This window comes from Musa acuminata, chromosome BXJ1-1, assembly GCF_036884655.1.
Source record: "Musa acuminata AAA Group cultivar baxijiao chromosome BXJ1-1, Cavendish_Baxijiao_AAA, whole genome shotgun sequence".
NCBI classification, from domain to species: domain Eukaryota; kingdom Viridiplantae; phylum Streptophyta; class Magnoliopsida; order Zingiberales; family Musaceae; genus Musa; species Musa acuminata.
Genome location: NC_088327.1, coordinates 23,141,496 through 23,285,674, shown reverse-complemented (window position 1 = coordinate 23,285,674; position 144,179 = coordinate 23,141,496). Strand labels below are relative to the sequence as shown.

At 36.3% G+C, this 144,179-nt stretch overlaps 2 protein-coding genes and 1 pseudogene across 2 annotated transcripts; all 3 read left to right on the top strand.

The window, feature by feature from the left end:
- Window positions 1-41,694: 41,694 nt before the first annotated feature.
- LOC135677359 (cell division cycle 20.3, cofactor of APC complex-like) lies at window positions 41,695-42,951 on the top strand. Its single transcript, XM_065189600.1, has 2 exons — window positions 41,695-41,810; window positions 42,412-42,951. Exon 2 carries the CDS (start codon window positions 42,452-42,454, stop codon window positions 42,836-42,838), a length of 387 nt encoding a protein of 128 aa, XP_065045672.1. The 5' UTR covers window positions 41,695-41,810; window positions 42,412-42,451; the 3' UTR covers window positions 42,839-42,951.
- Window positions 42,952-43,201: 250 nt separating this feature from the next.
- On the top strand, window positions 43,202-112,576 carry LOC135679469 (uncharacterized; annotated as a pseudogene).
- A 1,232-nt stretch (window positions 112,577-113,808) lies between these two features.
- Window positions 113,809-114,548, top strand: LOC135587478 (uncharacterized). Its single transcript, XM_065078962.1, has one exon. It carries the CDS (start codon window positions 113,919-113,921, stop codon window positions 114,507-114,509), a length of 591 nt encoding a protein of 196 aa, XP_064935034.1. The 5' UTR covers window positions 113,809-113,918; the 3' UTR covers window positions 114,510-114,548.
- The last annotated feature ends 29,631 nt before the right edge of the window (window positions 114,549-144,179 follow it).

Genomic DNA, 144,179 nt, shown 5'->3' with positions numbered 1-144,179 from the left:
AATTAGTGCAGCGATAAAAATTACGTTGACTTGAAAAGTTTCATTCGACAAAATCATTTCGTCAAAAGCCCATATCAGAAAGCAATGAAAGTAATAACTTAGGGTAAATGAAAAGTGTAGAGTGCAGATAAGTAATGAAAGAAAGTAGTAAGGAAAGAACACACTAGATTTTTAATAGTTCAATCGTTGTGACCTGCGTCCTATCACGGACAAAACTGTAAACAGGATGTTTAATATAATGCTCATATATGTCCATGTCTTTTAGTTTGTTCATGCTTTACACAGCATATAGAGGGACAGATGAAGGCTTAACGGCCCCAATTTAGTTAGGTTTGGTGGCCATTTTAGGCTTGTAAATAAAAGTTGTGTCATGTGGACACTTGTGAGAGATTTTGATCTATAGTAGACCATTTTGGATCCTTTGTTGTGTGATCGTTCAGAGTTTGTGAAGTCTGTTTGTAATTTGCATTGGTTATGAAGTGTTTCCTGAAATGATTTCTTGTGGATCCCGAGTGAGGTGCTTTCTCTAACTCGTTTTCCCTTTTGTAGGTCCTAAGGGGCCATAGGAGGTTTCGGGGAGGCTAACCTTTTTGGATAGACACGTACAAGTGCCGCATGACTTAGACAAAACAAGCAAAGTCCATAATAGTCCACTTCTGATTCCTCCTCCGTCGAGGTCACCAACATCTACTAATGGTCTTCCTTCAATGGGCGAAGACCAACCACCCTCTTACAATGCTTTCTCATTTTCACGGGTTTAGGAGAGAACCCATATAAGCCTCGCACCTCACTTGAATGATCACAAAACTTAGAGAGAGAGGAGGACACTTAGCACTTTTATAATTTTTTCATACTCCAAAACTTTAAGATTTTGTTCATAGTTTTATATATTTTCATGAAGAAAGGAATGGGGTATTTGTAGGCCCCAATGGCTTCAAAATTGAAGCATAAAAGTATCTTATCCCGAGTTTTTGGGATACTAACGGTACTACTACCTGACACTCTGATACTAGGTGATACCATCGCCTAGTCTAGCAGTACTACCACTTGACAAAGCCTCAGAGACTGGGCTCTAGCGGTAATATCGCTTGACAAGTCGGTACCACCGCCTAAGAAGGCAGTACCACTGCTTGAAAACAATAATTGTCGATGGTACCATCGTCCCAAGTAATTCTATCGCCCCAGTCGGGCGGTGCCATTGCCAGACAGGGTTCAGCAACCTATTTGGCCTTAAATCCGACCCAAACCATTACAATTATGGGCCCAGTAGGCCCTTAACAGTTTTAATGGGATTACCTCCGAAACCTTACCCTAATTATGTACAAACTTTGATTTTTGAGGCATACACTAAATAAAACAAGTTTGGTAAGTCTAGGTTTCTTTCAACGGGCTTCTAGTGATCTTCTGGTGGACTTCCGATGATCTCTCGGCAATCGTCCGATGGACTCCCGTCAAGCTCCTGAACTTTACAATGATCTTCTTGGCGAGTTCTGACAAGCTTCTTCTCAGTCAATTTCGGGAGCACTTCCAACGAACCTCCGGACTCTCGACAAACTCTCGAACTCCCAATGAATTCTCAATTTTGACTCTAGCACTTCATTTTTCTTTATGCCTTGATCGCCATCGTAGTTAATCATGCACACTTTTCTTAATATCTAGTTTAGATCAAATAATTTACCAATTGATTTTATCATCAAAATCTGAGATTCATCAACGTCAAGATTGAAGTCCATATCTTGATTGCTTATTTTTTATAAAATCTGCATGTTATTTATTTATGCTACATCTTTTGTTTGTCAGAAACATGTCGCTTTCAAGTCACTTAGTGGCATACTTGATGTAAATCGCCTCACTAGTCCAAATTACATGGATTGGCTCCGAAACTTAAGAATTATTCTTATGGTAGAGAAAATCGTGTACGTCCTTGATATAGTGATGCCTACGGCCGAGGAAGGGGCAAGCAAGGATGAGATCACTCACTACGTAAAGTACATAGATGACTCTACTTCTGCTTAGTGTTACATGTTAAGCTCTATAACTTCCGAGTTATAGAGATAACATGAAAAGATTGATGTCAAATCCATTCTTTTGTATATTCATAAATTATTTGAGTAATAGGGAATGACTCAACGATGTGAGATATTCAAAAGTCTCTTCCGTGCTAGGATGACTGAGGGGACACCGGTTCAGAACCATGTCCTTAAGATGATTGAGTGGATAGAAAAACTCACAAGACTAAGAATGGTCCTATAGGATAACTTGTGTGGATCTTAAGCTTTAGTCCCTACCAGATTCCTTTTCTCAATTCATCATAAATTTTAATATAAATAAGCTTGATGTGACTCTCTCTGGGCTCCTTAATATGTATATGTTGAGGGAGACTGAGAGCACTATCAAGAAAGAGAAGCCAATTTTCTATGCTGGTGAGACCAGAAAGAAAATGAAGATAGAAAAGTCTCTTAGGAAGGACAAGGGCAAGGGCAGACCGGGTAAAGCAAAGGTTACTAAGAATGACCCAGCAAAGGACAAAGGTCAGTACTTTCACTACAGCAAAGATGGGCATTGGAAGGGGAACTACAAAGATTACCTTACAGAGAATGTGAAATAGAAGCTTGAAGAAGCTTTCAGGTACATTCATGATCAATCTCCAATTGTAAGATTTTTGTGATAGTACATGAGTATTAGATACTGATAGTACTTATCACATCTGCAATTCGTTGTAAGTTTTGGCAAGACCTAAGAGATTGGTGAGAGGTGAGATGGACCTCAAGATGGGTAATAGAGCAAAAGTTATTGTAGTGATTGTTGGTGAGGTCACCCTACATCTGCTTGGTAGAGCTATTATTGCATTGGATGTATGTTATTTTTTTCTTCTATTATCAAAAATATTATTTTCATTTAATATTTAATAGTTAGTGGATATAAATTAGTTTTTTAGAATAATGATTATTCAAAATTATTAGATGATAAGATCATTACGAGAGGTACATGTATAATGATTTGTTTATGCTAGACATTGCTCCATATATCATGAATATAAGTGCTACCGAGAGAAAATGAGATGAGGTGATTAGTGCATACCTCTAGCATTGTAGATTATGTCATATCCATGAGGGAAGGATTCAAAAGTTGCTGAAGGATGGATATATAGATCCATCTAACTGAGTCATATACAACTTGCGAGCCTTGCCTTCGTGGACAACTAACCAACTCTACATTTAGTGGAACTGGAGATTTTGCTACTGAGTTGTTGGAACTCATACCTAGTGATATATGTGGTCTCATGCCAACTCTTGTCATAGGTGGTTACTCCTACTTTATTACATTCACTAATGATTTCTCTAGGTACGGACACATGTAGTTGATTAAGTAAAAGTCCAATGCCTTCAAGAAATTTAGGGAGTATAAGAATGAAATGAAGAACAAGACTAGAAAGAGTATCAAGATTCTTCGATTAGATCGAGGAGGTGAGAACTTGAGTAAAAAGTTCACCCAGTTCTTCAAGGACCATGAGATTCTATCCTAATAGGTGTTAGGATCAAGAGCGCTCTAACAGGAGGGGGTGAATTAGTGCAGTGGAAATCTTTCGCTATTTCAAAAACCTTGTTTCGATTAAAGCTGATTCAACGAGAATGATCTCAACTCAATTCATTTCGGAAGAAATTTGACTTGAAGTTTTAAGTTAAAATGCAATAGAAGACTAAGTGATTTGCAGCAATGTAAATCACACAACTGAAAAAACATAGATTTCGTAAAGTCTTCGTAGAAAGCCGATCTCAGAAATTGTTTTATGTCAAAGTGAATGTAGACGTATTTAAAGCACAGTAAGGAGAAGCGGCAGTTTGCTGTAAAGGAAGGATACTCAAAGTAAATGCAAACCGAGATTTTAGAGTGGTTCGGTCAATGTGACCTATATCCACTATCGGCTTCCTCCTCCGACGAGGTCACCGGCGTCCACTAGAAGCCTTCCTTCAATAGGCGAAGGCCAACCACCCTTTTATAGATTTTCTCCTTTTGACGGGCTTAGGAGACAACTCTTATAAGTTTTCACTCCTCTCTTGGATGATCTCAACACTTAGAAAGAAGGAGGAGAACACTAACTTTTACAACTCTTTAAGGCCTCAAGACTCGAGTAATTCAAGAATTTCGTTGCCCTTTCATGCGGGAAAGGGTGGGGTATTTATAAACCCCAATGAGTTCAAAAATGGAGCCTAAAAGTGTCCATTCCATGATTTTAGGGGTCCTAGTGGTACCACTGTCATTAGTAGGTGGTACTACCACCTATCATCGGGCACTGGGCGGTACTACAACTTAGTCTGGCGAGTACTACCGCCTGATAACACTCGAAGACCAAGCTCTGGCGGTACCATTGCCTGACAGGGGTGGTACCACCGCTGGTAGCAATAACTGCCGGTGGTACCACCGCCCAGAAATCTTGGGAGACCGAGTCTCCCAAGCAGTGCCACCGCCAGCCAAGGTTTCAAGGACCGAATGGGCTGTTCCATTTGGCCCAATTTGTGTCTGTTAAGGGCCCAATTGGCTCCTGATTAAGTTAGTGGGATCACCTTCCAATCCTAATTTAATCTACACTCTAACTATGACAATTAAGACATCATTACTGCAATCCGTGTTTTGGTGCGTCAATCGCTTCTTCCGGCGAGCTTCCGGCATACTTCCGGTGAACATCCGATGAACTCTCGGCAAGCTCCTAGACTTTGCGACGATCTTCTTGGTGAGTTCCGAAGAGCTTCTATGGTAAGCTCCTGGACTTCGCAGTTGGTTCCCGCATAACTTCCGATGAATGTTCGTACTTCCAACGAACTCTCGATCTCCAAACGTGATCTTGATCTTAACTCCAGCATAACACCTGCTACATGTCTTACTGCCATCGTAGTTAATCCTACACACTTTTCTCAACATATAGATTAGATAAACAAATAACAATTGACTTCATCATCAAAATCCGAGATTCAACAAACTCCCCCTTTTTTATGATGACAATCAATTGATGACGGAGTTAACCTGAACCCCCCATATCTATATGTCATACTTGAGAAAAGTCACTCTTGAATTCAAAACTTTTGAATTCAAGAGACATATTGATAAGTTAAGTTCATTTAAACTTATCAATACACCCATTATGATTCCTATCATGATGTAACTTTCTGAAAATGATGTCAAGGCATAACATCCATTTTTAAGTCTTATATTTCAAATATAAAGGATAGCAATCATAGCAATTCATTCTATGACAAGATATCAATTTGTAAAATTACAAGATAAACTCTAGATATCGTATAGTAATGCAAACATTTCAAGTGTAAAATTGCATTCATCAATTTACCACATATTTCTCTCCCTTTGTCATCAACAAAAAGGAGAGTGATTCAACATAAATGCAAGTGTGGTAAAAATTCATGTCACAAAATCATACCAATCATATTTCAAGCATTCATAACATGGTATCATTCAAAAGTTATCAACATTAAGTAGATAACTTTCATTACTTCTTCCCTTTTATTTATCATCAAGGCTTTGCATGAAGGAGGAAAGTAAGGAAGGTAAAGCCATCGAGAACCAACTTTAAATGAAGTTAAGATCGATAAAAGAGTTTCATTATGCTTCATTTTTCACAAGGATCAAGATATACATGTGAAATTAAATCCTTGCAAGTGTTCATCTCAAAAAATCTTCCTTTAGGAATTCATGTGAGAGAATCATTACATCAAATCTATTTCTCAATAAAAATTCACAAAAGATAAGTCCATGAGAGATGCATTTGTCAATTAATTCCATGTATCAAAAATCATTTAGTGATGGAGCATGGATATGAAATAAATTTGATATGATATAGGCTCATGAAAGCTCCATTCAAGAACTACATTAAGTCCGAAAGAGAAATACAATAAAATCATGCATTCGGACAATGTTTTGTCATAGCTTTTCAATCACAATCATGAAGGAATAACATGCTCATCATCATGGAAACTTTTAGCATCAAGGCATAAAATTTTCAACATCAAAGTAAACATATTATTGAAGCACACAATCTTAGCATCATGTAAAATTCGTATCATAAAATTTTCAGCACCGAATTTAAATGAGTGATCAAAGAATCAAGAAAGTCCAAACACAAAATTTAACAGATTCATGCATTCGGATAAATCAACATTCCTAATTCTCTTATAATAAAATCAAATTATTCTTTACTTAAAGGTTTTGTAAAAATATCGGCTAATTGATGTTTTGTAACAATAAACTCTAGGATTACATTATGATTAGTGACATGATCTCATATAAAGTGATGCCTAATGTCAATATGTTTTGTTCTAGAGTATTGAATGAGATTCTTTGTTAAACATATTACACTTATGTTATCACATTTTATGAGAATATTTTTAAGATGAATCTTATAATTCTCTAAAATGTTTTTCATCCATACAACTTGTGCACAGCATGCACTAGCTGCAATGTACTCAGCTTCGGTTGTAGATAGTGCAATCGAGTTTTGTTTCTTGGATGACCAAGAAACAAGTGCGTGTCCTAAAAATTGACATGTTCCAGATGTACTTTTTCTATCTAATCTACATCTAGCAAAATCCACATCAGTATAAGCAATTAACTCAAAATTCTCAGATTTTGGATACCATAGTCCTAGATTTGTGGTTCCTTTAAGATATCTAAGTATTCTTTTAATTGCTTTGAGATGAGATATCTTATGATTAGATTGAAACCTAGCACATAGTCCTTCACTAAACATGATATTCGATCTAGTTACAGTGAGGTAAAGTAAACTTTCTATTATACCCCTATAAGTTTTTTGATCAAAGCTTTCTCCACTTTCATCAATTTCTAACTTAGTGGAGGTGCTCATGGGAGTGTTGATAGCTTTTGAGCTATCCATGTTAAATCTTTTTAGTAAATCTAAAGCGTATTTTGTTTGACTAAGAAAGATGTTATTACTTAGTTGTTTGATTTGTAAGCCCAAAAAAAAAGTTAATTCTCTCATCAAACTCATCTTAAATTCAAGACTCATACTTTTAGCCAATGATTCATAAAGAGATTCATTCGTGGAACCGAAAATAATATCAACAACATAAATTTGAATAATAAAAAAATTATTTTTAAAATTTTTGATAAACAATGTAGTATCGACCTTGCCTTTAGAGAAATTATTTTCAATAAGAAATGAACTAAGTCTCTCATACAAGCCCTTGGGGCTTATTTTAAATCATAGAGAGCTTTAGTCAATTTAAATATATGATTATGGAAACTATCATTCTCAAATCCGGGAGGTTGTTCAACATAAACTTCTTCGAAAATAAAGCCATTAAGAAAAGAACTTTTATCATCCATTTGAAATAATTTAAAATTATTACTACTAGCATAGGCAAGGAGCATCCTTATGGCTTCTAATCAAGCCACAAGAGTGAAGGTTTCTTCATAATCGATATATTCTTCTTAGTTGAAATATTTGGCCACTAATCTAGCCTTGTTTCTAACCACGATACCAGATTCATCTTGCTTGTTTCTAAAGACCCATTTAGTACCAATAATTAAATGGTCATTTGGCCTAGGAACAAGCTTCCACACCTCATTTCTCTTAAATTAATTTAACTCATCTTGTATTGTGATAATCCATGAATCATCTTTCATGGCTTCGTCAATACATTTAGGTTCAATTTGGGAGAGAAAAGTGGCGTTAGCACAAAAATTTTTAAGAGAAGAACGTGTTTAAACCCCTTTAGATGTGTCTCCTATGATTAGCCCCCTAGGATGAGCATCTACATACTTTCAATCCTTGGGTAAGGATGTTTCGGAAGTGGATGCATCCAAGTTGCTAGTTGGAGAAGGGGTTTCATTTAAATTCAAAGTATCAAAATTAACATCATCATCAAAATCATTTTTCTTAATTTCGAAAACCTTATTAAAAATAACATAAATGGATTCTTCTATAATCAAGGTTCTTTTATTAAAGATACAAAATGCTTCAGAAATCGAAGAATAGCCAAGAAAAATTCCTTCATCGGATTTAACATCAAATTTTCCTAAGGCATCTTTTTCATTCAAAATAAAACACTTACACCCAAAAACTTTAAAATATGAAACATTGGGTTTTTTATTGTTCTATAACTCATAAGAAGTTTTGGTGAGTAAGGGTCTTACTAGAACTCTATTCATGACATAGCATGCTGTGTTTGCGGTTTCGACCCAAAAATATCTAGGTAGGCTATGTTCATTCAACATGGTTCTTGTCATTTCTTATAAATTTATATTCTTTCTTTCTATTACTTCATTTTGTTGAGGATTTCTTGGAGTAGAGAATTTGTGGTTGTATCCATTAGATTCACAAAATTCTTACAAATCACGATTTTGAAATTCACCACCGTGATCACTTCGAATTGACGAAATCATATAACCCTTTTCATTTTGAACAAGTTTACAAAACTTGGTGAAATATCTAAAGCATTCACTTTTGTGTGTTAAAAAATAAGTCCATATGTATCTACTATAATCATCTATAATGACAAAAACGTATTTGCTACCTCCTAGACTTAATGTAGAAATTGGTCCGAACAAGTCCATATGGATCAATTGCAAAGGCCTAGAGGTGCTTATTTGATTCTTAGGTTTGAAGTTACTTTTTATTTGTTTTCCTAATTGACAAGCATCACATACATTATCTTTGATGAACTTGATATGAGGAATTCCTCTTACAAGTTTTTTAGATCAAATTTGGGTGATTAGTTTTATGCTAGCATGATCTAATCTCCTATGCCAAAGCCAAGCATCATCATTTAAAACTGAAAAACATATTTCATTGCAAAGATCATTAATGTCAATGGTGTATATGTTATTTTGTTTTAATGCAATCATAGATGTTTTTTTGTGTGGTTTTTCAATAATGCAAGTATTAGATTCAAATTTAACAATATATCCTTTATCATACAATTGACTAATGCTCAAGAGGTTATATTTTAAACTATCAACTAACAAAACATCTTCAATAAAGAAGTTGGATTTGTTACCTATGGTTCCTTTGTCAATGATTTTACCCTTGTTGTTATCTCCGAAGATGACATATCCTTCGTCTATGCTAGTGAGCTTAGAGAATTGAGATGGATCTCCAATCATATGCCTTGAGCATCCACTATCAAGGTACCATCTCTTGCTCCTAGCTTGTGATGGTTTACGTTTCTACAAAAGAGGATGATTTTTAGATACTCATTTGACCTTGAGTGCCTCAAAAATCGATCTAAATTGCTTATCATGTTGTATGGAATTCTTTACGGTTCCTTTAGGAAGCTATATCAATTTGTGTGGACTAACCTATTTAAATGGACAATGATAAGCTTTATGTCCACGTTTGCAATAAAAGTTACATTTGTTTTGGGGCAAAATATGCAAGATAGGGCCTTTAACGAAGGTGGTTGGATTTTGGTGAGAGCTTCTCACAAATCTGATTCTACTTCTTTTATGAACGTGACCCTTATTGGTAAGGATCATGTTCAAGGACTTGCTATCTACCTCAAATTTCTTCAAGGTATCCATGAGTAGCAAGTTTTCCTTTTTAAGTATTTCAAATCATGACATTTCGTACATGGAGCTAAACCATCATTATGCTCAATTTTTAGTTTATCAAAATTATTAACAAGAGAATCAAGCTCCTTTTTTAATAATTTATATTTTTTATTAATTATTTTGCATTCATCAAATAAATCATGAAAAGTATTTAATAATTCATCAAATGATAAATTTGCATCAATTGAACTTGATACCTCCTCTCCAAGGGCCATTAGTGCATAGTGAGCAACTTGCTTGGTGTTGGGCTCCTCTTCTTTGGATGTTGTGCTTGAGTCATCCCATATTACTTTGAGCGCCTTCTTCTTCGGTGTCCTCTTCTTAGCTTGGGGACATTCACTTTTGTAGTATCCCGGTTTCTTGCATTCGTAGCAAATTACTTGATCTTTCTTAGGTTCAAATTTATTTTTAGTGTCATTTTTAAATTATTTCTTTTAATGTATTTTTTGAATTTCCTTGTTAAAAGTGCCAAGTCATCATCAAAGTCTTTATCACTTGAGTTTTCTCTCAAGTGGTCTTCTTGTGTTCTTAGTGTCATATCCTTCCTGTTCTTTAGAAGGGTGACCTCAAGCTCTTCATAAGCTTTGCATGTCATTTCATAGGTTATTAATAACCCAATTGATTCTTCAAGAGGAAAGTTGTTTAAATCTTTGGCCTCTTGAATGGTCGTGACTTTAGGGTCCCAACTCTTTGGAATGGATCTTAAAACTTTATTAACGAGCTCAAAATCCGAAAAACTTTTACCAAGTCCTTTTAGATCATTGACGATATCCGTAAAATGGGTGTACATGTCTCCAATGGTCTCACTCGGTTTCATTCGAAATAATTCATAAGAATGTACTAAAAGGTTGATTTTTGACTCTTTCACTCTACTCATGTCTTCGTGAGTCACTTCGAGTGTGTGTCAAATATCAAAAGTCGTTTCACAAATCAAAACACGGTTGAACTTGTTTTTATCTAGTGTACAAAATAAGATATTCATAGCCTTTACGTTTAAAGCGGAAGTCTTCTTCTCCAATTCATTCCAATCGATCATTGAAAGAGAAGACTTTTCAAATCAATTTTCTATAATGTTCCAAAGCTCAAAATCCATAGAAATTAGGAAGATCCTCATTCGAGTCTTCCAATAGGTATAATCCGTCCCATTGAACATGGGCGGACGTGTAATTGAGTGACCCTCTTGGTTTCTGGCAAATGCCATCTCTCTTGGTATTTAAGTCAATTAAGAGTGAACCTCGCTCTAATACCAATTGTTAGGATCAAGAGCGCACTAAGAGGGGGAGGTGAATTAGTGCAGCGGAAAACTTTCTCTATTTCAAAAAATCTTGTTTCGATTAAAGCCGATTCAACGAGAATGATCTCAACTCAATTTGTTTCAGAAGAAATTTGAGCATGAAGTCTTAAGTGAAAATGCAATAGAAGACTAAGTGATTTGCAGCAATGTAAATCACACAAATGAAAAAACGTAGATTTCGTAAAGTCTTCGTAGAAAGTTGATAAGACCCTAAAGTCTTATCGTGGAAGAAAGGGGAGAAATGGGGATGATAATGATTGCTTCGAGGGGATCGGCCTCCTTGATCGCTTCGAGGGGATCGACCCTCCTTGATCACTTCGAGGGGATCGGCCCTCCTTGATCACTTCGAAGGGATCGGCCACTTAGGGTTTGTCCAAAGACATAATAGTATTTTTCATAGATTACCGAAAAGAAACAATTATATCCCTATTTATAGAGTTCCACCTAGAGTCCATCAGGACTTGAACTCTAATAATAAATAAATATTAAATAAACCTCTACTTGACTCTAACTGAACCAAACCGATTCAATAAACAACTGGACTAAACAGACTCAATAAACATTATTCAAAAGCTCATAAAAAGGTTCCTAACAAAAGCCGATCTCGAAAGATGTTTTACGTTAAAGTGAATGTAGACGTATTTAAAGCATAGTAAGGAGAAGAGGCAGTTTGCTGTAAAGGAAAGATTCTCAAAGTAAATGCAAACCGAGATTTTAGAGTGGTTCGATCAACATGACCTACATCCACTATCGGCTTCCTCCTCCGACGAGGTCACCAGCGTCCACTAGAGGCCTTCCTTCAATAGGCGAAGGCCAACCACCCTTTTACAACTTTTCTCCTTTTGACGGGCTTAGGAGACAACCCTTACAAATTTTTACTCCTCTCTTAGATGATCTCAACACATAGAAAGAAGGAAGAGAACTCTAACTTTTACAATATTTTAAGGCCTCAAGACTCGAGAGTAATTCATGAATTTTGTTGCCCTTTCAGGAAAGGGTGGGGTATTTATATACCCCAATGAGTTTAAAAATAAAGCCTAAAAGTGTCCATTCCTGGATTTTCGAGGTCCTAGTGGTACCACCGCCATTACTGGGTAGTACTATCGCTTGTCATCAGGCACTGGGCGGTACTACCACTCAGTTTGGGCGGTACTACCGCCTGACAGTGCACGAAGACCGAGCTCTGGCGGTACCACTGTTGGCAGCAATAACTGCCGGCGGTACCACCCCTGGTAGCAATAACTGCTGACAGTACCACCGCTTGACAGGGGTGGTACCGCCACCCAGAAATCCTGGGAGACCGAGTCTCCCAAGCGATGCCACCGTCGGCCAGGATTTCAGGGACCGAATGGGCTGTTCCATTCGGCCCAATTTGGGTCTATTAAGGGTCTAACTGGCCCCTGATTAAATTAGTGGGATCATCTCCCAATCCTAACTTAATCTACACTCTAACTACGATAATTAAGGCATCATTATTGCAATTCATGTTCCGATGCGTCAATCGCTTCTTCCGGTGAGCTTCCGGCGTACTTTCAGCGAATATCCGACGAACTCTCGGCGATGCTCCGGCAGACTCCCGGCAAGCTCCTAGACTTTGCGACGATCTTCTTAGCGAGTTCCGACGAGCTTCTATGGCAAGCTCCTGGACTTCTCAACTGGTTCCCGTAGAACTTTCGACGAACTTCCGGACTTTTGACGAACTCTCGAACTCCCAACATAGTCTTGATCTTGACTCTGGCATAACACCTGCTGCATGTCTTATGACCATCATAGTTAATCCTGCACACTTTTATCAACATATGGATTAGATAAACAAATGACAATTGACTTCATCATCAAAATCCGAGATTCAACAATGGACACGTTCTTATACATCTCAGCTTAATGGTATATCTAAAAGGAGGAATCACACACTGTTAGAGATACTATGGTCCATGATGAGTTTCGCCGACCTATCTGTCTCATTCTAGTGATACACCCTAGAGACCGTAACTTGCCTTCTAAATAGAGTTTTAACTAAATCGATATAGTGTCTGTACCATATGAGATATGGAAAGGGAAGAAGCTCGATCATGAGGTTATTAATATTTGGGGTTGCCCTACCCACAATAAGAGACACAGCCCCGACAAGTTGGAATCTATGATGGAATGGTGTAAGTTTGTGGGATACCCTAAGGAATCTTGTGGGTATTATTTCTATCACCACGAAGACCAAAAGGTCTTTATAGCCAAGAGAGCAGTGTTCCTTAAGAAGGAACACATTCTTGGTTGAAACAGTGGGAGTGTGATGAGTTGAGCGAAGTTAGAGAACCTAGCTTAAGCACCATTCTGTTGAATCTTGAATTTTGATGATGAAATCAATTGATGAAGTTATGATATAATGTGTGTTTTGAGTGACATAGGACTAACTTCGATCATGGAAAGGCAATTTGATTAAAGCAGGAAGAATCAGACATTGAGCCAAAGTGGTGTTGAATCTCGTATTTTGATGATGAAACCAATTGATAATTATGTTTATGTTTAACTGCATTTTGAGTGATGCAGGTCTACTCGATCAGGATTAGACAATTAAGGCAGGAGGAATTGACGTTGCGCCAGAGGAGATCACGTTAGGATATTGGATGGCAGAAAGCTTCGGACGTTGGGCATTGGGCCAAGAGCGGAATTGCGCCAAGGATATCGGCGTTGCGGAGGTCAACCGCCGATTGGGCAACAAGCCGCAAGAGAGGACGATGCGCCGAAGAATCGGACGAAGCGTCAACCAATGACGTGCCGAGCAACAAAATGTCAATTCGCTTTATAATAATTGTCTAGATCGGAGTAGAGTTTTTGCTTGTGTGTGCAGGATTAACTATGATAACGACGAAGACATAAAGCAAAACAAAGTGTCGGAGTCAAGCGCGAAGGATTCGTTGGGAGTTCGAGAGTTCGACGGAAGTCCGAAGGTTCGTCGGGAATGTTGCCGGAACTAGCCGAGAATGAGTAGGGAGCTTGCCGAAGGGTTTTTCGGAAGCTCGCCGGAAGGTTCGTTGGAAGTTCGTCGAGCTCACCGAGAAAGATCGAAGCTTGCCGAAGAAGCTCGTTGGAACTCGCCAAGATCAAATCGTGAAGTCTAGGAGCTTGCCGGGAGTCCGCAGAATGGTTTTCGAGAGTTTATCGGAAGACCGTCGGAAGTTCGCCGGAAAAAGTCTTGACTTACGGACTTTGTAATAGCTTAGAAAATGTCTTTAAATTTGTAGTTAGCACGTTAATTAGGGTTAGGATTAGGTGTTAATCCTATAACCCAATTAGGGGCCAATTGGGCCTGAGTTCGGACTGGTTTGGGCCAAGTTTGGAGCCCAACCAGTGAGCTGATTTGGCCTAGGCGGTGGCACCGCCTAGGCTAGGCGGTGACACCTCCTGGGCTGGGCGATTGCATCGTCCAGCACCCGAGCGATGGGCGGTGGCACCGCTTGGTTGGGCAGTGGCATCGCCAGCATCGGGAACATAAGAGAATTCAAATTTTTGGAGCCCAAATTTGAATCCTCTTGAGGCCTATAAATACCCCTCAAGTCTCAGCTGAGAATACAACTCTTTGAGCAGCAAGTGATTGAGAGAAAAGTCTTAGAAGAGTCTTTGCCTTTCTTGTTTTCAATTTGCTAGTGTTCACCTCCTTCTTTCTTGCTGAAAATCTGTTAGAGAGTGAACCGCTTGTAAAAGTTGTAAGAGGGGTATTTACTCTTCCCTTTCAAGAGATTTGCTAGTGGAAGGTGGGAGCCTCATCGAAGAGGGGCCTCGCAAGTGGATGTAGGTCACTTGACCGAACCACTTTAAAAACAGCGTAATCTCTGGTTTGCATTTCATTACTGCTATTTACATTACTGCAAACCCTCTTACTTGCTTTATTTCCTCATTACATTTACTGCACAACTTTGCGAATACGCTTTCAAGTTAAGCACTTCCGATTCCGATTTTTATCGTACGAAAGATTTGTCGAAACCAACATTTTAAGCCGCTGCACTAATTCACCCCCCCCCTCTTAGTGCTGCTCCGATCCTAACAATTGGTATCAGAGCCCGGTATTTCTCATTTCGAATTTACACCCGAGAGAAATGGCTCTTCATAGCTTTCAAGAGGGCTTATCGGTTTTTCGTCCACCGTTGTTTAACGGATTGGACTACACTTATTGGAAAACTCGAATGAGAGTTTTCTTGATTTCTATGAATTTGGATTTATGGAATATCGTTGAAAACAGTTTTCAACTTCCCTCTAAACCGATGAACGAATGGTCGGATTTGGAGAAGAAATATTTTTCTTTAAACGCAAAGGCTATGAATGCCTTATTTTGCGCTTTTGACAAAAATGAGTTCAATCGGATTTCTACATGCGAAACGACTTTCGATATTTGGCGAACACTTGAAATCACGCACGAGGGAACTAGTAGAGTCAAAGACTCGAAAGTTAACATTTTAATACATGATTTCGAGCTTTTTCGAATGAAGCCGAGCGAAACCATTGTTGACATGTACACCCGTTTTACGGATGTCGTCAATGGTTTACAAGCTCTTGGCAAATGTTTCTCGAATTTTGAACTTGTTAGTAAAGTTTTACGATCACTTTCTAAAGCTTGGGAATCAAAAGTAACGGCAATACAAGAAACAAAAGATTTAAATATTTTTCCACTTGAAGAACTTATCGGCTCATTGATGACGTATGAAATGGTGCGCAATGCACATGATGAACACAATGAACACTTGAACCACCTTCCAAAGAACAGGAAGGATTTGGAACTCCGGACAAATGAATACCACTTGAGCGATTACTCAAGTGATGAGGACAATGATGAACTTGAACTTCGAACACTAAATCTTAATAAGTTTATTAAACAAAAATCTAAAATAAACAATGAACTTGAACAGAGGAAGAGGCCAAAGAAAAGGAAGGCACCCAAGGATGAATCAAGAACTTCCAAAGGTGAAACGGCAAATTGGGCTTTGACGGGCTTCGACTACAAAGTAAGTAACTCAACTCTCTTGAATTATTTTGAAATTACTTGATGTTTTCCATGATGCATTTTCTCTTTTCTTTTGAATAATTATTTTTCTTGAAAATTGTATGTTTTATGTTAATAGAATAAAATGTTAGATTTAAATAATCATATATATGTGCTTGAGAAGCAAGAATGTGTATTTTGATGATTTCCATATTAACTTTCAATGATGATGCATGGTTTTTATATGGAAGGCTTGATGATATTTTTTTTTAAACCTTGTCTTTGGTTTTCAAACATGATGTATGTTTTTGACATAAGAACAAAACTTGAGCATGCTAATATAAAATCAATCACATAAATTAAAACTAAAGAAGTTTTAGTTATCTATAAGAATCATTCAAAATTATGTTCAATGAAACCATTGCATAATGATGTAATGAAAATATTAAACATTTTGAAACCATGTTTTAGTGTCATGTATAATGATCATGCTTAATAAATTTCAAAATTATGCATATGAATTTTGTGATTTATGGATTATTGATTTTTACCATTATGAAAGTGGCTTATTAATCTTTGTTGTAATAAATCTTACACTTTCGGTTTTAAACATTATACATGTTTTTATTTGGTATAAGTGAAATAAAATCATATGAATTGAAACAACTAAAAAGAGGAAAATATTTTTTCCTTGAAAAATTATTTTTCTCTATCCTATTGATCTTGATGTTTATTATGATAAATCTATGTATACCATTTTGAATCTCTTGAAAGTAATGTTGATATTTTGATGATTTTGATGATTTAAATTTGAAATGAGTTTTATCAAAATCATAATATTGATTTCTTGGAATAACATGAGATTACCTTTGATGATCATTTTGATTCATGGAATTTTGGATTCATGACTTAGTCTTACATTTGTTTATGAGATGGTTGAAATCTTTGTACGTTTGAATTCTTCCCTTCTCCTTTCAATTTATGCATGTTATATGTTAAATATTTAAAACCATGTTTTGGTATCATGCATATCTAAGAAATATTGATGTGACAAATTGAATAAGTTGAAAATAAATGATGATTTTTCTCTTGAATATAACTTGTGATATTTTTTTATATAAATCATCATTTTGATTTCTCGACATTCGATACATGAGATTTTATTATAAATCAAAATTTCTCATTAATCTATCTTCTACGATTTTACTTGATATTCTCTTGAGAGGAGATTTTCTAAATGAATCATGATTTTTCCTTGTGAGTTCTTGGAGTTATTACTTGATTTTTCTTTTAAAACAAGATCTCTTCTTTGTACTCCTATGATTTTTCTTGATATTTTATTTAAAGAAGATATTTACTATATGAATCATGTCTTTTGGTATTCAAATGATTTTATCCTTCATAAAATGATTTTTTTGTATTTATGGCTTGCATGACTTGAAATGTTTTGGTATGATGCATGCAATGATGAAATATTCATAAAGTTAAAATGATGTATGCAATACTTATGATATTGATGTACATGATGTATTTATTGCATATGATGTGTATCATGAATGCTTTAAATGATGAATGTTTGGTATCATGATCAACATGTTGATAAATGCTTGAAAATTTTAATATTTGAGTATCATGTATGATATGCTTATTAATGATGATTGATTTATTTTTCGGTATCGTGCATGAAAAATAAGGTTATTGAAATTGTGTATGTTTTAATTTGAATATATAATGATGCACAAATAAGAATGATACTTACCTTTGTCATAATATGAAAATTGATATAAGGGTCTTCCCTTCTTTTTGACAATGACAAAGGGGGAGCAAGAATTTCTAGCGTGGACATCATGAAAAGAGGCAAACTAACTAGCTTGCACAATTCAAGATGAAAGCAAAAATTGCACTTCTCAAAAGAGAAGATGCAAATGTAACATTTGCCTAATTGTTTGCTTGCCTCATGTAAAACATTATCTCTTGCTAGTTTGGCGTTTTTGCTAGCTTGTATGTTGCAAAACTTGATCACTTTTTCAAACATTTTGCAAGCTTACACTTTGCAAAGAAAGAAAAAATGGCACTTCTAGAAGAAAGAGCTTGTTATTTTGAACATCACAAGCTTGCCTATCTTAAGAAACAAAAATTGCAAAAGTGCTATCTTGCCTATCTCAAGAAGCAAAACTTGCAACTTGCACATTGCAATAAGAAGCAAGAATTATGAGCTTACACAAGAAAGCTATCTTGCATTTGCTTTCGAAATTTTTGCTAGCTTGTATATTGTGAAACTTACATATCGTAAAAATTGCTAGTTTGTAGTCTAAAGAGAAGCAAAAAGTTGCTATCTCAAAAGAAGCAAATGTGCTATCTTTCCTATCTTAAGAGGCAAAAATGCTAACTTGCACATCTAGCAAAACTTGACAAATTTGCATATTTCAAGAAGCAAGAGTTGCTTTCTTGAACATCTCAATATTGCTAGCTTGCATGATGTAGAACTTACTATCTTGAACATTACCAAAAGTCTTATCTTGTATGCTGTAAAACTTGCATATCTAAAACTTGATAGCTTGAATGTCCTAAGCATGATACATTACTTGATAAATTTTCTAGCTTCAAAACTGTATCATGATAAAACTTAATATTATGTTTTTCATACATTATCGGCGTTGCGGAGGTCAACCGCCGATTGGGCAACAAGCCGCAAGAGAGGACGATGCACCGAAGAATTGGACGAAGCGCCAACCAATGACGTGCCGAGCAACAGAATGTCAATTCGCTTTATAATAATTGTCTAGATCGGAGTAGAGTTTTTGCTTGTGTGTGCAGGATTAACTATGATAACGACGAAGACATAAAGCAAAACAAAGTGTCGGAGTCAAGCGCGAAGGATTCGTTGGGAGTTCGAGAGTTCGACGGAAGTCTGAAGGTTCGTCGGGAATGTTGTCGGAACTAGCCGAGAATGAGTAGGGAGCTTGCCGAAGGGTTTTTCAGAAGCTCGCCGGAAGGTTCGTTGGAAGTTCGCCGAGCTCACCGAGAAAGATCGGAGCTTGCCGAAGAAGCTCGTTGGAACTCGCCAAGATCAAATCATGAAGTCTAGGAGCTTGCCGGGAGTCCGCAGAATGGTTTTCGAGAGTTTATCGGAAGACCGTCGGAAGTTCGCCGGAAGTTCGCCGGAAGCTTGCCGGAAAAAGTCTTGACTTACGGACTTTGTAATAGCTTAGAAAATGTCTTTAAATTCGTAGTTAACACGTTAATTAGGGTTATGATTAGGTGTTAATCCTATAACCCAATTAGGGGCCAATTGGGCCTGAGTTTGGACTGGTTTGGGCCAAGTTTGGAGCCCAACCAGTGAGCTGATTTGGCCTAGGCGGTGACACCTCCTGGGCTAGGCGGTTGCACCGTCCAGCACCCGAGCGATGGGCGGTGGCACCGCTTGGCTGGGCGGTGGCACCGCCAGCATCGGGAACATAAGAGAATTCAAATTTTTGGAGCCCAAATTTGAATCCTCTTGAGGCCTATAAATACCCCTCAAGTCTCAGCTAAGAATACAACTCTTTGAGCAGCAAGTGATTGAGAGAAAAGTCTTAGAAGAGTCTTTGCCTTTCTTGTTTTCAATTTGCTAGTGTTCACCTCCTTCTTTCTTGCTGAAAATCTGTAAGAGAGTGAACCGCTTGTAAAAGTTGTAAGAGGGGTATTTACCCTTTCCTTTCAAGAGATTTGCTAGTGGAAGGTGGGAGCCTCATCGAAGAGGGGCCTCGCAAGTGGATGTAGGTCACTTGACCGAACCACTTTAAAAACAGCGTAATCTCTGGTTTGCATTTCATTACTGCTATTTACATTACTGCAAACCCTCTTACTTGCTTTATTTCCTCATTACATTTACTGCACAACTTTGCGAATACGCTTTCAAGTTAAGCACTTCCGATTCCGATTTTTATCGTAAGAAAGATTTGTCGAAACCAACATTTTAAGCCGCTGCACTAATTCACCCCCCCCTCTTAGTGCCGCTCCGATCCTAACAAGTGGAACATATCATAAGACTGAACGTAATAGTGGAACTTGTCAGAAGAATCAAACATTGGGTCAGAGTGGAATATGTTAGACGTTGGGGCTATTTTGGGCTAAGTGGAAGGCCCATTCAGTGACCCATATAGCCTCGGCGATACCACCGCCCAGGTTTCCCGGAGACGTACATTGTCTCATAAGCGATTCCACTACCTGATCTAGCGGTACCAATCTTCGGCCTAACGTCCAATCTTCTGAATACAAGGGAGTGTACGTAAAAAAACTATCAATCCTTTCTCCCCATTATCATTGCCAAAAAGAAGGGAATAATATAATGTTGCAATTCTTTTTCCCTTGCATCAATTTTCAAATCATGACGAAAAAGATAAATTTAAATCAAAAGTAATGAGGTATACAATTCATGAATGCAAGGGAGTGTACATAATAAAACTTAAGTTTTAACCATCAAGAAGTCAAGTGACATATCATAATTTATTTGGATAAATTTTCTCTTTAGTAACTAACAAAAAGATTCATAGGAGAATAACTTATCTTGATTCATGTAGAATAAATCTTAAAGTTATAAATATAGAGGAATTAAGAGAAAGCACATGATTTATTAGGATAAATCTTCTCTTTAATGACAAAATCAAATGTGAACAAAGAGTAAGGGATCTTGATTTGTCATAAAAATCATAAAAATCAATAATATAACCATTAATAAATCATCTTCAAGCAAAAGTTTCATTAGTTACAAATGTTAGGATCAATACGACACTAAGAGGGTGGGTGAATTAGTGCAGCGATAAAAATTTCGTTGATTCAAAAAATTTCTTTCAATACAATCATCTCAACAAAACCCATATCGGAAAGTAATGAAAATAATGACTTAGAATAAATGCAAAGTGTAGAATACAGCTAAGTAGTAAAAGAAAGCAGTAAGGAAAGAATACACTAGATTAATAATGGCTCGGTCATTATGACCTACATCCACTTCTGATTCCTCTTCTGTTGAGGTCACAAGCGTCTACTAATGGTCTTCCTTTAATAGGCGAAGACCAACCACCTTTATATAAAGCTTTCTCCTTTTCATGGGTTTAGGAGATAACCCTTATAACCCTCACACCTCTTCTCTAATGATAACAAGGCTGAAGAAAGAGAGGAGGAGGACACTTAACACTTTTACAATTCTTTCACACCTTAACACTTCAAGATTTTATTCACAGTTTGATACCCTTCTATGCAGAAAGGAATTAGATATTTTTAGAGACCCCAATGGCTTTAGAATTGGAGTAAAAAAGTGTCTTATCCCGGGTTTTCAAGGTACTGGCAGTACCACCGCCAGTACTAGGCGATATTATTACCTAACACTCTGACATTGGGCGATACCACCGCCCAATCTAGTGGTACTATCGCTGACAGCGCCTCAGAGACTAGGCTTTGGTAGTACCACCCTTAATAGGGCAGTATCACCGCTTGACAGCATTAACTACCAGCAGTACCACCGCCCAGACAACATAGGAGACCGAGTCTTAAGCGGTGCCACCACCAGCCCTGGCTTGGGTCACCGAATAGGCCTTTCTCCTGGCCCAATTTAGTCCTAATTTGGGCCCAGTTGGCCCATGACGGAGTTAGTGGGATTACCTCAATTTAAGTTCTAACTATGATAATTATGGCATTAACTAAACAATCTTTGTCCCGGGTTTTCGGGGTACTAATGGTACCACCGCTAGTATTGGGCGGTACTACCGCTTGACACTCTCACACTAGGTGGTACCATCGCCAAGTCTGGCGATACTACCACTTGACAAAGCCTCAGAGACTGGGCTCTAGCGGTACCATCGCTTGACAGGACGGTACCACTACTTGACAGCAATAATTGTCAACGGTACCACCGCCCAGGCTTCTTGGTGACTAAGCCCTAGGCAGTTCTATCACCCCAATCGGGCGGTGTCATTGCCAGATAGGGTTCAGCAACCTATTTGGGCCTTGAATCTAGCCCAAACCAATCCAATTACGGGCCTAGTAGGCCCTTAATAGGTTTAATGGGATTACCTCCCAAACCTTACCCTAATTATGTGCTAACTTCGATTTTTTAGGCATACACTAAACAAAACAAGTCTGGTAAGTCTAGGTTTCTTTCGGCGGGCTTCTAGTGATCTTCTGGTGGACTTTCGATGATCTTTCGGTAATCTTCCAACAGACTCCCAGCAAGCTCCTGAACTTTACGAGGATCTTCTTGGTGAGTTCTAGCAAGCTTCTTCTCGGTCAATTCCGACGACACTTCCATTGATCCTGCGGACTCCCAACAAACTCTCAAACTCCCAAAGAATTCTCGATTTTGACTTTGGCACTTCGTTTTTCTTTATGCATTGATCGCCATCGTAGTTAATCATGCACACTTTTCTTAATATATAGTTTGGATCAAATAATTTACCAATTGATTTCATCATCAAAATCCAAGATTCAACAACGTCAAGATAGAAGTCCATATCTTGATTGCTTATTTTTTATAAAATTTGCATGTTATTTATTTATGCTACATCTTCTGTTTGTCAGAAACATGTCGCTTTCAAATCTCTTAGTGACATACTTGATGTAAATCACCTCACTAGTCCAAATTACATGGATTGACTCCGAAACTTAAGAATGGTTCTTATGGTAGAGAAAATCACGTACGTCCTTGATATAGTGATGCCTACACCCAAGGAAGGGGCAAACAAGGATGAGATCACTCGCTACGTAAAGTACATATATGACTCCACTCATGCTTAGTGTTACATGTTGAGCTCTATAACTTCCGAATTATAGAGATAATATAGAAAGATAGATGTCAGATCCATTCTCTTGTATATCCACAAATTATTTGAGGAATAGGGAATGACTCAACGATGTGAGATACCCAAAAGTCTCTTCCATGCTAGGATGACTGAGGGGACACCAGTTCAGAACCATGTCCTTAAGATGATTGAGTGGATAGAGAAACTCACGAGACTAGGAATGGTCCTACAGGATAACTTGTGTGTGGATCTTATGCTTCAGTCCCTACTAGATTTCTTTTCTCAATTCATCATTAATTTTAATATGAACAAGCTTGAAGTGACTCTCCTTGAGCTCCTTAATATGTTGAGGGAGGCTGAGAGCACTATCAAGAAAGAGAAGCCAATTTTCTATGCTGGTGAGACCAAAAAGAAAATGAAGACAGAAAAGTCTCTTAAGAAGGACAAGGGCAAGGGCAGACCAGGTAAAGCAAAGGTTACTAAGAAGGACCCGGCAAAGGACAAAGACCAGTGCTTCCACTACAGCAAAGATGGGCATTAGAAGAGGAACTACAAAGATTACCTTACAGAGAATGTGAAATAGAAGCTTGAAGAAGCTTTCAGGTATATTCATGATCAATCTCCAATTGTAAGATTTTTGTAATAATACATGAGTATTAGATATCGATAGTACTTATCACATCTGCAATTCGTTGTAAGTTCTGGCAAGACCTAAGAGATTGGTGAGAGGCGAGATGGACCTCAAGATGGGCAATAGAGCAAAAGTTACTGTAGTGATTGTTGACGAGGTCACCCTACATCTGCTTGGTAGAGCTATTATTGTATTGTATATATGTTATTTTTTTCTTCTAGTATCAAAAATATTATTTTTATTTAATATTTGATAGTTAGTGGATATAAATTAGTTTTTTAGAATAATAGTTATTCAAAATTATTAGATGATAAAATCATTACGAGAAGAACATGCATAATGGTTTGTTTATGCAAGACATTGCTCCATATATCATGAATATAAGTGCGACCAAGAGAAAACAAGATGAGGTGAATAGTATATACCCGTGGCATTGTAGACTATGTCATATCCATGAGGGAAAGATTCAAAAATTGTTAAAGGATGGATATATAGATCCATCTAACTATGAGTCATATACAACTTACGAGCCTTGCCTTCATGGACAACTAACCAACTCTACATTTAGTGAAACTAGAGATTTAGCTACTGAGTTGTTAGAACTCATACCTAGTGATATATGTGGTCTCATATCAACTCTTGTCATAGGTGGCTACTCCTACTTCACTACTTTCACTAATGTTTTCTCTAGGTATGGACACGTGTACTTGATTAAGTACAAGTCCAAAGCCTTCAAGAAATTCAGGGAGTATAAGAATGAAATAGAGAACAAGACTAGAAAGAGTATCAAGATTCTTCGATTAGATCGAAGAGGTGAGAACTTGAGTATAAAGTTCACCTAGTTCTTCAAGGACCATGAGATTCTTGAACATATCAAAAGAGTGGACGTCAGAGTGGAACATGTCAACAGAATCAAACATTGGGTCCGAGTGGAATATGTCAGACGTTGGGGCTATTTTGGGCCAAATGGAAGGCCCATTCAGTGACCCATATAGCCCCGGTGGTACCACCGTCCAGGTTTCCTGGAAACGTACATTGTCTTATAAGCGATTCCACTGCCTGACCTGGCGGTACCAATCTTCAGCCTGACGTCCAATCTTACAAGGGAGTGTACGTAATAAAACTATCAATCATTTCTCCCCTTTATCATTGTCAAAAAGAAGGGAATAATATAATATTATAATTCTTTTCCCTTTACATCAATTTTCAAATCATAATGAAAAAGATAGATTTAAATCAAGAGTAATGAGGTATACAATTCATGAATACAAGGGAGTGTACATAATAAAACTCAAGTTTTAATCATCAAGAAGTCAAGTGACATATCATGATTTATTTGGATAAATTTCCTCTTTAGTAGCTAACAAAAAGATTCATAGGAGAATAACATATCTTGATTTATGTAGAATAAATCTTTAAGTTATAAATATAAAGGAATCAAGAGAAAGAACCTGATTCATTAGGATAAATCTTCTCTTTAATGACAAAATCATATGTGAACAAAGAGTAAGGGATCTTGATTCACAAAAAACGAAAATCTCAAATTATAATTATGAGAATTCAAGATCATGATATGGATAAAACTTTTCTTTAGTAAATAGAAAAAAGAAACATAAGAGATCAAATAAGAGATCTTAATTCACAAAAAAAACCCTCAAAGTATGAAATGAAAGATTTAGATAAAACTCATTTAAATTTAAATCATCGAAAATAATCAAAATCACTTTCATAATTAAAGAGACTCATAAAAAATAACATAAATAGATTTATTAATCTCTTTTTGAAAGATTCGATAAAATTTAAGGGATAAAGACATTTTCAAGAAAAAATGCATTCCCATTTTTTTTATTTGATTTATGTGATTAACTTCATATAAGAATGCCCTTTTCTTTTATGCTGAAAACCATGCATCAATGTTTAAAATCAAAAACAAGTTTCATCAAAAATATCATAAAAATCAATAATATAACCATTAATAAACCATCTTCAAGCAAAAGATTTCATTAGTTACAAATGCTAGGATCAATACGGCACTAAGAGGGTGTGTGAATTAGTGCAGCGATAAAAATTTCGTTGATTCAAAAAATTTCTTTCAATACAATTATTTCGACAAAGCCCAAATCGGAAAGTAATGAAAATAAACTTCCCTCACAACTCTATTCTCCTTTTGCAGGATCAGAAGTCAAGTGACATATCATGATTTATTTGGATAAATTTCCTCTTTAGTAGCTAACAAAAAGATTCATAAGAGAATAACATATCTTGATTCATGTAGAATAAATCTTTATGTTATAAATATAAAGGAATCATGAGAAAGAACCTGATTCATTAGGATAAATCTTCTCTTTAATGAAAAAATCATATGCGAACAAAGAGTAAGGGATCTTGATTCACAAAAAACGAAAATCTCAAATTATAATTCTGAGAATTCAAGATCATGATTTGGATAAAACTTTTCTTTAGTAAATAGAAAAAAGAAACATAAGAGATCTTAATTCACAAAAAAACCCTCAAAGTATGAAATGAAAGATTTAGATAAAACTCATTTAAATTTAAATCATCAAAAATAATCAAAATCACTTTCATAATTCAAGAGACTCATAAAAAATAACATAAATAGATTCATTAATCTCTTTTTGAAAGATTTGATAAAATTTAAGGGATAAAAACATTTTCAAGAAAAAATACATTCCCATTTTTTTATTTGATTTATGTGATTAACTTCATATAAGAATGCCCTTTTCTTTTATGTTAAAAACCATGCATCAATGTTTAAAATCAAAACCAAGTTTCATCATAAAAATCATAAAAATCAATAATATAATCATTAATAAACCATCTTCAAGCAAAAGATTTCATTAGTTACAAATGCTAGGATCAATACGTCACTAAGAGGGTGGGTGAATTAGTGCAGCGATAAAAATTTCGTTGATTCAAAAAATTTCTTTCAATACAATTATTTCGACAAAGCCCAAATCGGAAAGTAATAAAAATAAACTTCCCTCACAACTCTATTCTCTTTCTTACAACTCTATTCTCCTTTTGCAGGATCAGAAGAGAACCTTTATACCCCCTTTTTACAAAGCTTCCCTCACACTCTCCCTTAGAACGGTCTCTAAAATTTAAGAGGGACTCTATACTTTACAAGGGTTTTCAACTCTAGAAACATAGAGTTTTTTATCACTTTTCTTGCTACTCTATGCAGGAATAGCTAGGGTATTTATAGATCCCAAATGACTTCAAATATTGGAGCCAAAATTCAAATCCCTAAAATTTCGGGGTACTGGCAATACCACTGCTTGCATTGGGTGGTACCACCGCTTGCATTAGGCAGTACCATCACTTGCAGCCTGACACTAGGTGGTACCACCGCCCAGTCTGACGGTACCACTGCCTAGAAGACTATGTTTGGGCAGTATCACCGCCTGACATGGTCTCGAAGACTGTACCACGACGGTGCCATTTGTTGGGTCACTATTTGGGCCTTTCACTTGGCCCAACACAGCTTAAACTTAGCCCCAATTGTCCCCTAATTGGATTGGCCCAATTCCTTCCTAATTATGTGCTAAATAAGAAATTCAAGGCATACAATAAGCTAAATAAGTTCGGTAAGTCTAGATTTCTTCTGGTGAGCTTCCGGCAAACTTTCGACAATCTCTCGGCAATGTTCCAACGGACTCCCGGCAAGCTCTTGGACTTCTGTTGAATCTCGGATTTTGATGATAAAATCAATTGATGAGTTAATTGATCTAATCCATATTATTGAGTTAAGTGTGCAGGATTAACTATGATAACCAGAAAACACAAAGCAAGAATACCGAAGTCAAGTTCGATGGACGTTTAAGAGTCCGAAGAATCGTCGGAGATGCTGCCGGAACCAACCGAGAAGAAATCGGGAACCTGTCGAAATTTTTGGAAGTTTGCCGAAGAGTTCGTCGGAGGTTCACGGAGATCACCGAGAAGGCTCGGCTACTCGTTAAAGTCATCACAAGTTCGGGAGCTTGCTGGGAGTCCGTCGGAAGAAGTTCGTCAGAAAGCTCGCCGGAACAAGACTCGACGTTCGCGGTTGAAAACTTGCTTAGGATATGTTTTGTTATGTAGTTCACTTGTAATTAGGATTAGGATTAAGAGATAATCCTATATCCTGGTTAGGGGCCAACTAGGCCCAAAATTAGACTTGGTTTGGGCTAAATTTGAAGCCCAACCAGTGAACTGAAGGGTCTAACGGTGGCACCGCCAGACTGGGCGGTTGCACCACCCAGCACCCGAGAGCCAGGCGGTGGCACTGCCCAGTGCCCGAGAGCTGGGCGGTGGCACCGCCCGTCCACTGTCAGTGTCTGACACTGACAGGCGGTGGCACCGCCAGCATCGGGAACCCAAAGAGAATTCAAATTTTGGAGCCCAAATTTGAATTCTCTTGAGGCCTATAAATACCCCTCAAATCTCAACTGAGATTACAACTTTTTGAGAAGCAATTGATTAAGAGAAAGGTCTTAGAAAAGTCTTTGCTAGTCTTGTTTTCAATTTGCTAGTGTTCACCTCCTTCTTTCTTACTGAAAATTTGTAAGAGAGTGAACCCTTGTAAAAAGTTGTATGAGGGGTATTTACCCTTCCCCTTCAAGAGATTTGCTAGTGGAAGGTGGGAGCCTCATCGAAGAGGGGCCTCGCAAGTGGATGTAGGTCATTTGACCGAACCACTGTAAAATCGGCGTGATCTCTGGTTTGCATTTACTTATTGTCATTTATATTACTGCAAACCATTTGCACTTTAACGCTCTACTTCTTTATCTCCGTCTTACTTATCTCTTCAAGTTAAAACGCAATTGAAACGGCTTCAAACGAAAATGTTGCTTTTATCGTACGAAGTTTCCGAAAGTGTTTAAATCGTCAAAAGTTTATCACACTTTACCGCTGCACTAATTCACCCCCCTCTTAGTGCCACTCCGATCCTAACAATTGGTATCAGAGCTAGGCTCACTCTCATATTTGGTTTGATACCCAAGAGAGATGGCTTACTCCGGCATACATGAGGGTCATTCTATCACATGTCCACCCTTGTTTAATGGGTCGGATTATACTTATTGGAAGACTCGTATGAGGATCTTCCTCATTTCCATGGATTTCGAGCTTTGGACTATTGTTGAAAACGGATTTCAAAAATCTTCTCTTCCGATGAGCGAATGGAATGAATCGGAGAAGAAGGTTTTTGCCTTAAATGCAAAGGCTATGAATGCCTTGTTTTGTGCAGTAGACAAAAATGAATTTAATCGTGTTTCAATTTGTGATTCAGCTTTTGATATTTGGAGAACTCTTGAGGTCACTCATGAAGGCACTAGCCGAGTGAAAGAGTCCAAAATTAACATCCTTGTGTACTCTTACGAACTTTTCCGAATGAAACCAAGTGAGTCCATCGGAGACATGTACACCCGGTTTACGGATGTCATCAATGGACTCAAAGCTCTTGGTAAAGATTTTACTAACTTTGAACTAGTAACTAAAATCTTAAGATCCCTCCCTAAAAGCTGGGATCCAAAAGTTACGGCCATTCAAGAGGCCAAGACCTTAAAACATTCCCTCTTGAAGAACTCATTGGGTCTCTAATGACCTACGAAATGACATGTCAAGCTCATGACGAGCTCGAGAACCCCCCTCCAAAGAACAGGAAGGATATGACACTCAAATCACAAGAAGACCACTTGAAAGGAACATCAAGTGATGAGGACAGTGACAATGACATTGCACTTTTGACTCAAAATTTTAAAAAATATTTAAGAAAGAACAAATTTAAAAATAATACAAAAAATAAATTCGAACAAAAGAAGGACTAAGTGATTTGCTATGAACGCAAAAAATCGGGACACTACAAGAACGATTGTCCTCAAGCCAAAAAGAGAACATCAAAGAAGAAGGCGCTCAAGGCAACATGGGATTATTCAAGCGCGTCTGAAGAAGAGGAGTCCAATACCGAGCAAGTTGCTCATTACGCCCTAATGGCCATCGGAGAAGAGGTAACGGATTTAATTGATGCAGATTTACCTTATCATGAATTGTTAAATGCTTTCCATGAGTTATTTGATGAATGTAAGATAATTAGTAGAAAATATAAATTGCTAAAAAAGGAGCATGATAGTCTCACTTGTGATATCGATAAATTAAAAACTGAATATCATGATAGTTTAGCTCCATGTATAAAATGTCATGATCTAGAATCTCTCCAAAAGGAGAACTTGCTACTTAAGGACACCTTGAAGAAATTCGAGGTTGGTAGCAAATCTTTGAACACGATCCTTACAAATAAGGGTCACGTTCTTAAAAGAAGTGGAATCGGATTTGTGAGAAGTCCTCACCAAAATCCAACCACCTTCATTAAAGGCCCCGTCTTACATGTTCGGCACCAAAGCAATTGCAACTTTTGTTGCAAATATGGACATAAAACTTATAAATGTCCATTCAAGAAAATTAGTCCGAACAAACTAATTTGGGTTCCTAAAGGAACCATGATCAATTCTATGCAATATGATGAACACGTTTTTAAGGCACCCAAAAGAAAATGGGTACCTAAAAATAATCCCTTCTTGTAGAAACATGCACCATAACAAGCTAGGAGCAAGAGATGGTATTTAGATAGTGGATGCTCAAGACATATGATTGGAGATCCATCTCATTTCTCTATGCTCACTAGCAAAGAAGAAGGGTACGTCACCTTCGGAGACAACAACCAAGGCAAAATCATTGGCAAGGGAACCATAGGTAACAAATTAAAATTTTCTATTGATGATGTCTTACTAGTTGATGGATTGAAACATAATCTCTTGAGTGTTAGTCAATTATGCGATAAAGATTATATCGTTAGATTTGAATCAAATGTGTGTATTATTGAAAAACCAAACCATAACATAACTATGATTGCATTAAAACAAAATAATGTCTACACCATCAACCTTGATGAACTAAGTAATGAAATATGCTTCTCCGCTTTAAATGATGATGCTTGGCTTTAGCATAGGAGACTAGGCCATGCAAGCATGAAACTAATATCTAAGATCTCATCTAGAGATTTAGTGCGAGGAATTTCAAATATAAAGTTTATTAAGGACAAAGTATGCGATGCATGTCAACTAGGTAAACAAATAAAAACTAGTTTCAAACCAAAAACTCAAATTAGCACCACTAGACCATTACAATTGATTCATTTGGACTTATTTGGACCAATTGACACAACAAGTCTAGGGGGAAGCAAATATATGTTTGTAATTGTGGATGACTATACTAGATACACTTGGACATATTTCTTAGCTCACAAAAGTGATTGCTTCAAGTGTTTCTCTAAATTTTGTAAACTCACTCAAAACGAAAAAGGTTTCATGATTTCATCAATTCGGAGTGATCACGGTGGCGAATTTCAAAACTATGACTTTCAAAATTTTTGTGAGGTTAATGGATACAATCACAACTTCTCCACTCCGAGGAATCCCCAACAAAATGGAGTACTTGAAAGAAAAAATAGAAACCTACAAGAAAAGGCAAGAACTATGTTAAATGAACATAGTTTACCTAAGTATTTTTGGGCCGAAGCCGTAAATACGGCTTGCTACATCATGAATAGAGTCTTAATAAGACCATCCTTATCAAAAAATCCCTATGAATTATGGAATAACAAAAAACCAAATATTTCCTATTTTAAAGTTTTCGGTTGTAAATGCTTTATTTTGAATGAAAGGGATGCCTTAGAAAAATTTGATGCTAAATCCGATGAAGGCATCTATCTTGGTTACTCCTCCGTTTCTAAGGCTTTTTGGGTTTTTAACAAAAGAACCTTAGTAATAGAAGAGTCTATTCATGTAGTTTTTAATGAAATTTCTAATTTAAAGAAAAATGATTTTGATGATGATCTTGGTTTTGATAATTTGAATTTAAATGAACCCCCTCCTCAAAATAGCAACTTGGATGCACCTTTTTCCGAAATTTCCTTACCCAAGGAATGGAAGTATATAGATGCTCATCCAAAGGAGCTAATTATAGGAGATACATCAAAAGAGGTTCAAACTCGTTCCTCTTTCAAGAATTTTTGTGCTAACGCCACCTTCCTTTCTCAAATCGAACCTAAATGCATTGACGAGACCATAAAAGATGATTTTTGGGTTATCGCAATGCAAAAGGAATTGAATCAATTTGAGAGGAATAAGGTATGGAAGCTTGTTCCTAGACCTAGTGACCATTTAGTCATTGGTACTAAATGGGTCTTTAGAAACAAGCAAGACGAAAATGGTATCGTGGTTAGAAACAAGGCTAGATTAGTGGCCAAAGGTTTCAACCAAGAAGAAGGTATCGATTACGAAGAAACCTTCGCTCCCGTGGCTCGATTAGAAGCCATAAGGATGCTCCTTGCCTATGCTAGTAGTAATAATTTTAAACTATTTCAAATGGATGTCAAAAGTGCTTTCTTGAATGGTTTTATTTCTGAAGAAGTATATGTCGAACAACCTCCCGGATTTGAAAATTCTCTTCTTCCTAACCATGTATTCAAATTGACTAAGGCTCTCTATGGCTTGAAACAAGCTCCTAGAGCTTGGTATGAAAGGCTTAGTTCCTTTCTTATTTTAAATAATTTTACTAAAGGTAAGGTTGATACTACATTGTTTATTAAACATTTTGAAAATAATTTTCTTATTATGCAAATTTATGTTGACGATATTATTTTTGGCTCTTCGGATGAATCACTATGTGAATCATTTGCCAAATGTATGAGTCATGAATTTGAAATGAGTTTAATGGGTGAATTAACTTTCTTTTTGGGATTACAAATCAAACAACTTAGTAATGACATATTTCTTAACCAACCTAAATATACATTAGAATTGTTAAAACAATTTAACATGGATAATTCAAAAGCAATAAACACCCCTATGAGTACCGCGACTAAGTTAGATATGGATGAAAATAGTGAAAATTTCGATCAAAAAACATATAGGGGAATGATAGGTAGTCTACTCTACCTCACCGCGACTAGACCGGATATTATGTTTAGTGTAGGACTTTACGCTAGGTTTCAATCAAATCCTAAATTATCTCATCTTAAAAGTATTAAAAGAATATTTAGGTATCTTAAAGGAACTCCAAATTTAGGATTGTGGTATCCAAAATCTGAAAAATTCGATTTAATAGCTTATGCAGATGCCGATTTTGGCGGATGCAGGATAGATAGAAAAAGTATATCCGGAATATGCCAATTTTTAGGACATGCACTTGTTTCTTGGACTTCCAAGAAACAAAATTCAGTTGCACTATCTACGGCGGAAGCCGAATACATTGCTGCAAGTGCATGCTGTGCACAAGTTGTTTGGATGAAAAATACATTAGAAGACTATGGAATTCACTTCAAAAATGTTCCCATAAAATGTGATAATACTAGTGTCATATGTCTCACCAAAAATCCAATTCAGCACTCTAGAACTAAGTACATTGACGTTAGGCATCATTTTATACGCGATCATGTTCTTAAAAATAATGTTGTTCTAGATTTATTGATACAAAGCATCAATTAGCAGATATATTTACAAAAGCTTTGAATGAAGACCAATTTGAATTCATTAGAAGGGAATTAGGTATGTTAAATTGTCCCTAAGAATAAACTTGTTTAAATGGATTTTTCATAAAGTTTTTCATCCTCTCTCCGTTCCTCGGTGAATTTGATCCTTCTCTTTCGATTCTAAATGACACATTAAATTACCTTATCCTATCTTGATCAAGATTAATGATTTTATGATATTTTGTGAATCTCGAAATTGATTTTGATGGCTTGATTATGAGTTTCAAGTTGACAAATTTGAATGGATTTGTATTCGAATTATGATCTTGACTTATTGGAGTTACTACTTGAAATTTTTTCACAATCTCTTCCTTGTACATCTACAATTCTTGTTATTTATAGAAAGAAGAGATTTGATAAAATGGATGAATGCTGAATTTTCCTGATGTTATAATCACAAATTATGTGCTTCAAGTCTCATTCCCTTTTTGTTGATGACAAAGGGGGAGAAAAGTGATGACTTGTACCATTTTGATAGCATGACTCATATGAATTGCAAAAGCTTGTGTGATCTGAATGTCTTATATGCCTTGATATGAATGTCTTATATGCCTTGCAAAATTTTTGAAAATATCGCAAGATTGATTGATCATATTGAAAGCATGTTTAACATGTATATCATGAAATTCATGTTGAAAATCTTTATCTCCTGTCGTAGTAAAAATTGTCTCTTATCATTCGACTTGAAAATGATTTTCATCGAAGTTTTGTATTTACTATTGCTTAATGAGAATAACGATAAGTTCTACGGTTAGAACTTATCGGTTTATGCTTGAATTCAAAGGATGAAATTCAAGTGTTTTCATCTTCTCATAATATGACATATAGATAGGGGGAGTTATGTTTAACTCCGTCATCAATTGATTGTCATCATCAAAAAGGGAGAGATTGTTGAATCTCGGATTTTGATGATAAAATCAATTGATGGGTTAATTGATCTAATCCATATTATTAAGTTAAGTGTGCATGATTAACTACGATAACCAGAAAACACAAAGCAAAAATACCGGAGTCAAGTTCGATGGACGTTTAAGAGTCCGAAGAATCGTTAGAGATGCTGCCGGAACCAACCGAGAAGAAATCGGGAACTTGTCAGAATTTTCGGAAGTTCACCGAAGAGTTCGTCGAAGGTTCACGGAGATCACCGAGAAGGCTCGGCTACTCGTTAAAGTCATCACAAGTTCGGGAGCTTGCTGGGAGTCCGTCGGAAGAAGTTCGTCGGAAAGCTCGCCGGAACAAGACTCGACGTTCGCGGTTGAAAACTTGCTTAGGATGTGTTTTGTTATGTAGTTTACTTGTAATTAGGATTAGGATTAAGAGATAATCCTATATCCTGGTTAGGGGCCAACTGGGCCCAAAATTAGACTTGGTTTGGGCTAAATTTGAAGCCCAACCAGTGAACCGAAGGGTCTGGCGGTGGCACCGCTTGGCTGGGCGGTGGCATCGCCCGTCCACTGTCAGTGTCTGACACTGACAGGCGGTGGCACCGCCAGCATCGGGAACCCAAAGAGAATTCAAATTTTGGAGCCCAAATTTGAATCCTCTTGAGGCCTATAAATACCCCTCAAATCTCAGCTGAGATTACAACTTTTTGAGAAGCAATTAATTGAGAGAAAGGTCTTAGAAAAGTCTTTGCTAGTCTTGTTTTCAATTTGCTAGTGTTCACCTCCTTCTTTCTTGCTGAAAATCTGTAAGAGAGTGAACCCTTGTAAAAAGTTGTAAGAGGGGTATTTACCCTTCCCCTTCAAGAGATTTGCTAGTGGAAGGTGGGAGCCTCATCGAAGAGGGGCCTCGCAAGTGGATGTAGGTCATTTGACCGAACCACTGTAAAATCGGTGTGATCTCTGGTTTACATTTACTTATTGTCATTTACATTATTGCAAACCATTTGCACTTTAATGCTCTACTTCGTTGTCTCCGTCTTACTTATCTCTTCAAGTTAAAACGCAATCGAAACGACTTCAAACAAAAACGTTGCTTTTATCGTACGAAGTTTCCGAAAGTGTTTAAATCGTCAAAAGTTTATCACACTTTACCGCTGCACTAATTCACCCCCCCCCCCCTTAGTACCGTTCCGATCCTAACAATTTCATGACGATCTTCTTGGTGAGTTTCGACGAGCTTCTTTGGCAAGCTCCTGGACTTCTTGGTCAATTCCAACAGAACTTTCGACGAACGTCTGGGCTTCCGACGAACTCTCGAACTCCTAACAAAATCTCGTTCTTGACTCCGAGACTTCATTTTGCTTTATGCCTTGATCGCTATCATAGTTAATCCTACACAATTAAAACCTACTTCGATCTTAGACAAGTATTACAAAGCTTGAATCATGTTGTCCGGTATGTCATTGGTTCATCGACGCTTTGTCCGATTCTTCGATGCATCGTCCTCTCTTGCGGCGTATTACCTAATCGGCCAGTTGACCTCTGCAACTTCGATTTCTTTAGTACAATTTCTGCTCTTCTTGGCCCGATGCCCGAACTCATGGCCCGAAGCCTTCTACCGATACGTTAACCGATCCTTCAGCTCGACGTCCAATCTTCTGACATGTTTCTCTCCGGCCCAACATGATTCTTCCTACTTTAATTATCTCTTCCTGATCGAAGCTTCTTGTGTCACTTAAAATGCAAATCAAATCATAAATACTATCAATTGATTTCATTATCAAAATCCGAGATTCAACATCCTTCACCTTATGTTGCCTTCCATATTTTGCATTGACAAATGATTGTGATTATTCTTGTTTATAGAATTAACTAAAGCTTCCTAAATAGAATTTTAAAAGTCCATAAAGTACCAAATAAAAATATAAACGTTGTTACACTTGTGCTGAAAGTTTGTGATGCAATAGACACCTATTTCAAAGTTATAAATAAACGTTGTTACACTTATTTCACAAGTCAACTTGAAAAATGTAAAAACATGAAAAAAATATTCAGAATAGGTGTCCATTGCACCTCCAACTTTCGTCGTAGATGGGCAACAACATTTCAATAGTAAATACACGGGTATTTTTTATTTTTATTAATTTTATGGATTTCCTAAGTTTTCTAGCACATTTTCAAGTTCATTCTATAAACAAGTATAACCACACTGATTTTAATGTAATTCTAGAATACTTGTCTATTGCATCTCAAATATTCATGACAGATTGGCAACAATATCTTAATAGTGTATCTATCTCTTTTTTTTTCTATCTTTTCTAATTTTAGGGACCTTTTAAGGCTAGAATGGCATGCTTTAATGTTGATTCTTTGAACAAGTGTTCTTCTATCATTTTTAACGTTGGAATACTTATCCATTGGACCTCAAGCTTTCACCAAAAATGGACAACTCAATAATGAATTCATCGAATTTAATAGTTCTAATGATTTTATAATTTTTAAAGCCAATTTGACATGTTTATAAGTTGATTTTACAAACCAGTTTAGCCACGTAAATTCATTAGTGTAATAGCTAGAATAATATTCATTTCATCTCAGACTTTCACCACATATGGGCACTAGTATCTGCATAATGAATCAATATATATTTCTATTTTTTGTTAATTTTAGGGATTTTCTAAGTCTAATTTTAGATAGTTTCATATTGATTTTAAAAATAAATGTAACCATGTTCATTTATTAGTTCGTTTATTTGTGTAATAACAAAAATAGTGTAAATTATATATTAGACTTTTACCAAATATATGAGAAATAATATTTCAATGATGAATAAATATTTTTTCTAATTTTAATTTTTATAAAAAAAATTAATCTCGTATATTTTTTAAGGTAAAGTGTCAAGGGTGAGCATGACGGAAGGCATAGGCGGTAAGAAGTTGTAGTGAAACAAAGGAAGAGATTAATAATGTAAGAGAGGGAGAACGAGTGTAACATGAAATGAGCTCACATGAAAAGAGCAACAATAATAAAAGAGAGATGAGAGTAACAAAAATTTGAGAGGGAAAAAGGAGAAGAAAGAATGAAAGGATTATGGTGTTAGTAAACCAGTTAGATGAACTGGTTTGATTAGTTTCATAATTAAATCCTCTAAACTAAATAATAAACCTAGCTTATCATCATATTTGCCCACATAGTATTTGATGGTATTTACTTTTTCTTATCCTCACTCGATATAAATAAACTAGGGGACAAATATTCAATAGGCAAAGTGGATTGGGTCAACATGGAGTGATAGAAATTAACTGACACGTTCTGTACACGATATTATCTTACCGTGACATTGGGTTTTGATCACATCTATCGATGTAACAAAAATTTGATGACACAATCTTATGTTTGATACAAAATCAATTAGATTCGTAATTCATTCGAATTAAGATTGTTCGTGTATTGATAAGAATTACTAAGTTTAACATTAACAATAAAATATCTATCGAATATAAATGATCATATTGTGAGTTGATGATTATAACATGCTGTACTAATAAGAATATTATCAGTTTATAAATATTACTTAAAATAATAATATCAACACAGCTACAAAATTAAGATTTTCTTTCCATAGATAAAAAAATCGTGTCCCGTTATATTAGTAAGAATGTTATCTATTTAAAATATTTCTTTAAAATGATAAGATTTTTTAGAGACAAATAAGAAATCCAAAGGAAATTATAACATAACAAAAATTTAATGGTGATTAGGTGTATATAACGATGTGATTTCAATGCCATTATATATTGGTAATACAACGATATAATTTCAATGCTATTATACATTCATATTAGAGGAGACGAAGGGGACGTTGGGGATTACTAGAGTTTAATGGTTTGGAAGAGATAAGACATGTTAAAATGTTATTTGTTTTAGGGTTTAGGCTGCCATTGGAGAGGAAAAACCCCAAGCAAAAATCCAAAAACTCAAACTAAAACACTATAGGTGGAGCCACTCCAGATAGGAGAAATGCTTGTCGGGTTTTCTCAATCGAGAGTAAACGAGACTGAAGCGGGTTCAATAGAAGTATTAAATCTCGGATTTTGATGATGAAATTAATTGATAATATTTATAATTTGATCTATGTTTTGAGTGACGCAGGATGCTTCGATTAGGGAGAGACAAGTAAAGTATGAAGAATCATGTTGGGCCGAAGAAAAATATGTCAGAAGATTGGACATCGAGTTGAAGGATCGATTGACATATCGGCAGAAGGCTTCGGGCCATAAGTTCGGGCATCGGACTAAGAAGAGCGAAAATTGTGCCAAGTAAATCAGAGTTGCGGAGGTCAACTAGTCGATTGGGCAATATGCCGCAAGAGAGGATGATGCGCCGAAGATTTGAACGAAGTGCCGATAAACCAATGACATGCCGGACAACATTTGATTTGCTTTGTAATAATTTTCTATATCGAAATAGGTTTTATGTGTGTAGGATTAACTATGATAGCAAGGCATAAAACCAAATGAAGTCCTAGAGTCAAGAATGCGATTTCGTTAGGAGTTCGAGAGTTTGTCGGAAGTTCTATCGGAATTAATCGAGAAGTCTAGGAGCTTGCTAAAGAAGCTCATCAGAACTCGCTAAGAAGATCATTGTGAAGTCCAAGAGCTTGCCGGGAGTCCGTTGGAACATTGCCAAGAGATCGTCGGAAGTTCGCCGGAAGAAACCTAGACTTATAGACTTGTTTAGCTTAGTAAATATCTTAAATTTCGTAGTTAGCATATAATTAGGATTGAAATTGGGTCAAACCAATTAGGGGCTAGTGGGCCCCATGTATGGATCGTGTTGGGCGCAATGAAAGGCCCAAACGGTGACCCAATAGGTGGCACTATCGTAGCACAATCTCCGAGACTGTGTCAAGCGGTGGTACCGCTTAGTGGCAGTGTCAAGCGGTGGTACCACCCAGACACAGTCTTTCAGGTGGTGGTATTGCCCAATGTCAGTGCTACCGCCCAGCACAAGCAGTGGTACCGCTAGGACCCAAAAAACTAGGGATGAGACATTTTTAGGCTCCAAGTTTGAATCAAATTGAGGCCTATAAATATCCCTCTCCTGGTTAACCTACACAAGAATTGAGAGTTAAAAAAAAAGAAATGTTGCTGTAATCTTGTGTGAACTCTAAAAAATCTAAGTGTTAGAATAGTTTGAGAGAGGAGTAAGTGGGGGTGGAAGGGTTATCTCCAAAACCCGGTAAAAGGAGATAGAGCTGTAAAAGGTGGTTGGTTTTCGCCTATTGAAGGAAGACCGATAGTGGATGCCGGTGGCCTCAACGGAAGAGGAATCGGTGGAATGGATGTAGGTCACGACGACCGAACCGCTATAAACTTGGTTTGCATTTCTATTTGTACTATTTAACTTTACTACAAACTTACTTGCTTTACATCCACTACGCTCTTCCGTACGCTTTCAATTTTAAGTATCTTTCCGAAATCGACTTTAATCGAATGAGAGATTTCGAACCGACGTAATTTTTACCGCTGTAGTAATTTACCCCCCCTCTTAGTGTCGACTCATTTCTAACAAGAAGTTGTAGCATTGGAATAAGGGTTACGATAACACTTGTCCTAGAGGATGTTGGAGAGCAAATAGTGGAGTTCTAATACAAAGCAAAATAGCAGAGGAAGTAGAAAAGTTAACAAAGGGGTTTAATTTATGGCTGAGGTGAGTATTGGAGAACTAAGAGACCGAAAGAGCATGAGAGAAAGAAGAGTCAATTGGATTCAATTTCAATGAAGAGAAGTCTATTTGATAGCTATTCTAATAGTAATCAATTGGATTCAATTTCAATGAAGAGAAGTCTATTTGATAGCTATTCCAACATAATAGCGAGAGAGAGAGGGGTGATAATATTTTAAGAGATTGTTTTGTATACCACCTTTTAAAGTGGGGTGACTAATCAGAAAAAACCTATAACGTAGTTATTTTCCCAAGCAATCACCCTTCTTAATATACTATCCAATTGTTGTAAATAATTTTGTTAATATAAGTTATTACCATTCTTGTTATTTTTTAGCATAATATATTTTCAATATTATCATTACCTTTTAATACTAATTTTAATTATATTTAAAAATAAAAATATGAGGAATTTCCATAAATGCCATCTAACCTATCAAAAAGAAAAATATAGTGTATTTTCACATCTCATTAAGTTGTAGCACTCCTTGTATTTCATTACATATTAATAGATCAGATATTTTGCATTGGTTGGCAGTAAAATCATTTTCAAATTAAATATGAAAATATATATTTTAACTTCAGAATGCTTATGCCAAAATTTTAAAGTCAATCATTTTAACTTCAGAATACTTAGAATACTTATTGATTGGACCTCAAACTTTCACCAAAAATGGACAAACAACTCAATAATAAATACATAGGATTTAATATTGTTTAAGATTTATCAATTTTTAAATCCAATTTGACATGTTTTTGGATTAATTTAATGAACAAATTTAACCACATACATTAATCAATTTAACCATTGGAATATATTCATTTTATCTCAGACTTTCACCAAAAATGGGTGATAGTATCTTAATAATGAATCAATATATTTTTTTCTAATTTTTGGTAATATTAGAGATTTTTGTAGTATAATTCAAGATATTTTGATATTGTTAACGAAAATAAATGCAACCAGCTTTATTTATTAACGTATCAACAAAAATGAAGTCCATTATACTCTAGACATTTACCAAATATGAGATACAACATTTCAAAGGTGAGTCAATATTTTTTTCGAAGTTTGCTAATTTTAAGATTTTTTAAGTTTAATCTAGCATATTTTTTAGGTGAAGCGACATGGGTGAGTATGGAAGGCATAGAGGGCGATGAGGGGTAGTACTGAAAGAAAGGGAGAGATCTGAGTATGGCTAAAGACGGAGAGAATAATAAAATAGTATATAAAAAAAAACGAATATATCTGAAAATTAAGAAGATATTAACAATGAGGAAAAAGAGATAAGAGCGTGATGGGAGGCGAAAAGACCAGTGATATCAATATAGGAGAGAAAGTAGCGGAGGAAGGAGGAGATACCATGTGAGGCATATTTGGTTCGGATAAACTAGTTTGGTTCATTTCACAATTAAATCATCTAAACTATGTAATAAAAGTCAAGGACAAGAGGATACTTATTCTATTACCATATCGATCACACAATATTTGATGGTATTTATCTTTTTTTACAATAATTATTTTTGAAACCTATCAACGGAAGTTATTTTTATCGGAGCAAGGTAAATGATATTGTCATATTGAGTTTTGATCTTGTCTATTGATGATAACAAAAATTTGTATAGTATCTTAAGATGGCACAAGCTCATGATACCGTTAGATGTATAATGTGTTGGAATCAAAATTATTCTTATGTCGAAAAAAATTACTAAGTTTAACATTATTGTTAGAATCTTATTTGTCATATATGAATCATCATATTGTGAGTTGATGATCATAACATATAATACTAATGATAATTTTATTGGTTTATAAGTATTACTTAAAAATGATAATATCAACAACTACAAAATTAGGATTTTCTTTACATAGACAAGTAAATCTTATTTCTCATATATGATCTGCTTTCATCTCTAGTTCCGTCTGAGTCTGTTCTCTAACGTATTTTATCGTTGAAGTGAAACGGTCAATTACAAGCAATTGTTGCTACCTCTTCGACGGTAGAATTCCAGAGGAAATTGTAACGCAATAGAAATTTGACAGTGATTAGGTGTATATAACGGTGCGATTTCAATGCCGTTACCTTATTAGTTAAACATAGCGGGACGTTTCAACGTCAGTACACATTGGTCGGTTGAATATAACGGCACGATTTCACGATATAACACAAGGCTGGGTCGGTGGCATCTATATAAGCCGAGACCACCCTGTTTCGCACCTCATAACCTCTGTCTTCTCTCTCGTGCGCTCTCCTCTCGGCTCTCCTTTTGCTCTCTTGGCGATCTCGTCTTTCTGCGAAGGTCGGAGCTGCTCTCCGACGAAAGGACAAAGCTTCGAGCGATCGTCGGCTGGGAGTGAGCGTCCTCTCCTCCGATTTAGGGGAGAATTTAGATTCTTGTCGTGGTGATCTCATTCCTTTACCTTTGCTTGAGGTTTCGTTTCGCTTCGCTCTCGAAATTTTTCAGGGTTCAAGATATTGTTGAATTTTGTTGATTTGGTTTCGTTTTGATTGATATAATTGACAATTTCGGTGACCAAAAATCAGAAAATTTGTTGTTCTCGGGGTTCTCTTTGATCAATTCTTCGTTAGGGGAGTGAGCGTCCTCTCCTCCGATTTAGGCTAGAATTTAGATTCTTGTCGTGGTGATCTCATTCCTTTACCTTTGCTTGAGGTTTCGTTTCGCTTCGCTCTCGAAATTTTTTAGGGTTCAAGATATTGTTGAATTTTGATGATTTGGCTTCGTTTTGATTTATATAATTGACAATTTCGGTGACCAAAAATCAGAAAATTTGTTGTTCTCGGGGTTCTCTTTGATCAATTCTTCGTTATCGATCGTCTGGGTTTTCAAGTTTCTTTTGGGAAGTTCGATCTTTCTGGTTTTCTTGTTCGTCTCTCGTCACCTCGGCGTTTCTCGTTCTGGTTTCGATTCGCAAGATGGCTTCTTCTCGTTCCAGGCGTGTGGAGTACGACCGCTTCATCCCGTTCCGATCGGCGATGGACATGGACTTCGCGCGCTGTGCTCTAACCATGCCTTCCAGACCTCAGCGTGATGGTTCGATAGAATCCCCATCGAGTGTGGCGTACCAAAAACTTCTTGTTCAATGTATTTTGAAGAACAGATCTCGCATCTTCGCATTCAAGAGTGCACCCGAATCACCGGCCGACAAGGTGTCCCAATTTGACGAGGACAATCGACCACACAAGAAGCAACAGAGGCGAATCCCAAAAGATGCAGATAGGGTTTTGGCTGCTTATGATATCTTAGATGATGATAGGTTGAATCTACTCGACTGGGGAAGCAATAACGTGTTGGCGATTGGCCTCAATGACAAAGTGTGCCTATGGAATGCTGCGAATAAGTCTAGTACGGAGTTTTCATGAGCCCTAGAAGACAACAGCCCTGTCACTAGCATCAGCTGGTCCCCAGACGGCAAAGTTCTAGCTGTGGCATTAGGCAATTCAGATTTAGATCTGGTTGATGCAGCAACAAGACGTGTGTTGGTTGGGATCCAAGGTGACAGCCACTCCTTTGTTTGTTCACTTGCGTGGAGAAGTAATGCAATCTTGACGGCTGGGAGATCCGATGGTAGTATTGTTGATTATGACATTAGAAAAGATGATCGGGCCATCTGTGACTATAGAGGGCATCGACTAGAAGTTTGTAGGGTTAAATGGTCCGAGTTGTTTGGGCGGTATCTGGCAAGCGGAGGGAAGGACAAACTTGTGCACATATGGGACACCCGCATGGCTGTTGCAAATCACCATCCGCGCCAACATCAATTGCTTCACAAGATCAGCAATCACACTTCCACTGTGAGGGCCCTTGATTGGTGCCCTACCAGGAGCAATCTGTTGGCTTCTGGTGGAGGACGCAATGATCATTGCATTAAGTTTTGGAATGCTGTTAATGGTGTTTGCTTGAACTCGATTGATACCGGCTCTGAAGTTTGTGCGTTGTTGTGGGACAAGAACAAATCTGAATTGCTGACATCCCATGGGTTTCCAAACAATCAACTCACCCTGTGGAATTACACATCCATGACGAGAAAAGCTGAGCTTTTTGGTCATTCATCTCGTGTTCTTTACTTGGCTGGGAGCCCATTGGGAGGTGTAGTAGCTTCTGCAGCAGAAGATGAGACACTCAAGTTCTGGAATGTCTTTGAGACTCCCAAACCACCAAAACCTGAAGCAAACACTGTGCCCTTTGCCCAATTTAGTGTCATAAGATGAAAATGCTGATGGTTGGAAAAGACTACAAGAGTAATACGGAAAACTTCTTTAGTGCTTGACAAGAAGATCCATTGTTGATAGCGTTGCATAGAGCAGTTTGTGGCATCAAAGAGGCAACATATTTTCATACAAGCATCATACATTTAAGATCTTCGGATACGAGTGCAAGCGTATAAGTTAAGTAAGAAATTTACAATCATGCTTTAATTTTTACAGCATTTTAATAGGTTTATTATACAATAAACCAATGTGGTTGCAGCTGCAAGTTTGATTTTTGTATCCAATTATTTTTTCAGCTTTGCATATATCTTGGGTATAACCTTTACCATATTGATGACACATGCAATCTATAAGCACTACATTATTGTTGCTATATTTTATGTATTCTAGTTTTAATATTTTTATCCATGTTGCATTCTTGTTGTATGTTTTTAGGTGATTTGTTAATTTTTCCTTCTTTAAATTTGAGAATCTTTATGTTGACTTCTTAAGTACTAGATGAAAATGCTGATGGTTGGAAAAGATTATTAGAATAATACAGAAGACTTCTCTAGTGCTTGAGAAGAAAATCCATTGCTGGTAGCATTGCATAGAGAAGTTTGTGGCATCAAAGAGGCAACATATTTTCATACATGCATTATATATTTGTGATCTTTAGATATGAGTGCAAGTGCCTAAGATGGAAAATTTAGAACCATGCTTTAATTTTTATAGCATTTTAGGTCTATTTACAACGAGTCTATGTGGATGCAACTGCAAGTCTGATTTTTGTATCCAATTTTTCTTTCAGCTTTGCACATATATTTGCTATAACTTTTGCCATATCGACATGCAATCTATAACCACTACATCATTGTTGCTATATTTTATGTGTCATAGTTTTAATATTCTTAACCATGTTACATTCTACTATTATAGTTCTATCTTTTTATGTAAATTATTATTTTTCCTTCTTTAAATTTGAGAATCTTCATGTTGATGTTATTCTTTGTTTGTTTATGTTAATTATGCATAATTAGATCAACGAGGTAGCTGTTTATATATATATTTTTTGTTTCTGCTGAGTTGAGGTTTCTTATGATTTTAATGTAGTCTCCAGAATTTCAGACTTTTCTTGCTGTTGAAAAAACTGGTTATAAAGTGTATAATTTTGAATCTTAAATGGTTTCAATATGTTACTATATAGTGAATAACCTCCAAGATATAAGTTCAAGAGTGAAATCCAAGCTTAAAATATTTCAATTTTAATAGGATGTGTCATAATTTCTGTAGAATGCAGTCATCAGACCTATAAGAACTGCAAACCAAATTGAATATTTAATAGTAAAGAGATATCAAACAAATAATTTTATGAGTTTGTTAAAGATGAGGCATTATGATTCTGTTTATTACGTTTTTTTTCTGTGATATAAACAGAGGCTCATGGCTTCCATTAATAGACTGTCTTCTGTTGGTCTCAAGATTGAGCTTGACAAATGGAGTCAAATAGGATATTACGCAAGTTCTAAATTGTGGAAATTAGCTTATTATACCAACAGTTAACAAATGCTTGATTATAGTGATAGTGTCGTTCTGGTCCTTCTAGATTATAGTAATAAAAAGATCTTTGTTGAGTCTGAAGGTTCTAATTTGTGATTATTTCGGTCTGCAGGATTTTTCTTGCTGATTAGCTGTTGCATTGTAGCAGACTAGTAGCAATCTTCATGAGATTGTTAGAGAAGCTTGCTAAGTTTCATACAAATGCTCACCAACTAATGACATGGCTACTGTTTCAGTATTTTGAATTATGCTGTTGCAGTCATCTTTCACGAGTTTCAGCATCCACGTGCTGTAGTTTGAATATGCTACTTGTGAGTATAAAACTGACATCTGAATTGGTATTTCTTCATGCCATCTTCCCTGTTTATTTAAGGAGAATAAGCTTTCAGCAGCTGTTGTGATTATTGATTTTAATTCCTAATATCATATATGTAAAAGGTTTAAATTGACATGATAATTCCAGTTGAAACATTTAAGTGATTGTTTTTTTGAGTCATTTAATTGACATGCTTATTTTGGCCCAGTTGTGTGGCTTTGACCATTCTAGTTAGTTTGGCTTGAAGATTTTCAACCTAACAAAGCTAATCTCAGATCTGAAATCAAAAGTGGCATCAGGTCCAGTATTTCCTGTTTGATTGAGCTCAAATTGGAGCATTAGTAAACTCCATAGTTCTTCCTATTTGTCATGTCCATCCTTGTCTAGCTTTATTGATTAGGAATTTTGCTACATAGTTTACTTAATGCTAACTAGATTCAGTTTTTCTTTCATATCAAATTTTGTGTTGTTCATGAGTTGATATGCAACATGATGTGTACTTCTTTTTGTCAACTTGGTAATCATATCAGTGCAGACCCCATTTGTTTTCAGTTTTGTACAATAGATTTGCCTAACATCTTTTGATTAGTGTTTGCCATACCGAATCATACCGCCCGGTATGGGCGGTACGTACTGGTCCGACAGGCCAGCGGTACACGGACCGCCCGGTACCGGTTCACACTGTAGCACTGTAGCACTGTAGCAGTGCTACAGTGCTCGGTACACCTGGGTGTACCGCTCGGTACACCGTACCGTACCGGTACTGAGCCCAGGTCGAAATACCGGTACGGTATGGTATTGCGAACCTTGCTTTTGATTACAATCACCGTGATGATTAAGTATCACAAATCAAGCATTTGTTAACTGTTTTAGATTTGTGATGCTTTATATTTTCCTAACATCGCAGATAATTTCACCTGCAACAACTTTCTTATAGACTGCCATTTGTGATGCTTTAGTCATATGTTGAGGCTTATCTTTCTTTTATTTTATGATCAAGGCACATTCTTTATTTGTTCATTCAGGGACAAAGAGACCCGGAGCATTGATGCTTCACTTATTAGAATTTGAGAATCAGGTTTGAGTATCATTTTTTGTTGAAGCTATTATATTAGCCCTTTACTAGAGAATATCTCTACTGGTTTCTCAAATTTGATTATTGAAAAGTCTAGTTTATTACTTGCTCTTCTGGGTTGCCTCTTAACATTTTGTAACATTGCTTGTGAATTATTGACAATTACTATACAGGAATTGTGACTTCTGTCAGTCTTTTTGTTAAGAAAGAAAAAATAGACATTATCTCACTCTTGAATTGCATCCTAGATATTCTTTTATCACAGATCATTCATGAATAATATTTTTGGACACATTTCAATTTCTTTAGCCTTTGGTTTTTCTCTTTTATTTGTGTGTTTTTCACTTTGCACTTTTCTGGCAAAATATATTTCAAACTGATATTTAGATCATTTTGTCATATTTTAAAACTAAAGAATTTTCATATTAAGAATATAGGTTTGTCTAGAGGAAGCCTACTTTGTTGGAGTTGAATGTAAAGACACTGAATATATAATTCATTTTCTGTTGATGAATCACTTGAAGAATTTGCACAATTAGCTCATGCTGTTACAGTTATCGAAAGTATGTTTCTATTTCCCCCATTGAATATGATGCAGCGAATAGTTCTATGGTTGCTCTAAGTGTGCATTTCTAGAGGTCTAGAATCTAGGGGTATATTATTGCTTTGGCTGTCATTGAATGATGAAATTCAGAAAATATATCTTTCTATCATTAGTAAACTCTACAGTTCTTCCTATGTATCATGTCCATCCTTGTCTAGCTTTATTGAATAGGAATTTTGCTACATAGTTTTATTTGATGCTAACCAGATTCAGTTTTTCTTTCATATCAAATTTGTGTTGTTCATGAGTTGATATGCAATGTGATGTACATCTTTATGTCAACTTAGTAATCATATTAGTGCAGGCCTCATTTGTTTTCAGTTTTGTACAATAGATTTGCCTAACATCTTTTGATTATAATCACCATGATGATTAAGTTAGCAAATTGCTTCATGGTTTATGCTACGCAGAGAATTTCACCTGCAACAACTTTCTTATAGATTGCCATTTGTGATGCTTTACTCATATGTTGAGGTTTATTTTTCTTTTATTTTATGATCAAGGCACATTCTTTATTTGTTCATTCAGGGACAAAGATACCCAGAGCAAAGATGCTTCACTTATAGAATTTGAGAATCAGGTTTGAGTATCTTTTTTTGTTGAAGCTATTATATTACCTTGACTAGAGAATATCTCTAGTGGTTTCTCAAATTTGATTATTGAAAAGTCATTAGTATTTTACTTGCTCTTCTGGCTTGCCTCTTAACATTATGTAACCTTTCTTGCGAATTATTGACAATTACTATACAGGAATTGTGACTTTTGTTAGTCTTTTTATTAAGAAAGAAAAAAGAGACATTATCTCACTCTTCAATTCCATCCTAGATATTCTTTTATCATAGATCATTCATGAATAATATTTTTAGACACATTTTAATTCCTTTAGCCTTTGTTTTTTCTCTTTTATTTGTGTCTTTTTCAATTTGCACTTTTCTGGCAAAATATATTACAAACTGATATGTAGCTCATTTATTCATCATTTTAAAAATAAAGAATTATCATATTAATAATATAGGTTTGTCAAGAGGAAGCCTACCTTGTTGGAGTTGAATGTAAAGGCACTGAATTATCAACATCATTATTTGCTGTTGATGAATCACTTGAAGAATTTGTACAATTAGCTCATGCTGTTACACTTGCCAAAAGTATGTTTCTATTTCCCCCATTGATCATGATGTAGCAAATAGTTCTATGGTTGCTCTAAGTGTGCATTTCTAGAGGTCTAGAATCTAGGAGTATATTATTGCTTTGACTGTGTCATTGAATGATGAAATTCAGAAAATATATCTTTCTGAGGCATCTTTCTGACTTGAACTACATTCTTTAATCTTACATAGGAAATATTTGATTGATGTCGCTTATCTAGTCCTACATGACATGTCATATTTAGTAATTTGTGCATCTCTTTATATATGTCTCCTTCAAGATTCATAAAAGTCATCCAGTGTTGTCAACAACACTAACAGGTGAAGACATCATGGATAGCTATTGTCATCCATTGAGATGTTGTATGATTGATTATATTTATTGGGGTTGTATAATGTTGAGTTTTTCAATGGTTGTGATTTAAATTCAAATAGTCACAATCGTAATTGCTTTCTATCTGGCTGAATAAGCTTTGGTGTTGGCGGGTTCTTTGGTTACGTTAATGTCTCTTGAAGCTAGGGAATTGGGTTAGAGAAATTAAAAAAAAAAATCAGAGAATCTCAAAAAGTTTGAAATTATGAAAGCAAATGTAATTTTCAAATTTTTTTATGTCCTTAAATAGAAATATTAAATGCAAAGCTACCTTTTTTGTGATCTTGGAGTTCTCTCTTGGTGGTTGTTATTCGTCATATTCTTGAGAAGGATTAGTGACCATATGACACTCCTATAATATGGGCTATTTGCTTTCTCCTTTTCAAAATTTCTATGGAATAATACAACCAAAATTTAATGATCTATAAATTCTTCTCAATCTTAGATTTTTTCTAATTGAGTATGTTTGTTCTGACGAAATTAGGGAGTAACTTATTGACCAGATGACACTCCTATAATATGGGTTGTTCCATTCTCCTTTCCAAAATTGCTGTGGAATAGTATAACCAAAATTTAATGATCTATAAACTCTCCTTGACCGTGGGTTTTTCTCAATTGAGTGTGTTTGTTCTGATGAAATTAGAGAGTAACTTATTAATGGTTTTATTCTCTTCATTTCTTGGGTAACCACAATTGCGATATGTAGAATGAATTTTCTTCGTTGTCAGGTCTTATGCTGTCTAGTTTGAACTTACAGTAGCTTTCTAGAGTGCTTGTAATCAAGATTCTAGTTATGCTAACTGATCCAAAGTTTTGTTTAGGCTTGCTTATTGAAATCAAAGGCTTCATATTGGCTCTAGAAAGGGTGATGAAGCCAAGTGTGGAATCCAAGCCCTTGATATTGAATGTGTAATTTTATCAGGAAGAAGTTCTTATGCATTTATGATATAATTATTATGTAGTCATTAAAGCTCTCTAATGTTGTATTTTATATTGCTTACTATGCTTTAACTAAAATGACTTTACTCGCAACAATATGAACTAAAATGACATTACTAGGGGTGAGGAAGGGAGAAAGAGGAAAGAGGAATAAAAATAGAGGTAGAAGGAGGCTATGGTGGAAGAGGAGGAAAAGAAGATGAGAACACTTGGCGGTGGTTGCACAAAGAGCAAAACAGGCTTGTGAGGAGACACGAACCTTAGAAGGAGAACCAGTTCAAGTAATTTTAAAAGAAAAAATGGTTTGATTCGGGTCTTCGAAAAGGGAAAACGGGCCTAGCATTTTTTTTACAAAAAAGGTAAAAAACCATACCATACAGCCTAAAATGAGGTAGTCCACGTCTTAAATCGTGCCCGGACAGTCATTATCAATCAAACTGACTAAAATTGAAATCAATGAAAATTGTGTTGTGTCTCAGTTTATGATGTAATTCATTACTTTCTGAGTTACTTTCTGCCATTTGGTAAAAAGTGGGAAAGATAAGTTAATTTCTGCCATTTAAATGTATTTTATAAATGTAATGAAATCTTCTAGCTCACCATTTTAGAGAAAGAGTAATGCATAGTTGGTAGAAATTTTCTACCAAGATTTCTTTCAAGTCGAGTATATCTCAATTAAGACATATTTTTATGATGTTTGATGATATCTATCATTTGTTGTCTATATCTAATTATCTTACACTTTCATTCAGATTTGTTGATGATATTTCTTTAATGTCGAAAACGATAGAAAACTTCACAAGCATGGATAGTTTTAGTATCTGAATAGTGTAAGTTACAAAAACTCCAATGCATTATATTCAAATAGTATCCTTGTCTTTTAATTGTCTTTTGCATGGATTTAAATAGTGTGCTTCTGCTGCAGTACCTTCGTCTATGGATTGGTTTCAGACCATACGGTCTGACGCTAGTTTGTTTTGTTTTTTCTATTATCTTTTCAGGTGATATCAGGTATGACCCAATATATTAGTACCATGCTGGTCTCATAGAATATTGAAACTGATATTAGAGAGAGATTGTAGACCTTGTTGTGTATATTTATTTTATTTCAGGAGTAATTCTGATGCATCTTTGATTTGAATTAACCTTATTTCTAGTAACGTATGGAATGTTACTTCTAGATGATTGTGTAACTTAGAGAAGGCACTTGGTGGGGACGTTAGGATGTATGATGGAACTACTCTCATTGTCAGTATCTTCAACCAAAAGGGTGCAAAATTCATGAAGCAGCCTTACAAGCAAGTGCCCAGGCTTTTTTCAATTTTAGCTATTTTAGATTTCATGGGAGCCAATGTCATGTCACTAAACATGCATTTGTTATTCATTTTTAGTTTTTGACTTCCCTGCATTAGATGTTATTGTTGCTTGTTTCATTATACCTTAGCAACCTAAAATTTAGGGATGCAATCCTAGAGACACATTATATGTAATCCAAGTTACAAATATTGTATATATTATTGCAGATCTCTTAGGGTCTGCTGAAATAGAAGTTGCATTTGACCACAACAGCAAACATGATGACAGATAACTCAATTTCTGATAGTTTGAGAAATTTTGAACATTTGTTTTTTGATATTACAGTATGGCTCTTTAAGTCAAGTCGTTGATGGTTTGAGCAATTTAATTATTTCCTTTCATATAAATTTTTATCTAAAAGATTCTCTTCCAATCTTTTGGTAATTTCTGACTTTCCATTTATTTTCTTTTAATACGCTTGTTAATGAAGTTATCTCTTGATCTTCGAAGGCCTTCCCTTATGAAGAATGCCATCAAATCATTTTCTATTATGATCATCTGTGCTAACTAGTTCATATATGGATTAGAAAATTGAACAAAAGGTGCACAAAAAATGGTATTGTCATACAAGGTCTGATTTGTGTGATTTAACAGGAAGTAACGTCATGTACTTGGACATACTTATTTCCATTTCTACAATTGTCATTTTCAAATTCCTACTAGGTTTTTCAGGTTTTATCTTATTTAAAAGAAAGATTTAGTTTTTATTCTCTCTCTTGTAAGGAGAATATCCGTACAAATGTTTTTAACACTGCCGATGTCGGTCCCAAGCCCGAATGAAAAAGGTGGAGGGTTGTGGAAGGCCGCTAAGAAGCAGCTTGAAAAACATTTGAGAACTCATATGCATGATCTTAACTGTTTCGTAATAAGCCTAGGTCATCATTGATATTAGATGTGAGACAAGATTGTCTGGAAGAAAACTATGATATTATCAGCTGGGACTAATCATTTGCTCATGAGACATGAGACATCTGGTCTAAGGGTAAACCCTATGTATCTGAGAGGAAAATTAGAAATCTTGTCGTTCAGTATATTGGCAGATTTGCAATAATTTGAATTTTCAAGACCCAACATCACTATCTATTTTTCGACCAGATACTCTAAAATCATACAGTACTTTCAGATTTACCAATTATTGTTCTTTGATCTCACAAAACACATAGAATCATCCTCTTATTTCAGGTTGATCATGTTACTAGAGGATCTGCACGGCCCAAACTTATCTGACCTTGCCTGATCTTAGTATTGTGCAAAACATGTCAAGCTCAAGAAGAAACAGCAGAAAGATCAGTTCTTCATGGCAAACCATTAATCCTTATTTTGTTAGATGAGTAGCTTCTCTTTTGAATGTAGATAACTTTCTTGAACTCCTTGAATTACTGGTCAAATTCCTGCTACAGGCATTAATTAGATATTTGGACTTCTTCTAACACTATAGATCATTACAGTGTTTGTAACTGTAAATAAATTTTCTCTCAATATGTCACTCAAACTTCTTAGCTATTTTGTTTCTTTTTTTGGCTGTAATCTTTATATGTTTCCATAGTATCTTTTTATGTATTTCAATGTCATTTGTGCAAATATGTTTTTTGTTTATAAATTAATTAATGTGACAAAAAATTGTAGCTTAAGGAGATGGGTGGAAATGGTAGCCTAACCAGAGGCGAAGAAGCTGCTGATGCTAGCAAGGTATCTGATCAATCAGCTGAAAGGAAAAAAAGTTTGGTGGACTGGATGAACTTGATTAAACCTGCTAATGGGGAGAAAGATCACTGGGTAAGTTTAGATGCTTTTTCTTTGGTTATTAAAGAATTTTTTCAACTTGATATTTGTCGGTGTGAAAAAATGATTATTCTAGAGATACTTTCATTTGTTTTTGTGACTTAAAACCTTATTTGTTTCTGGAGCTGGTGCTGGCTCTATTGCCCTTTGTTGAATTTATATTGTTTGCTACATATGAGAGGCTGAAGTGTCCCTTTTTTTTGTGATGTATTTTGTTTATGTATTCATATATGCTGGTTGTTTTGGTCAAAGAAGCTATTAGTAAATCTGGCTTGCAATGTATCCTGAATGAGACTATCCATATTATTGACCGGCCAGCTGGGCATCTTAATTTTTGAGTTATTGTTGTATTTCCCTTGATTCAGAATTGCTATTACGATTCTTATGATCTGCAGTAGTTGAAGCATACCTGTATTGCCATACATTTAGGTTCCGGATGAAGCTGTTAGCAAATGCACATCATGTGGATCAGATTTTGGAGCTTTCAATCGCAGGGTGATGATTTTCATCTAATCAGTTTTCTTTTCAACATTGTTTGATATCACAATTTTCCTTGTGATATAGCATGACAATTCCATTCTTTACTTTCAGCATCATTGCAGGAATTGTGGCGATATTTTCTGCGACAAGTGCACAAAGGGTAGAATTGCTCTCACTGCAGAAGAAAATGCTCAGCAAGTCCGAGTTTGTGATAGATGCATGGTATATTGACTGGTTTATCCTTTGCTTTTAACATCATTGCACAAATTGGTTTTTGTACTTTTGATGATGTCATTTCTTACTCCTGAAAATTGATGCTTGTAGAGATATGCAGTTTTAAGTTTGAACTATGTCAGGTTGGTCTTCACTGATAATGTATATTAAATAGTGGTTCAAATTTAGGTGTCTGCATAACCTTTTGGGTTCAGGAGAAAGTTTTGGTTGTTGATATTCTGGAAGTCGAGATGATGATGGTAAACATTATTTAAGTCTTTTAAGATATTATATTTATAATGGGTCTTCTTCTAGCAGTAGTTATTTGTTGTTCCAATCTCATATAAAATCTGATGTATTATTGCTAAAAGGAGATCTTTTTCTTTTCTGGAAGCTAGGTTTGCTAAAAACATTTTACCCCTCCACTGACCATTGACTGTCTTTTAAAGAGATTTGTGTTTTTATAAGGATCCTCCTTGAAACAATCTGCAGTGATAGACTCATATATTTTAGTATTATCATTAATCATAAGGGTGAAGAAAGTGTTTTTTAAAGAAAAAACACTTTTCATTTTACATCTTTATTGAGTGAATTACTTTTCATTTTAAATTTAAAGAAAGTGTTTAGCCAATTGAGTGAATTACTTTTCATTTTACATCTTTATTGAATTTTCATCCAGAGGATTTGCTACAAGTCCATTAGCTAGATTTTGCACCTTAGGTTGATAAAACACTATTATCAGCCAGCGGTAGTCCCACTTACATTATGGCGTAAACTGTCTTAGTTGATCAATATTCTATTCTTTGTTCATGGATGTTCTACAAAAGATCTGAACTAGTTCTTACATTATGGCTATTATTAGCCAGTGGTGGTACACTTACATTATAGCTTGAATTGTCTTACTTGAACATTCTTTTCTTTGTTCATGGATGTTCTACAAAAAATTTGAACTAGTTTGTCATCGAGAAATTTACTGTCTTGTCTTGTGTTCAGGCCCTCTGAGTTCATATTACATGTAAACATTAGAGTTGGCAAGTTGCTTTGCATGTGTGAACTTAGTGTTGACTTGTCACCAAATGCTGACATGTGGTCACCAATTTTGATTAACTTTCACTAGAGAAAGGTGTTGTCAATGGGGCCAGATTATGTACTTTGTGGTTGCTGAACTAATTTCCTGGGATAGTGAAAATTACTGAATTAACTTTTGTGAACTATGTAAATCTCACAGTCATGTGAAATTTAATTTTGTATAAAGCTAGAAAATTTCGTTTTTCTTCACATATAGTGTAGAAACTGTGGAAATAAAACAGCCCTAACATGCTTGATCTGCTAATTTAAGTACTGAAACTTAAAATTGCATGGTTGTTAGTATGAATGTTAGATATTCTGAGCATTAACTGAAAAACACGACTTGAGAAGTGATTTGCTTGATGTTACATGGGAGTCTCTCACGTTGAATAGGCAGAAGTTTCTTAAAGGTTAAGTAATGCAAAAGAAGCTGTCAGCAAACCTGCCGGTCTGCAAAGTCATGAAGATCTTGTGCGAAGGCTTCAGGTGCAGTCTTTTTTATTGCTATAGACCATCATGTTTAAACAGATGTCTCGCTGTGGTACTTTATATGGAGGGCATATTTTTCTCATTGTTGGAAAATGATCCAGTTAGCCAGCTTTATTAGTTCTTGCATCTAACTTCTTTAACCCAGATATTATGATGAATAATTAAGGTTTTGGTCTTGATTTTTGCAACAGGAGGAATTGAACAAGAATCGTAAGTCGGGTACTTTACTGCTATATTGTAGAACATTATACTATGTTTTCTGATATAACATGTACTACTATTGACTAATTTATGGTAGTACCTATTTCATAGGTTCAAATTCTGATGAGTCTTGGAAGCCAACGAGGGAAGTAGCATGTCCCATCTACACAGTCCACCTTCAGGTCTATAATATCAGAACTTTTATTTTTCTGCAACATGATAAGCTTTCTCCTTATCTCTTCATCTATTTTCCAAACTGGAATTTTGCTGATGTGTTGTTAGGACTGAATTCTACGATATTTACCTTGAGTTTCAGGTGTAAGTTCCTGCCTCAGGCTCCCAAACAATCGAATGTGGTGTCTGTCAACACCCTTTCTTGGTCAGAGCTGATTGATATCTGATTTCGCCTTGCCATGCCATTGCTATTTCTATCCTCCTATAATTCTCTTTGACAAGCAGTAGCATCGCACATGCTCTCTGCGGTCACCTTGGTTGTATACCCAAGTTGCCTGCATTTTTGTAAGTGAACTTTCGTAAACATTCACCTCATAAAAGGTCAAGTGTGGAAGCTATGTTTTCCGAGAGTAGTGTGAAGATGAAAACCAGGAACTAGATGAGCGAATAAATAGTAATGCTTGTAATGACTGTTGGTGTGCAAAACTTGTTCGGTGACCACATAGATTTGTTGGTAGGAATTGCTTTTGGGCACAGTTCGTGGCTACTATGGCGGTGAAGTAAACATAGTGATGAGTGCTTTTGTATGCTTTCATATAGAAATGATAACTGTCATAGACTTTTACTATCAACTTTACTTTTTTTTTCCTATCAGAAAAGTGATTCTATGATATTCTATTTCTTTCTTTCTTGACTTAAGAGAATATTTCATAGATGAGATTATTTGACAGGTTGATGCAGGTCGAGTCAGCCACAGCCCCACATCGAGTCAATAAACCGTGGCCGGTTTCAGGTTTCATTTACTGCATTCTTCTTTTTCCCTTGTTTGAGTTCTGCAGCCTTCCATCTATTAAAATGGTTTGTAGTTAAACTAAGCAATTTGATAGATGCAGACAACTTCATGTTTTGGTTGTCTCATTCTATTTGTTCCTATCTACTGCTAATATCCTATGCCAATTTAATGTATTCATGCAAAGCTCAAAAAAAAACTTATAGATATGCCGACATTGTTAGTCTTCATCAATTGATTGTTATAATGAACTCAAATTGATATTAATATTAGAAACATAACTTGTCAAACAATCATCGTTAGTAAAATGCGACAGAATAAAAATATGAATCAATGTCTTCATTATGATTGTTGTTGTTGCTAATTAAAACAACTAGGACATTATAAATGATAGGATCCTTGTAATATCAGATATGTAAATCAGGCACAATATACAGATGATATATCATGGGTATATAAAAATAAAAATAGTAAAATATATATAATTTTATACCTCGAAACCACCAAAACATGTGTGTTTGTGAAAATTCTCTAGTCAAACTACTCTAAAAAAAATTTCAATGAACAATAACTTGGCACAAATTATTGAAAACATTTGATTATCAATATAAAAATAATAGTAGACAAATGAATCAAAATATGCAGATTGACAAATAAATAGTGTTTCAGAAAATCAACATAAGATTAACTTGGTTTGATAAATTTCTACCTATATTTATAGAAAAAAATTGAATTCTTCATTATATAAGATTAACTATGAGGTTTTTTGAGTTATTCTCCCTCGCATGATTTTTTTTTAACATCTTCTTATATAAATCTAAAGTACTTTTCACTTTAACTCAAGATCTCCGAGAGCACTTAAATGTCTTACTTTTTTCTCTCATCAAAATCTTGAGATTTATTAGAATAAATCCTAATTCACGTAGAAATTTTAATTTAACTAGAAATTTTTTTCAACTAAATTGAATATAATTAGAACTCCTAAAAAACTTACCAAATCTAAGGAGAATCTTTTATTCAAAATCTATAATTGGAGGGCATTTGATTGATTATATAGGGAGAGAAGCATGACAATTATGCAACTATAATTGTGTTTGACAATCAAAAGAGCTGTCCTCATCAACCACTCAAATGCTGTTGAAAAAACTGATTATAAATTATATAATTTATAATCTGAAATGGTTTCAATAAGTTAGTATATAGTAAATAATCTCCATAAAAGATAAATTCAAGAGTGAAATCCAAGCTTAAAATATTCCAATTTTAGTATGACGTGTCATAATTTCTATTTTAAAAAACAGTCATTAGACCTATGAGAATAGTAAACCAAATTGAATAATATAATAGTATAGAGATATCAAACAAATAATTCTATGAGTTTGATGAAAATGAGGCATTATGATTGTCTATTATGGTTTTTTTCTGTGATATGAACAGAGGTACATGACTTTCTATGAATAGACTATGTCTTCTGCTGGACTCAAGACAGGGCCTGATAAGTTCTAAATTGTGGAAGTTAGCTTACTATATCAACAGTTAACAAATGCTTGATTATAGTGATAGTGTAGTTCTGGTCCATCTGGATTAAAGGATCTTAGTCGAGTCTAAAGGTTCTAATTTGTGATTATTTTAGTCTCTGGGATTTATCTTTTGTTGAATCAGCTGTTGACTTGTAGAAGACTAGTAGCAATCTTCATGAGATTGTTAGTGAAGCTTGTTAAGTTTCATACAAATGCTCACCAACTAATGACATGGCTATTGTTTCAGTATTTTTAATTATGGTGTTGCTATCATTTATCACAAGTTTCAGCATCCACACCTTGTGGTTTGAATTATGCGCCTTGCAAGCATAAAACTAACCTCTGAATCAGTATTTCTTCATGCCAATTCCCAGTTTATTTAATGAGATTAAGTTAGCAACAGCTGTTGTGATTATTGTTTGCAATTCCTAATATCACATATGGTAAAAAGTTTAAATTTTCATGATAATTCCAGTAGAAACATTTAAGTCATGAAATGCTTATTATAACATCACGACAATCATCATGATGATTAGCTTGTTATCAAATTGCTTCATGGTTCATGCTACATGGATATTTTACCTACAAAAGCTTTCTTATAAATTACCATTTGTGATGCTTTAGTCATATGTTGAGGCTTATCTTTTTTTTATTTTATGATCAAAGCACATTTTTTCTTTTGTTCATTAGGGACAAAGAGGCTCAGAGCATTGATGCTTCACTTATTGGAATTTGAGAATCATGTTTATTTATCTTTTTTTTAAAACTATTATATTAGTCCTTTACTAGAAAATATATTTAGGGGTTTCTCAAATTTTATTATTGAATAGTCTATTTGTTTACTTGTTTCTCATTCTTGTTTAACTCTTGGCTTGCCCCTCAACATTCTATAATATTTCTTGCGAACTATTAGCAATTACTCTATAGGAATTGTGACTTCTGTTAGTCTCTGCTATATTTATGTAAGAAGGAAAAAAGAGACATTAACTAATTCTTGAATTGCATTCTAGATATTCATTTGTCACCATAGCATTCATCAATAATATTTTTACACATATCAATTCCTTTAGCTTTTTCTTTTTCTTGTTGATTTGTGTGCTTTCACTTTGCACTTTTCTGCAAAAATATATTGCAAACTGATATTTAGCTCATTTTTTCATCATTTTAAAACTAAAGAATTATCATATTAAGAATGTAGGTTTGTCCAAAGCAAGGTTTGCAATACCATACTGTATCGGTATTTCGACCTGGGCTCGGTACCGGTACGATACGGTATACCGAGCGGTACACCCAGGTGTGCCGGTACGGCAGACCCTGACTCCAAAGAAAGCCTACCTTGTTGGAGTTGAATATAAAGGCACTAAAGATAATACTTTTTCTATTGATTAATCACTTATAATTTGCACAATTAGCTTATACTGCTCCACTTATCAAAAACATGGTTTTTAATTTCGATGTATACTGCCCGATATAGGCAGTACGTACTGGTCCAAGAGCCTCTCGACGCGCGGACTGCCTGCTATCAGCCGGTGCCAAATTTTTGGCCCCGTATCGCTCGATACAGGGTTGTATTGGGCAGTAACAGTCGAAATTTCAACCATTACCGACTTGTATCCTATTTTAGATGTACTTCTCGATATGGTATGCCTCGATATGTACCGTACCGAGCCAGTACAAACCAAAATTGTGAATCTTGATCAAAAGCAGGGTTTGCCGTACCGAGCCATACCGCCCGGTACGGGCGGTATGTACCGGTCCGACAAGTTGTCGGTACGCGGACCGCCCTGTACCGGTCCGTACTGTAGCAGCGCTACAGTAACACTGTAGCACAATGTAGCAGTGCTACAGTGCTCGGTACACCTTGGTATACCGGTCGGTACACCCGTACCGTACCGTACCGAGCACGAGTCGAAACGCCGGTACGGTACGGTACGACGAACCTTGATCAAAAGTATGTTTCTTATTCTCTCGGTTGAACATGATATAGTGAATAGTCCTATGGTTTCTCTAAGTGTGCATTTCTAGAGGTCCAGAATTTAGGAGTATATTATTGCTTTGGGTCATTGAATGATGAAATTCAGAAATATATCTTTTTGAGGGTTTTTTTGGCATGAACTCCATCCTCTAATGTTACATAGAAAATATTTCATTGATGTCACTTACCTAGTCTTACATGACATGTCATATTTAGTAACTTATACATCCTGTTGTATTTGTCTCCTTCAAAATTCATAAAGTGTTGCCAACAACAAAACAATAGGTGAAGATTAGAAATGTTGTATGATTGGTTATATTTATTAGGGTCATATAATGTTGAACTTTTCAATGTTTGTGACTTAAATTCAAACACTCACAATCGTGGTTGCTTGCTATCTGGCTGAATAAGTTTAGGTGCTGTCGGATTCATTGGTTATGTTAATGTTGCTTTGAGCTCGAGATTATGAAGAAGTCAGAAATTCTAAAGAAAAATATATTTTTCTATATATTTTTGTGGTTTTAAATAGAATATTAAATGTAAAGCTACCTTTTTTGTGATCCTAGAGTTCTTTCATGGTGATTGTTATTTATCATTTTTTACAAGGATTAGTGACCAAATGACATTCCTATAACATGGGTCTTTCCCTCTGTTTTTTAAAATTATCATGGAATAGTACAGCCAAAATTTAATAATCTATAAACTCCTTGACCTCCGATCTTTGCTTATTAAGGTGTCTTTGTTCTGATGAAATTAGTGAGCAATTTATTAATGGTTTTGGACCGTTCATTTCTCAGGTAACTAGAATTACATTATGTAGATACGGAATGATTGGATAGTGTCACTTGGTAGAACGAATTTTCTTGGCTTATGCTATCTAGTTTCAACATTCACTACTCTTTCTAAAGTGCTTGTGATCAGGATTTCGGTTATTCTCACTGATCCAGAGTTTTGTTTAGGCTTGCTTATCGAAATCAAAGGATTTATATTGGCTCTGGAAAGGGTGTTGAAGTCAAGTACCTAGTCCGAGCCCTTCATGTTGAAATTATAATTTCATTAGCAATAAGTTTGTTCCTTCCTCTAACCAGGACTCTTCATCCTAGCTATTGAAGGATAGGAGGGAGTATAGAAGTCTTTTCATAACTAAGGACCAAATAGAGGTAGCAAATTATACTAAAAAAGAAAATGTTTGGAGAAGTCAGTAAAGAGGTGATAAATCAGGTATAGTTAAGATTAGAAGTGCAAGATTTGAGCAAATTGATCGGTTGTAGGTAGGCCCTTTTAAAAGTTTTCTATTGAAAGGTTTGATCTTTGGGCAACTACAAGTTACCATAATACCTTTCAACTTGTCTAATAATTTTTCTTATTCTAGTCATCCTCTTTAATAAATCTATATGCATCATTGGCGTTGATTAGACCTTTAGGGGTAAGGGTCTAGATCCATGCATCAGCATATGGGACTTGGGGAATATGAATATGAAAAATACTTCAAATCAGAAGAGGGTAGAAAAGATCTTACAAAATAACTAAATTCCTCTAATAATAAGATCAGATATGGTATCAATGTTCATAGCAACATTAATATTAAAGTAAGTGGGCCATCTACTCGAAGGAATATTACAAAGCCAAGGGTCATCCCAAACCTTTATGGTGCTACCAATATTGATGATTCTCTTAAGCTCGCTCTTAACAAGGGAAATCAAATGGCAAAGACCACACCTAGTCTTAAAGATTCTATTGTGTTTATAATCAATCTTTGAATATCTTCATTTTTAGTTTGTTGTATAGTGGCCTAAAGTTTATCTTTATGGTTTAACATAGGAAGGATCCATTAGGCACCAATAGATTTCTTGACTATTAGAAGGCATCAATAAATGTTCTTGATGGGAGAACGTCTATATAAACGAGGGTTTTGGTTTTGGCTCTATCTCTCTCTCAAGTCTAAAGGATTTCCAACACCATCTAATGTGAGAGTTCTGAGCCTAGAAGTGTCAAAATACAAAGAGAAACCATTGTTGAAATTTTCGACAACAATGGCTAGAGGTACACAATTTTCGTTTCCGCATTAGTTTTCTTGTGTTCCTATTATGGTGGTTTAGAAACACATTTTCGTATTAAATTTTCTAACAGTTGGTATCAAAGCGATTAACCTTTACCTTGATATGAAAGAGTTTTTATTTTTATACCATGAATATGGCTTGATTTTGGTTTCGTTTTTAAACCTTTTGATATATTTCATGTTGAAAATCATGAAAATATAACATTTTCAGTATTTTTAGTCGGTAAAATGCTTATATATTATATATGAATATTTGATTATATTAATTTATAATTTACCCACATGGATTATGAATTTGAATATAATTTGATAGTTTTTTCATAAAGACTATTTGAATTAAAATATTAACCCATAGCCAATTTTTATGTCATGAGATTTATCTTTTGGGATGTTTAACATTGGTAAAACATGCAATTTAATCTATTAAGCCTTAAATTTTGACATAACATATTTGATTTTATGTCATTTCTCAAACTGTTAATTTCTTTGATATTCGATGTGACATTCTCAGGGTGATAACTATAAGATATGGATGGAGAGGATTCTCCTTTATTTAGAGCGGATGGATATTGATTATGCCATTAGGAAGAACAAATCACCTACAGTCACTAATACCAGCACTCTAGTTGAGGTCGCATTATATGAACGATGGGAGTGATCCAATCGGCCCAACATAATGTTTATCAAGACTAAAATAACTGCTGGCATACATGGTTCTGTTGACCAACATGAGAAGGTCCGAGACTTGCTACAAGTTATCAATGAGCAATTCATCACTTCAAAAAAGGCACTAGCAAGTACCTTAATAATGATATTCTCATCCCTCGGACTCACCAACATAAATGGTGTGCATGAGCATATAATGCAAATGCGAGATATTACAACTCAACTTAAGAAACCCGAGGTTAATATGGCAAAATCTTTCCTGGTGCACTATATTATGAATACCCTTCCACATTAATATAAGCCTTTTAAGATTTCATATAATACACATAATGACAAATGGTCAATCAATGAATTAATTGACATGTGTGTTCAAGATGAAGAGAGGCTAGTGATGGAATTGGGTGAGAGTGCATTGGTGGTAACTACTCACGGGAAGAATAAAACTGACAAAAATCCACACACTTCTACTCTTTAGTGCACTATATGGCATATGCAACTTTTTGTCTTGCTTCTTCACAAGTAATCAAATTCACACGAGTCAAATCCTGTAGCATCTAATGGAATATGGACTAACATGCAGTTCATTAAGCATGAGGAATTATGGTTTGGCTAAGAATAACATTTCACATGAGAGACATTCTTTTCCTTGAATTTTCCTCCCTTAAATGCCAACTTTTTAATTGAACTCCCTCTTTTTTGTTCTTCAACCATGGAGTCTCCTTGTAATATTTGAGTTAATTTAATAAAATCCTTTGTAATATCTGTTTATCCGATTACCCATTATAGTTGTATTTGAAGAACACAGCTTGAATTGTCCATACCTTTCAGACGACTGTGAATTCCTGTTGGCTAAACCTGACACAGTATGCTGTATGAGACCTCAAATCAGCATTTACCTGTTAAGAATTAGGTCAAATAATAAGCACTCCATGCAGGATCAGATGCTGGCCCTTACTAACACAAAGGTGTGCTCTGATGTGATTTTTTCTTTTTTTTTTTTTGAAACTGCACCTTCTTGCCTGCAGAGCAATGGAAAGTTCCATGGTTTCATGTAAACAATATAGTGTGCACTGTTTATGGTGCTAGTATCAATGGCAAGCAATCCTGATTGTAAATGCTGGGGCTTCCTGATATTTGGTGTTATAACAATAGTATTGTTTGTTGATTTCTCCATCATGCTGGAACTGTTATTAAAATGAGGCAACAAATAATTTTTGTTTAACTTTGCAGATTGTTTATTTAATATCTAGTCTTTTTTTTATTCTTGTTGTTTTTGGGACATCATTTTTGGTGCCAGCGCCTTTCTATGTGTACACTTTTGACGTATGCCATCCTGTTCTAAACAACATGGTGATCCTTGTTTCTTATAAGAAAATTAAATTTACAAATGAGTAATGCCAGAAGTTCTGTGCAGAAGAGTAACCAATGAAAACTTTTTTTGGTACCACCATCTAGATGTCCCCATATCTGATGGTAATATATTTGGCTGAAAATATGTTTGAAGTAATTATTTAGGCAATTCTCTTTAATGTGTTGATGATGAAACAACCTGGAACTTTATCCCTTGTACAAGGACTATCCCTTTTCCTTTGAAGCGAAAAATAGACAAGTGTATATCATTTTATCAATTAGGATTATGAAATAAGGACTACAAGAGAGAGAAGAAAGAGTGTGACAATGAAAATGAGTGAGTGTGAGAGTGAGAGGGAAAGAAGCACAAGGCGATGACAACCATTATAGACTTAACATCATCGCGAATTGTTTGCAAAAGTAATAAAAAAACTCTAGCTTTTTAGCTGAGATATTGACTTTCCATCCAAAAAATCCTCCTATCAGAAGTCTTCACCGAGTACGAGGACAATGTATTGTTATACATGACTTGTAAAATTAATGAATCTGGCAGTGACTGTCATGCAACAAAATTACTGGGTAGAACAACAAAATTGTGCACTTTTGATCCCTTTTCAATGGGTAAAAGAAGCCTGTCTACATAATGACATGACAATATGGATTTATTCATTTATTTAGTATCAAAATGTGAAAATTTTGTGGTTGTGACTTCTTATCGTCTTTTTTGTATTCGGCGGAGTACTTCAAGCACTATTTTGATCTCATCATTCTATTTTCAACAATGTGATTCTATTGGCACATTCTTTTCTTCTTTTGTTGAATTCATGATGGTGGATCATACTAAAGAATCTCATGTTTTGCAGTATATTAGTCATCTAGTTAATCAACTTGCCAGACATCAATTTTTGAAATAGCTTGTCAACTGGAGCGAAAGACGATACTTGGGGCTTATTCATTGCTTAAAGTGATTGAGTCAGAGTTGGAAGGCTATCTATCAGCAGGCAATGGTCGCGTGGTATGCAAACAACTATTCATCATTTCAGCATCATATGTAGGAGGGCTGGTTCAAGTTCCAAATTGATACCAATGCTTGTGTTCTATTTGTTCAAATCCTATCCTCATTCCCATTTAAACTTTTATGCATTAGGGAGATTACCAAATAGAAATATTCTTGTATGTCACTTGTGTTTTGGCTTTTGCTTGCCATGCAGGGTCATTGTCTCTCCCTTATTCAAGCTGCATCAGAAGTACATGAACAAGGGGCAGTTGATGACCGTGATACATTTCTGCATATTGTCCGGGATCTTCTAAGCATCCATTCGAGTAATCCTTGATATTCATAATGACTCAATACAACCTTGATTATAATATATTTAGTTACACTGATATGCTTTTCTTTTAGATTCTCAATTAGCATTACCGACATATGTATCAGCACATGGTATAGTTCAGCAGATATCAGGATTGCAGTCTGACTTGCTGTCTCTTCAGTTTGAACTCGAAAACTCTCTTCCAGAAGACCGAAGAAGATGTATCAATGAACTGTAAGTGAACTTTGTTTATCATGTGTACAAACTTAGATTTAATGTACCAGAGACTGGGAATAGAATGAGTCAATATTGGACTAGCAGTTTTTGAGAAAAAGAAAGCGTTATAGCCAGCCCCATGTTATTGCATAAGTCGTACCCTGTTTTCTAATAGTGGCTCATACTCGACCCTGACCTTCTAGGGATGGATCAAGCCAATCTTTTTTCCTTTTGAATTAAAAATGTTATCTAGTAGGTTACTTGGCAACTTTTCATATGCTTTTTCACATCAATGTCATGAGGATAATCAGGATACTCGACCCTGACCGAAGACGATGTATTAATGAATTGTAAGTGAACTTTGTTTATCATGTGTACAAACTTAGATTTACTGTACCAGAGACTGGGAATAGAATGAGTCAATATTGGACTAGCAGTTTTTGAGAAAAAGAAAGCGTTATAGCCAGCCCCATGTTATTGCATAAGTCATACCCTGTTTTCTAATAGCGGCTCATACTCGACCCTAACCTTCTAGGGATGGATCAAGTCAATCTTTTTTCCTTTTGAATTAAAAATGTTATCTAGTAGGTTACTTAGCAACTTTTCATATGCTTTTTCACATCAATGTTATGAGGATAATCAGAATGAACTCTTTGTAGAAATATTCATGATATGCATTAATATACATATTTATTAGTTTTTGTATATCACAATAGGATTTGTGATATGTGTACACATATTTATTCTTGTATGTCTTGTATATCACATAGCATTTGTGATACGTGTTTATCACGATAGTCACCTTTCATATGTTTTGATGTTATTCGTTAATATGCGTATTTAATAAATGCTTTGCATCTTTTACGGTGCAGATGCACCCTTATTCAGACCCTGGAGCAGTTATTGTTCTCGTCATCAACGACAGCAGAACCATTGTTAACACCTAGGGTATGTGTTTCTACTATGTTTGTTGATTCATAAGAAGCCTTGTTACTTTGTATTTTGCTTGCTTATCTTCAAATTTTTGTATATATACTTGCCAAACCTTTATAATACCATATTTGTCCCTCTAGATTTTACGTGTAACCTTAAAGATTTAGATTTGTGTATATTTGCTTCTTGATACATGTTAGGGTATAATGATTAAACATAATACCTATTGGGTTGGACGTGGAACTAATTTTCCATATTGCAAAATACAAACAAAAGTGAACAAATTCTTCATGAGAATTTGGCATGTACATATTTTCTTAAAGATTCGGTAGGACATGATAGACAACCGAAAAAGTAGAACTAGACTTTCAAAGAGTAACTTTTCTTGAAAATTATTGTCATGATGACCATCAGTGATTGCAAAAGGCGCTCGGGCGCTCGCCTAGGCGCTCGGGCGAGGCGAGGCGAGGCCCGAGCGCCTCGCTAATGTCCAAGGCGGCGCGCTTCAATCAGGCGCCGCCTGGGCGCTCGCCCGAGCCCAGGCGCTGGGCGCTTCGGGCGAGCGCCTGGGTAAACCGAACCAGAATTTTAGGTCTGGTTCGGTCCTGGTTCGGTTGTTAGTTTGTTCAATCGAACCAACTAAACCGATATAACCCCAACCCTAACCCTAACCCTAACCCAACACTAACCTGCTGCCGATCCCGATCCCGATCCCGATCGCGATCTCGTCGCTCGCTGCCGCTGCTCCCGCTGCTCCCGCTGCCGCTGCTCGCGCCTCCCGCGAGCCCTCCCGCGAGCCTTCCTGCTGCTCGCGCCTCCCGCGAGCCCTCTCGCTGCTCGCGCCTCCTACGAGCCCTCCTGCTGCTCGCGCCTCCCGCGAGCCCGCTCGCTGCTCGCGTCTCCTGCGAGCCCTCCCGCGAGCCTTCCCGCTGCTCGCGCCTCCCTCGAGCCCTCCCACTGCTCACGCCTCCCGCGAGCCCTCCCGCTGCTCGCGCCTCCCGCGAGCCCTCTCGCCTCCTGCGAGCCCTCCCGCGAGCCTTCCCGCTGCTCGCGCCTCCCTCGAGGCCTCCCGCTGCTCGCGCCTTCCGCTCCCTTTCCCTTTCCCGCTACCGCTGCCGCCGCTCGCCGTTGCTGCTGCTGCTGCTGCTGCCGCTCGCCGCCACTACCGCCGCTCGCCGCTGCTGCCGCCGCTCGCCGCTGCTTCCTCGTTTCTCCGTCAGCAGGTTTATACTGTTAATGTGATTATATTTATTAATTATATTATATATTTTTATATTTTTATTTAAAATTTTAAATAATTATATTTATTAATTATATTTTATATTTTTATATTTTAGCGCCTCGCTTCGCTCGGGTGAGCGCCTGGGCGAGCGCCTAGCGCCTCGGGCGTTTTTGGACCTTGGCGCCTTTTGGCGCGTAGCGTTTTTTAAATCACTGATGACCATGATAGTTAAAACAGTATTGTATGGCACTGACACTAGACCTGAGGCTAAACATATTTATGCAAATGTTCTTGTAATTTCAAAAAAAATCTAATCAATAGGGAAAATATAAAATACCACCCTAAGCTTGTTAGGATCAATATGTCACTAAGAGGGGGGAGGGGATTAGTGCAGTGATAAAAATTATGTTGATTGAAAAGTTTCGTTTGATAAAATTGTTTCGTCAAAGCTCGTATCGAAAAGTAATGAAAGTAATAACTTAGGATAAATGTAAAGCCTAGAGTGTAGATAAGTAATGAAAGAAAGCAGTAAGGAAAGAACACATCGGATTTATAGTGGTTCGGTCATTGTGACTGACGTCCACTTCCGATTTCTCCTCCGTCGAGGTCACCGGCGTCCACTAATGGTCTTCCTTCAATGGGTGAAGACTAACCACCCTCTTACAATACTTTCTCCTTTTCATGGGTTTAGGAAAGAACCCTTACAAGTCTCACACCTCACTTCAATGATCATAAAACATAGAGAGGGAGGAGGAGGACACATCACTTTTGTAATTCTTTCACACCTCAACACTTTAAGATTTTATTCACAATTTGATATACTTTCATGCAGAAAGGAATGAGATATTTATAGGCCCTAATGGCTTCAAAATTGGAGCCTAAAAGTGTTTCATCCCAGGTTTTCGGAGTACTAGCGATACCACCGCTTGACACTCTGACATTGGGTGGTACCACTTCTCGGTCTGGCGGTACTACCACCTAACAGAGTCTCGAATACTGGGCTCTAGTGGTACCATCGCTTGACAGGATGGTACCACCGCCTAACAGGGCGGTACCACCACTTGGCAGCAATAATTATCGATGGTACCACTGCCCAGGCTTCTTGGTGACTGAGCCCTGGGCGGTTCCACTGCCCTAGTATGGTGGTGCCAGCGTCAGACAAGGTTTAGCAACCTGTTTGGACTTTGAATCCAGCCCAAACCGGTCCAATTACGGGCCCAGTTGGCTCGTAATAGGTTTAATGGGATTACCTCCCAAACCTAACCCTAATTATGTGCTAACTTCATTTAAGGCATATACTAAACAAAACAAGTCTGATATGTCTAGATTTCTTCTAGTGAGCTTCCGACGATCTTCCGACGGACTTCCGACGATCTTTCGGCAATCTTCCAGCGGACTCCCGGCAAGCTCTTGGACTTCACGATGATCTTCTTAGTGACTTCCGATGAGCTTCTTCTCGGCAAATTCGGGCGGCACTTCCAACGAACCTCCGGACTCCCGATGAACTCTCGAACTCCCAAAGAATTCTCGATCTTGACTTCGGTACTACGTTTTGCTTTATGCCTTGATCGCTATAGTAGTTAATCCTATATACTTTTCTCAATATATAGATTGGATCAAACAATTTATCAATTTACGCCTTGATCGCTATAGTAGTTAATCCTGTATACTTTTCTCAATATATAGATTGGATCAAACAATCTTCCCCTTTTTGATGATGACAATCAATTGATGACGGAGTTAACCTTACCTCTCCCTATCTATATGCCATACTTGAGAAAAGTCACTCTTGAATTCAAGGTCTTTGAATACATACGATGCATATGTGATACATTTTGATATTTTTCATATATTTAGTATTTACGATGTATTAGACGATACCAATCATATTTCAACAAGTATTCACAATACATTCAAGCATTTATGATACGATACATTTTACACATTATTTCAAACATTTATAATGCCAAGTTGTCATCAATTTGCCACATTTATCATTATGATACGAAATCAAGCATGATTTTAAGAATGAAACATTTTCAAGTATCCATGCCATATTACGATGCGTTTTAAGCATTTATGATACATATGATGCATATGCGATACATTTTGATATTTTTTAGGTATTTACGATATATTAGACGATACCAATCATATTTCAAGTATTCGTAATACATTCAAGCATTTATGATATGATATATTTTACACATTATTTCAAGCATTCATAATGTCAAGTTGTTATCAATTTGCTACATTTCTCCCCTTTTGTTATCAACAAAAAGGAGAACCATTCAACAATGCAAGTGTTTTTTTTTTGAAATATTCAAGTAGGTTCTACACCAATTTATCCATGCTAGCAAACATGAGAAGTTTAGTAAAAACTTTGTATAAAAAGTGAGAAGCTAGCATTTTTGCTTAGAAACTTTTTGGTTCTTCTTAAGATATGCAAGTTTATTTCTTCCTTTGTCATAAAAATAAGAAGAAGATGAAGAAGAGTAAGGGAGGAATTTATTCTCCATAAGAAATCAAGAACCAAATTCATGAAAGGATTTGAACCAAGTCAAATCCATAATAAATGAGTTTCATTGAATCAAGCTTCTATTTTAGCAAAGAGAAAGGATTCATTAAAAGAATCAAGATGTCAATACAAAATCAAATCCCTATTCTTGCAAATGATCATCACATACTAAAAGTCCCTAATTAAAAATTTTTCTTTCGTGAGAAGAGTGAGGAAGAATTCATGGGAAAGGATCATCAAATGAAAGATCAAAAATCCATGAATCAAACTTCATAAATCAAATCTCTTTTCTTGTAAATAGAATGATAAAGAATTCATAGGAAACGATCTCAATTTAAAAAGAAAATTTAAGTTACAAAAAATCAAGAAATCCGAGAAGTATAAAAGAGAAACTCATGCATCAGAAAGATTTAACATGCCTAATTCTTAGAGTTTTGCATGTATTATACCATCATCAAGAAGCGTATCATAATATTAAAAAGCACTATACTTAGTGCATAGTTATACTTGTTGCACATTATTCTACATTCATCGAACAAATCATAAAAGGCACTTAAAAACTCATTGAAAGATAAATTTGTATCTAAAGAACCACTTACCTCATCTTTGACAGCCATTAGTGCGTTGTTGGTGATTTTCTTGTTGCTTTGTTCTTCATCTTCAGAATAGCTCGAATCATCCCATGATGTTTTGAGCGCCTTCTTCTTCTTTGGTTGTTTCTTCTTCACTTGGGGATATTCACTTTCGAAATGTCCCAGTTTTTTATATTCGTAGCATATAAGTTATTCTTTCTTGGGTTCAATTTTATTTTTAGTATTATTTTAAAATTTAATTATTTTTATGAATTTTTTGAACTTTCTTGTCAAGAGTCCCAAGTCATCATCATAGTCCTCATCATTTGAACTTCCTTTCAAGTGGTATTCATAAGTTCTTAGTATCATATCCTTCCTATTCTTTGCAAGGTTATTCTCAAGCTCTTTATGAGCATTGCAAGTCATCTCATAGGACATTAACGACCCGATAAGTTCTTCGAGAGGGAAATTATTCAAATCCTTGGCCTTTTGAATGGCTGTAACTTTAGGGTCCCAATTCTTTGGAAGAGATTTTAATATTTTATTAACGAGTTCAAAGTTAGAAAAATTTTTACCAAGCGCTTTTAGACCATTGATGACATCCGTAAACCAGGTGTATATGTCTCCAATGGTCTCACTTGGTTTCATCCGAAACAATTCATAAGTATGGACTAAAAAATTTATTTTGGACTCATTTACTCTACTAGTACCTTCGTGCATGATTTCGAGTATATGCCAAATATCGAACGTCATTTCACAAATAGATACTCGATTAAACTTATTTTTATCTAAATCGTAAAACAAAACATTCATAACCTTGACATTTAAAGAGAAAGTCTTCTTCTCCAACTCATTCCAATCGTTCATTGGAAGAAAAGACTTTTGAAAATCGTTTTCCACAATGTTCCATAACTCAAAATCCATAAAAATTAAAAAAATCCTCATTCTATTTTTCCAATAGGTGTAATTCGTCCCATTGAATATGGGTGGACGTGTGATTTAGTGACCCTCTTGGTTGCCATCAAATGCCATCTCTTTTCGGTTTCAAACCAAAATGAGAGTGACCTGCTCTAATACCAATTATTAGGATCAATACATCACTAAGAGGGGGGTTGAATTAGTGCAGCGATAAAAATTACGTTGATTTGGAAAGTTTCGTTCGACAAAATCGTTTCGTCAAAGCCCATATCGGAAAGTAATGAAAGTAATGACTTAGGGTAAATGTAAAGCGTAGAGTGCAGATAAGTAATGAAAGAAAGTAGTAAGGAAAGAACACACTGGATTTATAATGGTTCAACCGTTGTGACCTACGTCCTATCACGGATAAAACTGTAAACATGATGTTTGATATAATGTTCATGTATGTCCGTGTCTTTTGGTTTGTTTATGCTTTACACAGCATATAGAGGGACAGTTGAAGGCTTAACAACCCCAATTTAGTTAGGTTTGGTGGCCATTTTTGGCTTGTAAATAAAGGTTGTGTCATGTGGACACTTGTGGGAGATTTCGATCTATAGTGGACCATTTTGGATCCTTTGTTGTACGACCGTTCAGAGTTTGTGAAGTCTGTTTGTAATTTGCTTTGGTTATGAAGTGTTTCCTAAAATGATTGCTTGTGGATCTCGAGTAAGGCGCTTTCTCTAACCCGTTTTCTCTTTTGTAGGTCCTAAGGGACCATAGGAGGTTTCGGGGAGGTTGACCTTTGCGGACGGACACGTACAGGTGCCGCACGACTTAGGCAAAACTAGCTAAGTCCATAATAGTCCACTTCCGATTCTGCCTCCGTCGAGGTCACCAGCATCTACTAATGATCTTCCTTCAATGGGCGAAGACCAAGCACCCTCTAACAATACTTTCTCATTTTCACGGGTTTAGGAGAGAACTCTTACCAGCTTCGCACCTTACTTGAATGATCATAAAACTTAGAGAGGGAGGAGAACACTTAGCACTTTTACAATTTTTTCATACTCCAACACTTCAAGATTTTATTCACAGTTTGATATACTTTCATGCAGAAAGGAATGAGGTATTTATAGGCCCCAATGGCTTCAAAATTGAAGCCTAAAAGTATCTTATTCCGGGTTTTCGGGGTACTAGCGGTACCACCATCAGTATTGGGTGGTACTACCGCCTGACACTCTAACACTAGGTGGTACCATCACCCAGTTTGGCGGTACTACCACTTGACAAAGCCTCGAAGACTAGGCTCTAATGGTACCATCGCTTGACAGGGTGGTACCATCGCCTAACAGGGCGGTACTACTGCTTGACAGCAATAATTGTCGACGGTACCACCGCCCAAGCTTCTTGGTGACTAAGCCCTAGGCAGTTCCATCGCCCCAGTTGGGCGGTGCCATTGCCAAACAGGGTTCAGCAACCTATTTGGGCCTTGAATCCGGCCCAAACTAGTCCAATTACGGGCCCAATAGGCCCTTAACAGGTTTAATAGGATTACCTCCCAAACCTTACCCTAATTATGTGCTAACTTCGATTTTTGAGGCATACACTAAACAAAACAAGTCTGGTAAGTTTAGGTTTCTTTCAGCGGGCTTCTAGTGATCTTCTGGTGGACTTCCGATGATCTATCGGCAATCTTTCAATGGACTCCCAGCAAGCTCCTGAACTTTACAATGATCTTCTTGGTGAGTTCTGACAAGCTTCTTCTCGGTCAATTCCGGCGGCACTTCAAACGAACCTCCGGACTCCCGACAAACTCTCGAACTCCCAAAGAATTCTTGATTTTGACTCTGGCACTTCATTTTTCTTTATGCCTTGATCGCCATCATAGTTAATCATGCACACTTTTCTTAATATATAGTTTGGATCAAATAATTTACCAATTGATTTCATTATCAAAATCCGAGATTCAACAACATCAAGATAGAAGTCCATATCTTGATTGCTTATTTTTTATAAAATCTGTATGTTATTTATTTATGCTACATCTTCTATTTGTCAGAAACATGTCACTTTCAAATCTCTTAGTGGCATACTTGATGTAAATTGCCTTACTAGTCCAAATTACATGGATTGGCTCCGAAACTTAAGAATTGTTTTTATGGTAGAGAAAATCGCGTATGTCCTTAATATAGTGATGCCTACGCCCGAGGAAGGGGCAAGCAAGGATGAGATCACTTGCTACGTAAAGTACATAAATGACTCCACTCATGTTTAGTGTTACATGTTGAGCTCTATAACTTCCGAATTATAGAGATAACATGAAAAGATAGATGTCAGATTCATTCTCTTGTATATACACAAATTGTTTGAGGAATAGGGAATGACTCAATGATGCGAGATATCCAAAAGTCTCTTCCGTGTTAGGATGACTAAAGGGACACCGGTTCAGAACTATGTCCTTAAGATGATTGAGTGGATAGAGAAACTCACAGGATTAGGAATGGTCCTACAGGACAACCTGTGTGTGGATCTTAAGCTTCAGTACCTACCAGATTCTTTTCTTAATTAATCATGAATTTTAATATGAACAAGCTTGAAGTGACTCTCCCTGAGCTCCTTAATATGTTGAGGGAGGCTGAGAGCACTATCAAGAAAGAGAAGCCAGGTTTCTATACTGGTGAGACCAGAAGGAAAATGAAGATAGAAAAGTCTCCTAAGAAGGACAAGGGCAAGGGCAGACTAGGTAAAGCAAAGGTTACTAAGAAGGACCCGACAAATGACAAAGGCTAGTGCTTCCACTACAGCAAAGATGGGCATTAGAAGATGAACAACAAAGATTACCTTACAGAGAATGTGAAATAGAAGCTTGAATAAGCTTCCAGGTACATTCATGATCAATCTCCAATTGTAAGATTTTTGTGATAGTACAAAGGTATTAGATACCGATAGTACTTATCACATCTACAATTCGTTGTAGGTTCTGACAAGACCTAGGAGATTGGTGAGAGGCGAGATGGACCTCAAGATGGGTAATAGAGCAAAAGTTGCTGTAGTGATTGTTGGCGAGGTCGTCTTACATCTGCTTGGTAGAGCTATTATTGCATTGGATGTATGTTATTTTTTTCTTCTATTATCAAAAATATTATTTTTATTTAATATTTGATAGTTAATGGATATAAATTAGTTCTTTAGAACAATGGTTATTCAAAATTATTAGATAATAAGATCATTATGAGAGGAACATGCATAATGGTTTGTTTATGCTAGACATTGCTCCATATATCATGAATATAAGTGCGACCAAGAGAAAACGAGATGAGGTGAATAGTGCATACCTGTGGCATTGTAGACTATGTCATATCCATGAGAGAAAGATTCAAAAGTTTCTAAAGGATGGATATATAGATCCATCTAACTATGAGTCATATACAACTTGCGAGCCTTGCCTTCGTGGATAACTAACCAACTCTACATTTAGTGGAACTAGAGATTTAGCTACTGAGTTGTTGGAACTGATACCTAGTGATATATGTGGTCTCATGTCAACTCTTGTCATAGGTGGTTACTCCTACTTCATTACTTTCACTAATAATTTCTCTAGGTACGGACACGTGTACTTGATTAAGTATAAGTCCAAAGCCTTCAAGAAATTTAGAGAGTATAAGAATGAAATGGTGAACAAGACTAGAAAGAGTATCAAGATTCTTCGATTAGATCGAGGAGGTGAGAATTTGAGTACAAAGTTCACCCAGTTCTTCAAGGACCATGAGATTCTATCCTAATGGACACATTCTTATACATCTCAACTCAATGGTATATCTAAAAGAAGGAATCACACACTATTAGAGATACTACGGTCCATGATAAGTTTCGTCGACCTATCTGTCTCATTCTAGGTATACGCCCTAGAGACCGCAACTTGCCTTTTGAATAGAGTTCCAACTAAATCGGTAGTGTCTATACCATATGAGATATAGAAAGGGAAGAAGCTCAATCATGAGGTTATTAAGATTTGGGACTGCCCTGCCCATAGTAAGAGACAACCTCGACAAGTTGTAATCTAGGATGGAACGGTGTAAGTTCGTGGGATACCCCAAGGAATCTTGTGGGTATTATTTCTATCACCACGAGGACCAAAAGGTCTTTATAGCCAAGAGAGTAGTGTTCCTTACGAAGGAAAACATTCTTAGTGGAGACAATGGGAGTGTGATAGAGTTGAGCGAAGTTAGAGAACCTGGCTCAAGCACCATTCTGTTGAATCTCGAATTTTGATGATAAAATCAATTGATGAAGTTATGATCTAATGTGTGTTTTGAGTGACGCAGGACTAGCTTCGATCATGGAAACACAATTTGATTAAAGCAGGAAGAATCAGACATTGAGCTAGAGTGGAACATATCAGAAGAGTGGACGTCAGAGTGGAACATGTTAGAAGAACCAGACATTGGGTTAGAGTAGAATATATCAGACGTTGGGGCTGTTTTGGGCCAAGTGGAAGGCCCATTCAGTGACCCATATAGCCCCAACAGTACCACCGCCCAGGTTTCCTAGAGACGTACATTGTCTCATAAGCGATTCCACTACCTGACTTAGCGGTACCAATCTTCGGCCTGACGTCCAATCTTCTGAATACAAGGGAGTGTACGTAATAAAACTATTAATCCTTTCTCCCCTTTATCATTGTCAAAAAGAAGGGAATAATACAATATTGTAATTCTTTTTCCTTTACATCAATTTTTAAATCATGACGAAAAAGATAAATTTAAATCAAGAGTAATGAGGTATACAATTCATGAATACAAGGGACTGTACATAATAAAACTCAAGTTTTAACCATCAAGAAGTCAAGTGACATATCATGATTTATTTGGATAAATTTTCTCTTTAGTAACTAACAAAAAGATTCATAGGAGAATAACATATCTTGATTCATGTAGAATAAATCTCAAGTTATAAATATAGAGGAATCAAGAGAAAGAACATGATTCATTAGGATAAATCTTCTCTTTAATGACAAAATCATATGTGAACAAAGAGTAAGGAATCTTGATTTATCATAAAAATCAATAATATAACCATTAATAAACCATCTTCAAGCAAAAAATTTCATTAGTTACAAATGTTAGGATCAATATGACACTAAGAGGGTGGGTGAATTAGTATAGCGATAAAAATTTCGTTGATTCAAAAATTTTTTTTTAATACAATCATTTCGACAAAGCCCATATCGGAAAGTAATTAAAATAATGACTTAGAGTAAATGCAAAGTGTAGAATACAACTAAGTAGTAAAAGAAAGTAGTAAGGAAAGAACACACTGGATTAATAATGGATCGGTCATTATGACCTACATCCACTTATGATTCTTCTTCTGTTGAGGTCACCAGCGTCTACTAATGATCTTCCTTTAATAGGTGAAGACCAACCACCTTCATACAAAGCTTTCTCCTTTTCTTGGGTTTAGGAGACAACCCTTACAACCCTCATACCTCTTCTCTAATGATAACAAGGCTGAAGAAAGAGAGGAGGACACTTAGTACTTTTACAATTCTTTCACACCCTAACACTTTAAGATTTTATTCACAGTTTGATACCCTTCCAAGCAAAAAGGAATGAGATATTTATAGGCCCCAATGGCTTCAGAATTGGAGCCAAAAAGTGTCTCATCCCGGGTTTTCAAGGTACTAGCAGTACCACCCCCAGTACTAGGCGTTACTACTGCCTAACACTCTGACATTGGGCGGTACCACCGCCCAGTCTAGCGATACTACCGTCTGACAAAGCCTTAGAGACTAAGCTTTGGTATTACCATCGCCTAATAGGGTGGTATCATCGCTTGGTAGCATTAACTACCGGTAGTACCACCACCCAAACAACCTAGGAGACCGAGTCTTAAGTTGTGCCACCGTCGGCCCTAGCTTGGGTCACCAAATGGGCCCTTCTCTTGGCCCAATTCAGTCCTAATTTGGGCCCAATTGGTCCCTGACTGAGTTAGTGGGATTACCTCCTAATCCTAACTCAATCTAAGTTCTAACTATGATAATTAAGGCATTAACGAAACAATCTTTGTCCGGTATGTCAATCATTCTTCCGGCAAAGTCTCGACGTGTTAGAGCTAACCCTAGAAAATTTATCCAAGAGTAATTTTGGTAACTCAATAAAGATAATAAAGCAGAAAAATAAAAGAAGACAATAACACCAGATTTACGTGGTTCAGTCAATTGACCTACATCCACGGACGAAGGAGGAGAAAATCACTACTATAAAAGGGACAAATACAAAAATGCTTTAGGAAGATGTTCCTAAGCCATAAAATATCTGAAACTACTAAACAAGAAAAGCCTAAAGCAAACAATTAGGTTTTCTTGTGGTGCATCTGGCTTCAAAGCCTAGGCCTTTATTTATAGTTTAAATAGGAGATACCAAACTTAATTTTCTTGATGTGGGACTATGTGGGACTTGCCAAACTAACAAATCTCCATCTTGGCATGTCCCAGTAAAACTTTTCCACCTTTTTCACAAAAGCCCCAATGGGCAATCACCAACAATGAACACCAACCAAGTCCAAGCACTCTTGAACTTGTAAACCGGAAGAGGCTTCGTAAGCATATCAGTTGGATTATCCTTCGTATGAATTTTCTGAACAAGGACATTTCCCTCAGCAATAGTATTCCATTTGCATCCAACAATTTTCTTACCCGAAGGCGGCTTCACAAGATCCTAAGTTTTATTCTGATGGAGAGATTCTATTTCTTCATTCATCGCAATCAACCACTTAGCGGAATTATCATAAGAAACTGCATCTGAGTAGGTAGTAGGCTCACCAACTTCACTTGTTTCTTCTGCAACAGACAAAACATATGCAACCAAATTTGCATATCTTTGTGGTGGTCGAATATCTCTCCGTGGTCTATCCTTGGCTATGGAATATTCCTCTTCCTCTGGATCATCTGCGTTAGTAGACTCGGGATCATCTACTGACATTCTTTGAGTAGAAGAGTTCGACTGAAAACAATCAGACCTACCAATCTCAAGCTCCACCTGCTTCTGCACACTATCATTTGTACAACTAGTAGATTCCTCTTTGGAAGATAACATAGACAATTCATTAAAAGTAACATCTCTACTGATTATAAATTTTGGGGATTTGAGATCAAAATACCATAATCTGTATCCTTTCACCCCAGAAGCATACCCAAGGAAAATGTATTTTTTCGGTCGAGGCTCTAATTTTCCTTCATTTACATGCATGTATACTAGACACTCAAAAATTTTTAAATCAGAGTAATCAGCAGGAGTACCTGACCAAACTTCCTCCGGAGTTTTAAAGTTAAGTGCTGTAGCAGGAGCACGATTGACAACGTAACAGGCCATATTAATTGCCTCTGCCCAAAAGTCCTTTGTTAACCCTGCATTTGAGATCATACACCTTGCTCTCTCCAAGAGTATTATGTTCATACGTTCAGCCACACTATTTTGCTGAGGTGTCATCCTAATAGTGCGATCCCGAACGATTCCTTCATTTTTGCAGAATTCATTAAAGTCACATTCACAAAATTCCATGTCATTATCTATTCGAAGCCGCTTAATCCGTTTACCTGTTTGCTTCTCAATCAAAGCCTTCCATTGTTTAAAGGTTAGAAAAACATCATTTTTTTGCTTCAGAAAATAAATTCAAACTTTCCTGAAATAATCATCAATGAAAGTCAACATATACCTGGCACCACCCTTAGACTGAACATGAGCTGGACCCCAAAGGTCTGATTGAATATAGTCAAGAGTACCTTTTGTTTTTTGAACTGCCGGAAAATTGAAGCTGACTTTTTTCTGCTTTCCAAAAATATAATGTTCACAAAAATCCAGTGACCCAGTACTCTGTCCGCAAAGAAGACCCCTTTTGCTCAATATGCTCAAATCTTTTTCACTCATATGACCCAAATGCATATGTCATAATTTAGTGATATCAAAATCAGACAATGATGATGACGAGACTGCACCTGAGCCTGTGAAAATAGTTCCCTGCAAAATATATAAGCAACCAGACCTACAAGCTTTCATAACAACAAGGGCACTTCTAGAAACTTTCATAACTCCACCTTCAGCTGCGTATTTACACCCAAGGGCCTCTAGGGTGCCTAAAGAGATGAGATTCTTTTTTAAATCAGGAACATGTCTAACATTAGTGAGCGTCCTCACAATATCATCATGCATTTTAATTCGGATTGTGCCTCTACCAACAACATCACACGCGGCATTATTGCCCATCAAAACAATTCCACCATTACAAGATTCATATGTGGAAAACAAATCTCTATTGGGACACATGTGATAAGAACAACCCGAATCTAAAATCCATTCATTTTTAGACCTCGTCCTGTCATCAGTAGCAAAGAAAATATTTCCAACATTCTCATCAGTTGCTACACTAGCTTCAGCGGACTCAGTAGTTTTCTCAACAATTTTTCCCTTTTGCTTTAATTTATTTTTCAATTTAAAAAAATCAACCTTAATGTGCCCTATTTTATGACAATATCTGCACTCCAAATTTCTATGTCTAGATTTAGATCTAGATTTAGATCTACTACTATCAAATTCTCTTTTATCTGTTCTCCTCTTGATAACCAGACTCTCAGCCTGATTCCCTCTACTTTTCCCAGTGATATCCCTGTCACGCCCCCTCAAATAATATCGATAATATTAAAATTTTCATCACAAACTAATCCAGGATCTAAACTAACATTTGAGGACACTGAAAATCATTCAATCAAATTCACGTCTATAAAACCTGTGTAGTTTATAATCATATATCACATCACTCGATAATTCACATTTATAACAACCCAAGCCAACTTAACAAACATGAACAACATTTATAAATCCACAAGCTAAGTAATTTATACAATCAGAACTCCAACCATTTACCACAAGATCATATCATCGTAAACTAGACTTAACATTCCGAAATTTCAAATAAGAGAGATCTTCTAACACTTTTACAAGGTATATCTATTTCGGTTCATCGACAACATTTCATTACATACAAAATATACTTATACAACAATAACATAATAACCAACAAGACTTGCCCATAATTCTGAATAGCTCTCCACTGCCTCAGCCCAATTCAAACATCTCAAAGAGTGACAAGCTGACTTGAAAGATTTTATATAGCAACGGAGGTAGCTAAAAACAGCTCAGCAAGTGACAAAGCATATTCAGAACAAAAAGAATGATTTCAAACAAGTAGGGTATCATAATGCAAGACAGAATACATGAATTCTCTAGATACCATATCATTAGATACAAAATCATAAGTGTCATGTCATTCAAAACATATTTGGTTCATAATAGATGGAGCATAGAGTAATTGGAGCATATCAATAGCGTACGAGATGTTCCGGAGCATATCAATGGCAAATAGGATATTTCAGAACATATCAGTTCATAGTAAATGGAGCACAGAGTAATTGGAGCATATCAATAGCGTACGAGATGTTCCGGAGCATATCAATAGCGTACGAGATGTTCCGGAGCATATCAATGGTATGCGAAGCATTTTGAAGTATATCAATGGTATAGGAAACATTTTAGAGCATATCAATACAAAATACGAAACAGAAGCTCAGACGTCGTACCCTAGCATAGTGCATGTGAGGTTTAACTCAGTGGTGGCTCCACGCCGTGATGAGTTCTCGACTCCATCCACGGGTAGCCCTTTCCTCCTCGAGCCCTCTCACCCTGCCCAAGTGCTAGGTCGACTCTGAATTTTATATCAAACAGATAGAAGGTGAAGTGGGATTCCAAACATAATATGGTCTATCCATTTCTGAATGACCACCAAACATAATCTAGAGCATCGCGGGCTCTAAGCACATACCCTTTACCATTTCTGGCAAATGTCCAAATAATCCCACAAACACCAGAGTACAAAAGGGTATTGTGAACAATAAATTGGGATATATCGGAAGCACATGTGGAACAACGAAATGTACATGTGCCTTTATGAAACATTACGATACAAACATGAAGTTTACATAACAGATTTAGGTATCCAAATACATGTAGGACAAGAGCATTCAAGAATTCAAAGCAGTAATATAAAACTCAATTGAACAAGAAAGCTAAATGAAATCAATTTCCAAAGGAATGAAACCAGAATATGTGAAATAGACCAAAGCTCGATTTCTAGCAGAATTCAAGAGGCACATTGAACAAATGATTCAAACTATCAATTATGCTCCAATATACTCAAGAAAGCTATCAAAAGAAAGGTTTATGAGTCTATATTCTGATCAAATAAGTTTTGGCCAAATCAGAGGTCAATACATGAAGTTATAATCATAACTAGGTAGAAAGGTCAGAATCTCAGAAGTTTCACAGATTCGGATCGATACGTCTAAACAGGAGATGTATCAAATGCAAGGCTAGAACAATTCAAAGTTCCTCATATTCAAAGCAAATGTAGAGATAAAATTGCAGTAAGGAAAGATCATGACACTTACAATAGGAAAGATTAGAAAGCTTACAATAGGAAGGATCGGAACACTTGCAATAGAAAGGATCGAAACACTTGCCTTTCAAAGATTTTGATCCGAAGATCCAAAGAAGGTGTCAGCCCAAATCCTTCTACTTTTCCTCCGTGTCCTCTCCTTGTTCCGTGTTCTACATATGTCTTCTCTTTTTCCTCCACAACTGCAGCTCATGCAGAACATAGAGGCATAGTCACCTGCTCTCTCTTACTCTCATTCCTTTTTTCTTTTCCCAAACGCAGCTGCCACAACCACCGCCGCTGCCGCTGCCATAGTCGCAGCCCCTTTCACCACACTGCCTTCTTCCTCCCCTTCTTTCGCAGACACAGCTGCTGCATAAGCAGTCGCTGCCGCCGCGGCCGCAATCCCGTCCGCAGCCCCTTTTTTCCCCCTTTCCTTTCTTTTCTTTCCCAGCTGCAACTGCCGTAGTCGCAGTCGCAGCCATGGCCGCAGCCACCACAACCGCAGCCTCTTCTTCCTCCCCTCCTCTATTTCCTCTCCTTCTCTTCCAGCTGCAGCTGCCACTGCCACTGCCACTGCCACTGCCGCAGCTGCCACCCCTTCTCCTCTTCCTCTCCTTCCCTTTCTCTTCTTCTTCCTTTCCTTCTCTTCTTTCCCAGCTGCAACTGCTGCAGTCGCGACCGCAGCCACGGCCGCAACCTCTTCTTCCTCCCCTGCTCATCTTCCTCTCCTTCTTCTCTTCCAGCTGCAGCTGCCATCGCCGCAGCCGCAGCCCCTTCTTCCCCTTCTCTTCTTCCTCTCCTTCCCTTCTTCCTTCCTCTTCCTCTTTCCCTGCCACAGCTGCAGCTGCCACAGCCGCAGCCGCAGCCGCAGCTGCTTCTTTCCCTTCTCCTCTTCCTTCTCCTTCCTTTCTTCTTCTTCTCTTCTTCCTCACCTTCTCTTCCAGCTGCAGCTGCCACCGCCGCAGTCGCAGCTCCTCCTTTCCCTTCTCTTCTTCTTCTCCTCTTCTTCTTCCCTCCTCCTCCCCGGCGTCACACACACCCTCTCCTCTGTTTCCTCTGCAGGAAACAGAGGTATCACAACCTCTTCTCCTGCTTCCTCGTCTCTTCCTCTTCTTCTTCTCCTCTTCGAACGCCCCACACCTCTCCTCTGTTTCCACCTGCAGGAAACAGAGGTGCTGCAGCCCTAGCTGCTGCCACCTCTCGCTCCTCTCCCTCTTCCCTCTCTTTTCCCTCTTCTTCTCCTTCTCTTCTTCTCCTCTTCCCTTTTCCTCCCCAACGCCACACACCTCCTCGCTGCAGCCTTGCCGCAGCTATCCTCCTCTCTTCTTCTTCTTCTTCTTCTTCTTCTTCTTCTCTTCTCCTTCTTCTTCCTCTCTTCTTCTCCCCACGCCCCACCGCTCCTCTCTCTCTTCGAGAAACAAAGAGCGTGGGAGGCGATGGGATAAAACCGAAATTTTCGATTTTCTTTATTTTTTTCTTTTTGCAACTTAACAGTTTAGTCCTTGAAATTTCTATATTTTCATATAGGTCCTCTAGTTTACATATAAATCCTTATTAATAAATTTTCAAAAGTGAGGGATATTACAATCCCTGTCTATCTGCTCCTTAGATTTTAGTACAGATTTAATTTCCTGATATGAAATTGTTTCTTTTCCATAAATCATAGTATTACGGAAATGCTTAAAAGATTGGGGAAGAGAACACAAAAGTAATAGAGCTTTATCCTTATCATCAATTTTTGCATATATATTCTCCAAATTCATAACTAAGGAATCAAATTGATCGGGTCTTCTTATCCATACCCGCAAAATCTTCCTTTAACGTACCATCTGGAATGTTCTCAACCCCCTATAGTGCCAAATCAACTCCATCTTGAATCAGAATGGCCTCCATCTTGAGTTGCCACATGCCGAAGTTGACATTTCTGTCGAATTTCTCGACAACGATCTTTGTTATTGTCATTGTTGCCAAAAGATCCCGAAACCAAGCTCTGATACCAGTTTGTTAGAACTAGCCCTATGAAATTTACCAAAGGGTAATTTTGGTAACCTAATAAGGACAATAAAGCAGAAAAATAAAAGAAGACAATAATACCAGATTTACGTGGTTCGGTCAATTGACCTACATCCACGGACGAAGGAGGAGTAAATCACTACTATAAAAGGGACAATTACAAATGCCTTAGGAAGATGTTCCTAGGCCATAAAACATCTGAAACTACTAAACAAGAAAAGCCTAAAGCAAACAATTAGGTTTTCTTATGGTGTATCTGACTTCAAAGCCCAGACCCTTATTTATAGTTTAAACAGGAGATACCAAACTTGATTTTCCTGATGTAGGACTATGTGGGACTTGCCAAACTAACACGACGCACTTCCAGTGAACTCTCAACACGCTTTTGGTGAACTCCCGATGAACTCTTGGCGAACTCTCGACAAACTCTCAGCGAGCTCCTGACAAACTCTCGGTGAGCTCCCGACGAACTCTCGACGAACTCCCAATAAGCTCTCGGTGAACTCCCGACGAACTCTCGGCGAGCTCCCAACGAACTCTCAGCGAGGTCCCCGATAAGCTCTTTGGTTCCTTGATGAGGTATCTTCAAGGAACCAAAGAGTACATGCTTATTTATAGACACAGATAATCTGGATGTGATTGGTTACTCAAATTTAGACTACGCCGGTTGTGTTGATTCTCATAAATCTATATCATGATATATTTTTATGATGGTTGGTGAAACTATTTCTTGGAGAAGCATCAAGCAGACCTTGACTGCTACTTCTACCATGAAAGTTGAGTTTGTCTCCTATTTTGAGGCTGCTTCACATGGTGTATGGTATAAGAGTTTCATTTTTAGACTTAAAATCATGGATTCTATTGCTAGGCTATTAAGAATTTTCTGTGATAATTCAACTGTTGTCTTTATGGCTAAAAATAATAAAAGTCGAAGTTGAAGTAAATACATTGACATTAAGTATTTAGTAATAATAGAATATGTAAAAGAAAAGAAAGTGGTCATTGAGCATTTTAGCACTGAATTGATGATTGCTGATCTTTTGACTAAAGGCATGCCACCTCTGAAATTCAAGGATCATGTAGAGAAAATAAATTTGGTTCCACTTTGTAATTATATATATGTATATATATATGTATATATGTAAATATATATATATATACATGTATATATATATATATGTATATGTATATGTATATATATATATATGTATATGTATATGTATATATATACATATATATATATATATGTATATGCATATGTATATATATACATTGTGATATTTTCTCATTCATGTGTATATTAAATTGAGAAAATATATTTATACTGGACTAAGAATAAACATAAGGTTTATTCATTAAGCAAAATTACCATACTAAGATTAATTCTCAAGAAACTAAATACATCATGATATATGGATGATAATACTCGCTCTTAGAGGACTTACACTATGATTCATTTATTTATTTCTTAAAAAAATTATTCGATAAAAATTAATTTAAATTATTAAGAACCAAATGGGAGAACCTTTATACCCCCTTTTTACAAAGCTTCCCTCACACTCTCCCTTAGAACGGTCTCTAAACTTTAGGAGGAGGGACTCTATACTTTACAAGGGTTTTCAACTCTAGAAACATAGAGTTTTTTGTTCACTTTTCTTACTACTCCATGCAGAAATAGCTGGGGTATTTATAGACCCCAAATGACTTCAAATCTTGGAGCCAAAATTTAAATCTCTGAAATTTTGGGGTACCGGCGATACCACCGCCTGTATTGGGCGGTACCACCGCTTGCAGCCTGACACTGGGTGGTACCACTGCCCAGTCTGACGGTACCACCGCCCAGACTAGCGGTACCACCGCTTGACACAGTCTCTGCCTGACATAGTCTCGGAGATTGTGCCACGACGGTGCCACCTGTTGGGTCACTGTTTGGGCCTTTCACTTGGCCCAATAGAGCCCAAACTTGGGCCCAACTATCCCCTAATTGGGTTGGCCCAATTTCTTCCTAATTATGTGCTAACTACAAAATTTAAGGCATACAATAAACTAAATAAGTCCGGTAAGTCTAGGTTTCTTCCGGCGATCTTCCGACGAATTTTCGACGATCTCTCGGTAATGTTCCAACGGACTATTGAATCTCAGATTTTGATGATGAAACTAATTGATTGTGTTTAGATGTTTAACTGCATTTTGAGTGATGCAGGTCTACTCGATCAGGATTAGACAATTGACGCAGGAGGAATTGATGTTGCGCCGGAGGAGATCACGTTAAGATAATGGACGGCAGAAGGCTTTGGAAGTCGGGCATCGGGCCAAGGAGAGCGGAATTACAGCAAGGATATCGGGGTTGCGGAGGTCAACCGCCGATTGGTCAACAAGCCGCAAGAGAGCACGATGCGCTGAAGAATCGGACGAAGTGCCAACCAATGACATGCCGGGCAACAAAATGTCAATTCGCATTGTAATAATTGTCTAGATCGGAGTAGAGTTTTGGCTTGTGTGTGCAGGATTAACTACGATAACGATGAAGACATAAAGCGAAACAAAGTGTCGGAGTCAAGCGCGAAGGATTCGTTGCAAGTTCGAGAGTTCGACGGAAGTCCGAAGGTTCGTCGGGAATGCTACCGGAACTAGCTGAGAATGAGTAGGGAGCTTGCCGAAGGGTTTTCGGAAGCTCGCCGGAAGGTTCGTTGGAAGTTCGCGGAGCTTGCCGAGAAAGATCGGAGCTTGCCAAAGAAGCTCGTTGGAACTCGCCAAGATCAAATCGTGAAGTCTAGGAGCTTGCTGGGAGTCCGCCGGAAGAAATCCGAGGGTGTATCGGAAGTCCGCCGGAAGTTCGCCGAAAAGCTCGCCGGAAGGAAACTTGACGTTGCCGATTAAAAATTTACTTGGGACTATCTCTTAAGCGTGTAGTTTGTATGTAATTAGGGTTAGGATTAAGGGTTAATCCTATAACCCAGTTAGGGGCCAATTGGGCTCGAGTTCGGACTGGTTTGGGCCAAGTTTGGAGCCTAACTAGTGAGCTAAAATAGTGTAGGCGGTGGCACCGCCAGATTAGGTGGTGGCACCGCCCAGAACCCGAGAACCGAGCGGTGGCACCGCTGGACTGAGCGGTGGCACCGCCCAGCACCCGAGAGGTCCGGCGGTGGCACCGCCGGTACACTGTCAGTGTCAGACACTGATAGGCGGTGGCACCGCCACCGACAGGCGGTTGCACCGCCAGCCTCGGAAACCCAAGAGAATTCAAAATTTGGAGCCCAAATTTGAATCCTCTTGGGGCCTATAAATGCCCCTCAATTCTCAGTAGAGAACACAACCTTTGAGAAGCAAGAGATTGAGATAAAAGTCTTAGCAAAGCCTTTAGCATGTTTTTGTTTTCAATAGCTTGAGTGTTCACCTCCCTCTTTCTCTTTGAAAATTTGTAAGAGTGTGAACTACTTGTAAAAGGTTGTAAGAGGGGTATTTGTCCTTCCCCTTCAAAGTGATTTGCTAGTGGAAGTTGGGAGCCTCATTGGAGAAGGCTTCGCAAGTGGATGTAGGTCATTTTAATCGAACCACTTTAAATTGGTGCGTTCCTTGAATGTGTGAGTTCTTACTTTTTTGAAACCATTATTTACATAGTAGCAAGCTTTCGGTTTAAATCTTCTCACTTTACTCGAGTTACTTTCTCGTCATTGACGAATTGAAATCTCTACGCATTTACGAAATCGTTTTTAAACTTACAAGTTTTAATCCGCTGCACTAATTCACCCCCCCCCCTCTTAGTACCGCTCCGATCCTAACAATTGGTATCAGAGCCTAGTATTTCTCATTTCGGATTTACACCCGAGAGAAATGACTCTTCATGGCTTTCAAGAGGGCTTATCGGTTGTTCGTCCACCGTTGTTTAACGAATTGGACTATACTTATGGGAAAACTTAAATGAGAGTTTTTTTATTTCTATGAATTTGGATTTATGGAATATTGTTGAAAACAGTTTTCAACTTTCCTCTTAACCGATGAACGAATGGTCGGATTTGGAGAAGAAGTATTTTTCTTTAAACGCAAAGACTATGAATGCCTTATTTTGCGCTTTGGACAAAAATGAGTTCAATCGGATTTCTACATGCGAAACGGTTTTTGATATTTGGCGAACACTTGAAATCACGCACGAGGGAACTAGTAGAGTCAAAGACTCAAAAGTTAATATTTTATTGCATGTTTTTGAGCTTTTTCGAATGCAACCAAGCGAGACTATAGGCGACATGTACACCCGTTTCACGGATGTCGTCAATAATCTAAGAGTTCTTGGTAAATCTTTTTCGAATTTTGATCTCGTAAGCAAGATCTTAAGATCCCTTCCAAAAAATTGGGATTCTAAAATAACTGCAATACAAGAGACAAAAAATTTAAATGATTTTCCATTAGAAGAATTAATCGGGTCATTAATGACCTATGAAATGACACTTTTGGAACATTTTGAACCCGATGAACACTTGAACCACCTTCCAAAGAACAGGAAGGATTTGGAACTCCAGACAAATGAATACCACTTGAGCGATGACTCAAGTGATGAGGACAATAATGAACTTGAACTTCGAACACTAAATCTTAATAAGTTTATTAAACAAAAATCTAAAATAAACAATGAACTTGAACGGAGGAAGATGCTAAAGAAGAGGAAGACAACCAAGGATGAATCAAAAACTTCCAAAGGTGAAACGGTGAATTGGGCTTTGACGAGCTTCGACTAGAAGGTAAGTAACTCAACTTTCTTGAATTATTTTGAAATTACTTGAAGTCTTTCATGAGTGCTTAATTTAGATAGTAGGAATAGGAAATAAAAAATTATTTTTTAAAAATTATATTATGTTTTTCTTTTTAGCATCTTTGAAAAATTAAAAAATTGATCATGAAAAGTATATTGCTAAGGTTTCATGCATGTTATGTTTTGAAATGTTGAATGATGTATGCAACATTAGGGATGATAATTATATAATATGTGATAGTGCTTAGGATTAATCCATGCATGTGTATCTTGATGATTTTACACTATCACATGCCTTAATAACATGTTGGAAATTATGTGTTTTGGATACAAAATTTTCCATGATCATGAGCATGTTTTAACTTCATGATTGAATTTGAAAATCTATAGCAAAACCATATCTGAATGCATGAAAGTGTTCAATTTCATTTTCGGATTTTCTTGATCCTAACAATTCATTTTTGAGAATCTATTGATCTTGATGGTTTTATGACGAAATTCATTTTTCGATCCTAAACGTTGATGCATGTTTTTATTTAACATAAATGAAAAAGCATGCTAACATGAAATCAATCACTTAAAATGAAATACTTAAAAAAAGAAAAATATATTATCAATGAAATCATGAATCTACTTATGTTACGAATTTTGTGAGCCATAAAAATGATTTTGATAATTTGAATTTGAGATGAGTTTTATCAAAATCATGATCTTGATTTCTTGGAATAACATGAGATTTCCCTTGATGATCATCTCGATTATTTATGAGGAGGTTTTTCATAAAGAAATCATGTCTTTTGGTATTCACATGTTTAAATCTTTTATGATATGATCTTTATGCAATTCCTTGTATTCATGAAATGTTTTCTCATCACCCAACTAATTCTTCTTGATATTCTTTATGTGATGATATGAATACATGAAATATTCATAAATTTGTAATGATACATGCAATACTTATGATAATGATGTACATGATGTATTACATATGATATGTATCATGAATGCTTTAAATGATGAATGTTTGATATCATTATCAACATGTTGATAAATGCTTAAAAATTTTAATGCTTGAATATCATGTATGATATACTCATAATGATGATTTACTTATTTATATCATGCATGAAAAATGAAATGTATGGTTTTGAAAATGTGCATGTTTTAATTTGAAAATATAATGATAAGATTGATACTTACCTTTGTCATGATTTAGAAATTGACATAAAGGGTTTTCCCTTCTTTTTGACATTGACAAAGGGGGAGAAATATCGCTAGCTCATCTTGCAAAATTTAGAAACATACACTTTGCAAAGGAATAAAAAATGACACTTCTCAAAAGAGAAGAAAGAGCTTGCTTTCTTGAACATCTTTAATTTGCTAGCTAGCATAATGTACAATTTGCTATCTTGAACATTACAAAGAAATGCTATCATGCACATCGCAAAGAAAAGCAAATATGCTAACTTGCAAATCTTTAAATTTGCTAGCTTGTATGTAGTAAAACTTGCATATCGTAAAAATTGCTAGCTTATAGAGAAGCAAACAGTTGCTATCTCAAGAAAAGCATAAATGCTAAACTTGCACATCTTTAATTGCTACATTGCATGATGATAAAACTTGATATTATATTTTTTTCATACAATGTATTGAACTTTTTATCTCTAAACACTTGATACTTGGAATATTTTAAAATGTGATCTTGATAAGAATGTTTCAAGTTGCTCTTTGTGCTATATCTTTTCAAATGAATCATGAGCCTTGATATTATATATTTCATAATATAGAAATAACAAGATTTCTTTGCCTTGTATGCCTTATGTGATGATTGTACATCAATTTGCTTTATTATGAATTATATGAATCTTGATCGTGAACTTGTTAAAAAGAATTTTAATGAACCATGAATCATATCTTTGGTATTCATGAATTGATCCTTATTGATATATTTCATGAATTCTTTGCATATTTAGCTTGTTGAATGGTTGAAATTTTTAGCCATTGAGTCCTTCCTTTCTTTTTGACTTTGATAAAGGGGGAGAAGGTTTTGCTAGCTTGTGCATTAAAAATGAAAGTAAACTTCCTAGCATGCTAAGGAAGTAAAACTTGCAAGCTTGCACTTCTCAAAAAGAGAAGAAAGATCTTGCCTATCGAAAGAAGCAAAAAGTGCAAAACTTAGAAAACTTGCAACAAAATTGCTCTTGCCATGCTTTGTATAAAAAATAGGTTGATATCCTTAAAAACATCGCATTAATTTTTTTAGTGTATCGCAATGTATCACATGTACCGCAAATTAAAATTTTTGAGACTATTATCATATCATGTTTAACAATTGATATCTTTCATTGATATGATAAATTATCATCTCATGATGTATCGCATAATGATATCATGATTTGCGATTGTATCATGTGATCCTTGGTGAATTTGTTGTACCTTGGATTTTGATGATGAAGTCAATTGTCATTTGTTATCTAATCCATAGGTTGAGATAAGTATGCAGGATTAACTACAATGAAAGTAAGACATGCAGAAGGAGTTGAGCCGGAGTCAAGACTATGATCACGTTGGGAGTTCGAGATTCGACGGAAGTCCGGACGGTCGTCGGAGGTTCTGCGGGAACAAATCCGAAAAGTCCAGGAGCTTGCCAAAGAAGCTCGTCGGAACTCGCCAAGTGGATCGTCACAAGTCTAGGAGTTTGCCGGGAGTCCGTCGGAGCATCGCTGGAGGTCCGTTGGATGTTTGCCGGAAGTTCGCCGGAAGCTCGCTGAAAGAAGCGATTGACACACCGGAAGCAAGCTGTAGTAAATGTCTTAAGAATTTCGTAGTTAGCACGATGATTAAGTTAGAAATGGGAGGCGATCCCATTAACTTAATCTTGGGGCAATTGGGCTCTTGATAGACCCAAATTGGGCCGAATGGATCAGCCCATTCGGAGCCAGATTTCTTGGCCAGAGGTGGCACCGCCTGGGTCGCGGTGGCACCGCCCAGGGCTCAGTCTCCGAGCTCTGGCTGGGCGGTGCAACCGCCTCTAACAGAGGTGCAACCGCCTGAGCTCGGTCTCCGAGCTCTGGCAGGAGGTGCAACCACCCCTGACAGGAGGTGGCACTGCCCAGAGGCTTAGTCTTCGAGCTTTGCCAAGCGGTGCAACCACCCCAGTCAGGCGGTGCAACCGCCAGACCCAGGAATTCCGGGAATTGATAGTTTTGAGCTCGAAATTCAAACTGGGTTGGGGCCTATAAATACCCCACCCTTTCAGCAATGACAGAGTAACCAAAAACCACCGAAATCCTGATCTTACTCTATGTTTTTTTTAGAGCTCAAAAGTGTTGTATGAGTTAAAAGTTATCCTTCCTCTTTTCTTCCAAGTTTTGATCTGTCAAGAGAGGAAAGAAAATCCTGTAAGGGTTGTCTCCTAAGCCCGTCAAAAGGAGTGAAACTGTAAAAGGGTGGTTGGCCTTCACCTATTGAAGGAAGGCCTCTAGTGGACGTCAGTGACCTCATCGGTGGAGGAAGCCAGAAGTGGATGTAGGTCAAGATTGATTGAACCACTCTAAATCTCGGTTTGCATTTACTTTGAGCATATTATCTTTACTGCAAACCTCCTCAATAGCTTACTGCCTTCTGCGTATTTACGATCGTGTTTCAAAGTTCAGTATTTTTCGAATCGGCATTTAGACGTAAATCAGTTTTATCATACGAACATTATATTTTAGTTTACGCTTACATTCTAATTTCCATCACAACTGCAAACGGCCTTCATAGACTTGCTTTAACTGCATCTTGCTTGATCATAAGTTAAAGTGATTTACGAATCGGCTTTTTTACCGAAATTGCTCTTATCGTACGAACGCAGTTTTAATCGTCGAAAGTTTTCCGCTGCACTAATTCACCCCCCCCCCCCCCTCTTAGTGCTCTTGATCCTAACAATTGGTATCAGAGCGGGGTTAACTCTCAAACGGATTAAAACCCAAGAGAGATGGCATACGCCGGAAACCAAGAGGGCCATTCTATTACACGTCCACCCATGTTCAATGGGACGGACTACACCTATTGGAAGACCCGAATGAGGATCTTCCTTATTTCAATGGATTTTGAACTTTGGAATCTTGTCGAAAATGGATTTTCGAAGTCTTCTCTTTCAATGATCGATTGGAATGAATTGGAGAAGAAGACTTTCGCTCTTAATACAAAGGCTATGAATGCCTTACTTTGTGCGCTTGATAAAAATGAGTTTAATCGTGTTTCGGTTTGTGAAACCACGTTTGATATTTGGCATACACTCGAAGTGACTCACGAAGGCACAAGTAGAGTGAAAGAGTCAAAAATCAATCTTTTGATACACTCTTTCGAACTTTTCCGAATGAAACCGAGCGAGACTATTGGCGCGTTGTACACCCGATTCACGGATGTCGTCAATGGTCTGAAAGGACTCGACAAAAGTTTTTCGGATTTTGAGCTAGTAAATAAGATTCTAAGATCCCTTCCTAAGAGTTGGGACCCTAAAGTCACTGTTATTCAAGAGGCTAAAGATTTAAACAACTTCCCTCTTGAAGAACTAATCGGGTCATTAATGACCTATGAAATGACATGCAAGGCTCATGAAGAGCAAGAAGACATTCTTCCAAAGAACAGGAAGGATATGACACTTAGAACTTTAGATGACCACTTGAGAGAAAACTCAAGTGATGAGGATTGTGATGATGACTTGGCACTTTTAACAAGGAAATTCAAAAAATTCATTAAGAGAAACAAGTTTAAAAATGACACAAAAAATAAACTTGAACCCAAAAAGGACCAAGTTATTTGCTACGAGTGTAAAAAGCCGGGACACTACAAAAGTGATTGTCCCCAAGCCAAGAAGAGAACATTAAAGAAGAAGGCGCTCAAAGCAACGTGGGATGACTCGAGCGCGTCCGAAGAAGAGGAGTCCAACACCGAGCAAGTTGTTCATTATGCTTTAATGGCCATCGGAGAGGAGGTAACAAATTTAATTGATGCAGATTTATCATTTGATGAGTTATTAAATGCCTTCCATGACTTATTTGATTAATGCAAGATTATTAGTAGAAAATACAAATTGCTAAAAAAGGAGCATGATAGTCTTACTTATAATTTCGATAAGTTAAAAACTAAATATCATGATAGTTTAGGTTCTTGTATAAAATGCCATGATTTAGAAACTATCCAAAAGGAAAACTTGCTACTTAAGGACACCTTGAAGAAATTCGAGGTCGGCAGCAAGTCTTTGAACATGATCCTACTGGACACAAAAGCAAGTGCAACTTTTGTTGCAAACATGGACACAAAACGCATTATTGTCCATTCAAGAAAATTAGTCCGAACAAATTAATTTGTGTTCCTAAAGGAACCATGATAAACTCTATGCAACATGATAAATGATGTAGATCAGTTTTTGAGGCACCCAAAAGTAAATGGGTACCTAAAAATTATCCTTTCTTGTAGAGACATACACCATCACAAGCTAGGAGCAAGAGATGGTACCTTGATAGTGGATGCTCAGGGCATATGACCGAAGATCCATCTCAATTCTCTAAGCTCACTAGCATAGACGAAGGCTATGTCACCTTCGGAGACAACAATAAGAGTAAAATAATTGGCAAATGAACCATAGGTAACAAAAACAACTTTTTTATTGAAGATGTTTTGTTAGTTGATGGTTTAAAACATAACCTCTTGAGTATTAGTCAATTGTGTGATAAAGGATATATCGTCAAATTCGAATCTAATGCTTGCATCATTGAAAAACCACATAAAAACACATCTATGATTGCATTAAAACAGAATAACGTATACACCATTAACATCAATGATCTTTGCAATGAAGTATGTTTCTCAGTTTTGAATGAGGATGCTTGGCTTTGGCATAGGAGATTAGGTCATGCTAACATGAAACTAATCACTCAAATATCATCCAAAGAACTTGTACGAGGAATTCCTCACATCAAGTTCATCAAAGATAATGTGTGTGATGCTTGTCAATTAGGAAAACAAATTAAGAGTAGTTTCAAATCTAAGAATCAAATATGCACATCTAGGCCCTTACAATTGATCCATATGGACTTGTTCGAACCAATCTCTACATCAAGCCTAGGAGGTAGCAAATACGCCTTCGTCATTGTAGATGACTATAGTAGATACACATGGACTTATTTCTTGAAACACAAAAATGAATGCTTTAGATATTTCACCAAGTTTTGTAAACTTGTTCAATATGAAAAGGGTTTTATGATTTCTTCAATTCGAAGTGATCACGGTGGTGAATTTCAAAACCATGATTTCCAAGAATTTTGTGAATCTAATGGATACAACCACAACTTCTCTACTCCAAGAAATCCTCAACAAAATGGAGTAGTAGAAAGAAAGAATAGAAATTTACAAGAAATGACAAGAACCATGTTGAATGAACATAGCTTACCCAAATATTTTTGGGCCGAAGCCGTAAACACTGCATGCTATATTTTGAATAAAGTTTTAGTAAGACCCTTACTCACCAAAACTCCCTATGAGTTGTGGAACAATAAAAAATCCAATGTTTCATATTTTAAAGTTTTTGGGTATAAGTGTTTTATCTTGAATGAAAAAGATGCCTTAGGAAAATTTGATGCTAAATCTGATGAAGGAATTTTTCTTGGTTATTCTTCGGTTTCTAAAGCTTTTCGTATCTTCAATAAAATGACTTTAATTATAGAAGAATCCATTCATGTTGTTTTCAATGAGATTTTCGAAATCAAGAAAAATGACTTTGATGATGATGTTAATTTCGATTCTTTGAATTTAAATGAAACCCCTTCTCCAACTAGCAACTTGGATGCATCCACTTCCGAAACATCCTTACCTGAGGATTAGAAGTATGTAGATGCTCATCCTAAGGAGCTAATCCTAGGAGACACATCTAAGGGGGTTCAAACACGTTCATCTCTTAAAAATTTTTGTGCTAACGTCGCTTTTCTCTCCCAAATTGAACCTAAATGTATTGACGAAGCCATGAAAGATGATTTATGGATTATCGCAATGCAAGATGAGTTAAATCAATTTGAGAGAAATGAGGTATGGAAGCTTGTTCCTAGGCCAAATGACCATTTAGTTATTGGTACTAAATGGGTCTTTAGAAACAAGCAAGATGAATATGGTATCGTGGTTAGAAACAAGGCTAGATTAGTGGCCAAAGGTTTCAACCAAGAAGAAGGTATCAATTACGAAGAAACCTTCGCTCCTGTGGCTAGATTAGAAGCCATAAGGATGCTCCTTGCCTATGCTAGTAATAATAATTTTAAGTTGTTTCAAATGGATGTTAAAAGCGCTTTTCTTAATGGCTTTATTTCTGAGGAAGTTTATGTTGAACAACCTCCCGGATTTGAAAATAATAGCCTCCCTAATCATGTATTTAAATTAACCAAAGCTCTCTATGGTTTAAAACAAGCCCCAAGGGCTTGGTATGATAGACTAAGTACTTTTCTTATTGAAAACAATTTCACAAAAGGCAAGGTCGATACTATATTATTTATCAAGAATTTTGAAAATAACTTTCTCATTGTTCAGATTTATGTTGATGATATTATCTTCGGTTCTACTAATGAATCTCTTTGTGAATCTTTTGCTAAAACCATGAGTCTCGAATTTGAAATGAGTTTGATGGGAGAATTAACATTTTTCTTAGGCTTACAAATTAAGCAACTAAGCAATGACATCTTTATTAGTCAAACTAAATATGCTTTAGATCTACTGAAAAGATTTAATATGGATAGCTCAAAAGCTATTAACACCCCTATGAGCACCTCCACTAAGTTAGAAGTTGATGAGAGTGGAGAAAGCTTCGATCAAAAAACTTATATGGGTATGATATGAAGTTTACTTTACCTCACTGCAACTAGACCAGATATCATGTTTAGTGTAGGACTTTGTGCTAGGTTTCAATCGAACCTTAAGATATCTCATTTTAAAGCGGTTAAAAAAATACTTAGATATCTTAAAGGTACCACAAATCTAGGATTATGGTATCCAAAATCCGAGAATTTTGAGTTAATTGCGTATGCTGATGCGGATTTTGCTAGGTGTAGACTAGATAGAAAAAGCACATCAGGAACATGTCAATTTTTGGGACATTCTCTTGTTTCCTGGTCATCTAAGAAACAAAATTCGGTTGCACTATCAACAATCGAAGCTGGGTATATTGCAGCTAGTGCATGCTGTGCACAAGTTATGTGGATGAAAAACACCTTAGAAGATTATAAAGTCTATCTTAAAAATATTCTCATTAAATGTGATAACACGAGTGTAATATGTTTAACAAAGAATCTCATTCAACACTCAAGAACAAAACATATTGATATTAGACATCACTTTATACGAGATCATGTTACTAATCATGATGTAATCATAGAGTTCATAAATACTAAGAATCAACTAGCTGATATTTTTACAAAACCTCTAAGTGAAGAACAATTTGATTTCATAAGAAGAGAATTAGAAATGTTGATGTGTCCGAATGCATAAACTTGTTAAAATTTTATTCGGACTTTATTGATTGAATGATCAAATCACTTAATTGCTATTACATGCCTAAAATAATATGTTGGAAATTAATACAAAATTTCCATAACAATGAGCATGTCTTCATAGATTGCATGAAAGTGTTAAATTAAATTTTCAGTTCCAATCGGATTTCATAAATACATTATTCTCTTTCGGACTTTGATTCACATCATTGATTTTTGACAAATAGAATCATCTAGCAAATGCATATCTTTTAGACTTATCATGTAAAAAATATTCCCTTTGAGAAATAGATTTGATGATTCTTATAAAATGAAGATATTTTTATGTGCAAGGATTTGATTCACATAAATATCCTGATCCTTGTAAAGCATGCCTTAATACCCTATCGATTTGAACTACACAAATGGCCTTCCTCCTTCATGCAAAAAGATAATAACAAATAAAAAGGAAGAAGTTTTCACTCTATGTAAATAATCTCCCTGTCATGTTTTTCTTGAGATGTTTGTATAATTTATATCCTATCACTCTATGTAGATAAATGACATGAACCTACTTATGGCATCGCACGTATATTTAAAAGTTGTTTATATCGTTCTCCTTTTTGTTGATGACAAAGGGGGAGAAATATATGAATTGATGTCATATTATGTTGAAAAAAGCAAATATATGAATTGATGCCATATTATGTTGAAAAAAAAACAGATATATGAATTGATGCTATGATTATGCCATGCTTGCATCATCGAAAATATATGAATTAATGATAACTATGATTGCCATATTAGCAATATGCCATGTTTGCATCATGCTAAGATATCAAGAACTTGCATCGTAGTTCTACGTGTTGATATCTTACCATGTGATGAAATGCTATGATTGCTAAAATACTTGAAATATGTGCATCATGTTAAGATATCAAAATCTTAATTCGAAATTTTACATATTGATATCTTACCATATAATGAAATGCTATGATTGTTAAAATACTTGAAATGTGTGCGTCATGTTAAGATATCAAAATCTTAATTCGAAATTTTACATGTTGATATCTTACCATATGATGAATTGTTATCATTATCATCATTCACATTTGAAATTTGAAAATGGATGTCGAGCCTTGACATCATACATCATTTTCAGAGAGATACATCATGATGGGAGTATTGATAAGGTTAAATGATTTTAACTTATCAATATGTCTCTTGAATTCAAAGGCTTTGAATTCAAGAATGACTTATCTCAATTATGGCATATAGATAGGAGGAGTTAAGGTCAACTCCGTTATCAATTGATTATCATCATCAAAAAGGGGGAGATTGTTGTATCTCGGATTTTGATGATGAAGTCAATTATCATTTGTTATATAATCCATATGTTGAGATAAGTGTGTAGGATTAACTACGATGAAAGTAAGACATGCAGCAGGAGTTGAGTCGGAGTCAAGACTATGATCACGTTGGGAGTTCGAGAGTTCGACGGAAGTCCGAACGGTCGTCGGAGGTTCTGCGGGAACAAATCCGAAAAGTCCATGAGCTTGCTAAAGAAGCTCGTCGGAACTCGCTAAGTGGATCGTCGCAAGTCCAGGAGTTTGCCGAGAGTCCGTCGGAGTATCGCCGGAGGTCCGTCGGATGTTCGCCGGAAGTTCGCCGGAAGCTCGCCGGAAGAAGCGATTGACGCACCGGAAGCAAGCTGTAGTAAATGTCTTAAAAAATTCGTAGTTAGCACGATGATTAAGTTAGAAATGGGAGGTGATCCCATTAACTTAATCTTGGGACAATTGGGCCCTTGATAGACCCAAATTGGGTCGAATAGATCAGCCCATTCGGACCCAGATTTCTTGGCCAGAGATGGCACCGCCTGGGTCGGCGGTGGCACCGCCCAAGGCTCAGTCTTCGAGCTCTGGCTGGGCGGTGCAACCGCCTCTGACAGAGGTGCAACCGCCTGAGCTCGGTCTCCGAGCTCTGGCAGGAGGTGCAACCGCCCCTGACAGGAGGTGCAACCGCCCAGAGGCTTAGTCTTCGAGCTTTGCCAGGCGGTGCAACCACCCCAATCAAGCGGTGCAACCGCCCCAATCAAGCGGTGCAACCGCCAGACCTAAGAATTCCAAGAATTGATAGTTTTGAGCTCGGAATTCAAACTGGATTGGGGCCTATAAATACCCCACCTTTTCAACAATGACAGAGTAACCAAAAACCACCGAAATCCTGATCTTACTCTGTGTTTTTTTTAGAGCTCAAAAGTGTTGTATGAGTTAAAAGTTCTCCTTCCTCTTTTCTTCCAAGTTTTGATATGTCAAGAGAGGAAAGAAAATTCTGTAAGGGTTGTCTCCTAAGCCTGTCAAAAGGAGTGAAACTGTAAAAGGGTGGTTGGCCTTCGCCTATTGAAGGAAGGCCTCTAGTGGACGTCGGTGACCTCATCGGTGGAGGAAGCCAAAAGTGGATGTAGGTCAAGATTGACCAAACCACTCTAAATCTCGGTTTGCATTTACTTTAAGCATATTATCTTTACTGCAAACCTCCTCAATAGCTTACTGCCTTCTGCGCATTTACGATCGTGTTTCAAAGTTCAGTATTTTTCGAATCGGCGTTTAGACGCAAATCAGTTTTATCGTACGAACATCATATTTTAGTTTACGCTTACATTCTAATTTCCATCACAACTGCAAACGGCCTTCGTAGACTTGCTTTAACTGCATCTTTCTTGATCACAAGTTAAAGTGATTTACGAATCGACTTTTCTACCGAAATCGCTCTTATCATACGAATGCAGTTTAAATCGTCGAAAGTTTTCCGCTGCACTAATTCACCCCCTCCCCCTCCCTCTTAGTGCTCTTGATCCTAACAGAATTTTCACATTGATATCCTTCATGGAATGATTTCTTTGCATTATTGTCTTGTATGCATCATGTGATGATTGAAATATTGATTGGTGCAAAGTTGATATAAAAGTCTAAATCATTGGTTCCTCTCCTTGTTTTTGACATTGACAAAGGGGGAGAAAGTTATTGCTAGCTTGCACACTTGAATGAAGAATTTGCTAGCTCGATCATTGTAATGAAGAAATTTGCTATATCAAACATCATAAATATTGTTACTTGCAAAGAAAAGCAAAGTGCAATCTTGCACAAAAATTCAAGTGTTGAATTGCCATGATTGAACTTAAGAATCTTGCCATGATCGAAATTTCAACCATTACAGTCGAAGCTGTTGTGATTATTGTTTGCAATTCCTAATATCACATATGGAAAAAAGTTTAAATTGACATGATAATTCCAGTAGAAACATTTAAGTCATGAAATGCTTATTATAACATCACGACAATCATCATGATGATTAGCTTGTTAGCAAATTGCTTCATGGTTCATGCTACATGGATATTTCACCTGCAAAAACTTATAAATTGTTATTTGTGATGCTTTAGTCATATGTTGAGGCTTATCTTTCTTTTATTTTATGATCAAGGCACATTTTTTCTTTTGTTCATTAGGGACAAAGAGGCTCAGAGGATTGATTCTTCACTTATTGGAATTTAAGAATCATGTTCATTCATCTTTTTTTTAAAACTATTATATTAGTCCTTTACTAGAAAATATATTTAGGGGTATCCTCAAATTTTATTATTGAATAGTCTATTTGTTTACTTACTGTTAGGATCGGAGCGACACTAAGAGGGGGGGGGTGAATTAGTGCAGCGGATTAAAACTTCGGTTTTGAAGAAATCTTTCGTACGATGAAAAGTAATATCAATGGAAACCGATTTTAGAAACTTGATAACTTAGAAACGTATGGAAGCGTAGTAACTAAGTAGAGAAGTTTGCAGTATGTAAATGGCAAGAGTAGGATGCAAACCAGATAACGCAGCAGCTTTTAAAGTGGTTCGGTCAAAATGACCTACGTCCACTTGGGAAGCCTTCTTTGAAGAGGCTTCCAACTTCCACTAGCAAATTTCTTGTAGGGGAAGGACTAATACCCTTCTTACAACATTTACAAGTGGTTCACACTCTTACAATTCTTTTCAACAAGATGGGAGGAGGTGAACACTTAAGCAATATGAAAAATAAGGCTTGCAAAGACTATTCTAAAGCTCTCAACTCAAACTATTGCTTTTCAAAAGGTTGTCATCTCAGCTGAGATTTGAGGGGTATTTATAGGCCTCAAGAGGATTCAAATTTGGGCTCCAAAATTTGAATTCTCTTTGGTTTCCGAGGCCGGCGGTGCCACCGCCCAGTCAAGCGGTGCCACTGCCCAATCTAGGCGGTGCCACCGCCTAGCCCAATTCAGCTCACTGGTTGGGCTCCAAACTTGGCCCAAACCAGTCCGAACTCGGGCCCAATTGGCCCCTACTTGGGTTATAGGATTAACACCTAATCCTAACCCTAATTAGCGTGCTAACTATGAATTTAAAGACATTTTCTAAGCTATTACAAAGTCCGTAAGTCAAGACTTCTTCCGGCGAGCTTCCGGCGAACTTCCGACGGTCTTCCGATAAACTCTCGAAAACCATTCTACGGACTCCCGGTAAGCTCCTAGACTTCACGATTTGATCTTGGCGAGTTCCAACGAGCTTCTTCGGCCAACTCCGATCTTTCTCGGCGAGCTCCGCGAACTTCCAACGAACCTTCCGGTAAGCTTCCGAAAAACCCTTCGGTAAGCTCCCTACTTATTCTTGGCTAGTTCCGGCAGCATTCCCGACGAACCTTCGGACTTCCGTCGAACTCTCGAACTCGCAACGAATCCTTCGTGCTTGACTCCGACACTTTGTTTTGCTTTATGTCTTCGTCGTTATCGTAGTTAATCCTGCACACACAAGCAAAAATTCTACTCCGATCTAGACAATTATTACAACGCGAATTGACATTCTGTTGCCCGGCACGTTATTGGTTGGCGCTTCGTCCGATTCTTCAGCGCATCGTCCTCTCTTGCGGCTTGTTGCCCAATCGACGGTTGACCTCCGCAACCCCGATATCCTTGGCGCAATTCCGCTCACCTTGGCCCAATGCCCGACGTCCGACACCCAATATCGTGACGTGATCTCTTCCGTCGCAACGTCAATTCCTCCTGCATTAACTGTCTAATCCTGATCGAGTGGACCTGTATTACTCAAAATGCAATTTAAATTATAAACACATATCAAGTGGTTTCATCATCAAAATACGAGATTTAACAATCTCCCCCTTTTTGATGATGACAACCACTTGATGACGGAGTTAACCTTAACTCCCGGAGTTTAAACAAACTCCCCCTATCAATATGCCATATTGATAGAACCTTGAATTCAAACAGAATTCAAGTCATTGCAATATTTATCATGAATACTTGCAACACATCACATGTCATGTCATCAACATACTTCTCCCCCTTTGTCATCAACAAAAAGGAGAAGTATCACAATCAAGTGTTTGTTATATGGGTTCATCTCATTGCATGAAAAACATAATATTAAATTTTTATTATCATGCAATCTAGCAATTTTACAATGTTTTAGAACTTGCAAGCTAGCAATTTAGAGATGTTCAAGAAAGCAACTCTTGCTTCTTGAAATATGCAAGTTTTATAAGCTAGCAAATTCAAATATATACAAGTTGGCATATTTGCTTTTCTTGAGATAGGCACGATAGCACATTTTTGCATTTTCTTGATGTTTCAAGCTAGCAATTCTCGGTGATGTTCAAGATAGCAATTTCTTCTCTTTTGAGAAGTGCAATTTTTGTTTTTTTCTTGAATTGTGCTAGCAATCTATCTCCCCCTTTGTCATTGTCAAAAAGAAGGAAAAAACCCTTTACATCAATTTCTAAATCATGACAAAGGTAAGTAATCATTATTCTTTGTGCATCATTATAGTTTCAATGCACAAATTCATTAACATTACATTTCAATTTTTTTTTTTTATGCACGATACCAAATCATCATTATGAGCATATTAAACATGATATTCAAGCATTCATGATATATCATTTTGGCAACATGATCATAGCTATTCAAATGATGGTATCTAAATGTCAAAATTCATTATATCCTATCATGCATGATCATTGACTTCTCATTTGTATTTCATGCATTATTTCATTTCATCTCATAAGGAATATCAAGAAGAGTTATTGGGTGATGAGATAAATATTTTATGAATACATGGAATTGTATAAAAATCATATCATAAGTGTTTCATGTATTCATATTATCACATGAAGCATACAAGACAATAATGCAAAGAAATCATGTCATAAAGGATATCAATGTGAAAATTCAGCAAAGATCACATGATACAATCGCAAAGCATGATATAATTATGCGATATATCATGAGATGATAATTTATCATATTAATGAAAGATATCAATTGTTAAACATGATATGATAATAGTCTCAAAAATTTCAATTTGTGATACATGTGATACATTGCGATACACTAAAAACTTTAATGCGATGCTTTTAAGGATATCAACCTATTTTTGATACAAAGCATGGCAAGAGCAATTATATTGCAAGTTTTCTAAGTTTTGCATTTTTTGCTTCTTTCGAAATGGCAATTCTTTGCTTCTCTTTATATTGCAAGATTTGTAATTCATTGGTAGTGTACATGATAGCAAGTTCTTTCAATGAAATGATCGAGCTAGCAAATTTTTCTTCCTTTGAAATATGCAGGCTAGTAAACTAACTTCCCCTTTATCATTATCGAAAAGAAGGGAGAACTCAATGGCTAAAAATTTCAACCATTCAACAAGCCAAATATGCAAAGAATTCATGAAAGATATCAATAAGGATCAATTCGTGAATACTAAAGATATGATTCATGGTTCATTAAAATTCTTCTTAACAAGTTCACGATCAAGATTCATATAATTCATAATAAAACAAATTGATGTACAATCATCACATAAGGCATACAAGGCAAAGAAATCTTGTTATTTCTATATTATGAAATATATGATATCAAGGCTCATGATTCATTTGAAAAGATATAGCACAAAGAGCAACGTGAAACATTCTTATCAATATCACATTTTAAAATATTCCAAGTATCAAGTGTTTAGAGATAAAAAGTTCAATACATTGTATGAAAAAAATATAATATCAAGTTTTATCATCATGTAATGTAGCAATTAAAGATTTGCAAGTTTAGCATTTTCTTTTTAAGTGATTCTTTTAACACATCAAAAAAAAAACCTCATTCATAATTCAAGTGATTTACAAGATATCATAAATGAATTTATTACTTGTATTTCATTAAAATCGAGAACTCAAGAGATAGAAAATGATTGAAGCATTTAACATGATTGAAGCATGATTCATATTTAAAATGTATCTTATGTCGTAAATATGAATCAAGCATTTGTCAAATCTGAAATCATCCTCAAAATTACATTCAATAAATTCATATATGACAAGCATAGATTTATTGAAAAATCAATAAGATAGAGGATTACATTTCATTTTTATAAATTTTTATTCATGTGATTTGCTTCTTATGAGCATGCCTTTGCTTTTTTTTAAAAAAATGTTAACATTCAAGATAGAAATGTAAATTTCGTAAAATAAATTATCAAGCATGATTCCATGATAACATCCTTTTAATATCTTAATATTCATTATCAACTATGATTTCAAAAAGTATGTTCAAGAGAAATCATTAAGACCAAATGCATGATACACTCATTTGTTTTCAAAATATTCATAATGTTTATTTTCATAAGATTCACAAGATTGGTAAACTAAATTCATTAATCTCAATAGGATATAAAATTCATTTCCATTTCATACAATTGATTTCATGTGAGGGTGTTCAAGTCTTTTTGTGAAAACATGTATCATCATTTAAAATCAAAACATAAGTTTTGTCATAAAGCCATCAAGACCAAACACATCAAAAATAAAACATCATGATATCACATCTATCATCAAAAGACTATCAAGAAATTCATACATATATGTACATGCACTATGTCATCTTAATATGTCATGAGAATGTCATCTTAATTCGTCATAAAAATGATTAAACCAAAAACATGTTAATCCAAAATGAGAGTATCAAATCAACATTTACTTCAAAAACTCATGCATGACATAAAATCATCAAAATACACATGCATGGATTAATCCTAAGCATTATCACATATCATATAACTATCATCCATAATGTTGCATACATCATTCAACATTTCAAAAACATAACATGCATGAAACCTTAGCAATATACTTTTCATGATCAAATTTTTTTAATTTTTCAAAGATACTAAAAAGAAAAACATGATATAATTTTTGAAAAATAATTTTTTATTTCCTATTCTAAAGTAAGCACTCATGAATGACTTCAAGTAATTTCAAAATAAATCAAGAGAGTTGAGTTACTTACCTTGTAGTCGAAGCTCGTCAAAGCCTAATTCGCCGTTTCACCTTTGGAAGTTTTTGATTCATCCTTGGTTACCTTCCTCTTCTTTGGCATCTTCCTCCGTTCAAGTTCATTGTTTATTTTAGATTTTTGTTTAATAAACTTATTAAGATTTAGTGTTCGAAGTTCAAGTTCATCATTGTCCTCATCACTTGAGTCATCGCTCAAGTGGTATTCATTTGTCCGGAGTTCCAAATCCTTCCTATTCTTTGGAAGGTGGTTCAAGTGTTCATTGTGTTCATCATGTGCATTGTGCACCATTTCATATGTCATCAATGAGCCGATAAGTTCTTCAAGTGGAAAAATATTTAAATCTTTTGTTTCTTGTATTGCCGTTACTTTTGATTCCCAAGCTTTAGAAAGTGATCGTAAAACTTTACTAACAAGTTCAAAATTCGAGAAACATTTGCCAAGAGCTTGTAAACCATTGACGACATCCGTAAAACGGGTGTACATGTCAACAATGGTTTCGCTCGGCTTCATTCGAAAAAGCTCAAAATCATGCAATAAAATGTTAACTTTCGAGTCTTTGACTCTACTAGTTCCCTCGTTCGTGATTTCAAGTGTTCGCCAAATATCAAAAGCCGTTTCGCACGTAGAAATCCGATTGAACTCATTTTTGTCCAAAGCGCAAAATAAGGCATTCATAGCCTTTGCGTTTAAAGAAAAATACTTCTTCTCCAAATCCGACCATTCGTTCATCGGTTTAGAGGGAAGTTGAAAACCGTTTCCAACGATATTCCATAAATCCAAATTCATAGAAATCAAGAAAACTCTCATTCGAGTTTTTCAATAAGTGTAGTCCAATCCGTTAAACAACGGTGGACGAAAAACCGATAAGCCCTCTTGAAAGCCATGAATAGCCATTTCTCTCGGGTGTAAATCCGAAATGAGAAATACAGGGCTCTGATACCAATTGTTAGGATCGGAGCGGCACTAAGAGGGGGGGGGTGAATTAGTGCAATGGATTAAAACTTCGGTTTTGAAGAAATCTTTCGTACGATGAAAAGCAATATCAATGGAAACCGATTTTAGAAGCTTGATAACTTAGAAACGTATGGAAGCGTAGTAACTAAGTAGAGAAGTTTGCAGTATGTAAATGGCAAGAGTAGGATGCAAACCAGATAACGCAGCAGCTTTTAAAGTGGTTCGGTCAAAATGACCTACATCCACTTGTGAAGCCTTCTTTGAAGAGGCTTCCAACTTCCACTAGCAAATTTCTTGTAGGGGAAGGACTAATACCCCTCTTACAACCTTTACAAGTGGTTCACACTCTTACAATTCTTTTCAACAAGATGGGAGGAGGTGAACACTTAAGCAATATGAAAAACAAGGCTTGCAAAGACTTATTCTAAAGCTCTCAACTCAAACTATTGCTTTTCAAAAGGTTGTCATCTCAGCTGAGATTTGAGGGGTATTTATAGGCCTCAAGAGGATTCAAATTTGGGCTCCAAAATTTGAATTCTCTTTGGTTTCCGAGGCCGGCGATGCCACCGCCTAGTCAGGCGATGCCACCGCCTAGTCAAGCGGTGCCACCGCCCAATCTAGGCGGTGCCACCGCCTAGCCCAATTTAGCTCACTGGTTGGGCTCCAAACTTGGCCCAAACCAGTCCGAACTCGGGCCCAATTGGCCCCTACTTGGGTTATAGGATTAACACTTAATCCTAACCCTAATTAACGTGCTAACTATGAATTTAAAGACATTTTCTAAGCTATTACAAAGTCCGTAAGTCAAGACTTCTTCCGGCGAGCTTCTAGCGAACTTCCGATAAACTCTCGGAAACCATTCTGCGGACTCCCGGCAAGCTCCTAGACTTCACGATTTGATCTTGGCGAGTTCCAACGAGCTTCTTCGGCCAACTCCGATCTTTCTCGGTGAGCTCCGCGAATTGACACTTTGTTTTGCTTTATGTCTTCGTCGTTATCGTAGTTAATCCTGCACACACAAGCAAAAACTCTACTCCGATCTAGACAATTATTACAATGCGAATTGACATTCTGTTGCCCGGCACGTCATTGGTTGGCACTTCGTCCGATTCTTCAGTGCATCGTCCTCTCTTGCGGCTTGTTGCCCAATCGGCGGTTGACCTCCGCAACCCCGATATCCTTGACGCAATTCTGCTCTCTTGGCCCGATGCCCGACGTCCGAAGCGTTCAGCCATCCAATATCCTGACGTGATCTCTTCCGGCGCAACGTCAATTCCTCCTGCGTTAACTGTCTAATCCTGATCGAGTAGACCTGCATCACTCAAAATGCAGTTTAAATTATAAACAAATATCAAGTGGTTTCATCATCAAAATATGAGATTCAACAGTTACTTCTCATTCTTGTTTAACTTATGGCTTGCCCCTCAACATTCTATAATATTTCTTGCGAACTATTGGCAATTACTCTATAGGAATTGTGACTTCTGTTACTCTCTGTTATATTTATGTAAGAAGGAAAAAAGAGACATTAACTAATTCTTGAATTGCATTCTAGATATTCATTTGTCACCAGAGCATTCATCAATAATAATTTTACACATCTCAATTCCTTTAGCTTTTGCTTTTTCTTGTTTATTTGTGTGCTTTCACTTTGCACTTTTCTGTAAAAATATATTACAAACTAATATTTAGCTCATTTTTCCATCATTTTAAAACTAAAGAATTATCATACTAAGAATGTAGGTTTGTCCAAAGAAAGCCTACCTCGTTGGAGTTGAATATAAAGGCACTAAAGATAATACTTTTTCTGTTGATTAATCACTTGAATAATTTGCACAATTAGCTTATACTGCTCCACTTATCAAAAACATGGTTTTTAATTTCGATGTGTACTGCCCGGTATAGGCAGTACGTATTGGTCCAAGAGCCTCTCGACGCGCGGACTGCCTGCTATCAGTCGGTGCCAAATTTTTGGCCCCGTATCGCCTGATACAGGGTTGTATTGGGCAGTAACAGTCGAAATTTCAACCATTACAGTAAAATTTCAAAGAAAGCCTACCAACTTTTAGTACCAACTTTTACTATCAAGATTCACGATTAAAACTGCGTTCGTATGTTGAAATCTGATTTCGACGTAATGGTCGTTTCGTGCAGATAATAACTTTGAAAGCTTATGGAAACGTATTTGAAGTAAAGTAAGGAAAACAATTTGCAGTTAAGATAAATAGCACAAAGGAAATGCAAACCAGATTTTAGAGTGGTTCGGTCAAACGTAACCTACATCCACTTTCGGCTTCCTCCTCCGACAAGGTCACCGGTGTCTACTAGAGGCCTTCCTTCAATAAGCGAAGGCCAACCACATTTTACACCTTTTCTCCTTTTGACGGGCTTAGGAGACAACCCTTACAGATTTTCACTCCTATCTTGAATGATCAAAACTTAGAATAAGAGAGGGAGAAGAACTTCTAGCATTTTACAACACTTTTAAGCTCTCAAATTCTCAGAATAAATGTAAGCTTTCGGTTACCCTTTCATGCAGAAAGGGTGGGGTTTATATAGGCCCCAATCAGTTTGAATTTAGAGCTGAAAAGTGTCATCTCTCGGTTTTTCGGGGTCCTGGCAGTACTACCGCTATAACTGGGCGGTACTACTGCTTGTCATCTGTCACTATCCTTTTGATGTCATATCAATTCAATAAGAAGCTAACCATAACTCTCGATTTCCTAAGCATCACCTGTGTTTATATCAGTTCCTAAAAAAACTCAAAATGACATTACAGTTTATTAGTAAAAAAAACACAGATTGTACTTACATTAATAAGAAAAATTGTTAATACTTAAGACACTTCAAATTGTTCAGGTATTCAAAAATAAGATCTATCATGGGCCTTGTATATTTATGTTCTTTTGGTATCCTTTTTTGTGCATAAATTCATCATTTTGCTCGATTTGAATTGGACAGGCATTAGTCCAAGCTAGGTATAACCGAATTTAGTTTGCTTGAAGTTTTCTGTATTATATAAATGACAGTGCTCATGGTCATTAAAATGTTATCTAAAAGCTATGTCTTTATTTACTACTCAGTCATGGATTTGTTTTAATAGCATAGGATGTACCGATGTAGCAGTTGGTGTATATCACCATATTGATGGGCCAGTCATTTTTTCAAAGGGAAGTATAAGTTCACATTTACAGGAAAACATGGGAATTAATTGTAATGGATTGAAGAGTACATAACTATGATAGACTATTTGCCTTCGAAAAAGTCAAGACATTTGACTTAAAACAAGGACACTCTTTGGGATTAATCTTCAATTGAGGCCCTCCTAAGATCAGTTAGAATATGGTAATTAGCCTTTCTTGAATGTTGAGTTTCACACAATGATTAAACATGGCAACTGCCTAGCAATCCCCAAGTACAGATGATTACATACTTAAACTAGTTGAAAGAAAATATGGCTTCATGACATGACTAGTTTAATGCAAATATGGCTTTACATATTTAGAATGATTGCCATTAGACAAAGCATGGAAAAGGACTCTAACAAAAAGTAGAGGTCTCTTGGATTCAGTTAAAATTCGATTTTAGTCTATAAGCTTGAAAAAAGATTGGGGTGCTAGGACATAGGGTTCTATATTCGTGAAGGATATTGACTGCTTGTCTTTCCTTTTCTACAGCGAATTTTATGCCACGTCCAAATTTTTGCACTCTGTAGATGGTTGGTAGTTACCGTTCCTGTTGAGTATTATGAATTTTCTAGGGGCATAGAATGGAGTATTCCATACATTCATCTCCCATGGGAATCGAGCTCCAGCAATTCATTTATTGAAAATTCAACGTTTACACTTGGGGCTTACTTTGAAATATGGGAAAGAAGCAAGTTGAGAACTTTTAAATCCCCATTGACTACAAACCAAATCCTGGGAGTGGACCCTTCTGTACATGGAAAGCCACTTATGCCAGGGGAATACATGTCATTTCTTGAGGTCAGATTTTCCTGTCTTCACATATTTTCGCTAATGTCTGTAGTAACTTGTATTCCAATTGAATCATTTTTTGATTGTATGCTTGCAGAATCAGAACTTTAATCCTGAAGCTGAATTCATTATGATTTCACGAAATTCAGATAGGTAGGTCAAACAGAGGCAAGGCATATTTTGTGTTTTTTTCCTTATGTCCTGCTTAAATCAAGATTGTCCTGCTAACTGTTGAGAAAAATAATTAAGTTCCACCCTGTGATTTTTTAAAAAAAATTAGACAAATGAGTTTACCGGTATATTTTTACTGAATATGTAATCATACCAAATTTAGTATGTAAAGAACTCAAGCAGATTTTATCGCAACAGGTGGAAGCATTTTGGTAGAAACATGTTCTGGTTAGCTATATTTGGTGGTGGGCTGACCTTTGCTCCATGTGGCAATTCTTTGCCTTTTGAAATTGAGGAGGGATTCAGAAAAGCAAGAAGAGTATGGAGCTCTGGTGTTCCCAAGGTTCGAATTAATTTTGGTTATGCTTGCATTACCATGTATATGCCAGGCATCTGCTGCTTTAATTAAAGGTAACTGCAGCTAAACATAAATTCCTTTTTCATCTTAATCAAGCGTAGCAAAGATATTGGTAGAGATGTGCTTATTTTCGGTAGAGAAATTGATTATAATTTACTGGAGATTGATCAATTTTCCTGTCATATTTTAACTTAATCCACATAACAACTATGCCTCAGCTAACATCACTTTTAATTTGTATAACATTCTTCAAAAGTCGAGATCGTTCTGATATTTGAATCACTTCTAATTGACTTTCTTCTTCTCTTGTCGAAACAAGGGAAAACATCTACAGCTATTGTTGTTGGAGATGTACTCCTGAGTATCTCCACATCTTTCCTTATCTCCTTGCTGATGTTCCTCTCAATTGGCATCACAATGGCTAAGCTTCTGCAGTACAAAGAAGTTCATCAAGAGGGGCAAGAGTTCCATTGGTATCAAGAGTTTATCCGTGTAACTCTTGGTCCCAGGAAAAGAGGCCAATGGACTTGGACAGATCAACATAAATCAATTAATCAAACAAAACTAGGTCCATTATTCGAAGACCTCAGAGGGCCACCAAAGTTCATGTTGACACAAATTTCTAGTGAGGGGAATCAAGCAAAACATGAAGACCAAGACCGAATCATTGCTTCTGAAGATGAGACTGAAGATGCAGAAGCCCCGTTTATCCAGAAACTCTTTGGCATCCTCCGAATTTACTATACACTTCTGGAATCAATTAAACGTGTCTCTCTTGGAATTTTGGCTGGTGCTTATTCATCAAATAGGCCTTCTAGGATTCCAACCCTCATTATTTTGTCCATCACCTCTTTCCAACTTTTTTTCCTTGTCTTGAAAAAGCCCTTTATTAAAAAGAAGGTGCAGTTTGTTGAGATTATCTCAGTAGCTGGTGAAGTGGGTTTATATGGGGCTTGCCTTGCTCTACTGGAGAAGGATTTCTCTAGTGCTAATGAGAGGAGAATAGGGTTTTTCATGCTGGCAATGTTCATCATCATGTTTACTGCACAACTGGTCAACGAATGGTATGTCTTATATCGCCAAGTTATTTGACTGAGCGCAACTAGGAACTCATTCTCTTAAGGATTAAAAAGAGCTCTTGGTAGACTTTTACTAATCGTGCTACCCACAAGGCTGTCAACAAATCTGAACAACCAGTTATCCTCCAGAAATGGAGAAGGAGACAGTGGAATTACAGTTACTCCCATCGGTCAAGTCCAAAGAACTTCAGGTACAAGTGAAGGGTCGTGGCTGAGACAACTAAGAGAGGATGCAAAGACTAGCTTCAGTAGAGAAGATGCAGGAGCTCCTAATGACCCTTCTCATTTGATAGTTTGTCTAATCTGACATGTTTTCTATAGGAAATATTGTTTCATTAAAAGCATCAGAAGATAATCTTGTACTGTCTATCTGAATCCGGTACAATGTATAGTTGAAGGGAATGAAAACTACAAACCAAATGCATATTCATTTTGTATTAAGAGTGTAATTTTTTATGTATATGCTTGTGATCTCGGTTTAAATAGTTTAATTTTTTATGAACCCAAGAATGATGGGGTTATAATAATAGAATTTAATTTGGCTAGATGATATCTGATTGGTGGATGAGGATTGGTTCTTTAGCACGGTACAGAATGTATCAAATTTTAGAAATAGCCAAAAGAAATGATTTGATTATCTTATTTGTTGAATTGAGAGATCCATGAATTAGTATTATGATGTATATAAATACAAATAATTTCATTAAAGGACCTGAGAAATTGATATTGTAATATTTATGGAATCATCAAATACTTGCTGTTCCCCAACTGGATCATATCTGAAACTAGCTGAAAGGAATTTAGCCTATGAACCAAATGTAGTGTTTTGTTAGTGCTTTATAGATTATTGTGTTGGAATATTTACAAGAAAACATAAAATTTCCCATATCTGTAATTATTTTTCTCTTTGATTTTATTTTATTTACCAATTGTTGTGTAACGAGGAGGCATACGAGATTCATGCAAGATTTTTCATTTTTTACAAATGATAAATCAAAACAGAATTTGGTCTCAGAACATTGCATGATTTATTTTTACGATCGGGATCAAAGCTAAGATTATTAGAGATATACCAATTTATTATTTTTTAGAAAATAATTTTTTGAAAAAAAAATCATATGTCAGTATTTAATAACCTTGCAGAAATAACAATTAACTATGCTATAAATTCGAATAAAATTTTTATTGTATATTCACTTGATTTCAACTTTTTATTTATATCAGATTATAAGTCAACATACTTGATTTCTTGGTAGTTTAAAAAATATATATTTTTTGATATTTGGAAAAGATAATTAATGGAGTGAGGATATGAGAGTATAAAATTTTATAGTGGTCAAAAGGTAGTCAAAAACTTTGGTGACCTTATAATAGCCAACCCAAAATAAGAGGTAGGAATTATTTTTTTCCTTTTATCCTTTCCTAAAATTAATAAAATTGTGCGATTCACAGAGTTATTTTTTTTATATGTGATTTTTCATTAAAAATAAGCCACAGTATGCAGCTTTGAATTCCTTTATCCTCTCAAAATAAAAGAAAAATCGAACAGCTGTGAAGTGACCACGTGGCGCATTTAGGCCGATCGCTGTTTGCATGCTTTACTCCGCCGCGTACAAATACCCCCCACCGCCCACCCTCGTCTCTCTACAATTGAGATTGGCATCGAGATTAGAGGGGAAGCTTCCGGACTACGTTTAGTTCACCGCTACTATCGTCGGAAGAGAGAGAGAGAGAGGGAGAGGGAGAGAGAGAGAGAGAGAGGAGAGCATTTCGTCGAGCATGTCGGACAGCGGCGTCGTGATGGTCTACGGCAACGGCGCGGCCCTGACGGAGCCGAAGAAGTCGTCCACCTTCTCCGTGAAGGTGGGGCTGGCGCAGATGCTGCGTGGCGGGGTCATCATGGACGTGGTCACGCCCGAGCAGGCCCGCGTTGTCGAGGAGGCAGGCGCCTGTGCCGTCATGGCGCTCGAGCGTGTCCCTGCGGACATCCGTGCCCAAGGCGGTGTCATCCCCTGGGCGGTGCCATCGTCGGCCAGGAATTCTGGGTCCGAATGGGCTGATCCATTCGGCCCAATTTGGGTCTATCAAGGGCCTAATTGCTCCCAGATTAAGTTAATGGGATCACCTCCCATTTCTAACTTAATCTACATGCTAACTATGATATTTCTTAAGACATTTACGGTAACTTGTTCCGGTGTGTCAATCGCTTCTTCCGGTAAGCTTCCGACGAACTTCCGGCGAACATTCGACGAACCTTCGGCGATGCTCCTGCGTACTTCCGACAAACTCCTAGACTTGCGACGATCCTCTTGGCGAGTTCCGACGAGCTTCTTTGGCAAGCTCCTGGACTTCTCGGATTCGTTCCCATAGAACCTCCGACGACCGTCCGGACTTCCGTCGAACTCTCGAACCCCCAATGTGATCATGGTCTTAACTCCGACGTAACTCCTACTACATGTCTTACTTTCATCGTAGTTAATCCTGCACATGTAAAACAAACTTCGATCTAGACAATTAATACTAAGCATTAATCAAGTTGTCCGGCATGTCATTGGTCCCTCGACGCTTCGTCCGATTCTTCGGCGCATCGTCCTCTCCTGCGGTCTATTGCCCAATCAGCCAGTTGACTCTGCAACTTCGATATCCTTGGCGCAATACCCGCTCTTCTTGGCCTGATGCCCGAATCCATGGCCCGAAGCCTTCTGTCGATACGTCGACCGATCTACCGGCCCGACGTCCAATCTTCCGGCATGTTCCTCCGGCCCAACATGATTTTTCCTGCTTTAATTGTCTCATCCTAATCGAAGCATCCTGCGTCACTCAAAATGCAGATTAAAACATCAACACAATTATCAATTTGTTTCATCATTAAAATATGAGATTCAACAATCTTCCCCTTTTTTATGATGACAACCAATTGATGACGGAGTTAAACTTAACTCCTGGAGTTTAAACAAACTCCCCCTATCAATATGCCATATTGATAAAACCTTGAATTCAAACTGATTTCAAGTCATTGCAATATTCATCATGAATACTTGCAACACGTCATCATGAATTTATGCATAAACTTATGCATAACATCATACTTCTCCCCTTTTGTCATCAACAAAAAGGAGAAGTCCAACTATTCTTATGTTTGGAATATAAGTTTAACTTATTGCATGAAAAACATAATATCAAGTTTTATCATCATGTAGTTTTGAAGCTAGAAAATTTAGCAAGTGTTACATCATGCTTAGAACATTCAAGCTATCAATTTTTAGATGTGCAAGTTTTACAACATACAAGATAGCACTTTTGCCTCTTTTGAGATAGCAACTTCTACATCATGCAAGCTAGCAAATTAGAGATGTTCAAGAAGGCAACTCTTGCTTCTTGAAATATATAAATTTTGTCAACTTTGCTAGATGCGCAAGTTAGCATGTTTTGCTTCTTGAGATAGGCAAGATAGCACTTTTGTAATTTTTGTTTCTTAAGATGTTCAAGATAGCAAGCTCTACATCTTGCAAGCTAGCAATGTTACAACATTTTAGAACATGCAAGCTAGCAATTTGGAGATGTTCAAGAAAGCAACTCTTGCTTCTTGAAATATGTAAGTTTGCTAGATGTGCACGTTAGCATGTTTTGCTTATTCTTGAGATTTCAAGCTAGCAACTCTTGGTGATGTTTCAAGATAGCAATTTCTTCTCAAAATGTGTAATTTAGCACACATTGCTTCTATTGAGATTTGCAAGCTAGCTAGCAAGCTAGGAAAATTTGCTCCCCCTATGTCATTGTCAAATAGAAGGGAATAACGTTACAATAGTGTAATTCATTTCCCTTTACTATAATCTTCAAATCATGATAAGGGTTAAGTATCAATCTTATTTGTGCATCCTTATATTTTCAAATTAAAACATGCACATTTTCAAAACCTTACATTTCATTTTTTTTCATGTATGATATTAAAAATAAATCAATCATCACTGCAATTCATCATGCATATTACTAAAATGTAAAATCATCAAACATGATACAAATATTTATTTTTATTTTTGCAAGGATCAAATCCATTTTTGCAAGGATCAAGCTTCATTTTTGTAAGGATCAAGATATGTATGTGAATCAAATCCTTGCAAATGTTAAAAAAGATCTTCCTTTTTTAAAAAGGAATTCATAAGAAGGAATCATTTTATCAAATCCATTTCTCGAAAAAAATATTTTTCACACGATAAGTCTATGAGAGATGCATTTGTTAATTGATTCCGTATGTCAAAAATTAATTATATGAAATAAACTTGATATGACATATACTTATGAAAGCTAAATTAAGTCCAGAAGATAAATACTAAATCATGTTAGGATTAAGAAAATCCTAAAATGAAATTTAACACTTTCATGTATTCGGTCATGGTTTTGCTATAGATTTTCAAACACAATTATGAAGATAAAACATGCTCATCATCATAGAAATTTTTGTATCCAAAACACATAATTTTCAACATGTTATTAAGGCATGTAATAGTATAAAATTCTCATTATAGCAATTATATCCTACCATGCATGATCAGAATTTCTCCCCATTTTATCATTGTAAATGAGAAAGAAGAAAGGAAGAACAAAATAGTGTAAAATATTTTAATTATTTCAAGGCATACAAGCCATAAATATAATCACATCATGTCATGAAAGATAAAATCACTTGAATACCAAAAGACATGATTAATTTTGACACATCTCCTCTTTAAATAAAAAATGAAAGGAATTCTTAGGAGATCATGACATAGATAAAATTCATTCAATCTTGTATGAGAACAAGATATTAATTTAAGCATATAAAATTTCTCAATTCATTATGAATCATAAAAAAAATGTGGTTCCGAAAAATCATGATTCATTTAGAAAAATTTTCTCTTTAGTACACGACAAGAAGAAATATAGCAATGATACCAATCATGATTCATTTGGATGGTAGATGGCAAAAAGAAACATTGAGGATAAAATATCTCGATTTTTATAGAGTAAATCTCAAGTTTTAAATCTCAAAAAATCAAGATAAAGCCCATTCAAATTCAAATCATCAAATCAAAATCATTTTCAAGAGATTCATAAAAAGATAAAATAGATTCATCAAAGTCAATAAGATAGAGAAAAAGAATTTTCAAAAAAAATGCTTTTCTCTATTTAGTTGTTTCATAAAAGAATACCTTTGTCCTTTTTGTGCCAAAAAGAATATATATCATCAATCGTTTAGGATCGAAAAATAAATTCCGTCATAAAAACCATCAATATCAATAAACTACAAAAATCATCATATATAACTTTAAAATCTCATGTATAAAATAAAATCATCAATCATGGTATTAAAATATCATTATGTATTATTAAATCATCAAGCATGATTTCATATTTTCAATCAAAAATCATTTTGTTTGTTTATCTTAAGCATGATAAGCATAATCCTAATTCATTAGCATTTTCATTATATTATTTAAACATACAATTTTCAAGAAAATTAATTTTATACTAAAAATGAAAATGCATTATGGAAAGCATCATGTAATTTCAAAATAAATTAAGGGGGTTTTGATTACCTCATCGTTGAATGTCGTTAAGGCGTAGTTTGCCACCTCGCCTTTCTTGATTTTCTCCTCGTCTTTGGAGGAGTTCGATTCATCCCACTTTGTGTTCTTCTTCTTGCATTCAAAGCAAGTAGTTCCGTTCTTTTTGTTCTTAAATTTTTGTTTCTTTAATTTTTTAAATTTCTTAGTGAGTAGTTCTTGTTCACCATCATTGGAGCTTATGCTCGAGTGGTCTTCAAAAGTTCTATGTCCCAAATCCTTCCTGTTCTTTGGAAGTGATTTTGTTCATCATGTTCATCATGTGCATTGTGCACCATTTCATATGTTATCAATGAACCGATAAGTTCTTCAAGTGGAAAAATATTTAAATCTTTTGTTTCTTGTATTGGCGTTACTTTTGATTCCCAAGCTTTAGAAAGTGATTGTAAAACTTTACTAACAAGTTCAAAATTCGAGAAACATTTGCCAAGAGCTTTTAAACCATTGGCAATATCCATAAAACAAGTGTACATGTCAACAATGGTTTCGCTCGGCTTCATTCGAAAAAGCACAAAATCATGCATTAAAAAGTTGATTTTCGAATCTTTAACTCTAGAAGTGCCTTCGTGTGTGATTTCAAGAGTGTGCCATATGTCGAAAGTCGTTTCGCACAAAGAAACCCGATTGAATTCATTTTTATCTAAGGCGCAAAACAAGGCATTCATAGCTTTTGCATTTAGAGAAAACGTCTTCTTCTCCAAATCATTCCAATGGTTCATTGAAAGAGCAGACATTTCAAATCCGTTTTCGACTATATGCCATAAATCATGATTCAATGAAAGCAAGAAAACTCTCATTCGAGTTTTCCAATAAGTGTAGTCCGTCCCATTGAAGAAGGGAGGACGAATGAGAGAGTGACCCTCTTGATTGTCGAAAAGAGTCATTTCTCTTTAGTGTTAATCCAAGTGAGAAATAACGAGGCTATGATACCAATTGTTAGGATCAAGAGCACTAAGAGGGGGCGGGGGGTGGGGGGGGGGGGGTGGGGGGGGAGGGTAGTGAATTAGTGCAATAGAAAACTTTCGACAATTAAAACTGCATTCATACGTTGAAATCCGATTTCGACGTAAAGGTCGTTTCGTGCAGATAATAACTTTGAAAGCTTACAGAAACATATTTAAAGTAAAGTAAGGAAGGCAGTTTGCAGTTAAAATAAATAGCACAAAGGAAATGCAAACCAGCTTTTAGAGTGGTTTGGTCAAACGTGACCTACATCCACTTTCGGCTTTTTCCTCCAACGTCACCGGCATCTACTAGAGGCCTTCCTTCAATAGGCGAAGGCCAACCACCTTTTACACCTTTTCTCCTTTTGACGGGCTTAGGAGACAACCCTTACATATTTTCACTCCTCTCTTGAATGATCAAAACTTAGAAGAAGAGAGGGAGAAGAACTTCTAGCCTTTTACAACAAATTTAAGCTCTCAAATTCTCAGAATAAATGTAAGCTTTCGGTTACCCTTTTATGCAGAAAGGGTGGGGTTTATATAGGCCCCAATCAGTTTGAATTTGGAGTTGAAAAGTGTCATCTCCCGGTTTTTCGGGGTCCTGGCGGTACTATCGCTTGTCATCTATCACTGAGCGGTACTACTACTCAGTTTGGGCGGTACTACCGCCTGACATTGCTCGGAGACCGAGCTCAGGCGGTACCATCACCTGACAAGGGCGGTACTACCGTCGAGAATTCCTGGGAGACCAAGTCTCTTGGGCGGTGCCACCACCGGCCAGGAATTCTGGGTCCGAATGGGCTGATCCATTCGACCCAATTTGGGTCTGTCAAGGGCCCAATTATCCCCAGATTAAGTTAATGGGATCACCTCCCATTCATAACTTAATCTACATGCTAACTATGATATTTCTTAAGACATTTACGATAACTTGCTCCAGTGCGTCAATTATGGTAAAAAAAGTTAAAATGTTGCCGGCTATAGATGTCAGATTTTAAGTTGGGGAAGTAGTCATATTGTACCTTTTAAAAAATAAGCTCATGGTGACAGCTATATGAGTGGAATATTGAACAATACATATATGAAATTTCACATTGTCTCTAAGAGCAGGGTTTGATGTCTCCTCTAATGTTGTGTTACGTTTGCCTGAAATTGGTGTTCCAAAATCATTGCCAATAGGTTTTGTGACCTTTTATTTTTGGAATAAGATAAAGATACTTATATAGGTCATTAGAATCCAAAAACAAAGCCAAAAAATCTTGGATCCTTTTCTTATATACGTGTTCTGTTGCATCTTTCTGGTGTGTCCTTGCATGTGATAACATATGGTTCTATAGTTTATTATACTCTAAAACAATTAAGTGATACTTATTATGGATATATATGATTATATTTTAGGATTATTTAGATACTGCAGAATTCAGATCATATCTTCAACCTCCTAAAGGACAAATGGAAGTTATCGTGACGAATTACATTTTCAGTATTCGGAATGTACATTTCTACGTGTATAGACATTAAGATATCGACTTAATCTAGCTTGTTACACTATAATATTTTTTCATGATTGTATTATGCTTCAATCTGCTGATCACAATAACTTAAATAACATTCTTTTGGTCGATGTACTTCAGGATCTAGATTGTTTGGAATATGCCAAATACAACACTAGCAATGATGTGGAGTATCTGAAAACATAAAAACATTAGTGAAGCAGTTGCTCTACAATCCTAGACTTCTATCTGCATGTCCCGCAGCTTTTATTGAAGCAAAGCTCTGTCAAGTTGAACAAGAACATGAGCTGAATTAGCAGATTCAAAAACAGCCTTGAAACTTTATGTTCACATTATGAACTTGATTGTTTTGTTTAATTGTGTGGATGTGCCTGTTAAATTTACGAAATTTGTTTGCATGTTGTAGTGTCGTGATGGCCTATGTAGGATGTGAGAAATGTCGACTGTGGGAAAATCTTCAAACTCAAGGTTTAGTTTTCATTTTCATTTACAGTCTAAAACCATTTATACTAGCCTTTGTCAAGGTTTCACATGTTCATTTGCTAGGTTTCTCCCGAAAAGTCAAAAATCAGAAAACGATTTGTGGTTCATTCTATGATTGACATTGCATATCTTGTTGAATACTGGTGCCGAATTCTTGGGTAGGTTTTTGTTTTTCTTTTGACCTTTTTAATTAATATATCTCATATACAAAATATAGATCTTATTGTTGCTAGTGTTCACAACTTGGCAGGTTAGCCTTATAGTTGCTCTGGAAAGTTATTTTTACAGTGGAAACTTAATATTGCTTTGAAGATAAATTTGGTAAAAAAATATATATTTTTTTCACGAAAAGCTTTCTTTTGTTTATTTTTTAACGAAACATCCCTTCATAATTTTTTTCTTTTTAACTTTTTATCTCTTTATAAACATGTGGATCTTAGATCACCTATTCAAGTGTGTAGTTTGGTTTAGTAGATGTCTTTTTACTAAACTTCAAAATAGGTTCAAAGTCAATTTAGGATATATATATATATAAACTAAGTTTGTGCTACAAATAAGAGTTCATGGGCTTCGAAACAATCCAAGTGCATAGGAGCGTAAAGACTTATAAAGATTGATATAATTATGTGCCAAACAATTAGAGTTTATATCAAAATGATTGAAGCGAATGATATATAATCATGAAGTTAAGGCTTTGATATCTAAAATAACATTATTTAGAGTGCAAGGAGGATCGTAGTCAAAATTAATAATATTAATGAGTTGAAGTGAATCAATAAAGGCTTTAAAGTGATATAGATGGAGGAGCAAGGCTACAAGGAAAGCCACTAGCCATCAACAGGTTGCCTTCAGGATCTTTGAGGGCAAATCCACCACTTGTACCCATAGAAATACGGCTATGAGAATGGTCACATTCCAAACTAAAAGGCGATATAAGAAGTGTTTTTCATTATTGCTAGACCCCTCAGATCTTCTATAGCTAATAAAATTTTTAAAATGAACCATAGCCTTATAGAATAGGGATAGAAGAGTAGATTGATGATTGCAATTATTACGATACAACAAAGAAAGCTAAAGATAACTAGTAATAAAACTCCTAATCTAAAGTTCACCATGAACCTCTAAGTTTGTTCCTTCCTCTAACCAGGACTCTACATCCTAGCTATTAAAGGATAGGAGGGAGTATGGAAGTCTTTTCATAATTAAGGACCAAATAGAGGTAGCAAATTAAAATAAAAAAGAAAATGTTTGGAGAAGTCGGTAAAGAGGTGACAAATCAGGTATAGTTAAGATAGGAAGTGCAAGATTTAGGCAAATTGATCGATTGTAGGTAGGCCCTTCTAAAAGTTTCCCAATGAAAGGTTTGATCTTTGGGCAACTACAAGTTACCATAATGCCTTTCAACTTGTCTAATAATTTTTCTTATTCTAGTCATCCTCTTTGATAAATCTATATGCATCACTGGTGTTAATTAGACCTCTAGGGGTAAAGGTCTAGATCCATGCATCAGCATAGGAGACTTGGGGAATATGAATATGAAAAATACTTCAAATCAGAAGAGGGTGGAAAAGATCTTACAAAATAACTAAATTTCAGTTTCCTCTAATAATAAGATCGGATACGGGATCAATGTTCATAGCAACATTAATATTAAAGTAAGTAGGCCATCTACTCAAAGGAATATTACAAAGCTAAGGGTCATCCTAAATCTTTATGGTGCTACCAATATTGATGTTTCTCTTAAGCCCGCTCTTAACAAGGAAAATCAAATGGCAAAGACCACACCTAGTCTTTAAGATTTTATTGTGTTTATAATCAATCTTTGAATATCTTCATTTTTAGTTTGTTGTATAGTGGCCTAAAGTTTATCTTCATGGTTTAACATAGGAAGGATCTATTAGGCACCAATAGATTTCTTGACTACTAGAAGGTACCAATAAATGTTCTTGATGGGAGAACGTCTATATAAACGACGGTTTTGGTCTTTGGGCTCTATCTCTCTCTCAAGTCTAAAGGATTTCCAACACCATCTAATGTGAGAGTTTTGAGCCTAGAAGTGCCAAAATACAAAGAGAAACCATTATTGAAATTCTCGACAACAATGGCTACAGGTACGCAATTTTCGTTTCCGCATTAGTTTTTTTGTGTTTCTATTATAGTGGTTTAGAAACACATTTTTGTATTAAATTTTCTAATAGTTGGTATCAGAGCGATTAACCTTTACCTCGATATGAAAGAGTTTTTATTTTTATGCCATGAATATGGCTTGATTTCGGTTTCGTTTTTAAAACTTTTGATATATTTCATGTTGAAAATCTTGAAGATATAACATTTTCAGTATTTTTAGTCGGTAACTGCTCATATATTATATATGAATATTTGATTATATTAATTTATAATTTACCCACACGGATTATGAATTGGAATATAATTTGATAGTTTTATCATAAAGATCATTTGAAACTATTTGAATTAAAATATTAACCCATAGGTAATTTTTATGTCATGAGATTTATCTTTTGGAATGTTTAACATTGGTAAAACATGCAATTTAAACTATTAAGCCTCAAATTTTGACATAACATATTTGATTTTATGTCGTTTCTCAAACTGTTAATTTCTTTAATATTTGATATGACATTCTTAGGGTGATAACTATAAGATATGGAATGAGTGAATTCTCCTCAATTTAGAGCGGATGGATATTGATTATGCCATTAGGAAGGACGAACCACCTATAGTCACTAATACCAGTACTCTAGTTGAGGTCGCATTATATGAGCGATGGGAGCGATCCAATCAACCCAACGTGATGTTTATCAAGACTAAAATAACTGCTGGCATACATGGTTCTGTTGACTAGCATAAGAAGGTCTGAGACTTGCTACAAGCTATCGATGAGCAATTAATCACTTTGGAAAAGGCACTAGCAAATACCCTAATAATGAAATTCTCATCTCTCGGACTCACCAACATAAATGGTGTACATGAGCATATAATGCAAATGCTAGATATTGCAGCTCAACTTAAGAAACCCGAGTTTATTATGTCAAAATCTTTCTTGGTGCACTATATTATTAATATCCTTCCACATTAATACGAGCCTTTTATGATTTCATATAATATACATAAGGACAAATGGTCAATCAATGAATTAATTGACAAGTGTGTTCAAGATGAAGAGAGGCTAGTGATGGAACTAGGTGAGAGTGCATTGGTGGTAACTACTTACGGGAAGAATAAAACTGACAAAAATCAAGTCAATCAAAAATCTAATCAATAGGGAAAAGGTAAAATACCACCCTAAGCTTGTTAGGATCAATACGTCACTGAGAGGGGGGAGGAGATTAGTGCAATGATAAAAATTACGTTGATTGGAAAGTTTCATTTGACAAAATTGTTTCGTCAAAGCTCGTATCGGAAAGTAATGAAAGTAATAACTTAGGGTAAATGTAAAGCTTAGAGTGTAGATGAGTAATGAAAGAAAGCAGTAAGGAAAGAATACATCGGATTTATAGTGGTTCGGTCATTGTGACTGACGTCCACTTCCGATTCCTCCTCCGTCGAGGTCACTAGTATCCACTAATGGTCTTCCTTTAATGGGTGAAGACTAATCACCCTCTTACAATACTCTCTCCTTTTTGCGGGTTTAGGAGAGAACCTTTACAAGTCTCGCACCTCACTTCAATGATCATAATGTTGGGAAATCTTGGGGGCGACATCATATGCGCAGCGGAAGAACAAGAAAACAAAATCCCCGATTCCCAAAAAGATGTTCATCGTCGTGCGAAGATTGGTGCGCAAAATCCGCGAAACTTAAAACTGCGTATAGAGTAGATTGTGTTACCTAGGGAGATCGTATATCCCTGTTTCCTTGCAAATCCTTAGGAGAGGGTGAAGGAGGTCAAGCGTCCTCCTCTCTAGCGGTGATCCACACAGCAGGGTTACGACGACGCTCCTCAAAACTCCAGGCCTGCTCTGAGGTGGAGAGGGAGAGGAGAATAGGAAAGGCAAGCAAAGACTCTAGCCTATGAGGCTCAGAATCCCTCCTATTTATAGAGGTCCCCTATCAAACCCTAATGGGTCCTCCCCTAGTGGGTATTGGATCTGCATCCAATAAGACAAGGGCTCCGTCGGATATCTCATATCCGAACCTCTACTCATCGCAATGCCTACTATATGTGTGTGACCCTCTAAGCCCAATATCGAGCTGGCCGTGAGTCATACCCGTCAGAACTCCTTCTAACTCAGTGAATTATTATCTCTGTAATAATTCACTTGACTCGTCGACTACGGACGTACTAGGCTACTACGCCGTAGTCCCCAGACGATACAAGGGAATCCAATCCATTGGACCTGTCTGTCCTCAGTTACCGTGTACCTATAGTCCCTCATCCATCTAATATCCCAGAGACCGTATATCGAGCATGGTGTTGTCAGACCCATACTGTTTCTACTCGAGTCTCGCTCTAATCGGATTCTCCCGGAGAACTCTTTCCCTCTCAACCCGAATAACCCTGGCCAGGGATTTGTCTGAGCAAGAAAACATGGGATATTTCTCTCATGACGCCGAGAGTGGATGATCCTCTATCGACACTCAATAGCCCTCGTAAGGTCGACTATCACTCCCAATGACCAGTTGTACTAGATCTGGGACAACCAAACCTATAAGTCTGGTATCAAAGAGTGGAGCACTCATACAGGACATCCTTGGTGTCTCAAGTCTAAGGACCAGATACACCACTAGGACTACGGAATCGTTGTTTGACAATAAGGCATCATCAACCATCCAGCATTCCGTAAGCGGATCAATCAGTGAACTCATTCTCCAATGAGCACCTGTACTGTATCCCTAGTGTCCCTACACGAGCAGCTATGAGACCAGCTGCATCCATCATATGGACGGGTATACAACACACCAGTCTGTCCGGTTATCACGATGTCCCTCTCGAGTAACCTATGACCGGGATTATTTAGGAAATGCAAACCGAGATTTTAGAGTGGTTCGGTCAATGTGACCTATATCCACTATCGGCTTCCTCCGACGAGGTCACCGGCGTCCACTAGAGGCCTTCCTTCAATAGGCGAAGGCCAACCACCCTTTTATAGATTTTCTCCTTTTGATGGGCTTAGGAGACAACCCTTATAAGTTTTCACTCCTCTCTTGGATGATCTCAATACTTAGAAAGAAGGAGGAGAACTCTAACTTTTACAACTCTTTAAGGCCTCAAGACTCAAGAGTAATTCAAGAATTTCGTTGCCCTTTCATGCTGGAAAGGGTGGGGTATTTATAAACCCCAATGAGTTCAAAAATGGAGCCTAAAAGTGTCTATTCCATGATTTTGGGGGTCCTAGCGGTACCACTGCCATTACTAGGCGGTACTACCACCTATCATCGGGCACTGGGCGGTACTACAACTTAGTCTGGCGAGTACTACCGCCTGATAACACTCGAAGACCAAGCTCTAGCGGTACCATTGCCTGACAGGGGCAGTACCACCGCTGGCAGCAATAACTGCCGGTGGTACCACCACCCAGAAATCTTGGGAGACTGAATCTCCCAAGTAGTGCCACCGCCGGCCAAGGTTTCAAGGACCGAATGGGCTGTTCCATTTGGCCCAATTTGGGTCTATTAAGAGCCCAATTGGCTCCTGATTAAGTTAGTGGGATCACCTTCTAATCCTAATTTAATCTACACTCTAACTACGACAATTAAGACATCATTACTGCAATTCGTGTTCTGGTGCGTCAATCGCTTCTTCCGGTGAGCTTCCGGCATACTTCCGGTGAACAACCGATGAACTCTCGGCAAGCTCCTGGACTTTGCGATGATCTTCTTGGTGAGTTTCGACGAGCTTCTATGGCAAGCTCCTGGACTTCTCAGTTGGTTCCCGTAGAACTTTCAATTAATGTTCGTACTTCCGACGAACTCTCGATCTCCAAACGTGATCTTGATCTTAACTCCGGTATAACACCTGCTACATGTCTTACTGTCATCGTAGTTAATCCTGCACACTTTTCTCAACATATAGATTAGATAAACAAATAACAATTGACTTCATCATCAAAATCCGAGATTCAACAATCTCCCCCTTTTTTATGATGACAATCAATTGATGACGGAGTTAACCTGAACCCCCCATATCTATATGCCATACTTGAGAAAAGTCACTCTTGAATTCAAAACCTTTGAATTCAAGAAACATATTGATAAGTTAAGTTCATTTAAACTTATCAATACACCCATTATGATTCCTATCATGATGTAACTTTCTGAAAATGATGTCAAGGCATAACATCCATTTTTAAGTCTTATATTTCAAATATGAAGGATAGCAATCATAGCAATTCATTCTATGACAAGATATCAATTTGTAAAATTACAAGATAAACTCTAGATATCTTATAATAATGCAAACATTTCAAGTGTAAAATTGCATTCATCAATTTATCATCAATTTACCACATATTTCTCTCCCTTTGTCATCAACAAAAAGGAGAGTGATTCAACATAAATGCAAGTGTGGTAAAAATTTATGTCACAAAATCATACCAATCATATTTCAAGCATTCATGACATGGTATCATTCAAAAGTTCTCAACATTAAGTAGATAACTTTCATTACTTCTTCCCTTTTATTTATCATCAAGGCTTTGCATGAAGGAGGAAAGTAAGGAAGGTAAAGCCATCGAGAACCAGCTTTAAATGAAGTTAAGATCGATAAGAGAGTTTCATTATGCTTCATTTTTCACAAGGATCAAGATATACATGTGAAATTAAATCCTTGCAAGTATTCATCTCAAAAAATCTTCCTCCAGGAATTCATGTGAGAGAATCATTACATCAAATTCATTTCTCAATAAAAATTCACAAAAGATAAGTCCATGAGAGATGCATTTGTCAATTAATTCCATGTATCAAAAATCATTTAGTGATGGAGCATGGATATGAAATAAATTTGATATGACATAGGCTCATGAAAGCTCCATTCAAGAACTACATTAAGTCCGAAAGAGAAATACAATAAAATCATGCATTCGGACAATGTTTTGTCATAGCTTTTCAATCACAATCATGAAGGTATAACATGCTCATCATCATGGAAACTTTTAGCATCAAGACATAAAATTTCCAACATCAAAGTAAACATATTATTGAAGCACACGATCTTATCATCATGTAAAATTCGTATCATAAAATTTTCAGCACCGAATTTAAATGAGTGATCAAAGAATCAAGAAAGTCCAAAAACAAAATTTAACAAATTCATGCATTCGGATAAATCAACATTCCTAATTCTCTTATAATAAAATCAAATTGTTCTTCACTTCAAGGTTTTGTAAAAATATTGGCCAATTGATGTTTTGTAACAATAAACTCTAGGATTACATTATGATTAGTGACATGATCTCGTATAAAGTGATGCCTAATGTCAATATGTTTTGTTCTAGAGTATTGAATGGGATTCTTTGTTAAACATATTACACTCGTGTTATCACATTTTGTGAGGATATTTTTTAGATGAATCTTATAATTCTCTAAAGTGTTTTTCATCCACACAACTTGTGCACAGCATGCACTAGCTGCAATGTACTCAGCTTCGGTTGTAGATAGTGCAATCGAGTTTTGTTTCTTGGATGACCAAGAAACAAGTGCGTGTCCTAAAAATTGACATGTTCCAGATGTACTTTTTCTATCTAATCTACATCTAGCAAAATCCGCATCAGTATAAGCAATTAACTTAAAATTCTCAGATTTTGGATACCATAGTCCTAGATTTGTGGTTTCTTTAAGATATCTAAGTATTCTTTTAATTGCTTTGAGATGAGATATCTTAGGATTAGATTGAAACCTAGCACATAGTCCTACACTAAACATGATATTCGATCTAGTTGCAGTGAGGTAAAGTAAACTTTCTATTATACCCCTATAAGTTTTTTGATCAAAGTTTTCTCCACTTTCATCAATTTCTAACTTAGTGGAGGTGCTCATGGGAGTGTTGATAGCTTTTGAGCTATCCATGTTAAATCTTTTTAGTAAATCTAAAGTGTATTTTGTTTGACTAAGAAAGATGTTATTACTTAGTTGTTTGATTTGTAAGCCCAAAAAAAAGGTTAATTCTCTCATCAAACTCATCTTAAATTCAAGACTCATACTTTTAGCAAATGATTCATAAAGAGATTCATTCGTGGAACCGAAAATAATATCAACAACATAAATTTGAATAATAAAAAAATTATTTTTAAAATTTTTGATAAACAATGTAGTATCGACCTTGCCTTTAGAGAAATTATTTTCAATAAGAAATGAACTAAGTCTCTCATACAAGCCCTTGGGGCTTGTTTTAAATCATAGAGAGCTTTAGTCAGTTTAAATACATGATTATGGAAACTATCATTCTCAAATCTGGAAGGTTGTTCAACATAAACTTCTTCGAAAATAAAGCCATTAAGAAAAGTACTTTTATCATCCATTTGAAATAATTTAAAATTATTACTACTAGCATAGGCAAAGAGCATCCTTATGACTTCTAATCAAGCCACAAGAGCGAAGGTTTTTTCATAATCGATACCTTCTTCTTAGTTGAAATCTTTGGCTACTAATCTAGCCTTGTTTCTAACCACGATACCAGATTCATCTTGCTTGTTTCTAAAGACCCATTTAGTACCAATAATTAAATGGTTATTTGGCCTAGGAACAAGCTTCCACACCTCATTTCTCTCAAATTAATTTAACTCATCTTGTATTGCGATAATCCATGAATCATCTTTCATGGCTTCGTCAATACATTTAGGTTCAATTTGGGAGAGAAAAGTGGTGTTGGCACAAAAATTTTTAAGAGTAGAACGTGTTTGAACCCCTTTAGATGTGTCTCCTATGATTAACCCCCTAGGATGAGCATATACATACTTCCAATCCTTGGGCAAGGATGTTTCGGAAGTGGATGCATCCAAGTTGCTAGTTGGAGAAGGGGTTTCATTTAAATTCAAAGTATCAAAATTAACATCATCATCAAAATCATTTTTCTTAATTTTGAAAACCTTATTAAAAATAACATAAATGGATTCTTCTATAATCAAGGTTCTTTTATTAAAGATACGAAATGCTTCAGAAATCGAAGAATAGCCAAGAAAAATTCCTTCATCGGATTTAGCATCAAATTTTCCTAAGGCATCTTTTTCATTCAAAATAAAACACTTACACCCAAAAATTTTAAAATATGAAACATTGGGTTTTTTATTGTTCTATAACTCATAAGAAGTTTTGGTGAGTAAGGGTCTTACTAGAACTCTATTCATGGCATAGCATGTTGTGTTTACGGTTTCGACCCAAAAATATCTGGGTAGGCTATGTTCATTCAACATGGTTCTTACCATTTCTTGTAAATTTATATATTTTTTTTCTATTACTTCATTTTGTTGAGGATTTCTTGGAGTAGAGAAGTTATGGTTGTATCCATTAGATTCACAAAATTCTTGGAAATCACGATTTTGAAATTCACCACCGTGATCACTTCGAATTGACGAAATCATATAACCCTTTTCATTTTGAACAAGTTTACAAAATTTGGTGAAATATCTAAAGAATTCACTTTTGTGTGTTAAAAAATAAGTCCATGTGTATCTACTATAATCATCTATAATGACAAAAACGTATTTGCTGCCTCCTAGACTTAATGTAGAAATTGGTCCGAACAAGTCCATATGGATCAATTACAAAGGTCTAGAGGTGCTTATTTGATTCTTAGGTTTGAAGTTACTTTTTATTTATTTTCCTAATTGACAAGCATCACATACATTATTTTTTATGAACTTGATATGAGGAATTCCTCTTACAAGTTTTTTAGATGAAATTTGGGTGATTAGTTTTATGCTAGCATGACCTAATCTCCTATGCCAAAGCCAAGCATCATCATTTAAAACTGAAAAACATATTTCATTGCAAAGATCATTAATGTCAATGGTGTATACGTTATTTTGTTTTAATGCAATCATAGATGTTTTTTTGTGTGGTTTTTCAATAATGCAAGCATTAGATTCAAATTTAACAATATATCCTTTCTCATACAATTGACTAATGCTCAAGAGGTTATATTTTAAACTATCAACTAACAAAACACCTTCAATAAAGAAGTTGGATTTGTTATCTATGGTTCCTTTGCCAATGATTTTACCCTTGTTGTTATCTCCGAAGATGACATATCCTTCGTCTATGCTAGTGAGCTTAGAGAATTGAGAGGGATCTCCAATCATATGCCTTGAGCATCCACTATCAAAGTACCATCTCTATCAAAGTACCATCTCTTGCTCCTAGCTTGTGATGGTTTACGTTTCTACAAAAGAGGATGATTTTTAGATACCCATTTGACCTTGGGTGCCTCAAAAATCGATCTAAATTGCTTATCATGTTGTATGAAATTCTTTACGATTCCTTTAGGAAGCCATATCAATTTGTGTGGACTAACCTTTTTAAATGGACAATGATAAGCTTTATGTCCACGTTTGCAATAAAAGTTACATTTGTTTTGGAGCGAAATATGCAAGACAGGGTCTTTAACGAAGGTGGTTAGATTTTGGTGAGAGCTTCTCACAAATCTGATTCCACTTCTTTTATGAACGTGACCCTTATTGGTAAGGATCATGTTCAAGGACTTGCTATCTACCTCGAATTTCTTCAAGGTATCCATGAGTAGCAAGTTTTCCTTTTTAAGTATTTCAAATCATGACATTTCGTACATGGAGCTAAACCATCATTATGCTCAAATTTTAGTTTATCAAAATTACTAACAAGAGAATCATGCTCCTTTTTTAATAATTTATATTTTTTATTAATTATTTTGTATTCATCAAATAAATCATGAAAAGTATTTAATAATTCATCAAATGATAAATTTACATCAATTGAACTTGATACCTTCTCTCCAAGGGCCATTAGTGCATAGTGAGTAACTTGCTCGGTGTTGGGCTCCTCTTCTTTGGATGTGCTTGAGTCATCCCATATTACTTTGAGCGCCTTCTTCTTCGGTGTCCTCTTCTTAGCTTGGGGACATTCACTCTTGTAGTATCTCGGTTTCTTGCATTCGTAGCAAATTACTTGATCTTTCTTAGGTTCAAATTTATTTTTAGTGTCATTTTTAAATTATTTCTTTTAATATATTTTTTAAATTTCCTTGTTAAAAGTGCCAAGTCATCATCAAAGTCTTTATCACTTGAGTTTTCTCTCAAGTGGTCTTCTTGTGTTCTTAGTGTCATATCCTTCCTGTTCTTTAGAAGGGTGTCCTCAAGCTCTTCATGAGTTTTGCATGTCATTTCATAGGTCATTAATGACCTAATTAATTCTTCAAGAGGAAAGTTGTTTAAATCTTTGGCCTCTTGAATGGTCGTGACTTTAGGGTCCCAACTCTTTGGAAGGGATCTTAAAACTTTATTAACGAGCTCAAAATCCGAAAAACTTTTACCAAGTCCTTTTAGATCATTGACGGCATCCGTAAAATGGGTGTACATGTCTCCAATGGTCTCACTCGGTTTCATTCGAAATAATTCATAAGAATGTACTAAAAGGTTGATTTTTTACTCTTTCACTCTACTCGTGTCTTCGTGAGTCACTTCGAGTGTGTGCCAAATATCAAAAGTCGTTTCACAAATCGAAACACGATTGAACTCATTTTTATCTAGTGCACAAAATAAGGCATTCATAGCCTTTGCGTTTAAAGCGGAAGTCTTCTTCTCCAATTCATTCCAATCGATCATTGAAAGAGAAGACTTTTGAAATCAATTTTCTATAATGTTCCAAAGCTCAAAATCCATAGAAATTAGGAAGATCCTCATTCGAGTCTTCCAATAGGTATAATCCGTCCCATTGAACATGGGCGGACGTGTAATTGAGTGACCCTTTTGGTTTCCGGCAATTGTCATCTCTCTTGGTATTTAAGCCAAGTGAGAGTGAACCTCGCTCTAATACCAATTGTTAGGATCAAGAGCACACTAAGAGGGGGAGGTGAATTAGTGCAGCAGAAATCTTTCTCTATTTCAAAAAATCTTGTTTTGATTAAAGCCGATTCAACGAGAATGATCTCAACTCAATTTGTTTCAGAAGAAATTTGAGCATGAAGTCTTAAGTGAAAATGCAAGAGAAGACTAAGTGATTTGCAGCAATGTAAATCACACAAATGAAAAAACGTAGATTTCGTAAAGTCTTCGTAGAAAGCCGATCTCGAAAGATGTTTTACATTAAAGTGAATATAGACGTATTTAAAGCACAGTAAAGAGAAGAGACGGTTTGCTGTAAAGGAAAGATTCTCAAAGTAAATGCAAACCGAGATTTTAGAGTGGTTCGATCAACGTGACCTACATCCACTATCGGTTTCCTCCTCCAACGAGGTCACCGGCGTCCACTAGAGGCATTCCTTCAATAGGCGAAGGCCAACCATCCTTTTACAACTTTTCTCCTTTTGACGGGCTTAGGAGACAACCCTTACAAATTTTTACTCCTCTCTTGGATGATCTCAATACTTAGAAAGAAGGAAGAGAACTCTAACTTTTACAATACTTTAAGGCCTCAAGACTCAAGAGTAATTCAAGAATTTTGTTGCCCTTTCATGCAGGAAAGGGTGGGGTATTTATAGACCCCAATGAGTTTAAAAATAAAGCCTAAAAGTGTCCATTCTTGGATTTTCGAGGTCCTAGTGGTACCACCGCCATTACTGGGCAGTACTATCGCTTGTCATCAGGCACTAGGCGGTACTACCGCTTGACAGTGCTCGAAGACCGAGCTCTAGCGGTACCACCGCCTGATAGAGGCGGTACCACTATTGGCAGCAACTGCCGGCGGTACCACCGCTAGCAGCAATAACTGCCGATAGTACCACCGTTTGACAGGGGCGGTACCACCACCCAGAAATCCTGGGAGACCGAGTCTCCCAAGCGGTGCCACCGTTGGCTAGGATTTCAGGGACCGAATGGGCTATTCCATTCGGCCCAATTTGGGTCTGTTAAGGGTCTAGTTGGCTCCTGATTAAGTTAGTGGGATCATCTCCCAATCCTAACTTAATCTATACTCTAACTATGATAATTAAGGCATCATTATTTTAATTCGTGTTCCAGTGCGTCAATCGCTTCTTCCAGCGTACTTTCAGCGAATATCCGACGAACTCTCGGCGATGCTCCAGCGGACTCCCGGCAAGCTCTTGAACTTTGCGATGATCTTCTTGGCGAGTTCCGACGAGCTTCTATGGCAAGCTCCTGGACTTCTCAACTGGTTCCCGTAGAACTTTCGACGAACGTCCAGACTTTCGACGAACTCTCAAACTCCCAACATGATCTTGATCTTGACTCTGGCATAACACCTGCTGCATGTCTTACTACCATCATAGTTAATCCTGCACACTTTTCTCAACATATGGATTAGATAAACAAATGACAATTGACTTCAGCATCAAAATCCGAGATTCAACAATGGGCACGTTCTTATACATCTCAGCTCAATGGTATATCTAAAAGGAGGAATCACACATTGTTAGAGATACTATGGTCCATGATGAGTTTCGCCGACCTATCTGTCTCATTCTAGGGATACACCCTAGAGACCGCAACTTGCCTTCTAAATAGAGTTCTAACTAAATCGATATAGTGCCTGTACCATATGAGATATGGAAAGGGAAGAAGCTCGATCATGAGGTTATTAATATTTGGGGTTGCCCTACCCACAGTAAGAGACACAGCCCCGACAAGTTGGAATCTACGATGGAATGGTGTAAGTTTGTGGGATACCCCAAGGAATCTTGTGGGTATTATTTCTATCACCACGAAGACCAAAAGGTCTTTATAGCCAAGAGAGCAGTGTTCCTTAAGAAGGAACACATTCTTGGTTGAAACAGTGGGAGTGTGATGAGTTGAGCAAAGTTAGAGAACCTAGCTCAAGCACCATTCTGTTGAATCTTGAATTTTGATGATGAAATCAATTGATGAAGTTATGATCTAATGTGTGTTTTGAGTGACATAGGACTAACTTCGATCATGGAAAGGTAATTTGATTAAAGTAGGAAGAATCAGACATTGAGCCAGAGTGAACGTAAGAGTGGAACATGTCAGAAGAATCAAATAATGGGTCAGAGTGGAATATGTCAGACGTTGGGGCTATTTTGGGCTAAGTGGAAGGCCCATTCAGTGACCCATATAGCCTCGGCGATACCACCGCCCAGGTTTCCCGGAGACGTACATTGTCTCATAAGCGATTCCACTACCTGACCTAGCGGTACCAATCTTCGGCCTAACGTCCAATCTTTTGAATACAAGGGAGTGTACGTAAAAAAACTATCAATCCTTTCTCCCCATTATCATTGCCAAAAAGAAGTGAATAATATAATGTTGCAATTCTTTTTCCTTTGCATCAATTTTCAAATCATGACGAAAAAGATAAATTTAAATCAAGAGTAATGAGGTATACAATTCATGAATGCAAGGGAGTGTACATAATAAAACTTAAGTTTTAACCATCAAGAAGTCAAGTGACATATCATGATTTATTTGGATAAATTTTCTCTTTAGTAACTAACAAAAAAATTCATAGGAGAATAACATATCTTGATTCATGTAGAATAAATCTTAAAGTTATAAATATAGAGGAATTAAGAGAAAGAACATGATTTATTAGGATAAATCTTCTCTTTAATGACAAAATCATATGTGAACAAAGAGTAAGGGATCTTGATTTATCATAAAAATCAATAATATAACCATTAACAAACCATCTTCAAGCAAAAGATTTCATTAGTTACAAATGTTAGGATCAATACGACACTAAGAAGGTGGGTGAATTAGTGCAGCGATAAAAATTTCATTGATTCAAAAAATTTCTTTCAATACAATCATTTCAACAAAACCCATATCGGAAAGTAATGAAAATAATGACTTAGAATAAATGCAAAGTGTAGAATATAGCTAAGTAGTAAAAGAAAGCAGTAAGGAAAGAATACACTAGATAAATAATGGCTCGGTCATTATGACCTACATCTACTTCTAATTCCTCTTCTGTTGAGGTCACAGGCGTCTACTAATGGTCTTCCTTTAATAGGCGAAGACCAACCACCTTTATATAAAGCTTTCTCCTTTTCATGGATTTAGGAGACAACCCTTATAACCCTCACACCTCTTCTCTAATGATAACAAGGCTAAAGAAAGACAGAAGGAGGACACTTAGCACTTTTACAATTCTTTCACACCTTAACACTTTAAGATTTTATTCACAGTTTGATACCCTTCTATTCAGAAAGGAATTAGATATTTATAGACCCCAATGGCTTTAGAATTGGAGTAAAAAAGTGTCTTATCCCGGGTTTTCAAGGTACTGGCAGTACCACCGCCAGTACTAGGCGATATTATTGCCTAACACTCTGACATTGGGCGATACCACCGCCCAATCTAGTGGTACTACCGCCTGACAGAGCCTCAGAGACTAGGCTTTGGTAGTACCACCCTTAATAGGGCAGTATCACCGCTTGACAGCATTAACTACCGGTAGTACCATCGCCCAGACAACATAGGAGACCGAGTCTTAAGCGGTGCCACCACCAGCCCTGGCTTGGGTCACCGAATAAGCCTTTCTCTTGGCCCAATTTAGTCCTAATTTGGGCCTAGTTGGCCCCTAACGGAGTTAGTGGGATTACCTCAATCTAAGTTCTAACTATGATAATTATGGCATTAACTAAACAATCTTTGTCCCGAGTTTTCGGGGTACTAACGGTACCACCACTAGTATTGGGCGGTACTACCGCCTGACACTCTCACAATAGGTGGTACCATCGCCAAGTCTGGCGATACTACCACTTGACAAAGCCTCGGAGACTGGGCTCTAGCGGTACCATCGTTTGACAGGGCGGTACCACTGCTTGACAGCAATAATTGTCGACGGTACCACCGCCCAAGATTCTTGGTGACTAAGCCCTAGGCAGTTCCATCGCCCCAATCGGGCGGTGTCATTGCCAGATAGGGTTCAGCAACCTATTTGGGCCTTGAATCTAGCCCAAACCAATCCAATTACGGGCCTAGTAGGCCCTTAATAGGTTTAATGGGATTACCTCCCAAACCTTACTCTAATTATGTGCTAACTTCGATTTTTGAGGCATACAATAAACAAAACAAGTCTGGTAAGTCTAGGTTTCTTTCAGCGGGCTTCTAGTGATCTTCTAGGGGACTTTCGATGATCTTTCGGTAATCTTCCAACGGACTCCCGGCAAGCTCCTGAATTTTACGATGATCTTCTTGGTGAGTTCTAACAAGCTTCTTCTCGGTCAATTCCGGTGACACTTCCATTGATCCTCCGAACTCCCAACAAACTCTCAAACTCCCAAAGAATTCTCGATTTTGACTTTGGCACTTTGTTTTTCTTTATGCATTGATCACCATCGTAGTTAATCATGCACACTTTTCTTAATATATAGTTTGGATCAAATAATTTACCAATTGATTTCATCATCAAAATCCAAGATTCAACAACGTCAAGATAGAAGTCCATATCTTGATTGCTTATTTTTTATAAAATTTGCATGTTATTTGTCAGAAACATGTCGCTTTCAAATCTCTTAGTGGCATACTTGATGTAAATCACCTCCCTAGTCCAAATTACATGGATTGACTCCAAAACTTAAGAATGGTTCTTATGGTAGAGAAAATCACATACGTCCTTGATATAGTGATGCCTACACCCAAGGAAGGGGCAAGCAAGGATGAGATCACTCGCTACGTAAAGTATATAGATGACTCCACTCATGCTTAGTGTTACATGTTGAGCTCTATAAATTCCGAGTTATAGAGATAACATAGAAAGATAGATGTCAGATCCATTCTCTTGTATATCCATAAATTATTTGAGGAATAGAGAATGACTCAATGATGTGAGATACCCAAAAGTCTCTTCCATGCTAGGATGACTGAGGGGACACCGGTTCAGAACCATATCTTTAAGATGATTGAGTGGATAGAGAAACTCACGAGACTAGGAATGGTCCTACAGGATAACTTGTGTGTGGATCTTATGCTTCAGTCCCTACGAGATTCCTTTTCTTAATTCATCATTAATTTTAATATGAACAAGCTTGAAGTGACTCTCCTTGAGCTCTTTAATATGTTGAGGGAGGCTGAGAGCACTATCAAGAAAGAGAAGCCAGTTTTTTATGCTGGTGAGACCAAAAAGAAAATGAAGATAGAAAAGTCTCTTAAGAAGGACAAGGGCAAGGGCAGACCAGGTAAAGCAAAGGTTACTAAGAAGGACCCGGCAAAGGACAAAGACTAGTGCTTCCACTACAGCAAAGATGGGCATTAGAAGAGGAACTACAAAGATTACCTTATAGAGAATGTGAAATAGAAGCTTGAAGAAGCTTTCAGGTATATTCATGATCAATCTCCAATTGTAAGATTTTTGTGATAATACATGAGTATTAGATATCGATAGTACTTATCACATCTGCAATTCGTTGTAAGTTCTGGCAAGACCTAAGAGATTGATGAGAGGCGAGATGGACCTCAAGATGGGTAATAGAGCAAAAGTTACTGTAGTGATTGTTGACGAGGTCACCCTACATCTACTTGGTAGAGCTATTATTGTATTGGATATATGTTTTTTTTTCTTCTAGTATCAAAAATATTATTTTTATTTAATATTTGATAGTTAGTGAATATAAATTAGTTTTATAGAATAATGATTATTCAAAATTATTAGATGATAAGATCATTATGAGAAGAACATGCATAATGGTTTGTTTATGCAAGACATTACTCCATATATCATGAATATAAGTGCGACCAAGAGAAAACGAGATGAGGTGAATAGTGCATACCCGTGGCATTGTAGACTATGTCATATCCATGAGGGAAGGATTCAAAAATTGCTAAAGGATGGATATATAGATCCATCTAACTATGAGTCATATACAACTTACGAGTCTTGCCTTCATGGACAACTAACCAACTCTACATTTAGTGAAACTGGAGATTTAGCTACTGAGTTGTTAGAACTCATACCTAGTGATATATGTGGTCTCATATCAACTCTTGTCATAGGTGGCTACTCCTACTTCACTACTTTCACTAATGCTTTCTCTAAGTATAGACACGTGTACTTGATTAAGTACAAGTCCAAAGCCTTCAAGAAATTCAGGGAGTATAAGAATGAAATGGAGAACAAGACTAGAAAGAGTATTAAGATTCTTCGATTAGATCGAAGAGGTGAGAACTTGAGTATAAAGTTCACCTAGTTCTTCAAGGACCATGAGATTCTATCCTAATGGACACCTTCTTATACATCTTAGCTCAATAGTATATCTAAAAAGAGGAATCACACACTGTTAGAGATCTTGTGGTCTATGATGAGTTTCGCTGACCTATTTATCTTATTCTAGGGATATGCCCTAGAGACCGTAACTTGCCTTCTGAATAGAGTTCCAACTAAATCGGTAGTGTCTACACCATATGAGATATGGAAAGGGAAGAAGCTTGATCATGAGGTTATTAAGATTTGAGGCTGCCTTGCCCATAGTAAGAGACATACCCCCAACAAGTTAGAATCTAGGATGAAACGGTGCAAGTTCATGGGATACCCCAAGGAATCTTGTGGGTATTATTTCTATCACCACGAGGATCAAAAGTTCTTTATAGCTAAGAGAGCAGTGTTCCTTAAGAAGTAACACATTCTTGGTGGAGACAGTGGGAGCGTGATAGAGTTGAGCGAGGTTAGAGAACCTAGCTCAAGCACCATTTTGTTGAATCTCGAATTTTGATGATGAAATCAATTGATGAAGTTATGATCTAATGTGTGTTTTGAGTGACGCAGGACTAACTTCGATCATGGAAAGGTAATTTGATTAAAGCAGGAAGAATCAGACATTGAGCCGGAATGAAACATATCAAAAGAGTGGACGTCAGAGTGGAACATGTCAACAGAATCAGACATTAGGTTCGAGTGGAATATGTTAGACGTTGGGGCTATTTTGGGCCAAATGGAAGGCCCATTCAGTGACCCATATAGCCCCGGTGGTACCATCGCCCATGTTTCCGGGAAACGTATATTGTCTTATAAGCGATTCCACTGCTTGACCTGGTGGTACCAATCTTCAGCCTGACATCCAATCTTACAAGGGAGTGTACGTAATAAAACTATCAATCCTTTCTCCCCTTTATTATTGTCAAAAAGAAGGGAATAATACAATATTATAATTCCTTTCCCTTTACATCAATTTTCAAATCATGATGAAAAAGATAGATTTAAATCAAGAGTAATGAGGTATACAATTCATGAATACAAGGGAGTGTACATAATAAAACTCAAGTTTTAACCATCAAGAAGTCAAGTGATATATCATGATTTATTTGGATAAATTTCCTCTTTAGTAGCTAACAAAAATATTCATAGGAGAATAACATATCTTGATTTATGTAGAATAAATCTTTAAGTTATAAATATAAAGGAATCGAGAGAAAGAACCTGATTCATTAAGATAAATCTTCTCTTTAATGACAAAATCATATGTAAACAAAGAGTAAGGGATCTTGATTCACAAAAAACGAAAATCTCAAATTATAATTATGAGAATTCAAGATCATGATATGGATAAAACTTTTCTTTAGTAAATAGAAAAAAGAAACATAAGAGATCAAATAAGAGATCTTAATTCACAAAAAACACCCTCAAAGTATGAAATGAAAGATTTAGATAAAACTCATTTAAATTTAAGTCATCAAAAATAATCAAAATCACTTTCATAATTCAAGAGACTCATAAAAAATAACATAAATAGATTCATTAATCTCTTTTTGAAAGATTTGATAAAATTTAAGGAATAAAGACATTTTCAAGAAAAAATACATTCTCTTTTTTTTTATTTGATTTATGTGATTAACTTCATATAAGAATGCCCTTTTCTTTTATGCTAAAAACCATGCATCAATGTTTAAAATCAAAAACAAGTTTCATCATACAAATCATAAAAATCAATAATATAATCATTAATAAACCATCTTCAAGCAAAAGATTTCATTAGTTACAAATGCTAGGATCAATACGGCACTAAGAGGGTGGGTGAATTAGTGCAGCGATAAAAATTTCGTTGATTCAAAAAATTTCTTTCAATACAATTATTTCGACAAAGCCCAAATCGGAAAGTAATGAAAATAAACTTCCCTCACAACTCTATTCTCCTTTTGCAGGATCAGAAGTCAAGTGACATATCATGATTTATTTGGATAAATTTCTTCTTTAGTAGCTAACAAAAAGATTCATAGGAGAATTACATATCTTGATTCATGTAGAATAAATCTTTAAGTTATAAATATAAAGGAATCACGAGAAAGAACCCGATTCATTAGGATAAATCTTCTCTTTAATGAAAAAATCATATGTGAACAAAGAGTAAGGGATCTTGATTCACAAAAAACGAAAATCTCAAATTATAATTCTGAGAATTCAAGATCTTGATTTGGATAAAACTTTTCTTTAGTAAATAGAAAAAAGAAACATAAGAGATCAAATAAGAGATCTTAATTCACAAAAAAAAACCCTCAAAGTATGAAATGAAAGATTTAGATAAAACTCATTTAAATTTAAGTCATCAAAAATAATCAAAATCACTTTCATAATTCAAGAGACTCATAAAAAATAACATAAATAGATTCATTAATCTCCTTTTGAAAGATTTGATAAAATTTAAGGGATAAAGACATTTTCAAGAAAAAATACATTCTCATTTTTTTTATTTGATTTATGTGATTAACTTCATATAAGAATGCCCTTTTCTTTTATGCTAAAAACCATGCATCAATGTTTAAAATCAAAAACAAGTTTCATCATAAAAATCATAAAAATCAATAATATAATCATTAATAAACCATCTTCAAGCAAAAGATTTCATTAGTTACAAATGCTAGGATCAATACGGCACTAAGAGGGTGGGTGAATTAGTGGCGATAAAAATTTCGTTGATTCAAAAAAATTCTTTCAATACAATTATTTCGACAAAGCCCAAATCGGAAAGTAATGAAAATAAACTTCCCTCACAACTCTATTCTCCTTTTGCAGGATCAGAAGTCAAGTGACATATCATGATTTATTTGGATAAATTTCTTCTTTAGTAGCTAACAAAAAGATTCATAGGAGAATTACATATCTTGATTCATGTAGAATAAATCTTTAAGTTATAAATATAAAGGAATCACGAGAAAGAACCCTATTCATTAGGATAAATCTTCTCTTTAATGAAAAAATCATATGTGAATAAAGAGTAAGGGATCTTGATTCACAAAAAACGAAAATCTCAAATTATAATTCTGAGAATTCAAGATCTTGATTTGGATAAAACTTTTCTTTAGTAAATAGAAAAAAGAAACATAAGAGATCTTAATTCACAAAAAAAACCCTCAAAGTATGAAATGAAAGATTTAGATAAAACTCATTTAAATTTAAATCATAAAAAATAATCAAAATCACTTTCATAATTCAAGAGACTCATAAAAAATAACATAAATAGATTCATTAATCTCTTTTTGAAAGATTTGATAAAATTTAAGGGATAAAGACATTTTCAAGAAAAAATACATTCTCATTTTTTTATTTGATTTATGTGATTAACTTCATATAAGAATGCCCTTTTCTTTTATGCTAAAAACCATGCATCAATGTTTAAAATCAAAAACAAGTTTCATCATAAAAATCATAAAAATCAATAATATAATCATTAATAAACCATCTTCAAGCAAAAGATTTCATTAGTTACAAATGCTAGGATCAATACGGTACTAAGAGAGTGGGTGAATTAGTGCAGCGATAAAAATTTCGTTGATTCAAAAAATTTCTTTTAATACAATTATTTCGACAAAGCCCAAATCGGAAAGTAATGAAAATAAACTTCCCTCACAACTCTATTCTCCTTTTGCAGGATCAGAAGTCAAGTGACATATCATGATTTATTTGGATAAATTTCTTCTTTAGTAGCTAACAAAAAGATTCATAGGAGAATTACATATCTTGATTCATGTAGAATAAATCTTTAAGTTATAAATATAAAGGAATCACGAGAAAGAACCCGATTCATTAGGATAAATCTTCTCTTTAATGAAAAAATCATATGTGAATAAATAGTAAGGGATCTTGATTCACAAAAAACGAAAATCTCAAATTATAATTCTGAGAATTCAAGATCTTGATTTGGATAAAACTTTTCTTTAGTAAATAGAAAAAAGAAACATAAGAGATCAAATAAGAGATCTTAATTCACAAAAAAAACCCTCAAAGTATGAAATGAAAGATTTAGATAAAACTCATTTAAATTTAAATCATAAAAAATAATCAAAATCACTTTCATAATTCAAGAGACTCATAAAAAATAACATAAATAGATTCATTAATCTCTTTTTGAAAGATTTGATAAAATTTAAGGGATAAAGACATTTTCAAGAAAAAATACATTCTCATTTTTTTTATTTGATTTATGTGATTAACTTCATATAAGAATGCCCTTTCTTTTATGCTAAAAACCATGCATCAATGTTTAAAATCAAAAACAAGTTTCATCATAAAAATCATAAAAATCAATAATATAATCATTAATAAACCATCTTCAAGCAAAAGATTTCATTAGTTACAAATGCTAGGATCAATACGGTACTAAGAGGGTGGGTGAATTAGTGCAGCGATAAAAATTTCGTTGATTCAAAAAATTTCTTTTAATACAATTATTTCGATAAAGCCCAAATCGGAATGTAATGAAAATAAACTTCCCTCACAACTCTATTCTCTTTTTACAACTCTATTCTCCTTTTGCAGGATTAGAAGAGAACCTTTATACCCCTTTTTACAAAGCTTCCCTCACACTCTTCCTTAGAACGGTCTCTAAAATTTAGGAGGGACTCTATACTTTACAAGGGTTTTCAACTCTAGAAACATAGAGTTTTTTTATCACTTTTCTTGCTACTCTATGCAGGAATAGCTAGAGTATTTATAGACCCCAAATGACTTCAAATCTTGGAGCCAAAATTCAAATCCCTAAAATTTTGGGGTATTGGCAATACCACTACTTGCATTGGGTGGTACCACCGCTTGCATTAGGCAGTACCATCGCTTGCAGCTTGACACTAGATGGTACCACCACCCAATCTGACGGTACCACTACCTAGAAGACTATGTTTGGGCGGTACCACCGCCTGACACGGTCTCGAAGACTGTACCACGATGGTGCCACTTGTTGGGTCACTATTTGGGCCTTTCACTTGGCCCAACACAGCTTAAACTTGGGCCCAATTATCCCCTAATTGGATTGGCCCAATTCCTTCCTAATTATGTGCTAACTACGAAATTTAAGATATACAATAAGCTAAATAAGTCCGGTAAGTCTAGGTTTCTTCTGGTGAGCTTCTGGCAAACTTTCGACGATCTCTCGGAAATGTTCCAACGGACTCCCGGCAAGCTCTTGGACTTCATTACGATCTTCTTGGTGAGTTTCGATGAGCTTC

What these genes read in the sequence shown, in the direction of transcription:
- LOC135677359 (XM_065189600.1), top strand. Translation starts at nt 42,452, where the DNA reads ATGGACATGGACTTCGCGCGCTGTGCTCTAACCATGCCTTCCAGACCT.
- LOC135587478 (XM_065078962.1), top strand. Translation starts at nt 113,919, where the DNA reads ATGTCGGACAGCGGCGTCGTGATGGTCTACGGCAACGGCGCGGCCCTG.